This window comes from Mobula hypostoma, chromosome 16, assembly GCF_963921235.1.
Source record: "Mobula hypostoma chromosome 16, sMobHyp1.1, whole genome shotgun sequence".
Classification (NCBI taxonomy): Eukaryota; Metazoa; Chordata; class Chondrichthyes; order Myliobatiformes; family Myliobatidae; genus Mobula; species Mobula hypostoma.
Window position 1 is genome coordinate 42,347,245 of NC_086112.1, and position 116,885 is coordinate 42,464,129.

At 41.2% G+C, this 116,885-nt stretch overlaps 3 protein-coding genes across 6 annotated transcripts; 1 reads left to right on the forward strand and 2 right to left on the reverse strand.

Annotated features, from left to right (window-relative positions):
- Window positions 1-701: 701 nt before the first annotated feature.
- LOC134357626 (probable gluconokinase) lies at window positions 702-17,598 on the forward strand. Its single transcript, XM_063069246.1, has 5 exons — window positions 702-805; window positions 5,121-5,151; window positions 10,439-10,525; window positions 16,021-16,064; window positions 16,797-17,598. The coding sequence occupies exons 1-5, from the start codon at window positions 702-704 to the stop codon at window positions 17,158-17,160; spliced, it is 630 nt and encodes a 209-aa protein (XP_062925316.1). The 3' UTR covers window positions 17,161-17,598.
- A 133-nt stretch (window positions 17,599-17,731) lies between these two features.
- LOC134357348 (ubiquilin-1-like) lies at window positions 17,732-64,156 on the reverse strand. Of its 3 annotated transcripts, none has more exons than XM_063068803.1 (11): window positions 63,666-64,156; window positions 42,667-42,818; window positions 38,706-38,800; window positions 37,214-37,476; window positions 33,792-33,950; window positions 29,564-29,744; window positions 27,222-27,370; window positions 25,267-25,350; window positions 22,115-22,230; window positions 21,207-21,345; window positions 17,732-18,763 (listed from the first exon to the last, which is right to left on the reverse strand). In XM_063068803.1, the coding sequence occupies exons 1-11, from the start codon at window positions 63,789-63,791 to the stop codon at window positions 18,605-18,607; spliced, it is 1,623 nt and encodes a 540-aa protein (XP_062924873.1). In that variant the 5' UTR covers window positions 63,792-64,156; the 3' UTR covers window positions 17,732-18,604. The 3 variants fall into 3 exon arrangements, with proteins under 3 accessions (XP_062924873.1, XP_062924872.1, XP_062924871.1); XM_063068802.1 differs by lacking the exon at window positions 63,666-64,156 and adding an exon at window positions 60,541-61,031 and having other exon boundaries at window positions 27,222-27,367; XM_063068801.1 differs by lacking the exon at window positions 63,666-64,156 and adding an exon at window positions 60,541-61,023.
- A 13,424-nt stretch (window positions 64,157-77,580) lies between these two features.
- Window positions 77,581-116,554, reverse strand: gkap1 (G kinase anchoring protein 1). Of its 2 annotated transcripts, XM_063068805.1 has the most exons (11): window positions 116,114-116,540; window positions 114,419-114,580; window positions 113,065-113,142; window positions 109,340-109,469; window positions 107,607-107,629; window positions 107,039-107,182; window positions 101,976-102,077; window positions 101,831-101,894; window positions 92,574-92,644; window positions 79,376-79,453; window positions 77,581-77,673 (listed from the first exon to the last, which is right to left on the reverse strand). In XM_063068805.1, exons 1-11 carry the CDS (start codon window positions 116,384-116,386, stop codon window positions 77,632-77,634), a joined length of 1,167 nt encoding a protein of 388 aa, XP_062924875.1. In that variant the 5' UTR covers window positions 116,387-116,540; the 3' UTR covers window positions 77,581-77,631. The 2 variants fall into 2 exon arrangements, with proteins under 2 accessions (XP_062924875.1, XP_062924874.1); XM_063068804.1 differs by lacking the exons at window positions 77,581-77,673; window positions 79,376-79,453 and adding an exon at window positions 89,190-89,438 and having other exon boundaries at window positions 116,114-116,554.
- Between the last annotated feature and the right edge of the window lie 331 nt (window positions 116,555-116,885).

Sequence of the window (116,885 nt, forward strand, 5' to 3'; positions counted from 1 at the left end):
AAACCTTCCCGCTAGGATATTCGTCCTTCTCCAATTCAGGTGCAGTCCATTTCCTCTGTACAGGTTCCACCTTTCCTGCAAGAGAGCCCCATGATCCAAAAATCTGACGCCTCCCTCCTACTCAAACTCAAGGTCATCTTCAAAAGTCAATGTCTGAAAAAGGCGGCATCCATCATTAAGGACCCCCATCTCCCAGGGCCTGCCCTCTTCTCATTTCTACCATCAAGGACAAGGTACGGGAGCCTGAAGACACACACTCTCAACATTTCAGGATCAGTTTCTTCCTCTCCAGCATCAGATTTCTGAATGGACAATGTACCCATGCACACGACCTCACTATATTATTTTTGCTCACTTCTCGACCTGCTTACTCAATTTATTTTATATGCAGTGCATATATATTATGTAATTTATAGATTTTATTACGTATCGCAATGTACTGCTGCCGCAAAACAACAACTATCACGACATAGGCTAGCTTAGATTAAACCTGATTCAGATATTCCCTCCACCAAAAACTTTCCACAGTCCCTTCTACTTTCCTCCGAAACCTCCTATCATCTTTTCTAAAGGGCTGTGAGTCCTCCGTTGATGCAGATCTCGGTGATTCTGCCGGGAATGAATGGTCTCGGCTGCTACCGGGGGAGAATTACAGTTTTAACTTGCGATGTCATCAGGTTTCCCTCCGAGTTGACGTGCCGATGACGTTCCTCAGGGGGCGGGCCACCCGGCGCGCTCAAGTCTCGCGAGATCTCGAGGTGCCGGCGATGATCCTGGTGCTCATGGGCGTGAGCGGCTGCGGGAAGTGAGTGAGACCGGGATGGAGGAGGGAGGGAGCGGGAACGGGCAGGCCGGCCGGCCGGGATTGGGGTTCGCCAGAATCAGCGTAGGAAAAGGCCCGTCAGCGAACGGCATCATACCCATCTACACCAGCCCTACTGGCCTGCATTCACTCCTGATCCCTCTGCGTCCTGTTTATTCAAAAGTGCCTCTTAAATATCCCTGACAGCCCATTTCAGCTTCACACAAACTTAACTTTCAATTCCCGCTCACTCTCTGGTTTCAGACATCCCTACCATGGGAGAACAGACAGTCGCTGTGTATCATAATTGTGTGACCGCATCACTTTAATCAGTAGTAGTTGAACTCCGTTTATTTGTGCCAGCAGTTATGAATCCGGTGTGCATTTGCGTAAGGAGCCTTTGATTTGGTCTTTTTGCATTCTCTTTGCTCCTGATCGGAAGTATACGTTTACATTCGCGTGCACTGACTGTCCTTTCCTGCCAGATTCTGGTTATTATTACCTATTTTGCTGTCCTATCACCTGTTTGCAGTACACACTTCTGCTCTGACAAAAATGGCCCTCGTGGCGAAAAGCTTTGTCTACCTCTGATCTAAAAGTAGAGGTTATTTGTTACAGCATTTATGGAAGGAATTCTGTATTTGGTTTAACTTACTTGTGACCAACTTTTTAAAAAAACAAGATTTTTAATAATGACCTGCATTGATTAAAAATCCGGTCCCATTGGTTATTAAATAGTATTCTGTGTTAGCAGTGTATTAAAAATATTAATATCTATTGGAAATAAGTACACAGCGTGAAAGTTGAAATCACAAATTATTATCAATTTATTACTATATAATTGATCAAATTGAGTTGGATTCATATTACTGTCTGCACTGGTCCCATACTTAACCCTCTGGCAGGTTCAGAAGGCCAATCAAGCTGGCCAGCTGGACCCAGGAGGTAGCCAATTTATACCTCAATGGCAAGTAGACAACAGTGACTGAACACTGAGCTAAGTTTAACAGGTGCAGCCTCATCCACCAAAACTATCCAGGCTCTTCATAAAAAAATAAATATTGCTAATGTTAAAAATGTTCAAAATCTATTAGCATTGCCTTGAATAATTAAGTAAAATATTTTAAACATATTCAAACACATTAAAAATAAATAACTTGCCCCTTTTATCCTGGCCTTGGAGGCCTACAATTACTGTTCAAATGAATGGCAACCTCCAGTCTTGTACAAGGTTTGGTAATAGAAGATGTGGGAGCTGGGGGTTAAGTTTACCATGAGGAGTCCAGTGACATCAATCACATTCGAGGGCCTGGGTGGAAGCTGTTTCACATAAGTATGGTACTTGCCCAAGAGTGCTAAACACAGATTCCCCTTAGAATCATCAACCACAGTTTGCGCGGTTTAGCCAAATATATATTTCAAGCAAAGAGTTACAGACATTCTTAACCTGATGGACCTTATCATTATCTCTTGCATTTCCTCAAAAAACCAAAAATACAAGGCATAATCATCAAATCTGTCAGCATTTAAGGAAGGAAAAACAGCATTAACATTTCAGGCCAGTGATCTTCCATCATAATGGGTGTGATAAAAAATAATCCATATAAAACTCTGTATTTGTCTTCACGAATGCTGCCTGATCTGCTGACTGTCTCTAGGAATTGCATTTCACAAGAGTTGTAATGCCAAAGTCAGCTTTGTTTTGCAAAACCATTAAACAAGATTACTTACACTTTACTGGCTGGATTTGTCTGTATCATTGGGTATGAAAGCATGATGATGTCCGTCTGGCAACACCTGGTGAACTGAGTAAAACACAGCTCGGTACAGTGTATAGGTAATATGTTCTACCAACTGTTCTAAATTTTAAAAAATGTTTTCAACAATAACTGTTGTGACAGGCTCTTGAATGGAGATTTGAATGAGCCATTGGAACATTTTGTAGTAAAACAAGATATCAACTGCAGATGTACCATTCGTTCCATTCACAGCCAAGTTTTTCTGGAATTCTCCACACTCTGAATGAACAGAAAATGCTGAAAGTATTGTACAGATCTCCTATAGAAAGAGAAACAAAATCAACATTTCAGATTGATAATTCCTCAACTGAACTGGAAAAATGATAGAACAAGCATATTCTAAATTCCAGGCCAGCAGGAATGGTGGGGAGAACAAAGGGGATATCTGAGACAAAGTACAGAACAAGCACCTCAGAAGATTTGTGAAGATTTGTTAATCACTGCTGACCCCTCTGGACCAAGTATAAATGGAGGGATATGAATTGAGGGCAGAGAAACAACTGAAATGTGAAATATGCCGGTTGCTGGATATCTGCAATAAAAGGAAATACCAGGAATAATCAGCAGATTGGGGGTATCTTGAAAAGAAAGCTGTTTCAGGTGCAGGATTTTGCACCAGTTGTGATATAGACAGGAAAGGCTAGTTATCAAAAATTGTTGTATTTATTATTGACTCCTTAAGATGACCACACCTTTAAAATAAAGGTGAATGGTTTCCCTTGAGTTTTCACGGGGCTTTGTTTGGAATGCTGTGGGAGGCCAGAGACATGGTAGGAGTGGAATGAAAAGTTAAAATGATGGGGAACTTGAAGATAATGATAATAAATAAGTAAATCAATTACAGTAAACGTATATAGAATAGATTAAAAATTGTGCAAAAAACAAATCATCTATATTAAAAAAGTGAGGCAGTGTTCAAGGATTCAATATCCATTTAGGAATCGGATGGCGGAGGGGATGAAGCTGTTCCTGAATCGCTGAGTGTGTGCCTTCAGGTTCTGTACCTCCTACCTGATGGTAACAGTGAGAAAAGGGCATGCGCTGAGGGCTGGAGGTCCTTAATAATGAATGCTGCCTTTCTGAGACACCGCTCCTTGAAGATTGCCTGGGTACGTTGTAGGCTAGCACCCAAGGTGGAACCGACTAGATTTACAACCCTCTGCAGCTTCTTTCTGTCCTGTGCAGTAGCCCCCTCATACCAGACAGTGATGCAACCTGTCAGAATGCTGTCCACGGTACATGTGACCAAGATGTAATAAAAATTCACTTAATTTGGCTTGGATTTATGAAATGGACCAACAAAGAGTTGTAATTTAATAAATTATATTTTGCAAAAATTTTAGCAAACTTGATTGTCATGGCTTTGTTTATTTTGAAAGGTTTGAAATAGTCTTTAGCTTGCAGGATTAAAATGGCACTAATATTCCCATGACAGGGTTGCAGTATTGAAACAACAACGAACGCTGTGGTAATCTGTATTTCTAAGTTGCGTTCTAAATTTGTGTCTCAGACTTTGTACACAGGTATTATTGGCATGTTAAAATCAGTTTACAGAATTGACTAACAAACTTTTTGCTAAATTATTCTGAAAGTTATGCTTATTGTCATATCTAATAAAGATATTAACTTTAATTCAGTTGGATTCATTGTTTTACACTGGGAGTAGAGGATTCTTGTTCGGTTCGCTTGAGCTTGACATAATAGAATATGCTTTTCATGGGAAATGTGGTGGCTTAAATCAAACAAACTCAAATAAACTTAAACACAAATACAGTAAATCAAATACATCAAACTATTTATAACAATTAGGAAGGAAACAGCAAATGCCAAAAAATGAAACAAATCTATAAATTCATATTTTTGAAACTGTAGAGATGTCGTAATGCCAAATAAGTGAATGACCTGTTTCCTAATAGGCCAAATACTTGGAGGAAAAGTTAACAATATTCCAACTTTTTTCTCCAGTCTCTCACATTTTTCACAGGGTATACATTTTACAGGATAATGGAATAATGCAGAGTATTTAACCGCAGGTGCAGAGAAAGAACCCAACCTCATTTAGAACAAAACAAAGGCATTGTTTAAATTAGTTCATTTTCTTATTGGAACAAAGATGTCTTTTTCCAAAGCACTTATCTCAGTTTGTTTGTCTATTCTTTGTGAGAAAAATCCAAACCTTTAGATATTTAACACATGGATAGTAGGGATATGGAGAGCCATGGTCCTAGTGCAGGTGGATGGGAGTAGGCGGTTTAAAAGGTTTCAGCATGGACTAGATGGGCCAAAAGGCCTGTTTCTGCTCTACATCTCTATGACTCCATTGTAGGACAATTTGTTAACTTGCTACAATACATTGTGGTTTTAATATATAATGCCACACTAAAGGAAATTTGTAATTTTTGGAATTCCACATTTTATAACATACTTTTGTTTATTATTAACAGAAGTATTGAGTAAGAATTTATGCACCAACATATTTTTGATATTAGGTTTATTTAAATTTATCCTTTTTCTTCTAGGACCACAGTGTCTTCATCTCTTGCTGAAAAAGTATGTATCAATTCTGAGAACTATTGGAAAAACATTAACTTCTGTTTAATTTCATTGACTTCTGATTTTTCTTCTTCAATGGACAAGTCTATTAAATTTTAACCCACTGATGATGACATGCACAAAGCGAACATGAAGAGTTTTTCAAAATTGAGAGATTAGGTCAAGGTTAGAATATTATTTTGTGGGAAATGTGAAGGCTTTAAAGACTGGGGCAATAGCAGAACAAATAATACTGTTGCCATCTCTGAGTTCGGTCCTGACCTTGGGTTCACTCTGTAGAGTTCGCATGTTCTTCTGTGGCGTTCCCCTGGGTGCTATGTCTTCTTACCACATCACAAAAACTTCCTGGTAGGTCAGATTACTCCAGGTATAGTTAGGTGTCTGTAGAGTAAGATGAGTACTTGATTGTCACAGGAGATTAAATGAATTACAGGAATGTAAATGGGGAAATGGGAGTGATGGGTTTTCTGAGGGACAGCTTAGAATCACTGGGCTGAAAGGCCCTTTTTGTAAGAACATTATAATATAGGAAAAGTAAGATTTAAGCCATAGAAAAGCAGCATCCATCATCAAAGATCCTCACCACATGGGCTATGCCCTTTTCTCGCTGCTGCCATCAGGTAGAAGGTACAGCAGCTTCAGGACTCGCACACCAGGTTCAAGAGCAGTTACTACCCCTCAACCATCAGGCTCTTGAGCAAAAGGGGATAACAACACTCATTGAAGAACTCTTGTTATTTCATGCTCATTATTTACTGCCACTTATTTCTATCTGCATTTGCACAGTTTGTTTACAGTTTACAGTTACTGTTCTATAGATTTGCCAGGCATGCCTGCGAGTAAGAATCTCAGGGTTGTATGTGGTGACATAGATGTACTCTGATAATAACTTCGATCTTTTTGAATTGGATGACATGAAGCTTGGCTTTTCGATGTTTGGAAATTGTTCCAAGCAGAGCACAGAGATTTTGATTAACTCTGCAATCTCAATTTGGGGGATGAGAAGTGGTCTGTGATCTAGTGACACAGCTTTCACAAAGCTTTTACTCAGATACATTTATGTAGCAGGGTATGCCACAATGCCAGAGTTGGCTCTAAAATATAACTACGTATTTTTTATAGTTTAGATGGTATTCTTGAAGCACAGACTTGCTGTTTTTCCCCAACAATAGTCAGATTTCCTGTCTCTCTCTGTGACCATGGGAGAGGGGGAGGGTTTGCTGACTGTTTGGGTCTGCAAAATTAACTACAGACTCAGTCTAGGGTATGAGGGCTGGGCGAAAAATGGTCCGGTGGGTCAGGTGCTTTGAAGTATTCAGTTTCCCACAACCGGACTTGCTGTTCATGGAGCTTTACGGGTATAGATATTGTGGGATTACAGCAAGTATACATTGCCTATAAAAAGTATTCATCCCCCCCATTGGATATTTTCATGTTTTATTGTTTTACAACATTGAATCACAGTGGATTTAATTTGGCTTTTTTAACACTGATCAACAGAAAAAGACTCTTTCGTGTCAACTTGAAAACAGGTCTCTTCAAAGTGATCTAAATTAATTAATAAAATACAAAATAATTGATTGAGAAGTATTCCGTCCCTTCAGGTCAGTATTTAGTGGATGCACCTTTGGTCACAATTACAATAGAAGCAGCAATTTTGTCAGATTGCATGGGGATTGTGAGTGAACAGCCCTTTCATAGTCATAGTCATACTTTATTGATCCAGGGGGAAATTGGTTTTCGTTACAGTTGCACCATAAATAATAAATAGTAATAGAACCATAACTAGTTAAATAGTAATATGTAATTTATGCCAGTAAATTATGAAATAAGTCCAGGACCAGCCTATTGGCTCAGGGTGTCTGATCCTCCAAGGGAGGAGTTGTAAAGTTTGATGGCCACAGGCAGGAATGACTTCCTATGACGCTCTGTGCTGCGTCTCGGTGGAATGAGTCTCTGGCTGAATGTACTCCTGTGCCCACCCAGTACATTATTAGTGGATGGGAGACATTGTCCAAGATGGCATGCAACTTGGACAGCATCCTCTTTTCAGACACCACTGTTAGAGAGTCCAGTTCCATCTCCACAACATCACAGGCCTTAGGAAAGAGTTTGTTGATTCTGTTGGTGTCTGCTACCCTCAGCCTGCTGCCCCAGCACACAACAGCAAACATGATAGCACTGGCCACCACAGACTCGTAGAACATCCTCAGCATCATCCGGCAGATGTTAAAGGACCTCAGTCTCCTCAGGAAATAGAGACGGCTCTGACCCTTCTTGTAGACAACCTCAGTGTTCTTTGATCAGTCCAGTTTATTGTCAATTCGTATCCCCAGGTATTTGTAATCCTCCATCATGTCCACACTGACCCCCTGGATGGAAACAGGGGTCACCGGTACCTTAGCTCTCCTCAGGTCTACCACCAGCTCCTTAGTCTTTTTCACATTAAGCTGCAGATAATTCTGCTTTTCAAGTCCAGCCACAAATTCTCAGTCTGGACTCTGACTTGGCCACTCCAGAACATTAACTTTGTTGTTTTTAAGCCATTCCTGTGAAGCTTTTGCTTAATGCCTGGTGTAATTTTCCTGCTGGAAAACAAATCTTCTCCCAAGTCACAGTTCTCTTCCAGACTGCATTAGGTTTTTCTCTAGGGTTTCCCTGTATTTTGCTGCATTCATTTTACCTTCTACCTTCACAAGTCTTCTAGAGTCTGCTGCAGTGAAGCATCCCCACAGCATGATGCAGCCACCACCATGTTTCACGGTAGGGATGGTCTGCTTTTGATTATGTGCAGTGTTTGGCTTAGGCCAAACAGCCCAATTTTCGTTTCATCAGACCATAGAACTTTCTTCCAGCTGACTGCAGAGTCTCCCACTTGCCTTATGGCAAACCCTAGACGAGATTTCATGTTTTTTTTTCCCAACCGTGGGTTTCTCTTTGACACTCTCCAATAAAACTGACTGGTGAAGCACCTGGGCAACAGTTGTATGCGCAGTCTCTCCCATCTCAGGCACTGAAGCTTGTAATTCCTCCAGAGTTATCATAGGTCTCTTGGTCGCCTCCCTCATTAGTCCCCTTCTTGCAAGGTCACTTAGTTTTTGAGGAAGGCAGATTTACAGATGTGCTATATTATTTTCATTTCTTGATAATTGACTTAATTGTACTCCAAGGGATATTCAGTGACTTGGAAATTGTCTTGTATCCATCTCCTGACTTGTCCTTTTCAACAACCTTTTCACAGAGTTGCTTGGAATGTTCTTTTGTCTTCATGGTGTGGTGTAGTTTTTGCCAGGATTCTGACTCACCAGCAGTTAGACCTTCCAGATACAGGTGTATTTTTACTATAATCAATTGAAACACCTTGACTGCACATGGTGATCTCCATTTAAATAATTATGTGACTTCTAAAACCAATTGGCTGCACTAGTGATGATTTGGTGTGTCATATTAAAGGGGGTGAATACTTCTGCAATCAATTATTTTGTGTTTTATATTTGTAATTAATAGAGATTTTGTAGAGATCTGTTTTCACTTTAACACAAAAGTGTCTTTTTCTGTTGATCAGTGCCAAAAAAGCCAAATTAAACCCAGTGTGATTCAGTGTAGTAAAACAATAAAACATGAAAACTTACAGGGGGGCAGCAGGGTGAATAATTTTTATAGGCACTGTAGTTTCAACTATTTAGTGCAATGTAGTCAGAGTCAGCTCCTGCATTTTGTGTAGCAGTAGAATCCAAAGTTACTGTTGTTCTTCAGCATTTACACTGGATAGACTAAGGATGAGTGTTAATTGATGGACAATTTTTGGATTATTTTAGTTTGCTTAATTGTTTTCAATTGTGTAGCCCCCCGGCCAGCCACAGGGTCGCTCGGCTCACTGTCGTCTAGGGAAACAGCCCTCGGCCCTGCCAAACTGGGTAATCAGTTTGTGTGGATGCTGTGTGAGGTACCCCACTCCGCCCAAATAACAGAAATACACCAGATAGGATTAAATAATTTACAGTTTATAGATATTACTGGAACTATATAATTAATAGAGAATAAAATATAAAAGGAAAGTAAAAGGTGCCACACTTATCAAAGTTCAATCTCTTCGTGCACAAACAGTTGGAGCTCAGGACCCTTCTTCTTCACTCTGCAACCCCTTGGACCACCAACAATGGTGGTCGACCAGACGCTCCACACGAGTCCGTCTCCGTCTCCTCTCCTCGCCGAACGCCCCGCTCGGGGTCTAACCCCGTTAGCGGACTCACAGCACCTGGTCCATCCTCTGTCTCTCTCTCTCTCTCTCTCTCTCCCGCCTTCTCCCCCCCAAACCTCGCGCATACAATATCTTACAGACACCCCAAAAGCGTAACAACTATCCCAATTGGTTTGTAACATCTTCTTATCAGTAACGTGATCCAAACAAACTGCTAGCGGGAGGACTTTCTCAGCAGTTAACATAACAAAGAAGCCCTTTCAATTATAACATAACAAAGAAGCCATTTTAATTAGACTACGCAGTGACATAAAAAAAACAACCCACCCTTACACTTGTTTATACATTCTATTTTTGTATAATGTCATACTGACAAGACATTCAAAAAGCCTTTAAAATCGGCATTCAGAACATTCATGACCATTGAAAGTCCTTGGAAAATAGATGTAATTAGGCTGAAATTGTAAAAGTGTAACAATGATTTTGGGTTGGAAGAGATTGCAAAGATGAAGTGGGAGCATGTGGTGGTTTAGATTCACGAATTCATGAAGCCATACTGCATGGGAATAGGCCATGTGGCCTAACTCATCCATGCCAGCCCAGACGATTATCTGCACTCATCTTATTTGCCTGCCTCTGATCCACATGCTTCTAAACTTCCCCTATCCAAAGTAAACATTGTATTTGTTCCTGCTTTTACTACCTTTCTGGCAGCTCATATACAAATATCCACAACTTTCAGTGTGGAAGAACATATCTCTCAGTTCTCCTTTAAGTGGAAAGGAAATGGTAATGTCAATGGAAAGAACTTTTGAAATGCATTCATTAGCGGGGAAAAGAGATGGGAGAACAGTAGATGATGGCATGAAAAGACAGATATGCTAAGTAAATGGGACAAGGAATAGTAGATGGTAAAATTTAGTTAAAAGAGGGTTAGAAAAAAAAATGAACAGAGAAGACGACAGGAGATGACAACGGCAAAGAAGTTTCAGTTGTGATGGGGTGAAGTAAGTTTATCAATACATGATCCTCAAGATTTAAAAAGATGTGCAACCTGAAAATATATTTAATAAATTTTAATAGCTGGGCTGGAAATTCTATGATGCTGATGACTACCATTCTGAAGAAAATAAAGAAAAAATGGCTAAAGGAATACCACTAAATGATGAGGTAATACTTTTTAAAATTATGCTTACCCATCTTTTTTGTCTGAAATGCTTTCAATAAATGTAATAAATTTTCTATCCTGACAAAATGAGAAAAGTATTTAACACAGAAAGATAAAATCTGCACTTTTTTCTCTTTTAAAAAGCCATTTACACGTAGCTGTCCTGTCTAATGTTACTGTCCAATGTTCCTTCTTTCTAGCTATACAAGGTGGTTTAAGATGCCTTAACAGCTGTATAATTAAGTAAATTTGGCTATGTAACTCACCCATCAGCAAATCCAGTTCCTAAAGTTCAGTTGAATCCGGAGATCCAGAATTTTGAGTGATCAATGAAGAAGAATTAGCAATACATTTCCAAACCAGGATGGTGTGTGACATGTAAATGGTTCTGCTGCATATTGGAGTTAAAAGTTGTGGTTTTGGGAGATGCTGTGGTGATGCCCAGCACCTGAGAAGGAAACTAGATTATCACCACCACCAGTTAGTTGTTTAATTGTTTAATACTGATGTGCTTCACAAAGAGCTGATCTGTTGATTGTGGGATTGCTGTTTATCGTGTATGTACAGACAGCCTCCACATCCAGGCGTTACAAAGAGTGCATTCCAGCAAAATGTATTGCAGTATTCCATTACAGGAAGCTGCATCATCTGTGCCTGTGTCAAAAAGCATGAGCTGAATATAAACATAACCTTTGTGTTTATTGTTTTCCCCCATAAATTCCATGAGACCAAATTTTGGGCTACGTAGACACCTAGACATTTTTAATCTCTCCCTCTCCCAGTGTAGACTGCCCTCTTGCTTCAAAACATCCACCATTGGTCCTGTACCCAAAAAAGACCAAGGTAACATACCTGAGCAACAGGTATCCTATCACACTCACCTCAATAATAAGCAAATGCTTTGAGAGGGTGGCCAAGGACTACATCTACAGCTTGCTACCACCCAAACTGGACCCCCTACAATTCGCCGACCTACACAACTGATTGATAGATGACACAATAGCCACAGCTCTACATACCATCCTTACACATCTGGAGGAGAAGGACGTTTATGTGAGAATTCTGTTCTTGGACTACAGTTCAGCATTCAACACCATCATTCCATTCAGGCTGAACAAGAGGGTCAGAGAACTTGGCCTTGACCCTGCCTTGTGCAGCTGGTCCTGGACTTCCTGTCAGATCACCGACATGTGGTAAGAGTGGGCTCCCTCATGTCCAACCCTCTGACTCTCAACCCAGGAGCCCCTCAGAGCTGTGTACTGAGTCCCCTCCTTTACTCTCTGTATACCCATAACTGCGTCGCCACCCACAGCTCTAATCTGCTGATTAAATTTGCTGCCGACACTACATTGATTGGCCTAATCTCAAACAATAACAAGGTGGCCTACAGGGAAGAAGTCATCTCTCTGACACAGTGGTGTCGAGAAAACAACCCCTCCCTCAATGTCGCAAAAACAAAGGAGATGGTTGTGGATTACAGGAGGAATGGAGATGGGCAACCCCTAATGACATCAATGGATCTGGATTGAGAAGGTGAACATCTCTTAAGTTCCTTGGCATCCACATCACCGAGGACCTCACGTGGTCTGTACACACCAGCTGCATGGTGAAAAGGCAAAACAGCACTTCTTTCACCTCAAATGGTTGAGGAAGCTTGGTATGGGCCCCTAGATACTAAGAACTTTCTACAGGGACAAAACTTAGAGCATCTTGACTGCCTGTATCACTGCCTGGTATGGGAACTGTACCTCCCTTAATCACAGGATTCTGCAGAGAGTGTTGTGGACAGCCCAGCATATTTGTAATTGTGAACTTCCCATGATTCAGGACATTTACAAAGACAGGTGTGAAAAAAGGGCCCAAAGGATCACTGGGGACCCAAGTCACCCCAACCATAATCTATTCCAGCTGCTACCATCTGGGAAGCGATACTGCAGCATAAAAGCTAGGACCAATCGGCTCTGGGACAGCTTCTTCCACCAGGCCATCAGACTGATTAACTCATGCTGATTTGAGTGTATTTCTGTGTTACATTGACTGTTCTATTTATCATAAATTATCATAAATTACTATGATTGCACATTGCTCATGTCGACAGAGACGTAACGTGAAGATTTTTACTCCTCATGTATGTGAAGAATGTAAGAAATGAAGTCAAGTCAATCCAATTCAGTTGACTGCAAATGCTGGAAATCTGTATCAACTCACACAAAATGCTGGAGGAGCTCAGCAAGTCGAGCAGAATGCATGGAGGGAAATGAACAGTCAAAGTCTGGGGCCAAGCTCTTCATTAGGACCATTGTATCAATTTTATTTTGGTAGTGATTTATGAATTCTGTAAGGAAAGATTTCAATTACCTGCATAGTCATAACCTGGGGTCTGCTGTAGTCCTGTTTTGCAGTTTGTCAAGTTGGCACTTCATTTATAGGTGTGAGGCTAGGACTTTCACGGTGAAAAGTAGGACACTGGAAACTGTTGTAGAAGGACCTCGAAGCATACATACAAAGTTCCCTGAAGATGGCACTGCAGATAGTCGGTGTTGGAAAAGGCTTTTGGCTTGCTGGCTTTCTTCAGTCAGGGCGTAGAAGTTGCAGTGTTATATTGCAGTTGTACAAGGTATTGGGGAAGATGCGTTTGGAATAGTGTTCAGTTTCGTAGTCACCCTGCCATAGAAGAGATGTCATTAAACTGCAGAGGAGATTGTATTTGTTAGAGGCACCATTTTCACTCAGAGGGTGTTCAGTATATAGAATGTGCTGCCAAAAAAGTGGTTGAGGTAGGTATATTAATAATATTTAGCAAACACTTGAGTGGGTACATGGATAAGCTGGGCCATATGTGGGTAAATGGAATTAGCATACATGAGAATCTTGGTTGGCATGGACCATGTGGGCTAAAGAGCCTGTTTCTATGCAGTACGATTCTATACCTGGTGTGTCGCTACTTGTACGTCATCCTAACTCTGCACTCAACCAGAATCGATACCCTGGCTTGGCAGTGCTCATGTAGTGGGAGGAGCAGCAGTATTCAATCCTGCCATTGAATACATTATTTCAGATACTACACATGTTCTGAATCTATTCCAATTAAGCACACTTATGCTGCACAACATCAACGATGCTTCTATATACCTATCATTATTCAGTATTCTCGAGTGTTGCAAGTTTCTGTGGGCATTCCTAAAGCCTTTTTTGGTAGATTGACAGAGCGAATACTATCATTCCTTTGGTCTGGGCTGGATTTAATCAGTGCTTAAGAGTGCAAACTCACAGCATTCCTCAGCCTTGTTATCAGTACATTGTTTTCATGAGCCAAATTCATTAGTGAGCAAGATTGCTCTTCATACTACAACTTATTCATTGCTTTGAACAGATAGTCGTGAGTCAGATTGTATATAGAAATTGCAAGCTGTGTAGTTCTAATGGGTGGTGGCTCCATATGTCACTACTACAGGGTGTGATGGCTCTGCCTTACACGAGTCCTGGCCTCAGCTAGCTCTGGCTGACGGTACACGGTGTGAGCCCCTATCCAGGGTTACAGATCCCCTGCCTTGTGGGTATCTGCGGGAGAAGAGAAGGCTAAGGAGTAAACCCTACACAAATCCGGAGTGGAGCCCCTAAGGCGGTTGGATGATGTATCACGTCACCTCCTGGCAGCTCCTGCAGCCAAGCTGATGCCAAATGTACTGCTTTGCATTCCTTTGGACCACATCTGCGAGGCCGAGAGGGGGATCTTGATGTCTGGGCAGCCCAGGATCTCCATATTCATCGCCCAGGTCTGTGCCCGGGACAGGCGCATCCATTGTCTTAGACAGATGGAGCCATGATGATGTAGTTCTAATGTCAAAACATAATGGCTTTTTTTATAGCTGTTATTCTATCTATAAACTAGATTGATTAATACTCCTGGCCTTCTGTTAATTGTGAAACATTAGGCTAGGAGCAACAGGAAATATGGTCAGTAATCCTGTATGTGGGATGGTAAACTTGGTCTGTTGATGGGTATGGGATAGAGGAAGTGTGGAGGACCAGGAGACGACACTCTCATCCATCAGGCCCACAAGCAGTTCTATAAACCTGCTTCTGAAAAGCAATTACATCTCTCAGTCTGGAGCATAGTCCATGGCTTGAACAACATCAGAAGCAACGTCTGCAGGATGGGTTAAATGTGAGTTGTAGAACTAGTATGATATTTCAATACATGTCCTGCTTCTTGAGAGCAGCCTATTCTACACCCTTCTCCCTATCACCTTCCCTATACTACCTATTAAAACCAGAATGGCTTGGTTTCTAAAAAGTCATTTTCACGTATGCATATTTATCTAGAACCCCTAAATTTTTCAAACATCTCAAAAATTATACGAAAACATTAAATAAGGCTAATCTGTGTATTAGTTGGAGGATGTTATATTAAAGTTTATTTAAAACAGTGGCCAATATACGTTTTTTGGTGGGAGATCTCGCCTAGAATTGCCATTCCGGGAGATCACTCCCAGTATTTCCATATTCCAGTAATTCTAAACATAGTAATATCTTTTGGAAACATATATCTGCTGTAATCCATCTCAAGTTTTTGTCCACTAACACTGCCAAAAATGCTGGGCACTTCCTGCAGTACTGATGTGCATTTCTTAGTTTTTACATATTCTTCTTTCTCTTATCCTTGAATCTCTGCTGAGCTGCAGAGTATTTCCAGCGATTTCTATTTTTTATTGCTTATTGCCTCAAACTGCTTTATAGTCAATGAAGTACTGTCTGAAGAGTATTCCCAGTTGTAATTTAGGAAACGAAACAACAAATCAGAATACTGCCATTTCCCACATAATAAAGAAGGATAATTTAGTTTAGTGATAGACGTACAAGGCCTGGATACCACTGGTAGTTCCATCACCTGCTGATTTGCATCCTCCTCCTGAGGTTGCAGACAAGCCTTTATCTCCTCCAAATACAAGACAGCTCTTTCAAAAAGCTTCATCCTCTGTGTTGCACCAGAGCAGCAGTCTAGATTTAAGAACAGATCTGTCCATCTGAAATAATTCTCCATAATTTAAAACTTCCTTGGATAAGACTAATCAGAAATAACATTTCAAGTTACAATTTTTTTTCTTCTGAAATGTACAAAACATAAACCTCAAAATCAAGTATCAGGATGGGCACAGCACAGAATTAATTAAACAGCTAAACTAGATAAAGACGGCTTTTCAGTTTTGTTTGGTAACTAAGGTAAGCTGTTGAGAGGCACTTGGGCTTTCAAGAACTCAACTGGCTGTTAAAGGATGACAATGAGCGAAGAATCCTCTCAGGTGAGTAAAGGCAAGAATAAATTGACTTGCAAGCTCCATGTACTTTATATTGCATGATTTATATAGTGTGTTGTCTACACCTACAAGCTCAAGATGCTGCTACAAGCAAGGTTTTCATTGTACTTTATGTAATTGTGCACATGACAATAAACTCAACTAAAAGTTTTTCAGCTAAAAGTGTATTTTGTTCACAGGACAGAATACCTTGGCTATGCACTTTGCAAGAAATATTGTTGAGGTAAATTGAAATTAAATGCATCTTAACATTGTATAATATTAAAGATAGCCAAAAATCAGATCAGATACACCCTGAGGGGTAGTTAAAATTCTTATTTTACTATGCCATCACTTCATCCTTTTAGAAAGTAAATACTTGGCAAATGATTGAATGTTTGTAGTTTTCAAAATCTTGTACGTCACTTGCAATTGTTGTATTTCCTTGGATCCACACTCTCCTTATTCTCACCTCATTGTTGGCCTACAGTGAATTTTCTCTATGACTAGCTCTCTTTGGCACTGTTACTGGTTTCTGTTGTATACCTCAATGTACTGTTGTAATGAAATTATCTGCATGACCAGCAGTAAACATTTTCCACTCTGTGATAATAATCCAACTTACCAATTTCTTTGTTTTTTTATTCTGATCAGAATCGTACAAGACTCATTTCCAATATTTGTGTAATTAGTACCTTTTGTATAATCTGTCAGCAGTCATACCTTTGTGGTTCTGATATTGGTGGTAATTACTGGATGAGTTTTTTTTTAATCTATTACATTTTGGTCACAAAATTTCCATAATATTGTTAGCTATATACCTTATTTCTTGGTTTTCAGCCCATATTAAATTGATTCTTTTCCCCCCAAAATGTGAGCAAAACTTCATGCTATTTATTGAATGAACTCCATCAAACTTTGAGGAAAATATGCAAGTTATTTGAAAATATCTCTACTTTTTTTTGTTCAACCACAGAGAATACTTACTTGGTGCAAATGTAATCCTAGCATGTTCTTCCCTGAAGAGAATGTATCGAAGAATTCTAATGGGCGAGCACAGCATAATCAAGAGAAAACTGGAAAACCCTGAAGAGCAGAAATACTCACAATTTGACTTTAACAAGGACATTTTGTTTGTCTATCTTCATGGTTCCATAGAACTGATCATTAAGAGGTTAGAAACCAGAAAAGGACATTTCATGTCAGCTTCTTTGCTGCAGTCTCAATTTGATACCCTGGAACCACCTGAAGACACTGAAAATTTCATTAGTATAAATATTGAGAAAAGCATTCCAGAGATAGTGGCTGAGATTGGAAAGTATCTGGGTATAAATCTTTAAATTTTAACACGGCATCTGAAGGAATGGTTGTAAAATATGTTCCTTAACTGTCTGAATTAGCTACACTACAAAGTTGGCTATTCCTTCAGTGTTTCTGCAGCTGTATCATTTAATATAAATCCCAAAGTTGCTCTCTTTAGTTTTGCAAATTTCTCCAATACAAATATGGAAATTTAGTCAAATTGATGCAAGGATCAGAAATTTAACTACTTTCTGTAAAATGCCTTAATGTTATTTATATAAAACTAAGTGACACTGTTATTTATATAAAACACTCAGTAATCTCTAGCCTTATGTCGGTATGTAATTCAACGCGAATTCCAATTTTCATTTGAACCTCAAATATTAAAACTAGTAAAACTGGGTATTGTCATTCCTGCTGTGCATTAAGAATTCTTTAATTCCATTTGTTGTAAGACCCTAAAAGACCAATGGTAATCCTCTTAACTAATGACATTTTCCATGAACTCAGACACCACTTGTATAATAGCTCCAGGCTTTCTTAACAAAAATGTCTCCATAATGAATTAACCAGTGGTTCTTGTAGGTGTCTTTCAAAATAAGAGAACAATTTATTTTTCATTTGTTTAATGACCTATGTGCATAACTAATTACTACTGATAAAAATTGACAGGTTAAATATTTTGTACAAGGCAATTCAGAGAAATTAGATTAATATCACATGACACTAAAAAGAAACAACATCCCAAATTATAATGCACAAATGCACATACAGTATGCAAGAATTTTACTGGCCAAAGCCTATCTGCTGTAGTCAAAGCACACTGTTTAGAATAAGGTGCTCATTAAAGCTGCACAAAGATTTGATGTCATCCAGGATTAGGAAGCTCAAAACCACTGCAATTGCACTCAACAAGATCACTAGAAAGATTACTGAATATTTTCTGGTGAAATAATATGTAATGCACTACATTTCTAGGCATTATTTGCATTTAAAGCAAAATAAATATTAGATTCAGTGGTAGTCTGTATTTAATCGTTTTGATGTTATTTGCCATAATGCATGCTTCGTTCACAATACACGTCCATCAGACATTGCAGCTTTTGGTCACTTTCTAATGCATCTCTTGCACATCATTTTTTCTATACACATTGCTATCAAGAATTACTGGTTAAACAGCAAGGCTTGATTTCAACAGATTTTCAGGGCAGACCAAAGAAATATATTCACATGAACTGAAATCCTGAACTAGGTTGCTTAAAAATTACAAACTCAAAATTATTATGCATGCAACATCTTCCATCAAATCCTAAGGCTCATGTACTGTACAAATGCCTCTAAATTCACTTATAATAATGCATCAATTATCTCAAGTCTCCAACTACAACCCAATCTTAAAAGTCAAGCTGGAAAGAGTTTAAGATTTAACTGCTGTTATATCAAAAATAAATTACAATTTCTTTGCAAGCTGCAAAAAGATCGCTAAGATGGTTGGGAACCCAGTAGCCTCTCAATGGCAGCATTGACATCTCCACCAGTCGCTATAAGAGCTTGAAGATTGGCTTCACGGTTCAGAAATCCCATTGCACTGAGCTGATCAAGTTGTTGCTGAAACTGAACTTCAGGATTTGGAGTCATAGTCTATTCAACAGTCACATGCAAAAAAAAACAATAGAGAGGCAAAAATTCAACAGGTGTTCTCTGGTAAAATAAAGCTTTTATCTTCAAGTGACCATTATCATGGCAATGAGTGTTAATAGACGGGTTTACATTAGAGAGAATTACAACCGAGGTAATTTGATCCTTAGCCATTAATGGATATGGACATTTTCGATTCATAAGAGAACAAGGCTGTTGCTTACAATACCAGCACTTAATAATGTCCAAATTCAAGCGATATGCTATCAGAAAATTCATGATCTTGACCAATGAAAAATCAGCAATATTTCCAAATCAGAAGAACTTGTGAACAGCAGTACTCCGAAGGCACTCATTGCCCTTGTCCTAATTGGTGGTAAAGGCCACAGAGTATGGAGTTGCTGCCAAACATGCTTTGTCAGCTTGCGTAAGTGCATCATGTGGCTGGCACATACCTCTAGCCAAATTAACTGTTTATGGAACATGAATTGTGTACCAATCAACTGACCTTTAGTATTAAGTTGGAGTGTTATTTGAGTTGCACTCATTCAGGACAGTAAAAAAGCACTCCCAAAAGACCCATTAACAGAGGCATAGAACAGTACAGCACACAATATTTGCCAACCATTTAACCTACACCAAGATTAATGTAACCCTTCCCCACCTACATAGCCCTGCAGTTTTCTTTCATCCTTGTGCCTATCTCTCTTAAGTGACCCTAATGCACGTGCCGCTACCATCATTTCCAACAGTGTTTTCTATGGACCTACCACTGTATAAAGAAACCCGTTTCTGATATCCCCACTGTACTTTCCTCCAATCACCTTAAAAGTATGCCTCCCCTATTAGCCATTGCCACCCTGGGAAAAAGGCACTCGCTGCCTGTCTATTCTATCAAAATAAATACAACAATACAATATGAAATCTATGCCTCATCATCTTACATATCTCTATCATGTTACCTCTCATTCTCCTCCATTCCAAAGACAGAAGTCATAATTCGGTCAACCTTTCTTCATAATCCAGGCAACATCCTGTTAAGATGGCTCTGAACCCGCTTCTAAAGTTTCCCATAATGAGGTGACCAGAACTGAATACAATACTCCAAATGTGGTCTAACCAGAGTTTTGTAGAGCTGCAACATTACCTTGAGGCTTGCTTGCCTCACGACTTTCTGAATGAGCCTACCACAGGGAACTTTTTTTGAATCACCTTAATAAAATCTGTACACCGCAGATCCACCGCTCTACCTTCATCAATTTGTTTTATTTCTTCCTCAAAAAAGTCAATCAGGCTCATGAGGCATGCATTAGGGTTCACAAAACCCTAATCAGATCATGCTTCTCCAAGTGCTTGTAAGTCCTGTCTCTAAGAATTCTTTCCTGTAGTTTGCCCATCACCGATGTAAATCTCACTGGTCTATAATTCCCAGGGTTACCCCTATTATCTTTCTTGAACAAAGAAATAACACTTGCTATCCTCCAATCTTCTGGTGCTGATTCTGGGGCCAGTTAGGTCACAAAGATCATTGCCAACAGTGCAGCAATCTCTTGCTTTGCTTCCCTTAATGACCTAGGATACAGTACTATGCAGAAGTATTGGGTGTGGACGTGTGGGGCCGTGTCACTACCAACATCCTTTGCTCCCACCAGATTTACAAACCGTTCTCCACTCCACATTGACAAATACAGTATTTGTGCAAAGTACTGTATATCTGTGGGGTTTAACTATCCTGACATTTTTCAAACATTCCAACACATCCTCTTTCTTAACCTCGCACATTAACCTGTCCTGTGCTAACCCCACATCAAGGCACCTCTCAATGGTGAATATTGAAGTGAAGTAGTCATTAAGGATCTCCCCTACCTCCTCCGACTCCAGGCACATTTCCTCTTTAATGCCTGATTGGTGCTACTCTAGTTATTGTGCTATTCCTCACGTACATATAGAATGCCTTGGGTTTTCCTCAATCCTCCTCACCAAGGCCTTTTCATGTCCCCTTCTTGCTCTCCTACTTAAGCCAACAGCAGTTTGATGAGCTTGTTTAGTAGGTGGCTGATTTCTCCTTTTGTGCCAACCAGCAGTCTTTGTCTTACTCCAAGAATATCTTTTTACTAAAATAAATGAAGTTTTCTCACCATAGCTACGACCAGCTACGCAATTTGGCCAAGTTGTATATTCATTAGATAGGAATTTAATGTTAAATATTATTATATATTATATAATTAACATTGGAATGTTTAGTGTTTAACTATACATTTTAATTAAATCATTTTAATCGTACTTTAAAATGGTGGGAATTATTTATCTGCAAAACTTACCTTGCTAACAACTAGGTTTTCACAGGGAAGTTAGCTCAGCTGGATTTTATACAACACCACAATGACAATAACCCCTCAGTCTGGTGTCCTTGTTGGATCTGAATAACATACTAAATTCATACTACCTGCGTGTTTGTTCCGGCCAACGCCTGCAACATCTGCTGCACAAAATACTGTTGTCCAGCGTCAGTTCCCCCTGCACCGCCTGTGCTTTCATTGGTACTGGGGGGAGCACTGCCAATTCCTCCGATACCACTGCCATATCTTTAAACAGAAATATGAAAGATTTGAATGTAAAGATTGCTGATGACATGGACAGGAGGACATTTATACTCATCTCACAGTACCAGTTAAATTTCCAACAGTTGAGTTAGAAGCAGTCTGTCTCAAATTTTGTCCCAGCATATTGGTTATATTTTCATTAATCATAATTTTCATGGAAAATAGACACTTAAATTTTCTAAGTTATATATAGAAGAGATTGCTGAAGAAATGATTCCAGTTTAAGTGTAATACCAGCAGTTTAACTCAAGTGATTTGATAAGTTCTAAGCACAAATGCTACAGAGAACTGTCTTGCAAAATCATCAGCTGGATGATATTCAAGTAACCATTAAGAAATTCAGGCTCAAGTTCTCTGAAACAACACAGCAATGGATGAACATTCAGGTCACTTTGAAAAGGAAATGGACAATCATGGCCTCTCAAGAAATAACAACTACTTTCAACAAATGGTGATGGCTTAGTGTTGAGGGAATTGCAGGGAGGAATACAGAACCTAATCCTGTTCCTAATGTTCTTCTATATTAAAGATGGCTAGCTTTCCACCTGATATTGGTAGAAGTGTATCAGAAGGAACTGAATATGAATTTTGAAGAGGTTAGATGGTCAGCAGGCTTCTGTGGAGCATAATCACTGGTATACACTTTCTAAGCCAAATGCTCTACTTCTCTGTTATAGATGGAATGAAATGTCACATATAATTCAGTTCTAATCTACACGGCACAAAACCAGTTTGGGAATCAAACTCTTACCCTGGTAGAAGCCCTGGAGCCTCAGTAGACAAGGTTTGCAGACCCTGCTGAATCTGTAACAAAGCCTGCATAGCTCTTGGATTTGACATAGCAGACAATGTTTCAGGGTTCTGCATCTGCAATGACAAGAAAATGATCCTCATGTTTTATTTACTTATTAGATCATATTCTTCTGGAAACTATAGAACAATAAAATACCTGATATCTATTCTTACTCATAATGTGGAATCAACAGCTGAGCTTCTCTGCACAAGAACCTGGGTTTGCAGTATTCTATCAAAATCCAAGGATAAAACATCGGTCTCCACAAACTGCAACATCCGCCCCACTTTCCTAGCCTCCATTATCCCTACTGTGCCACACTGTAACTACAAAGGGAGAATTGAGGGAAGTTCCCAAAGATGAAATTTGGATCTTAAAGATAAAAATTCATGCCAGAATCAGGAAGTGGAAATGGGCAGAGCTTGAATTTAAAGTTATACCACAGGTCTGGCATAAAGGAAGCTGATGAAATGAATGTGGTTAGAGAATTGCTGAGGAATGGGAAGAACTGGCAGCTCCACAGAAGCTACAGATGTGGTAGAGGTGGAGGCAAAAGAGGAAGAGGAATTGTTTTTTTTTGACTAAGGAGATCATGGCAGTACTTAGAATATTCCTCAGGGATAGTCCAGTGAAGGGAGAACTTAGAAATAAGGGTTGATCACTGATGAGATTGTACAGGAACCAACAGGAATTTGCAGAGCAAATATTTAGGGAGATTACATGAATAACAGAGTTGAAAAGGAGGAAATTTAAGTTCCCTAATAATGACTGGGACCACCATAATACTAAAGGCTTGGATGCCGTGGAATTTAAGCATGTCCAAGAAATCCGCAAGTTAGATTCCTAAACGAGGCAGATATAATTTTGATCCCATTAGACAGGAACTTACAAATGTTGATTGGGAAAGGCTGTTTGCAGGTAAAGAGGTGTTCTTCAAGTGGGAGGCTTTTAAAAATGAGATAAGGGGAATTCAATGGCAACACGTTCCTGTCAGAATGATGGGCAAGGCTGGCAACTTGAGGGAAATTTGGCTAATGAGAGAGATTGAGGCTCTGGTCAGGACAGTCAATGAAGCACCTGTTAAACGTAGGCAGCAGGGATCAGGCAAATCCTTTGAGTATAATGGATACAGGAGTAACTTAAAAGGGAAATCTGAAAGGCAAATCTGGAAAAGAAATAATTTTGGTAGATAAGGTAAAGAACTTTTGTAAGTATATTAAATGGGTAGCTAAGGAGAGAATAGGTTTCCCTAAGAATCAATGTGGTTATTTTTATGTGAAGCTACAGAAATGGGCAAAATCTTAAATGAGTATTTCCTGTCTGTATTTACTATGGAAAAGGTCAAGGAAGCCTGGGATTTCAGGGAAGAGAATACTATTTCTTGAAAATATCCACATTAGAAATAGATGCTGGTGGCCTTGTAGTGCATAAAGATGAACCAAATATATCCTAGGATTTTGAGGGAAGTTTGGGAAAAATTACTAGGGCCCTGGCAGAGATATCTGCATCACTGATATCTATGGTGAGATACCGGCAGACTTGAGGGGATTACAGAGACAGCTGAGGGAACTACAGGCTAACATCAGAGGTAGGGAAGTTACTGAAGAGAATTCAGAGGGGATCTACCTGCATTTGGAAAGGCAAGAATTGATTAGGGCTAGTCAGCATAGTTTTGTGTGTGGGAAAATTGTGTCTCATGAATATAAGGAGTGTCTTTTTGAAGACATGACCAAGACTGTTGAAGGTGGATGATGGAGACTGTCAACATAAACTTGAGCATAATCCCACGTGGCAGGCTGGTCTGAAAGGTTAAATCACATAGGAGCCATGGTAAGCTATCCAACTGAATACAAAATAGGCTTAGTAGTGGGAGTCAGAGTGCAACAGTAGAGGGTTCTTTTTCAGGTTGCTGGCCTATGACCGTTGGTGTGTTACAGGAATTAGTGCAAGGCCCACCATTGTTTGTCATTGATATTAACGGGTATCTGGCATGGTTAGTAAGCTTGTGAATGACACCAAAAGTGGTGGTATAGTGGATACTGAAGGTAATTAACTAAGATTACAACATTGATCTAGATCAACTAAGAAAGTGGGTCAAGGAATTTAACTTGAACAAGAGCAAAGTTTTGCATTTTTGGGAACCTAAACCAGGACAAGTCTTGCACTGTAAATGGTATAGCTCTAGAGAGTGTTGTAGAACAGGGACCTGAGGGTATAAGTACATAGTTCCTAGAAAGTGGGAACATGGGTAAGACAGGGAACATCTGAAACACTTGCCTTTAGCAGTCAGGGCACTGAGTAAAAGAGTTGGATGATATGTTCAGCTGTACAAGACATGGATAAGACCACACACCTGTGGTTATATGAAATTCTGGTTGCCTGGCTATAGGAAGGATTTCATTAAGCTGGATAGGGTGCAGAAAAAATTCGCAAGGATGTTACTGGGATTGAAAAGCTTGTGTTACAAGGACAGTGGGGATAGATTGGGGCCTTTTATCCCCTGAAGTTCAGGAGGATGAGAGGTGACATTAGAGATATACAAAATCATGAGCAGCATAGTCACTGTGAATTGTCAGTCATTTTTCCCTCAAGGCGGGGGAGACTAAAACTAAAGGGCGCATGGTTAAGTGAGATGGGAAAATTTTAAAGAGTACCTGAGGGGCAGGTTTTTCCTCACAGAGGGTGATGGGCATATGGAACAAGCCACCAGAGGAAGTACTAAAGCAGGGTAGAATTAAAATGTTTAAATGACAGGCACACAGACAGCAAATGTTTAGAGGAATAAATAGCAATAGAGTCACTATGGACAAGTTGGGCCAAAGGGCCCATTTTTGTAACCAATAACCTCTAACTTAAAGTAGGTCAAGTGTTCTTATAACAATGCATAATACAAAAACTGCACACAACAACAGCTTTAATTTCCATTGAAGAGTAATTCACATTGGGGTAGCTCCTGATCTAAATTATGTTACAACAGATTTTATCTTAGAGAATTTATATTATGTATTTCAGCTCAACAAAACTGCTATTCATAGAGAGAACATCTGTCCCTCCCAGTTTCTCTTTCAAGCAGCAATCCTTTTAAAAGGTGTAAAAGCAAAAATACTCACTTGCTGCAGAAAGTTTGGAATCTGCTGCCTCATTTGATCTTGCAGCTGAGGGTTTCCCGCAAACAGAGGATTGTTCAGCATGATCTGAAATATATAAGATTGGTTTGTTTTTGAAGGAATGGATGCTAGTGTTATCATTTCAAAATGTACTTTCGTCATAAAATGTTGAAATGCTCCATAGTTTGTACATTTCAGTCACTTTCAACTGTAGTTATGTTCTTTATATTAAGTTTTTAATACTTCCATTATTATTACAATGGAACTTAGATAGCAAAGTATTTTGACAAATTTTCCCTTCAACTTTGCTTGCACTTATAAAAATATAATTATTCAGCTATAATACTTAAATTTATAACATATAATACTTCCTATTGAAGATAGCAAGAAAAAAAATCTCAAGGTTGTCTATGGTGACATATGCATACTTTGATAACAAATTAGCTTTTAACTTTTGAATAGCTGACCAACTGTATTCTACAGAATGTCACTAAACGTTAATCCCTCACAATGAACACCACCTTTTGAATTGCCAAATTCAAATGCCTTGTATATAAACATAAATTAGGAGCGTGGGCAGGTCACTTAGCCTCTCATAGGTGATCTGAGCTGATCTATTCCCAATTCTACTTTAAATTCTGCTTGCAGTAACCTCATTCAGCTGTGCATCAGAAATCTCCTCCTCCTTCAAAGAACGCAATTTCCCTTCCTCTGCCACTGATGCTGCCCTCACCAGCATGTCCTCCATTTCCTGGACATCTGTACCCACCCCACCTTCTTGCCACCTTAACAGGGATAGAGTTCCTCAACTACCACCCCACAAATCTCCACGTACAAGATATCATTCTCTGTAACTTCTGCCACCTTCAACAGGAGCCTACCACCAACACATCTTCACCTATCCCCCACTTTCCACTATCTGGATGGATTGTTTCCTCTGTCATTTCCCTCCTGGCACTTTTACTTGCAAGTGGCCAAAGTGCTACAACTGCCTAGTCACCTCCATTTGGGGCTGCAAACAGTCCTTCCAGGTGAGGCAACACTTCACGTGAGAATTTGCAGTTGTCCACTGTATCTGGATGCTCATAATGCAGCCTCCTCTATGTTGGGGAGATCTGACATAAATTGGGAGACTACTTTTTTTGAGCCTCCCCAGCTCCATCTGCACAAAGCAGAATGACCCGTGGGCCAACCATTTCAGTTCTTGTCCTGACATGTCAGTCTATTGCCCCTTCTTCTGCCACAATGAAGTCACTCTCACGCTGGAGAAGCAATACCTCCTATTCCGTCTGAGTAGCCTCCATCTTGATGGAATGAGCATCGATTTCTCCAACTTCTGGTGATTTTTTTCCCCTCCTCCTTCATTTCCCAACTCTGCCCTCTTCTCCTCACCTGCCTGTCACCTCCACTGGTCTCCCTTCCCTTTCTCCCATTATCCACTCTACTTTATCACATTCCTTCTTCTGCAGCTTTTGCCTTTTCCATTTAACACCTCCCAGCTTCTCACTTCATTCCCCCCCCCCCCCCGCCTGGTTTCACCTATCATCTTCTTATTCTGGTTTCTTCCCCCTTTCTTTTCAGTCCTGAAAAAGGGTCCTGGCCTGAGAAGTGTACTGTTAATGCATTTCCATAGATGCTGCCTGACCTGCTGGGTTTCACCATAATTTTGTGTGTTTCAAATGAATTTATTCATTTTCACCCTTTGAGGAAGTGTTCAGTATGCCTCAAAGTATTTGACCCCATTTAGAACACAGAACATCAAAATTTACAGCACATTACAGGCCCTTCAGCCCTCAATGTTGGGCCAACCATGTAACCTACTCCAGAGACTGCCTGGAATTTCCCTAGTGCATAGCCCTCTATTTTTCTAAGCTCCATGTTCCTATCTAAGAGCCTCTTAAAAGACCCTGTCTTAAATTCAAGTTTGATGCAAATGGTATGAACTATCAGATTTGTACCTGTGCTGCAAGGTCAGGATTCTGACTCAGAGACTGCATTATACTCCTCATATAAGGTGCTGAGAGCATGTTCTGCATTAGCTGAGGGTTCTCTGTGATCTGTTGTAAAAGGCTTTGCATACCCGGTGTGTTGAACATACCAGATCCTGCTGTGGAAAAATTATCATTTAATTAGAACACGATTTCAAAAGCACAAATTAGTGATCAACACTGTAGTGAGTTTCCCATGGCAGTAAGGTTGTATTTCCCTTCTACCACGAGGAGTTATGTGAAGGTAAGGCAAAAAGGAAACTAAAATGGATTAAAGAAAGACAAACAAGACATGAGGAAGGGTAAAGGGAGAGAAAATAAAAGAAACATTGCCTTACTAGGGAATACAGGAAAGGTGGAAGCATTTTACCACATCTCTTCACAATATACCAGGCTTCCACTCAATACCTACTGTTGGGGTGTATGGGGTGTCAGGGAGGGTAGCACACCTGGTGGGGGAACATGTTGCGTCCTTTTCAGGTGGTTTATCCACCTTTGGTCCCCACCTGGCACTCAGCTCTCACCTGTGGCTCCCCGTAGCTGTTGCATGGGATAGGGGCCACACCCCGGGCAACGGCTTCGACAAGCTGGCTAAACCAGGTGAGGGTAGCCGACAGGTCTCAAACCCTTGGTGAGATAGGGAGTTGTCTATCCCAGCATGTGAAGACAGATTCTGGCAGATTAAGCGGACGAGACCAATGGAAGGTCCAACGGTCAAGAAGGCGGTCTCTGCAAGCGTCGTGGAACGTGTAGAGCACGACAAGACACAGAAGATGTCCTGCTCCTCCACTGCGCCTAGTCCCATCTCCAGCCATCTCGACTCTGTCTTGCCACTGGATCCAGATGGGAATTGGGAACAGAGAGTGAGGCTGACGCTGCGCAACTCTCCCTCACTTAAATCCAAATCAAGCGCTAGTCTCGACACCATCATTATCTAATGGTGTCGAGGTCTTCATCGACGACGAACGAACAACACTGTTGCCTATCAATTTGCAGCAATGATACAGGTCAATTTGTTAAAAAAATTACAGTATTTTATGTCAGCATGTCTTCTTGGGAATATTACCAATAATGGAAAAGTGTTACAGTGGATTCCAGTTAATTGGGACCAGTACATTTTGGTCTAATTAAGCCGCTGCCCCAATTAGCTGAAGTTTCAAGGAAATAAGTTGAAAAGGTATAAATAAAGACAAACTTGTTTTAACTCAGTGACAAATTATGTATTTAAATGAAATACAGAACAAATTATACCACCAGTACTACTTCAGAATTATAAAACTGTGTGTACTTCAGAATTATAAAACTGTGTTTTAGTGTATGCTGCTATATTCTTTTGAATAACTATAAATGAACAAAACATGGAACAGGCCCTTCCTACCCTTCAAGCCACACCACCCACCAATTCCCCAATTTAATCCAAGCCGAATCACGGGACAATTTGTAATGAACAATTAACCTATCTACCGGAACATGAACATCTTTGGACTGAGCGGGGAAACCACAGGACCTGGAAAAAACCCACACCGTCACGGAGAGAATGTACAAATTCCTTACAGACAGCAGCAGGAATTGAACCTGGGTCACCCTTACTGTAAATCATTGTGCTAACCACTACACTACCATGCCACTCTAAACAGAATGTCTTCAACAGTATCTTTAAATTCTTTGTAATTCTCAACTTGTTGATGCAGTGAAATCATTTCATTTTCACTCCTGGCCAATTCTGGCATCACCAAGCCTGGATGCTTGAAACCACAGTGAGCAAAACAGTTCTGAATTGTCTTATTGCTTATTTCTCACTAACTATCAGTGACAAAAACCACTGCTTTTGGAATTCAAACACATGCAACTGATGCTATTTAAAAACTGTTCGCTGTAAGCAAGGTATGATGTCTAATGGCATACAAGTGTGTGTGTGTGGCTGACGCAAGTTAGAAACTGTATGGCAACAGTCTCTTGTACCAACTAAGCGGAGTGTCCCAAATGTGAAGGGAATCCCAGCTATTTTCTCGATTTTTTTTTCTTTAAGAATTGTCCCAGATAAGTGGCTGCCCCGATTAAATGATGGCCCAAATTGACCAGAATCCACTGTACTGAATTTAAGACATTGTTCGTGCTGATCAAGTATTTCTTTCCCAAACAAAAACATTTAACCAAAAACATAATTATACTATTTTACCAGACATATCTCCACCTAGCATCTGACCTTCAGGAGCTAAATCTAGCAATGAGAAAACAGTATATTTTTGGTGCAACTGAATTAAGTTTTATATTCTGCAAAGCTCTTAAACCATGACCATAGGGATCCTTACCTCCCAAACCAACTCCCAGACCTGACGTTGTGAACTGAGTAGCACTTCCACTTGAGGTTGTACTTGTAGTACTTGAAGGCGGAGCCCATGGATTGGGTAGGGGGTCTCTATTCTCCATCCGTGATGGCTGATTGCCTGCATCAGGACTATTCACCAAAGTTGCAAAGGGGTTGCCTCCAAACTGCAGTGAAAACGAAACACTAGCACAGAATATTCAAGAGCTCCCATTGATAGAAACAATTTGTGCCCCCTGTTCCTTAATGATCTGAGATTCTTCTAACAATTATAGATCAAGTATATGAAGTATGTAGCCATTTATGAAGTGAAAACTGAGCTTAAATATTTAATTTAAATTCTCAAAACCTATACTAAAATTTGAATATTTTAAAGAACACCTGAGAATGTTTTTTTTACTTGTTTTGGCAACAGCATTTCCTATTTCAATCAATTCCTTAAAATAAAGCCAAAGAAGTCTAGAGATTTTTTTTATCAATCCAAGGACACAAAATGGCAAAACTTTTGTTTTCTTCTTTGGAATATGTTTCTAATTTTGTGAAAAGACTTGTGATAAAATGCAGATTTCATAATTTTAAGAAAAATTAAAGTTGTGAAGGAGGAAGACGGTTGAATTTGATTATGTACCCCTTAATATTTCAAAAAAGTGTCAAGAGGTCCCTGGTAGATGCACTGCAGCTAGTACAGATCACTCCAAGATCCCCACAAAGAATGCTTCCTAATGAGATGCTACTTTTGGGATAGCATTATGTTAAGACCATAGTTAAGGTGATCTAAACATGATACAGAAGACTATTACAACACAGGATATTTCCATTGATTCTAAAGTGATGCAATCTCCAAAAGGTGAAAGCTAATGTTTAAGTACTATGTAAGTTTACACCCATGATCTGCTGCCATTGGGAAGGAGGTACAGGAGCCTTGGGTCTTACACCAACAGGTTCAGGAATAGTTATTACCCCTCAATCACCAGGCTCATGAACTGGTGTGGATGACTATACTCAACTCAACACTGAACGTATTCCATATGGACTCATTACCTCAATATTTATTTATTATTACTTATTTTTGTGTACTCGCAGTTTGTCTTCTTTTGCACATTGGTTGTTTCTCTGTCGTTGTGTGTAGTTTTTCATTGATTCAATTGTATCGCTTTGTAATCTATTGTGAATGCTCCCAAGAAAATGTATCTCAGGGTAGTGTATGTTGACTAAAACTTTGATAATTAAGTTACTTTGAACAATCTGTCTTTAGGTTTCTATGAGCCAGGGTTCAGAAAATGGAATGCACAAATAGAATATACTAGACATACAGAAGTATCGTTGAAAGTAGAAAGGGGTTACCAGTGCCTGTATTACATGAGCGAATAACTAAACAGGCAATAGTAAAAGAAACTAAATGCAACAAAACCAGGGATTTTAGTAAAATTTATTCATCAGAAAGAGTCAATTATAATGAATGATTAGTTTTTAGATACATGTTCCACACCACATTTGTTCGCACTACAGTTAACAGCCAATAGCATTGGCATCAATGCCATTTTATTAATAATAGCAAATATGACATCACCAATGCAGATCCCATGGTAAGGTACCCTGCCATGCCTCAACATAATTCATTCCTACCGGCACTGAATTATACAGTCCACTCACCATCACTCTTTGGGCAAACCAAGCAAAGCTCCATTGATGTGCATCTAATAAACAGTGCCTATGACAAACTAGTATCTCTTTTTTTTTTGCAAGTTCATGCCCTGCAGGGCTTAAAAGTGACACCTGAAACATTTACTTCCACAGTTACACCACAACTTATGGGAAAACTAATCTTGGGAGATTACATAATAGTATGATCCAATTAGCTTTTACTAATCTTCTTAAGCAATCACTCGGAGTGAGGATGACTTACTTCCAGGCCGTGGGCTCAGAGCAGGCTGAAGCAAAAGTCAGAGCTAGAGATTCTAGCACAGCCAGGGCAAGTGGATGGGTTATTTGAATGGTGGTGCACTTCTTCCATCATTTATGCTGAATGAAGGGAATTCTCAGTGCTATCCTAAACATTCTTTCTCCATTTAGAAGAGTCATGGACCAAGGACTCCTACAAATCAGTGAGGGAATGTCTACTCAACCCAAAGAAGCTGCAAGAACATTGTTTATTTTATATCTTGGAATACAGTGCCTGTTACAGGAGATAATTGTCAGGCATGTGAATGATACGGCTGCCTCAATAAAACCAAGTGTGATCAAATGGTGCACATTAGCCATGTAGTGGATGCTGATGTGGATTCGTTTATCTAGCTTTTAATAGGGCGAAGGGCAAATCAGATTAACGGAAAAGCAATGTGGTTACTAAGGAATCTCAAATCTCAAGGCCAGATACTGTGGCAGATGGTAAAGGAACGTTCAGAAATGGTAAATATAGATTGAGAATTCCGGTTAAGTTTGTTCAGTCTGAAGGGTGAACTCATCTTTCATATAATCATGAACCGTATCGAAAATAAAATCTCTGAATGTCACCGAAACTACATCTTATCCTTTACAATGGTCTGGTGACTATGTAAATTGTCATTTGCTGGAACATAATATCTGTTTATGAATGTCAATCAATGGAAATGGAGACACCATTCACGTCAGAAGATAAATAACAAGGAACAAAGATATGTCAATAACTAAAATTAAGACACCATATTGATTATTAACAAGTTTAGGTTTAAAATAATTAGAATTGAAGAGAGTCATAAACTTTTTTAAAATAATTTATAATGTAATGAACAAATCAGGGGCTCCCATATTCCATGGTAAATCCTTTAATCCACTCTATACACAAGTATTGTAAAACTTCTAAAAATCTGTTTAGTTTCCAATAGTAGGAGGAAATATGTTTGACAGCAAATGTCTTTACAAAATTACAATGTTCTCCACTGAAGTTGTGGAATTATACGAAGATCGGTGCTGTTGTTTATAGTGAGGAGAGTAATCATAAAATACACTATGATGGTAAATCAGAAACAGGTTTATTATCACTTTTATATGATGTGAAATTTACAGCAGTGCAAAGACAAAATTACTAGAGATTACAAATTAAATAAATGGTGCAAATAGGAATAATGAGGTAGGGTTCATGGATCATTCAGAAATCTGATGGCAAGGAGGAAGAGCTCTCTCTGAATTGTTGTCTTCAGGCTTTTGTACCTTCTGCTTAATGGTAGCAACAAGAAGAGGGCATATCTCAAATGGCAAGGGTCCTTAGTGATGGATGCCTCCTTCTTGAGCCGCCACCTTTTGAAGATGTCCTTGATGTTGGGGAAGGTTGCACCCAAAATGGAGCTGACTAAGTTTACAGCCCTCTGCAGACTCATGAAATCAGGCAAGAAGGGCAGAGCAATGACAAAATTGAATCTAACGCTGATAGAACATGTGGTGATGCACTCTGAGAGGATTAATAAGGGTTGGACATACACACTGAATGGCAGGATCTTAGAGAGTTCTGAGGAATAGAGGGACCTTGATGTACAACCAAGGATTCTGAAGGTAACAGCACAGGGAGATAAAGTGTTGAAGGCAGCATACAGGATCCTTGCCTTAACTAGATGGGGTACTGAATACAAGAGCAAGGTGGTAATAGTATCACATTGATTAGGCCATAGCTGAAATACTGTGTGGAGTTTGGTCACCACATTATATGAAGGGTATGACTGCATGAGAAAGGGTGCAGAAGAGATTCACTAGAATGTTGCCTAGGATGGGGAATATCAATTATTGGAGAAGATCGGATAGGGTGAAGTTGTTCTCCTTGGATAAGTGGTGGTTGGTTGTTGGCGAGGTAAAGAGAGAAGGGAAGAAGCAGACAGACTGAGGTGTACAAAATTATGAGGGACAAAGACAGTAGATCGTAGAAAACTTGTTCCTCCCACAGCAGCTCCAAAACTAGAGGATAGGTTTGGAGTATGAGGTAAGGTACTTAGAGGGGATCTGAAGAGGAATATTTTTACCCAGAGAATGGTTAGTATTTAGAGCACACTGTTTGAGGTGATGGATGCAGTGATTCTTGTAACAGTAAGTATTCACACAAGTACTGAATTGCCAAGGCTTGGAAGGCTATGGACTATCTGCTGGTAAAAGCGATGAGTATAGATGGGCATTTGATGTTCAACATGAACACGTTAAGCAGAAGGGTATGTGCTATATGATTCTGTACTTTACTACTGCCTACTTACCTGTTCTTGGGCAGCATTCAACATTGGCTCCTGAATGTCTGTGTACATGCGTCTCAAGGCATTGTAACCACCTGGTATACTTTCCAGGTTGCTTAGAGCCCGATCTTGATTCCGCATCATTTCTTGCATCATTGCTGGGTTTCGAGCAAGCTCCAGAGTCTAGTTTTAAAATATCAATATATTTATTTTAATTTAACCAGGCAGACAACAATAATGCACCCAATACCATTCAATTCAGAAAATGTGTCAATATTCTAAAAAAAATACGTGAAGCTCTTAAGCGTAATATTTTGGCTTAGTCTAATATTAATTTGATACCAAATAATTATTAAATTAAACACTAATTTAGAAGGTTTAGGCTGCATGTCCCCTCCTGAACAGAACCTTTATACTACCAAACCTACCAGAAGTCCAAAAAGCACTTGAAAACAAATAATCAAATAGCAACCATTGCATTAAACAACACTTAACAAAAGGAAAATAGAAAGATACAAATTCAGCTATCAAGCCTGTCCACCTGGCCCTAACTTTCTCTCTCCACACCAGTGCCTACAAGTAGTAGTCAATACAGCCTAATGTCACGGGTAAAGCCCTCTCCACCACTGGCTATACCTACAAGGAGAATTGATGCAGAAAAGCAGCATCAATCGTCAAGGAACTCCAGCATCCAGGCCATGTCCTCTTCTCACTGCTGCCATCAGGAAGATGGTACAGGAGCTTCAGGCACCCAGACCACCAGGTTCAGAAAGTTATTTCCCCTCAACCATCAAGCTCTTGAACCAGAGGGGATAACTTCACTTACCCCAACACTGGACTGATTCCACAACCTATCTACTTACTTTCAAGTACTTTACAATTCATGTTCCTGATATTTATTGCTTAAGATCAGAACACTTAGGAGCAGAAACAGGCCACTACGCCCAACAGGTCTGCTCAGTCATTGCATCATGGCTGAAATATTATCCCTCTCAACCCCACTCTCCTGTCCCCTCCCCATACCTTCAACGCCCTGACTAACCAAGAACCTATCAACCTCGTCTTTAAATATACTCAATGGCTTGGCCTCCACAGCCGTCCATGGCAATGAATTTCACAGATTCAATGCCCTCTGGCTAAAGAAATTCCCTCTAATATCTATTATATATGGATGTCCCATTATTTGAAGCTATGCCCTCTGGCCCTAGACTCACCACTATGGGAAACATCCAATTTATCCAGGCCTTTCAATAGGTTTCAATAAGACCCCACCCCCACCCCAATTTCTAAACTCCAGCAAGTACAGGCCCAGAACCATCAAACACGCCTCTTACATTAACTGTTTCATTCCTGGAGTCATTCCCATGAACCTCTTCTGGACACTCTCCAATGACAACACATCTTTTCTTAGATATGAGACCCAAAACAGCTCACAATACTCTAGTCTGACCAATGCCTTACAAAGCTTTAGCATGACATCCTTGATCTTATATTCTAGTCCTCTCAAAATGAATACATTTTTCTTCCTTACCAGCAAGTTAAACTTTAGGGAATCCTGCACGAGAACTCCCAAGTCCATTTGCATCTATATTTTTGAATTTTTTCCCCATTTAGAAAATAACCTATCTGTAACACCTGCAAAAGTGGCCACAAAGCCATGAATTCCTTCATCCAAATCATTAACATACAACATGAAAAGAAACAGTCCCAATATCAACCCTCGCTGAACACCATTTGTCACCAGCAGCCAATCAGAATAGGCCCCCTTTATTCCCACTCTTTGCTTCCTGCCAGCTAATCTCAATCAATGCTAGCATCTTTCCTGTAATACCATGGGCTCCTACCTTGTTAAGCAGCCTCATGGGTGGCTCCATGTCAAAGGCCTTCTGAAAATCCAAGTAAACAACAGCCACCGATTTACTTTTGTCTATTCTACCTGTTACTTCCTCAAAAAATTCAAAAGAGATCTGCCAATTTAGTTTGAACCCTCCCTAACAGCTCTAACAAACCCTGCCCGGAAGGATACTGTTCCTCTCGGGTTGAGGTGCACCTGTCCTTTTTGTATAGGTCATACCTTCCACAGAAGAGATCTCAATAATCCAGAAATCTGAAACCCTGCCCCATGCACCACTTCCTTGGCAATTAGTTCATCTGTACCATCATCCTATTCGTGCCCCAACTAACACATAGTACTGGGAGTAATCCAGAGACTACTACCCTGAAGGTGCTGCTCTTCAGTCACTTCCCTAACTCCCTATACTCACTGTGCAGGACCTCTTCCCCCGCCTTTACCCATGTCATTGGTGCCATGACCACCAGCTGCTCACCCTCCCTCTTTTGAGGATCTTCTGCAGCTGTTCTGAGACATCCTGGACCCCAGCATCCAGGAGACAACACACCATCCTGGCTTCTCTTTTGAAGCAGCAGAACCTACTGTCTGCCCCTCTATCAGGTCTCCTATAACTATTGCTCTACCTGACTCTACCCTTTCCTGCTGAGCCTCAGAGCCAGCCACAGTGCCGCTAGCCTGGCTGATGCTGCTGTGCTCTCCCCTCCAGCAGTCACTAAAGAGGTATACTTGTTGCTTATGGGAATAGCCACAGGGGAACCCTGCACTGACTGCTTACTCCCCGTGATTCTCCAGGTGGTTACCTATCCACTATCTGAAGCCTACACACTAGGTGTGACCACCTCAGTAAAAATCTCCTCTATGAAGTTTTCAGCCTTCCAGATGGTACCGAGTGCATTCAGCTGCAGCTCTTTGACCTTATCGGTCAGGAGCTGAAGTTGGGTGTACTTCCTGCACATGTAGTCATCAGGGACACTATACTTATTTATTATTATTATTTTGTTTTGTCCCCATTTTTTATATTTGCACAGTTTGTTGTCATTTGCACATTAGCTGTTTGCCCTTCATTGTTTTGTGCGATTTTACATTGATTCTATTGTGTATCTTTGTATTTATTGTGTACAGCCGCTATAAATTTATTGTGTTGGCGGGTGGCCAAGTGGTTAAGGCGTTGGTCTAGTGACCTGAAGGTCGCTAGTTCAAACCTCAGCTGAGGCAGCGTGTTGTGTCCTTGAGCAAGGCACTTAACCCCACATTGCTCTGCAATGACACCGGTGCCAAGCTGTATCGGCTCCAGTGCCCTTCTCTTGGACAACATCAGTGGAGAGGGGAGACTGCTGGTCTTCCATACAACCTTGCCCATGCCTCAGTCAATATCGAAATTGATGGACAGCCGAAGAGGAGTATAGCCACAAGGAAATGAATCTCGGGTAGTATATGGTGACAATAAATTTATTTTGAACTGTAGCAGTACTAGGCTCGACATCTTGAGAAGAGAATTTCAATCACTTTCCACTTGCTGCCATACACCACTTCAGATTCCCACACCCAAAGGACCTATTTAAATAAATGGGAGAAAGATCCCATCACAACTTACTTGTCTCATAATGTCTGGGTTATTGAGCATGTGACTGATCTCTGGGTTTCGCTGGATCAACTGCTGCATCTGTGGGTTTGTCACGATTAACTGTCTCATCATCTCTGGGTTTGACAGCATATTCTGCACAAATGGGTTTTCCATGATTTGAGTCATCATTTCAGGATTGGACATTAACTGCCGTTGCATCTGATTTTGTAACTCCATGAAATTGGATGAATTTAATCCCAAACTGCTCAAACCTGCAAGTCCTCCTAATCCACCTGTAGCACAAAATAGGATTACTGGATTACACCATATCAAATGCTTCATGCAAGTCATAACAAAATAATTTATTTTATAGCCTCCCTATTTTAAACATTATGAGCACCATCTTCTGCGTCAGATCTGCAGAATTGAAAGGAAACTGTAATTAACTTTATTTCTTCACTGGAAGCTCCTGGATGTAACAGCGCCAGGCAAAAGTGATTTCGCTTGATGTCCAAATGCAATCACTACACCAGATTTATATGCAAAGAATAATGTCCTGTAGCAAAACCTTGTGGAAAGATAGGCAATTCAAGTACATGAGAACAGGAGGAATGAAACAGAGAATGAAAGCAAACAAGCATTTAAACCATAGTGCAGTTAAATATTCAACTCCTTGCTCCAGTTAATATTCCAACCTGCAAAATTTTATAAACTGGATTAGCCATTGATTAGCTAAATAAGTGGTCAGAGGTCTACTTGCAAAACTTGCTGCCCTAAGACTGCACTGTTTATGAGAAGCTATTATTATTCCTCTGTGATTGTGGGGGAGTTTTAGGTCTTACTGGGACAAGTGCCCCGTGGTGTGCATGTGTAAGTGCATGTGTGCGCATGTGTGTGGAGGTGTGTGGTGGAGGAGTAAGAGGAAGGAGATTTAAGCAAACTACTATGGCTCTACGACCATATGCTGCTGTCAATAAATCACTGCAATTAGTTAAATTAAATATACTCTTTCGTGTTTTTGGGGAACATTTGGTAAATATTACATTTCATTCTATAAAGTAGTGAACCTCAGTCGTTTTGACTAAAAAGCATCAACTTTGGAGTGATGGAAATTATGACTTTATAAAGGATTAGCAACAGCTCATCCATGCAGCACCTTAATGGATATCCATGCAATGCACCACCTTGAACATACATCCTTTTCATTCTGAAAGGGAGAGCAATTGCACCAACATTTGCCTACTAACTAGTCAGCCCGGGTCTGAGTCAGGTTATCGGCTACTCTCCTGTACACTGGCTGTGGAGAACAGGCTTTGAGAGATCAATCTCTGATATGCCTTTTAGACCTACCTACCATCTGCTCACACTTCGTATAACCCTAATACAAATACTGTATTAGGAGTTTGTTCCTGAATGGGGCAACACATTTAGCCAACATGGAGTGTGTAGAAATGTAAATCAGGACTCCAGTACTAAAGGAATTCTCAGTACTCAAGTGATAGACAAGTATCCCAGCTCTTACCAAGGGTGTTGGTGGTTGAGCCTGTGCTGCCTGAAGATGCTGAAGTGGTAGCGGTGTTCCTTTGGCTATCTGATTGACTCTGCTGCTCTGGGGGTCTGTACAACAAAACAAGATAAAGTTTTACAGCAACTTTCAAGTTTTTTTTGAGATAGTGATGCAAGATTTTTTTTAAATGTTGGTTAGAGTGCAATATACTCAAACAGGTATACAAAAGTAACTCAAGTACCTGGTCTTAACATTAGGCACACCAGGTCAAGTAAAATACACCTCTCTTGATTCTGCTTCTCAGCCCAATATCAGAAATGCAACTCCCATACCAGGAGGAGACTTCGTTTTTTTCAGTTTGTGTGAAATTAAACATTACCATATTATAACCAACTATGTACCCTGGCTATTTATTCTTCCCCTGGATTTAAAATAAATACCAGGGGATGAATGGCCAGCATCAGCTGCTTTAGGATAACAAGAATGAAAAACATTGAAGGACCAGATTCAGAGGGGACAAATGCTATGATAATATAATGTAGTAGAATGAGATTCAACAATGCTTCAGAAAGGAAGCTGACAAATAATTGAAGGGAAAACTTTGCAGGACTTGGAGGATGGGGATGGGGGTGGTAGTAGGAACAGGAAATTTGTGACCAATTGGAAAGCTCCAAATGCAAGTAAAGGTACAATGGGCTAAAATGTCCACGTATGTGCTGCTTCCTTTTTCTGTATTAACACCAGCAAGTCTTGACGAGTAACAATTCATAAGAAATGTGTTTCTCAATATACTGAAGAAATTTTCAATCCAGCCCATCAAATCTCCTTCCCAAACAAATGCAGAATAGTTTTCAATACTACAAGCTGCTCTCTGATGCAACTGAGGCATCTCTTAGATCCTCCGGTTTTTACAGTCTGCAATCCTTGCCACACCAAGATGGGGAGAGCATAATTACCTCAACATAAATCTCTAAATTGGGTTTCAATTTTCTAAAATTGCCTGGATGCAGTGAAAGTTCCAAGAGGTTGGAAAATAACAATTACAATGGAAACAAAAGCAAGAAATACAGGCCAGTTAACACAACAGCTGCCAGTGGGAAAATGTTAGAAGCTCTTAAAGACTATCAAAATTGTTTCTAAGTTAGCAGTTTTATTAAAGAGAAATCACATTTACTCAATTTATCACAAATATTTGAAGGAACATTATGTCATGATTAAAAGAAAGCCGATGAATAATATATTTAGCTTTCCGATAAAATGCTGCACCAAAGATTATTGTCGAAAATGAAAGCTCTTTTTCTAGGAGGTATCAGCATGAATAGTAATGTGTCTGGTTAATAAGAAACAAACAAGGGTATAAATAGGCCTTCTGCTGATTGGCAAAATGTAACGAGGATCACAGCAATCAATCCCACAGCCACAATTGATGTTAAATTTGCTTCTGAGACAATAAGTAGAAAAGTAACTCGTTAAGAGGACATAAACAGGCTACCAATTAATACAGATAGGTTAAATAGGCAGTAAATAAAGTGTTCTGTGGAAATGTGAGATAGCCAAAACCAAAAAGCAGGCACCTTATACTTCAGTAATATCTTTTCAGCAGACCCTCAGGACTGTGAATGACTCTGGTTTTGTGGGTCCTGAAGGGGCTCATGAAGCTAACGTGGGAACAACAGTCCAGGCAGGAGATGGCTGATGGGATGGGCTTGTCAATCCAACTGGTTATCTTGTCTCATGGTGGAGCTTGGAAAGGAGGGCTACTTTTACGAGTCTAGCATCAGGCAAGTGAATGGAGTAGCCTGGTCGAGATAAACTAGTTAGTTTCATTGGAGCCTCAATGTTGGCCTGGAACAGGTTGCTGAAGTCGGTTCCCTCGCATTGAATTTTGAAGATTTTGCAGAGAAAGCATTAAAGCTATTTTAAAAAATTATTAAGATGCCAGTTGCAAGTTGGTGTAGAATATTCTGTACAGTAACACTATTCTAAAGTGGAGCGATGTTAATGCACTGAAAGCAGTACAGAGAACATGTACTGGAATGAACAGGTTGCCTTATGAGGAAATGTTACACAGGCTAGGTCCACAGGAGTTTGGAGAAGTGAAAGGGGACCTGATCAAAAGAGATTGTTTAAAGGTCTGACACAGTGGATGTGGAAAAGGTGTTGTGGAAGAACCCAACAATTAGGAATTAACATTTATAAAAATATATTGGTTTTAAGACTGGTGAGATAACCAAGCTAACTACCCCGCCCCCAAAGGGTTGTCAATCTTTGGTACTTTGCTTTCATTAGCCTTTGATGAGTCTTCAACTATTTTTAAGAGTTAATAGATTATTATAGTTTACTTATGGAGTACTTGGTGACACAAGGCAAGATAGGACAAAGTGAGCATTGTTTCCTTCAGGGAAAATTTTGCCTGACAAACCTGTTGGAATTCTTTGAGAAGACTGCAAGTAGGATAAAGGGGGTGTCTATTTGGACTTTCAGAAGGCCTTTGACAAGATGCCCACATGAGGCTGCTTACCAAGTTAAGAGCCCATGGTATTATAGGAAAGTTACTGGCACGTGAGGCAGCAAGTGGGAATAGAAGGATCTTTTTCTGGTTGGCTGCCAGTGACTAGTGGTGTTCTGCAGGAGTCAGTGTTGGGACCACTTCTCTTGGTGCTGTATATCAATGAGTTAGATGATGGAATAGATGGCTTTGCTGCCAAGTTTGCAGATGATATGAAGATTGGTTGAGGAAACAGGTAGGCTGCAGAAGGACTTGGGACAGATTAGGAGAATGGGAAAGAAAGTGGTAAATGAAATTCTAAACATTCTAAAGGTTATCTTGCAGGTAGAGTCAGTGGTGAGGAAGGCAAATGCAATGTTAGCATTCATTTCAAAAGGTCTAGAATACAAAAGGAGGGATGTGATGCTGAGGCTTTACAAGGCACTAGTTGAGTCCTCACCTTGAGGTATTATGAACAGTTTTGGGCTCCTCATCCAAAAAAAAAATGTTCTGGCATTGGAGAGGGTTCAGAAGAGGTTCACGAGGATGATTCTGGGAATGAAAGTGTTATCATACGAGAAACGTTTGATGGCGCTGGGTCCATTTTTACTGGAATTTAGGATGGGGGGGTGGGGAGATCTCATTGAGACCTCTCGAATGTTGAAAGGCCTACACAGAGTAGATGTGGAAAGGATGCTTCCCATGGTGGGAGAATCTAGGACAAGAGGGCACAGCCTCAGGATAGAGGGGTGTCGATTTAAAACAGATGTGGAGAAATTTCTTCAGCCAGAGGGTGATGAATTTGTGTAATTTGTTACTACACAGCTGTGGAGGTCAGGTCGTTGGGTGTATTTAAGGCAGAGCTTGACAGGTACTTGATTGGTCACGGCATCAAAGGTTACGGGGAGAAGGCCGGGGAGTGGGGCTGAGGAGAGGAAAAAGGGATCAGCCTTGATTGAATGGTGGAGCACACTCGCTGGGCCAAATGGCCTAATTCTGTTCCTATGTCTTATGGTCTTATCATTGACAAGCAAACACATGAAAGATTATCAGTGTATTTAAGAATATAGAGCAGAGAATCCTACAAGGGCAGCCATAATCTTATACAATGACAGAGCAGGCCAAAGGAACCAAATGGTCTATTTAAATATACATATTTTATATATTTGTATTAGGTTATATCATGCAAAGAAAATGTATTAGGAATTAGCTTCACTATCTAGAATCTGCTAAGTAATAACTAACATTCCTTCTAAAACCCCCTTTAGCACACTTTGATTTGGCAATTCCCTTATTACAATGCAGGGAAGAAAAAATGCAGATGCTTGAAATCTAAAACAGAAATAAACAGAGTTAAAGGTTAATAACTTCCTCAGTAAAAATCAGTCACTGAAATATTAACTGTCACTTTCTACAAAGATGATCTATCTTCTGTTTTAGCTGGCTTACTACAGTCCTTATTGGTTTTGTTTTGCAAATATGCATTACCTGCTTTGCGTTTTGATTACCAGATGAACTGTGAGCCCATCCTGTATTCCATGCTGCGCAAGTGTATCTGGGTCTTTAAGGATTTTTCCAGCAAAGATCAGTACAAGCTGCTCTGGCTGTGTCTTGAAGCGTTTGGCTATATCTCCCTTGAACTGTTTATTGAAAAAAGGAAAGTTATCATATTACTCTCAGATCGTACCTGGTTAATTTCACACTGAGGAAACAGAAGTGTAGTGCAAGACCAGTAATATAGATTCAGATGTTTTATCACCAGATAAGGTATTTGTAGTCTCTCTTCAGTTATAAACTTTATCCATGGGGATCCTACAGGAAATGTGTGTTCTAAATTAACCCACTTTTTGCCACACAATTGGTAAACTATTTACAGAAGCTTGGAGATACTGTTGGTCTTGCTTCTCCAATAATTCCCCAACTAGCACATCCTTGGGTATACACCTTTCAATCGGGCAGCAGGAGGATGGCAAGGAAACACTATAATGATGCATGCAAGTGAGACACAAAGGCATTTAGAACCGATCCTGAACAATGTTAACCCAGATAAATGATCTGAACAAATAGCATTGCTGATACACTGGTAGACACAAAGTCCATAATGGGAACTTGTTCCGAAATGAGAGAGGGGAGCCTGAAATAAGCATGTGGATTACAGACACACTCACTTGCCACCACTTTCCCATATACCATTTAACATTGCATGCATTGTGTAGCTACAAGGAAGAGTACATTTGTTTGATTTTAGAACTGCCTTGTCCATCATATTCTACAGATATCAACGTCTAGCAAAGATACCAAACTAATTTGACAGGGGGATGGGAACGGGAATGATAGGGCTGAGGATGGAGTGGCTGGTATACAAGAAGATGCAGCATACAGTGAGACTGTGAGAAAGGACAGACAGAGGATAGGGCAAAATTGCAGTCAGTGGGATGAGCTGAAGTTGAAGATGGGGGCAAAATTGAAAATGGTTATGAATACAGAACTGAAGGTGTTATTTGAATGTGTGCAGTAAACAAAATAAAGTCGATTATCTTGTAGCGCAATTAGTGACTGGTAGGTATGACGCTGTGTGCATCAGCAAATCTCGGCTGAAAGAAGATCATAGTTGGGAGCTTAACCTTCTATTGAATGGACAAGCGGGGGGGGCAAGGTATTGGTAAAAATTGAAATCAAATCATCAAATCCTTGGAAAGAAATGACATAGGATTGGAAGATGTAGAATCCTTATGGGTGGAGTTCAGAAACTGTTAAAGATAAAAATACACTGATGGGAGTTATATACAGTCTCCCACGAGTAGCCAGGATGTAGGATTCAAATCACAATGAGAGATAGAAAAGGCATGTAACAGGGGCAATGTAACAATAGTGTTGGAGGATTTCAATATGCAGGTAGATTGAGAAAACAGGTTGGTTCTGGATGCCAGGGGAGAATCTGTAGAATGCTCTGAATTCTACACCTTGTGGATGAGCCCACTGAGGGAAAGGCAATTCTGGATTGGCTGTTGTGCAATGAACCAGATTTGATTTGGAAGCTTAAGGTAAAGGAATCCTCAGGAGGCAGTGATCAAAATATGTTAGAATTCAGACTGCAGTTTGAGGGGAACAAGATAAAGTCAGATGTATTAGTATTACAGTAGAGTAAAACTAATTACAGGGGCATGAGAGGAGTGCTGGCCAAATTTGATTGGAAGGGGTCACTAGTAGGGATGATGGCAGAACAGAAATAGGGGACAAACTTCAATATTTTGTGTTAATCTTCAGCGTGGAAGACACTGGCAGAATGCCAGTAATTCGAGAATGTCAGGGGGAAGAAGAGAGTGCAGTTGCTATTACTAAGGAGAAGGTGCTTGGGAAGCCTCTAAGGTCTAAAGATAGATGAGTCACCTGGATCAGATGGATTACACCCCAGGGTAGCTGAAGAGTTTGTGGAGGCACTAATAGTGATTTTTCAAGAATCACTATAACTTTGAACGGATCTGGAGGACTGAAAAATTGCAAGTGTCACTACTTCTTAAGAAGGGAGGGAGGTAGAAAAAAGGAAATTATAGGTCAGTTAGTCTGACTTCAGTGACAGGGAAGATGTTAGAGTCCATTATTAAGATATCAAGGTACTTGGAGGCACATAATAAAAAAAGCCAAAGTCAGCATAGGGGAAATCTTGCCTGACAAATTTGTTGGAATTCTTTGAGAAACATATGTATATGAACTATTTAACATACATATATAAACTTACTGTAATTGATCTTTTTTTTTGCTATATTATCATGTATTGCATTGTACTGCTGACATTTCATGATTCTGATTCATAAATAACAGGCTGAATAGACAAAGGAGTGTCAGTGGATGTTGTTTACTTGGATTTGTCATAAAGCCTTTGACAAGGTGCTGCATGAGGCTGCTTAACAAGATTAGAGATCATGGTATTACAGGAAAGATACTAACATGGATGGAAGATTGGCTGACCAGCAGGAGGCAAAGAGTGGGAATAAAGGGGACTGCCGTTGCTGGTTAGTGGTGTTCCGCAAGGGTCAGTGTTGGGACCACTTCTTTTCACGTTATGTGTCAATGATTTGAATGATGAAATTGATAGCTTCGTGGCCAAGTTTGCCGCAGATTGGGGGGATGTTCAAAGAAGTGGCAGATGGAACACAATGTAAGGAAGTGTATGGTCATGCACTTTGGTAGAAGGAATAAAGGTGTAGACTATTTTGTAAACGGAGAAAATTAAAAAAAAAGCAGAGATGCAAGGGACTGAGTATCCTATGTGCAGGATTCCCTAAAGGTTAACTTGCAGGTTGGGTCGGTGGTAGGGAAGGCAAATGCAAAATCCAGCAGAACCTTTAAGATGTCCCCCAGAGAAACCAGAACAGGGCAGAAATACAATTACAGTACAAATATGTTTGCATTTTCATGCAACAATCCCAACCCTCACTAATCTTCCCTGTAACCTGTTCTTCCCACTTATCAAATACATCTAGATTCTGCCACTCAACAAGGCATATTTACCATGGCCAGTTAAGCTATCAACAGCACTGATTTGGGAAGTGGGAGGAAACTGGTGGAATGGATGGGGTGGGGGGCTGGGGGAATTGCAGATTTGGGGAGGATGCCCAAGTGGACACAGAGGGAATGTGTAAACTCTACGTAGACATAGCTGAATTGAACTGCAGTCACTGGAACCGGAAGGTGCAGTTCTTCCAACTGCATCACCTGTAACATAAAGCATTTTACTGTAAATGCTAAAGTTTTCTGATCATAAATTCTAAACATTAAAGGTTTGAACTGACTACTTAAATACTGGTAATATTCCATTCAGAACACCAGCACCTTTTTACAACTGACATAATTTGGAGTCTAAAACGTTGGCATAATGGGACAACTCTTTTCCCAGGTTTAATCCTGACCTACAGTGTTGTTTGTACAGAGTTTGCACAGTCTCCCTGTGATGGAATGAAACTCAGCTAGCTGCTCTGGTTTTATCTCATATCCCAATGATGTACCGCTAAGTTAACAACATGATAATTTGCCAGTGTAAATAAATGGCAAAGAAATAATAAAGGGAAGTTTACAGCCGCATGAGAGAATTGCAGAGACATGGGACTTACGGATGACTTCTGCTGGGAGCTGGAATTTTCACATTTCCTTGACGTAGGAGGACGACATTACAGCCCACTGGTCCATGCCTGTTCACAGAGCAATCCCACTTCTCCATTAATTCTATGACCTATTGTTCTCATCAACTACTACAAAATTCTGGAGATTTGGGGGAAGTTACAGATTCCTTGGCACGTCACTTTTTTTAAAAACACACCAGGCCTATACTCCCTTGGAGTTTAGAAGAACCAAAAGATATCTTGAACTATACAAGCATTTCTTGGCGGGGGGGGGGGGAAGACAGAAATGGGGAAACAGTACATGTTGACTGAGTAGATGCCAAAAAACTAGTATCCTTATCCTCCTTGGGAGAATCTAGGCTCAGTTTCAGAATAAGGGGTCACCACTGAAGACGAAATAATTCTCCAGAAAGCAATGGAGATTACCATTTACAAACCTAAGGCGGTTTGCATTAATGAATTCATGCTCATCCAAGTAACTGTGAATAAAGTTGTACTTGATTAGTTTTTCTAAAAGCTTTCTACCAAAAATAGGAGTTGAATGGACAGATTAGAGGGCTTGTCTACTGAGACCTTATGGGTGGAGCTGAGAAACAGGAAAGGTATGGCCACATTAGTGGGATTGTATTACAGACCACCCAATAGTCAACGAGACTTGGAAGAGCAAATCTGCAGAGAGATAGCAGGCAACTGCAGGAAACAAAGTTGTGGTGGTAGGAGATTTTAATTTTCCATACATTGATTGGGACTCCCATACTGTTAGGGGTCTAGATGGTTTAGAGTTTGTAAAATGTGTTCAGGAAAGTTTTCTAAATCAATATATAGAGGGACCAACTAGAGGGGATGCAATATTGGATCTCCTGTTAGGAAACGAGTTAGGGCAAGTGACGGAAGTCTGTGTAGGGGAGCACTTTGGTTCCAGTGATCATAACACCATTAGTTTCAATTTGATCATGGACAAGGATAGATCTGGTCCTAGGGTTGAGGTTCTGAACTGGAAGAAGGCCAAATTTGAAGAAATGAGAAAGGATCTAAAAAGCATGGATTGGGACAGGTTGTTCTCCGGCAAAGATGTGATCGGTAGGTGGGAAACCTTCAAAGGGGAAATTTTGAGAGTGCAGAGTTTGTATGTTCCTGTCAGGATTAAAGGCAAATTGAATAGAATAAGGAACCTTGGTTGTCAAGGGATATTGCAACTCTGATAAAGAAGAAGAGGGAGTTGTATGAAATGTATAGGAAACAGGGAGTAAATCAGGTGCTTGAGGAGTATAAGAAGTGCAAGAAAATACCTAAGGAAGAAATCAGGAGGGCTAAAAGAAGACGTGAGGTTGCCTTGGCAGTCAAAGTGAAGGATAATCCAAAGAGCTTTTACAAGTATATTAAGAGCAAAAGGATTGTAAGGGATAAAATTGGTCCTCTTGAAGATCAGAGTGGTCGCCTATGTGCGGAACCAAAGGAAATGGGGGAGATCTTAAATAGGTTTTTTGCGTCTCTATTTACTAAGGAAACTGGCATGAAGTCTATGGAATTGAGGGAATCAAGCAGTGGGATCATGGAAACTGTACAGATTGAAAAGGAGGAGGTGCATGCTGTCTTGAGGAAAATTAAAGTCGATAAATCTCCGGGACCTGACGGAGTGTTCCCTCGGACCTTGAAGGAGACTAGTATTGAAATTGCAGGGGCCCTGGCAGAAATATTTAAAATGTCACTGTCTATGGGTGAAGTGCCAGAGGATTGGAGAGTGGCTCATGTTGTTCCGTTGTTTAAAAAAGGATCAAAAAGTAATCCGGGAAATTATAGGCCGGTGAGTTTAACGTCGGTAGTAGGTAAGATATTGGAGGGAGTACTAAGAGACAGAATCTACAAGCATTTGGATAGACAGGGACTTATTAGGGAGAGTCAACATGGCTTTGTGCGTGGTAGGTCATGTTTGACCAATCTATTTGAGTTTTTCGGGGAGGTTACCAGGAAAGTGGATGAAGGGAAGGCAGTGGATATTGTCTACATGGATTTCAGTAAGGCCTTTGACAAGTTCCCACATGGGAGGTTAGTTAGGAAAATTCAGTCGCTAGGTATCCATGGAGAGGTGGTAAATTGGATTAGACATTGGCTCGATGGAAGAAGCCAAAGAGTGGTGGTAGAGAACTGCTTCTCTGAATGGAGGTCTGTAACTAGTGGTGTGCCACAGGGATCAGTGCTGGGTCCATTGTTGTTTGTCATCTATATCAATGATCTGGATGATAATGTGGTAAATTGGATCAGCAAATTTGCTGATGATACAAAGATTGAAGGTGTAGTAGACAGTGAGGAAGGTTTTCAGAGCCTGCAGAGGGACTTGGACCATCTGGAAAAATGGGCTGAAAAATGGCAAATGGAGTTTAATACAGACAAGTGTGAGGTATTGCATGTTGGAAGGACAAACCAAGGTAGAACATACAGGGTTAATGGTAAGGCACTGAGGAGTGCAGTGGAACAGAGGGATCTGGGAATACAGATACAAAATTCCCTAAAAGTGGCGTCACAAGTAGATAGGGTCGTAAAGAGAGCTTTTGGTACATTGGCCTTTATTAATCAAAGTATTGAGTATAAGAGCTGGAATGTTATGATGAGATTGTATAAGGCATTGGTGAGGCCGAATCTGGAGTATTGTGTTCAGTTTTGGTCACCAAATTACAGGAAGGATATAAATAAGGTTGAAAGAGTGCAGAGAAGGTTTACAAGGATGTTGCCAGGACTTGAGAAACTCAGTTACAGAGAAAGGCTGAATAGGTTAGGACTTTATTCCCTGGAGCGTAGAAGAATGAGGGGTGATTTGATAGAGGTATATAAAATTATGATGGGTATAGATAGAGAGAATGCAAGCAGGCTTTTTCCACTGAGGCAAGGGGAGAAAAAAACCAGAGGACATGGGTTAAGGGTGAGGGGGGAAAAGTTTAAAGGGAACATTAGGGGGGGCTTCTTCACACAGAGGGTGGTGGGAGTATGGAATGAGCTGCCAGATGAGGTGGTAAATGCAGGTTCTTTTTTAACATTTAAGAATAAATTAGACAGATACATGGATGGGAGGTGTATGGAGGGATATGGTCTGTGTGCCGGTCAGTGGGACTAGGCAGAAAATGGTTCGGCACAGCCAAGAAGGGCCAAAAGGCCTGTTTCTGTGCTGTAGTTTCTATGGTTTCTATCTGTAAATGCTGGGTTTGGACAATTTCTTGGACAAGCTATAACACTTGCAATTCCCTGGCTTTCTCACTCCATTGCCTAGAAAAATGATTGGACCCATTTTAATGTGCTAATATACCAATTCCAGTACTCACACATTGTTAAATAGTGCAGAAAGACATTTGAATATTTCCTATTTTAATTATGAGGTGTGCTTTTCCAGCAGGTGCACAAGAAGCTCGTGATTGCTACTTTTTGCCTTGTCACAGAGGTTCATCAAACCTTACAAGATTTCTGCTTGTGGATCGTAGCAACCAGCTACATAAAAAGCCACCATGACAGTGAAGGAAAATGAAGGAAATGAGTACATGATTTCTTCTTTCAAATATACTTCCATTACTAATCTGTATGTGATTGGAAGCTGTAATTTACATTTTGATAATGTGTTTTTGGGCTGACTGAGCGATCTGGTGATTTTGCTGTCTCTGAAGGAATTCAGTGTGGTTGAGAACGGAGTGTATGGCCTAATGGCAGAGCATGAACTCACAATCGGCTTCAATTCTCGACCAACTTGGTGATTAAGGTGTCAAGCAAGATCGAAATAAACAAGAACGAGAGCGGAAGGCAAGCGGGTGTTCAGCACCATCAGCCCGAATTTGACTGGTCTCCCTCTAGTTCCCTGCTGCCGGAGAAAAGTGCAGGAGTCTTTGGTCTTGAGCAAGGTTTCATCGGGATTGAACTGATTTTTAGAGGACTCTGCATTTCATGTTATGTGTGTTCCCGGTTACTCTCTTTTTTTAAAAAATTGATATTTTCATAATTTTGATCAGGAGTGGACAGGTTCCGCTGCAGTTAACAAATTAAACAGCGCTAAACTGAACTGAATTGAACTAAACTGAACATTCCTGGTTTATTTCAAGGACTCTGCAGTTTCACGTTTAATATTTTGTGTGTTATTCACTCATTTTTTTGCCGTTAGCACAATTTTTTTTGAGCATTGGGTGTTTGATGCTTTCTTCGAACGGGTTCCATGATGTTTCTTTGTTTCACGACTGACTACAGGAAGATGAATCTCAGGGTTATATACTACACACATATATTAATAATAAATGTACTTTTAATTTCTAAAACTTTGAAAAACTTCTTTTGATGTGTAGTGGAGAGTACATTGACGAGCTGCATCACAGCCTGGTATGGAAATACCAAAACCCTTGAATGGAAAATTCTGGAAAAAAAAACAAAATAGTGGCTATGACCCAGTCCATTACGGATAAAACCCTCCCACCAACAAGTACATCTACACAGAGCACTGTCGCAGGAAAGCAGCATCCACCATTAGGGACCCCCACCACCCAGGTAATACGCTCTTCTCGCTGCTGCCTTCAGTAAAGTGGAACAGGAGCCTCAGGACTCACGCTAGCAGGTTCAGGAACAGTTATTAAATCTCAACCATCAGGCTCTTGAACAGAAGAGAATAACTTTACTCGCCCCATCACCGAAATGTTCCCACAACCTATGGACTCACTTTCAAGGACTCTTCATCTCATGTTTGATATTTATTGCTTATTTATTATTATGTCCTTTTTGTATTTGCAGTTTGTTGTCTTTTGCACACTGTGTTGTACGTCCAGTTGGTAGTCTTTCATTGATCCTATTATGATTATTGAATGTATTATGCCCACAGGAAAATGAACCTTGGTTGTATATGGTAACATACATGTACTTTGATAATAAATGATTAAACTTGGAAATGATGCAAAAAAATGCTCATTAGTTCATCACTTAAATTTCTGAAAATGAAATGTAGGATTAAAAAATTTATCACACCTTTCTCCTCAACCAAAGCGAAACAAACCCATTTACCACTTCATTTAACTAGACTATGCCTCTGCATCACAAAACAACTCATGCATCCTCCAACCTTCACAGCAGACCAATTACTGAATGCCACAATTTTTGAAAATCCTCATTTTAAAAGTTTTAATTAGCATGGTATTTTGTCCTAACTTTCAATAAAATACTGTATTTTATACTTTTACCAAATGGAGTGAACTAAACATAGTTGAACAGAAAAGAATCCTGTTTCATTGTATCACATATTTCCCTTCAACATCCAGCACTTTCTTTGAAATAATACAAGTCTTCCCTACAGCAAATTTTGTACTATTGTTCGCACTTAGAGGAAAACAGTTGTTCCCAAATCCACAACACCATGGAAAATGTTACTAACTGATAGATTTGCACCATTGTGGACAAAACCAAAATAAAAGTTTGCAGTATCCCATATGCAAAGATCACCTTGTCAAATTCCAGGCTCTTTCTGATATTTTAAATCAATGAATCATTGCCTTGCATTTGGGGAGGGCTAAGAAGCCAATCTACAAGTGGGACATCAATAAGTAGAAACAGAAATGAGATACAAATTCTTTTTTAAACATGAATTACTCAAAAATTCACATTTGGGGCAATGAATTTTAATAAACATGTAGGATACAGATGCTGCAACTTTTACTACTTTCCTTGCAAGCAACTAAAACTCTGACTTTCATGAAAGCAATATATGCATTGTAAACTTAAAAAATGAAAATGTTGGAAATCTACAATTTTTAATAAAATTAAAAGCAAAAAAGTGTTGGAAATACTCAGCAGGCCAGAGAAATAAGAAGAATTCATGTTTCTGGTCTATCGCCCTTTGAGAGAACTGAGAAGCAGGGCCGCACAGTATCATAGTGGTTAGCAGAATACTTCACAGTACCAGTGACCCAGGTTCAATTCCCGCCACTGCTTGCAAGGAGTTTGTACGTTCTCCCTCTGGGTTTCCTCCAGGCGTACCGGTTTATAAATAAATAAAAAGAAAACCATTAAACTGCAGGGTGGGTGGTGATGCCTCCAATAGGATAAAACTTCAGTAACATGTGTATCAACTATATACAAGGTTATCCAGCAAATGCATGGGAATAGTTAGAGAGGAAGAACATAGAAAAAAAAGAATGTGGGAGCTGCAAAATGCAGAGCAGGAAGTCATGCTCAGAACATCCTTCCACTTCCAGAAGAGGAAAAACTACTAAACAAGTTGAGCCAAAATTCACAGGTGGACTACTGATAACAGACCGAGAAATCAAATTACTCAAAAGTCATAGAATTCAATATTGTGGCCTGTCCTGCTGAATATTTCTAGTGTTAATGCGCCACTTTAAGACAGCTGGTAAATACAGACAAGAGGCACCAAAATTAATTTTCTGCAACTATTTTCTTACAGTTGCACAAAAGGAAAATGTCAGCCAAGCAAAGTTTTACCAAACAGGATCCAAACTGGTGAATTAGGCAGAAAGAAATCAGATGGATGCTGTTGCAGTACAACTCTCATTTTAAGTGGTGTCCTGTGAAGTGAAGCTCTAATGCTACACAGCCCAATTCAGAGGAGATGGTGACCAACTGAGCCAAACTCATACAGAACAAAACACTGAGTAACATGTACTGTTACATCAGGTACAAAAACTATCCAGAATAAACTGATTTAAACTGGAAATCCTACAATGGGTTTTAGTCTTTGGCCCATATTCCATTACGCAAGAAAGAAATTGCTGACATGTTGTTGACACATTTGTAAGGTCGAGCTCCAAGATTGCCAGGTGACTTTCAAAACATTAATTCATAACATTTTAAAGCTGTGAAAAAGAGGCATGTTACCCTAACTTTTATACTCAGAAACCTCTTCTATATATTTAAAAAAAACTATCCTACTTCTGGGTTTCTAGTTTTACATTAATTTCTGATGCCTGACAGAAGAAAAAGTGGACAGAATAAGTGAACTAGCATTCTTAGGATATCTCAGACTACTTCACACCAAAACATTTTTTGAACTTCTTACAACATTGTTAAGCAAAAACCTCTGCCTACCATTCTCCATACAGAAAGCATCTAGATAATAGCAGAAGTAAATTAGTTATGTGTATTATAAATGCTGGCCAGAATCAGACTTGCTATCACTGACAATACATAAAGTTTGTTGCAGCAGCAATACAGTGTAAAGACAAAATTACAATAAACTACAAAAGTAAAGATAAAGAAAGGAATATCAAAGTAGTGATCATGGGTTCGAGGACTGTTCTGAGTCATTGAGGCTAATGTACTTCCTCCCCAATGGCAATAATGATCAGTGGGAAATCTCCACGCTTGTGTTCAAATAGTGCAACAACCCTTGAATTCATTTACATGTATTATTTTCCAATGAGGACTCCGACCTCAAAGTGAATTAGTTTCTTTTCTACAGATATCGTCTACACTGCAAATCATTTCCAGCATTTTCTGTTTAAGTGTCACGAGGCCTCCATTCTAACATCTTACTTGAAAGCCAGGAACTCAGCACTTTAAGTGCTGACACACCAATGAATTGAAGTACTGGAGTGAGGCATGAGCCTAGATCAGTAAATGAAAAGTGGTCAACCTACCACAAACTTAAGTGCTTGGTACTGAGTCCATCTGATTATCAATATTAAGTCATTTTAATGAAATATAACCCTTAATTTTACATCCATGACTTTTGACAAACTCCAGATCAATTTCCCAAATTTTAACTTGGGAAATGCAAAACTCATCAGATCATGTCTCACAGGATTCAAACAAATGTTCCAAAAACATTCCAATGCAACACATTGGACTTGTTTTTCAATTCTTATCTAACTTAAACTGTTTAGAAATGTTATTAACATCACGCACAAAAACATCAAAAGTGGGAGACAAAAGCTAGAATAGAATCAGACTTTCAAAAGCAGTAAGTATGTAGAAATGAAAGAGAAAAAAAAACAAGGTTGGACTAAAAAGTTTACAGATTTAAAAGCCAGGAGAAAAAGTCTTAAAGATCACCCAGACTACCAGTACAATACAATAAAATGAAGTGTTAAAAAAGAGACAGGTTGATGTAGATTGAAGAATATTAGCTAAAGGCTTTGCTCTGGTTGGTTTGCCAATAAACACTATTTATTTATTTAGAAATACAGCATACGATTGGCCCATCAGGCTGCACCACACAGTGGCACCAGACAACCCCGATTTAACCTTAACTTAATCACAGGACAACTTACAATGACCAGTTAACCTACCCGATACATCTTTGGTCCGTGGAAGGAAACTGGAGTACCCAGAGAAAAGCCACGCATTCCAAAGGCACGACGTATAGAGACACCTTATAGAGGACGCCAGGATTGAACTCTGCACCGAGTTGCTAACCGCTACACTGTGGCACTCGAAGTTACAATAATTGAACATTAAACTTGTACCCAATGTTTAATGAGACAAAAAAAGGTTCCAGTAATTAATATTAAAAAATACAGGTCTGCACACTGCCTCCATCGAGGAAATGTTGGAAAATGCCTTGCATACCTAACCAATTCTAATTATTCACACATCCTCCTCCAACTATAAACAGCATAACACAAAATTGAAGGATACATCACAATTAAGTACTACTCTAAAATAGCAAAAGACATCTAAAAACCAATGCACCAGCAATTAGTTTATAGTCTTCATTCTTAATTATGTAGTAGAAAACTATCATTCTATGTATATTATATCCATGTGGAAACTTAAATGAAAATTTCTCAAACATACACACACAAAACCCTAACCCAATTTTCAGATCTTAAGTAGCTCTTCTGTTCTGAACTCTGAAAATGAATCCTCTAATTTGAACCAACAGTTTTAAAAAGCCTCATCAACAGAATCAGCTTTATTACCACTGTCATATACAAATGTTTGTATGATGTGAAATTTGTTTTGCATATAAAAATTACTAAAAGTTACAAAAATAAATAAACCATACAAAGGAAATGGAATAATAAAGGTTGTGTTCATCAACCGCTCATAAATCTGATGGTGGAGAGGAGGCAGCTATCACTGAGTGTGGATCTTCAGGCTCCTGTACCACCTCCCTGATGAGAGTAAGAAGAGGGCATGTCGTAGATGGTGAGGGTCCTTAATGAAGAACACTGCCTCTTGAAGATGTCTTTGACAGTGGGGAAGATTATTGCACATGAAGCTGGCTGAGTCTACAACCCTACGAAGCCCCTTGCAATCCTATACACTTGAGCCTCTATACAAGTCAGAATAGTCAGAATTCTCTCCACATCATACATCTATAGAGATTTACAAGATTTCTTTGTAACATAATCTCCGCAAGCTCTTTAAGTAGTACAACCACCAGCATGTCGTCTTCATAACTTCATCAATGTGTTGCACCAAGGATAGGTTCTCTGAGATGTTGACAACCAAGAACTTAAAGCTGTTCAACTTTTTCATCTTTGACCCCTCAGTGAAGACTGGTGCGTATTTTCCGGACTTCCCCTTCCTGAAGTCCACAATGAATTCCTTAGTCTCGCTGACATCAAGTGCAAGGTTGTTGATGCAATTCCACTCAACCAGCCAATCTATTGCACTCCTGTACACTCCCTTGTTGCCAACTGAGACTTTAACAACAGCAGCGGTGCTGAGGGGAATATAATGGGTCACAGGTGACAAATATTGTTCATAATAGCAACTGTTCTACATAATTGAAAAACATTATCATTGAGTTGTTGCGTTCACTTTAAGGGAAGGCGTCTGACGTAATGACGTCAAGGTAAGGTGACTGACTGCTTTTGGTTCGCTCGTAATGGAAGAGCTGTGGCTTTTGTTAAGCACATAAAATGACTCTTGCACGCTTTAGTCACAAAATTCTGTGAATGTATAGATGATGCCAGAGCTGCACTTAGCCACACAGTCACAAATGTAGAGTAGTGGGCTTAATGCAGTAATTAGCAGAATAGGCTTGAGGTGGTGAACAGGGTACTCCAATAACGAGCAAGTAAAATGTTCAACAATAAAACCACAGAAGCTACAAATAGTTAATAGTTAAATAGTATCCATGGTGAAACTATCAATGTAGATCTTTTAGCTTATGACTTTCCATCAGACCTTTTATTTTTAACATTTTTCACCTGTACAAACATATAAAACTTTTACACAAGTCCTGGATGAACACAATCAAGTTAATCCAAGGTCAAGAAGCAAAACTTGTAAATACTTAATATTTGAGGACAGGTTAAATTTTTTAATGAGAAGGGAACACATTAATTAACTATAAAGGCTTAGATTTCTTAACTTCCAAGGATAACTGAATTTGATAACTGAATTTTTTGACGAGGCATGCAGAATCAAATAGAGGTTACATGGATTTAAAAACCATTTTACAATGTCACTCATGGCACACTTCCCAGAAAAGTGGCAGACTGGATGAAAAATAGGAACAGTAACAGGAAGGTTAATGGTTGATGGAACTTTAACCGGTGAGCGTTGTTTGCTATTGAAATCTGTATATCTAAAAAAAAATCCCTTGTTCTGAGTACAAAGGTAAAGGAAACAACTGATAAATTGGCCATTGGCCATACGATTGAAGTTTGTTAGTGTTGGGGTGTGTGTGTGTGTGTGTGTATATATATACACACACACACGCATCAGAGCACCGTCATGACAAGCTTTTTTTTTGGGTGTCTTGGGCATCTGAAACCTGGCGGAGCCCATCCCTCCCCAGGTTTTTTTTTAAAACGAGGTCGAGTTATTAGCTCGACACTCAACCCAAGCATGGGAGCCGGCTGGATTCCAACTCAGGACCTCTCACCCCGAAGTCCAGCACTGATGCCACTACGCCACCAGCCAGCTCTAGTGCTGTTAATTTAGTATGGTGACTAAAACAATAACAAGTACTGCTATCACGGCCACTATTCTAGCACGACCTTGCATTTCTTAAGTTTCATCTAGGCCAATAAATATTAGTAATCCACAAGTTTTTAAGAGTACAATATCTACTTGTCTGACCTCGGAAACCTAGAGTTTTGGAGTTCTCACCCACCATAAATGACTGATGGTGACAAACTGATGGACTGTAACCTCTGGTTCTAGAAAACTTTGACCCTCGATCATGCTACAGAAGAACTGTATACATCTCTCATTGTTATAAAATCATAAGTACAGGCCCAATTGGCTTTTCTCTCCTCAGAAAACAAACTTGCCATTTCAGGACTCGATCTGTTGATCCTCAAATGCGATCTCTCCACTACAATAATCCTTCTTGGGTAAAGAGACTAGACTTGTCCATAATATCGAGTAATATTTCACTTTCAAATCCTTTTCTTCAGTAAAGGCCAAAATACCACTTGCCTTCCTAACTACATATCTACAGTTTTTAATGATCTGTATACTAGGTCCTCCTGAATACCAACACCTCAATATTAAAAAGTTACCGTTTATGTTTCTCAAAGTGGACAAAGTCAACTTTTCACATTATATTTCATTTGTCAAGTTCTTGATCCAGCGGCATCCATCAAAGATCCTCACCACCCAGACCAGGCCTTTTCTCACTGCTACCGTCAGTAAAAGGTACAGGAGCCTCAGGACTCTCACCACCAGGTTGAAGAACAGTTCCTACCCCTCAACCATCAGACTCCTGAACAAAAGGGAATAACTGTACTCATTCTATTTCCGGTGTTCCCACTTTAAGGAATCATCTATCTTGTAATTTCATGTTCTCATTATTTATTGCTATTTATTTATATTTGCATTTGCAAAGTTTGTTGTTCATTGATCCTGCTTACAGTTTCCCAAGTGCCCGATCATCACTTTACCCAGACTCAAGCATTCTTCTCCTTTTTGGTATTAGGCTAACTGCTCTAAAGCTCCAATTACGTTTTTCTTCTTTTTCCTCTCTCTCCCTCCCCCCAACTCCTTTCTTAAATAGTGTTGTATTTGTTACCATTTAATCAGCGAAAACCTTTAAGAATCAATAAAATTTTAGAAAATGATAACCACTGCATCCACTATATGCTATGCTTCATTCTTCCAAACTTTGGCATACAGGTCATCAGGTATTCAGCTCCACTAATTTCTTCCCTTTTTACTGAACGCTAATCTCTTTCAGTGCATGATATCTCGACCTGTGGTTCACCATGATTTCTCAAAGGTATTCTGTGTCTTCTGAGAAATCACTCTTTTCAGGCACAACTCATTTCAGGCATAAGCAACTGGCCTCTTATCCCGAAAGCACATCCACTCGTTCTTAAGTTGCACACCATGGATAGATTTTCACAGCTGCCATACCCCCTCCATTTTCAGTTAAGTTTTCCAATCATAACTTTGTAGCTTAACTCATTAAAAACACAGGCAATGTTAGGTTAAAATAAAATAAATACTATCTTGCAATTAGTCCAATCATAATAAGAGAATCAAATTATTGTGATCCACTGGGAACTCATTAAAATTAAGTATACCATTCTATCAATAATATATATACTTTTATGTGGAATTTGAGTCTTCACTGAACATTTTGCTCTGCTCTACAAGCTGCATATACTAGAATTACAATTAAGTTAGATGTACAGGACAGAAACATTATACCAAAATTTACACGTCCCTTTTAAGCACATTCAAGTACTTGCCTAGATGCATCTAAAATATCTTGAGAGCTTCTGCCTCCAATGCCTTCTCAGTCATTGCATCATCAACCATCCTCTATGTGGAAATAACTCTCCCTCAGAAAATATTAGTCTCTTGTCTTAAACACATGTCCTTTGTCCATGGGAAAATATTTTTTACATCTATCTTAACTATCCTCCTCATAAACATCCTCATCAGCTTCAGGGAAAACAAGCTCAGCCTATCCAGTCTTATAAATGAATGAGCAAACAAATGGCAAAAGTGATGTCTGAGATATATTCTATACGAGACTGAAAATTTCAACATTAAACAGTATCTCTATTAGAAACATCGTTGGAAGTTTATTTGTGGGATGAATCTACATAACATCAGGAATGTTTGGAAGAAGATAGTGCCAGCAAACAACACAAGGGCAACATCCTCCGGATGGTTCATAAAACTATTTCTTTCACTTCTTTTATGTCTTCTTAATGTGATTCTGCAACTGTTGGAGCCTGTGATCTACATTTTTCTGGTGTGTTTTTGGGGCGATTGAGCGATCTGGCGGTTTGCCGTCTCCAAGGGTGTTCGGTGGAGGTTTCAAGTGAAACATGTGGCCTCGAGGCCAAGAAGCCAGTAGGTGGGATGTGAGCCCATGATCAACTCCATTTCTCACTGAGTAAAATGTCGAGGAAGACTGAAACCATCAAGGTGTGAGCAGAAAGCGAGCCGGTGTTCAGTGCCATTTACCAGCCTCCTGCTCACTGCTGCCGGAGGGAAGGTGTCTGCGTGTGCTCTGTTGCTTCTCTCCCTCTGCTGATGGTCCCAGAGGAAGATCCTTTTATTCAAATGGTCTCTCTCTCAGTCAATGCTGCCAGAGTCCTGGTCTTGGGCACGGTTTAAGTGATGCGGTTTGTGGATTGGACTCTTTGGTTCACCTTATAATGTGCTTCTGGCTGCTCCTCTTTTCTGTTGCTATTTTGGGCGATTTTGATCAGGGTGGTCTGCTGATAACGAATGACACAGTGCTGGGCTGGACTGAACTAAATATGCCTGGACTCTCTCGCTTTTGTTTTATGTTCGGTGTTTTTTGCTGTTTGCGCAATTTTTTTTGCATGTGCTGGAGGGGCAGGGTTTTGTTTGTTTCGTGGCTGTCTGTGGGTAGATGAGGCTCACGGTTGTATAATGCATACACACTTTCAATCTTTCAAATTACTTGAAAATAAATCAAAGCTAATTCTGTACACATCTAGTAAACACTAGCCCTTATGATAACAGCAATTCACTGGATTTGATATTTGCCTGAAGAGTTAGGAATGTATCAAAATCAACTTTCAATTTGTTTTATCAGCAAAACCTTTAAAACAATTTGTAACAGATATTTTAAATTTACTAACTGAAATTATGAGCCATGGAAGAGAATGTAATACCAATAACACAATTCCAATAAGATTAAATGAAACTGAACAATTTGTCCCATCAACCTACACTGCACAGTACCAATCAATTGTAAATATAATTTAGCAGCCTTCAAAGCTTCAGGTACATATACAAGTAAATCAAATGTTCCGGTGTGCAAATATACCGCAGTAGCTCAGTTGGTTAAGCAGCTACTTCAAAGCCTGAGCCTGAACCTGACCTTCTGTGCTGACTGTGTAGGGTTTTCCTGATCCACTGTGTTTATGTATGTTTCCTCCGTGGCTCTGCTTTTCTCCCACATCTCGAAGATGTGCGGGTTGGTGGGTGAATCAGCTGCTTCAGGTGTGCAGGCAAGAGATGATGAAATCCAAGGACAGTTGAAGAGCATGACGGGAGGAAGAAAGGGCATTAGCGTAAATAGATGTCTGATGGTCAGCATGGACTTCATGGGCCAGTGACCCCGTTTCCTGGCCAAATGGCAAGAATTTGCTCTTTTCCTTAGTTGAAAACAGTGATCAAGAACAGGGTAATTACAATCACTCGTAAGTGATTGTAGACTCCCAATCAGCACTAACAAGTGTATAAATTACAGTTTAAATTTTTGAGTACATCAGTCAGGGCGCAAGAAAGATTATTCAGTCTCACTTAAGCACGTGGACCAGAAGAAACATTTAATTATCAACATTTAATCCACACAGAATTCAGAATTAGCTTGACAGCACACGTGGCCTTCCAGGTATCTTCACCAACGGTGTTTTGACAGTGAGCCTACAAGGATTTAACAAACCAAGAGTCACATCCTCCTTTATTTTGTTGAATACAAAATGATCACTTGAACACTAAAACTACATACAAGCCCAACTACCCAACCTGAACCCTATGGCACATCACCAATCGTGTCAAGTATTAGTCTGATAAATAATTCAGGTTTGGTATATGGTGAGGTCACACCAGGCGAGGACAAGTTATGCCAGTGGTGCTGAGCAATTTTCTTGGTCAGGATGGTTTGCTTAGCTCTTCATCAGTACTTGCCATTTTATCATCAAACAGATGGAAAGCATGTCTAAGATTTAAAGAGTTAAATACTGTTCTGTCAACACTGTGATTTCTAAATTTCTAAACCTGCTGAATTTCACCTCAACAATAATAGAAGTGGAGAAAACTAAACTCAGGTTCTGATTATAAATGTTTTCAGTTGCTTTTATAATACATGTTGAATTACAATTCCCCGAACATCATATTCCCCAAACGAATAATTTAGACAATACGTGACTGATTTTCATTTGCAACATTTCAGAGAATTAAACTTTTACATTCAGCCAATTGAATAATTCTAAACTAACAATGATGAATGCAACTGTAGGGTATATCAGAATATTTCTATGGGAATACTAAGAATCTTGGTGAATGGTAAATTTATAGAAATTTGTTCAAATATTGACATATCATCAGAAGCCTTTTAAACCAATAATTTTCTTGAGAAATACCTCAAAAGAAAATGAGAAATAACTAAGAAATCAATAAATTTTACTTAATTAACAAAAATAGTCTTGATGATCTCGAGCATCCTGTTAAGATTCCCAGGACCCTAAAATCAGTTTCAAAATACGTTCCTTAAGATTTCAAGAACAAATAAAAACTAACACTTCTGATTCTGAAAACACTAAGTGTTTTCTTAGATTAGCTATGCCACAAATCCCTTTTCGTATCAGCTTCAAAGAAAACTAAGACCATTATTGACTGATTAATAACTGCAGAGACACAACACAAACTCTACTTAAATCAAAATAGGATTGTTCTACAAAAACAATAGGAATTCTGCAGATGCTGGAAATTCAAGCAACACACATCAAAGTTGCTGGTGAACGCAGCAGGCCAGGCAGCATCTGTAGGAAGAGGTGCAGTCGACGTTTCAGGCCGAGACCCTTCGTCAGGACTAACTGAAGGAAGAGTGAGTAAGGGATTTGAAAGTTGGAGGGGGAGGGGGAGGGGGAGATCCAAAATGATAGGAGAAGACGGGAGGGGGAGGGATAGAGCCAAGAGCTGGACAGGTGATAGGCAAAAGGGGATACGAGAGGATCATGGGACAGGAGGTCCGGGAAGAAAGACGGGGGGGGGGGGGAACCCAGAGGATGGGCAAGATGTATATTCAGAGGGACAGAGGGAGAAAAAGGAGAGTGAGAGAAAGAATGTGTGCATAAAAATAAGTATAGGATTGTTCTACATATGTTTTTGATTGTCAAGAACATTAAAAATCACCACATTTAAAAGAAAATCTTTATACCCAAGGATTCTAAAATGGATATTAATAATATTGTTTTGTGAAACAAATCAAAAATTGCAACTATCTGCAATGAAGATTCCACATTGCATCAGCTTCCCCCAAACTGATGAAGTGAATAAGACATTGATAATCCCTCAAATTCTCTTTGGACTCCCCCTTTAACTTTCTATTTACTTGTTACAACATGTTAACAAATAAATTCGTTTGAACACCTGAGGACAACTCCAAGCAATATTTTTCAGTTTTACATAGTACCATCTCATTTTTGGACAACACAGACACATAATTATCCTGTTCTGCCAAGGATTGATTTCTTTGCCTACTCTTTTAGTCAGTAAATAATTGCCTTCTGTAAGTCTCTACCTAACTCAGAGATATTTTCCATAAAACTACTCAGAAATTTGTGTAGCTAGTACGAGGCTCTCAGCTTTCCATCTGCTTCTTTCATCAGAATTTGAGATGCAACCATATCAGAGACCCACTATGGAAATGAAATGAACGTACCAATTAGTGCCTTCTACTCCACAGATTATGGCTCAGAAAAAAAAACTAACAGTTAATGCATGCGGACCAAAAGGAACTTACTAAAACCGCTGTAGCTACGCCATAACCTCGCTTTGGTCTGTTTTTTGGGGAGAATATTAACATTGCAGTACACTGTTAGATAACTGCCTCGCCAAAATACGCTTACAACGTTACTAAATCTTATTATGTATATGTTGAAAGTTAACTATTAGGTTTAAACTGTTTTCTGTTATGCTATTTCTTAATTATTTACTGCTAAGCAGCTCGGGAAGGCGGACTGTCATGATGACGATGTTTAAAGTCTGGGATGACACAGCGTGACTGGGAGATCCTGGCGCTGTATTACCGAGTCTTCGCAGAAGAAAACGTAAGGAATTTATTAGCATCGAGACTGAGCGCGGCTGCCCGCCAGCACAGCCGTCCGCCGCGGCTGCTGACAAGGGCCAGGGTCCATCCCAGGCCGGCACTCAGCTGGTGCCCAGATCCCGTCCCCGGTGACTACCCTCCCCCCGGGGCAGCAGTGCCAAGCCACTTGCCTCTTTGATGGTGCAGTCCTGTGCCAGCTCGAACTCCTCCTTATCCTTCGGAGTCTTGACGGTAACCCTGATGGTTCTGGTTGAAGCCGCCGAGCCCGGCCCACCGCCCGCCGCCCTCTCCGCCATCCCGGAGCCTCCTGTCAACAAGCAGCCAGCTTCCTCATTGCACCGCGGCACCACGGGAAACGCACGAGTGGGCGGGGAAGGTCCTCAGGAAAACCGCAGGGAAAATCAAACCAATACGCACGGAAGTCAGCAGCCGGCCGCGCCGCCGCTTCACTAATATTTCCGCCTCACCGGGCAGCACCGAGCGCAGATGACGCTACCGGGGCTCGACTGCTGGCGATGACGCAATGCGCGAGGGCAGCAGCCACAACCGGAAAGTGGAACTTGGGATGCCGGGAGAGGGAGGCCTTGGTCACAGGAAGTGACGTTTACTGGCTGCTTGAGATGCCGCCCTGGTGTAAAGGTGTTTAAATTCTGGAGACCTTGTTGATCTTTAATAATAATTAATAAAAAAAGATTTTTTAAATGAAAATAAATTCTGGAGACATCTTGACCCACCTAGGGTTGGATCAGACGAAATTTTAAATTAAATTGTAATTGATGCTGACTTGTGTACTAATCCAGTTTGATGATTGATTTCGAATTTGCTATAATTTTTTTAATTATCAGAAAATCTTCTAAGTAAATGCACATAAACTGATTTTTAAAAAACTTATTGATTTCTCCCTCTCCGTTAAAATCGCAATTCCTTTATGCAAAGCACGGGAAACTGAGAGAAGTTGACAATTGATTTTATTGACTCAGCAAAATCGAGCACATACATTTGAATGCAACCACCGGCCAATTTTAACCAAGTGCATTTTCTCCTCGAGTGTACAGTACGACATATGGGCAAGTAGCATTGAATCATATTCCAGCTGGTGCCCCTGCCTGGTGGGTAACTTGGACCTTAGACTTGAGCAGCAGCAAACTCAAGCATTGTCTGCATTCTGAGATCTGGATATCCTTGATTTTGGAAGAGTTGCCATAGATTGACCGGTTTATGCTTAGGGTTGAAGATAGCTGCATTCCCATGGGAATTTTGATGGGAGTGGGGTGGTGAGATGCAACATCGATGATAGTCTTCACCGAGAATGATTTTGTGAGTATCTGTAGAAGAGTTTTAAGAGGGTGGTCCAAAGTCTCTCCTGACTGTTGGTACCAAAGGCTATTTTTTTTTAAGGCTGTATATTGTGGCTAGTGCTGTTCCAAGCATTTTTCTTGGAGTTGTGCAGTGAAGATCATGTCCATTAGGTCTTTGGATTGGGGATTGGGGATTTGCTCTTTCCCCACTGAGCGCACCTTCCCATCTTCTCATAATTCCTACTGATTCATCAATGCCTTATTTTTGAAATCAGGCCAGTTTTACTCTCAAAAGGACAATCCCATCATGCCCAAAATTAGAACAATTCAGGTAAAGTATATTCTTCCTTAGGTGCAGAGGTCAAAGCTCCATAGTATTTCAAAAAAATGCCTCATCAAATTCCTGTACTGTCTCTGCAAGTCTCTTGCATACCAACTGTCTTCCATATAAAGGCCAAAATGCTATTTCTTTTCCTATCTTTTTGCACTTCATGAACCAGCACGACATTTAGTAAGTTCCCAATGTATTTCATTTCCATTAGAGTCAGAGTTATACAGCAATAAATAGACCCCAAGCTCAACTCATCCATACTGACCAAAGTGTCTTCCTGAGCTGGTACCTTTTGGTCCCCATTTGGCTTCTATCCCTCTGAACCTTTTCTATTCATGAATCTGTTCTGATGCCTTTTAAACATTGTAATGGTGCCTACCTCTGGCAGCTCATTCCAATGCAGAAAACACTCTTTTAAAAACTGCCTCTTCATTTTCCATTTCAATCTTTCTCCTCTCACTATAAACCTATGCCTTCTAGTTTTAGATATCTCTATCCTGGGAGAAAGACTATGCTGTGGCGACCCACTTTCTAGAACACACGAACCGGCTCACAACAGCGCGCGTAGGCAGAGGGCCGGCACCAGAAAGGGCGCCAGGCCATCTTCACCAGCAGGGGGAAAATCCCGCGCGCGGATAGGGTCTGGGAATATGCATTCCCCACAGCAATCCCGCCCCAGGGAGGGCGGGAATGGGAAGGCTTTAAAAGCAGGCCGCGAAGTTTGAATAAATCTCTTTCATCGCAACTTTAACTCACCGACTCCATGTGGTTATTCTAGCGCTGTGTATAGCACACCGCTACATTTGGTGACCCCGACGGCCCAAACAATATTTGGGCCAGAGATGACCGACGCTGCATCTGTTCACGCAGTTTCGTTACAACTGCCAGGCTTTTGGCCACTGAGATCTCGTCTGTGGTTGGAACAGGCAGAAGCACAATTCCGCATTCGGCAGATAACCTCGGAGTCCACTCATTACTACTACGTGCTGAGCTCTCTTGACCAGGAGACTGCTGCACAAGTTGAAGAGTTTATACAGTCGCCTCCGGAGAACGGCAAATACACAGCATTCAAAGCCCTGCTCATAAGGACTTCTGGACTCTCACGGCGCGAACGAACTGCCCGCTTAATGCACCTGGATGGTTTGGGAGACAGGCCACCATCGGCATTAATGAACGAAATGCTGGCCCTGGCTGAAGGACACAAACCCTGCCTCATGTTTGAGCAGGCGTTCCTAGAGCAACGGCCCAAGGACATACGCCTGCTGCTGTCCGATGCAGATTTCAGCGACCCCCGGGAGGTGGCGGCCCGAGCAGATGTGTTGTGGAATGCCAAGAAGGAGAGAGGAGCATCCGTCGCACAGATCACCAAGCTGCATGCCCAACGACAGACCAGACCAGGCCGGCAGCAGAGCCCAATGAACAATGGTGCTTCTACCACCAGCGGTGGGGCACAGAGGCCCGCTGCTGTAGACCACCCTGCAAATTCCCGAGAAACGCCAAGGCCCAGCCGCCGCCGATCGCTACGGCAGCTGGCCATCAGGACAGCCTCCTGTACGTCTGGGACAAGTAGTCGGGATGCCGACTTTTGGTCGACACCGGGGCGGAGATCAGTGTTTTACCTCCAACGAGTTACGACACCCGCAACAGAGAACCGGCACCCACCCTGAGGGCCGCAAATGACAGCACAATACGAACCTACGGCACCCGCACGGTGCGGCTACAGTTCAGCTCCAGCCGGTTCACGTGGGACTTCACACTGGCCGCCGTGGCCCAACCACTCCTGGGGGCGGATTTTCTGCGAGCCCACAGCCTGCTGGTTGACCTGCAAGGGAAGCGACTCGTCCATGCCAAGACTTTTCAAACGTTCTCCCTGGGTGAAGCAAAGTTGCCAGCCCCACACCTGGACTCCATCACACTGTCCAACGATGAATTCACCAGGGTCCTGGTGGATTTCCCATCAGTACTGACACCGCAGTTCACGGCAGCCATGCCCAGACACAGAGTACAGCACCACATCCCGACCCAGGGACCACCCCTCCACGCCCGTGCTCGAAGGCTTCCCCCGGACAAGCTCCGACTGCCGAAGGAGGAGTTCAAGAAGATGGAGGAATTGGGGATCATATGACGGTCCGACAGCCCATGGGCCTCCCCCCTGCACATGGTGCCCAAGGCAACGGGGGGCTGGAGACCATGCGGTGACTACCGCAAGCTAAACGAGGCTACAACGCCAGACCGCTACCCTGTGCCACACATTCAAGACTTCGCAGCAAACCTACACGGCGCAAGGATCTTTTCCAAGGTAGACCTCGTCCGGGGATACCATCAAATCCCTGTACATCCGGACGACATCCCCAAAACAGCACTTATCACCCCGTTCGGACTTTTTGAATTCCTCCGAATGCCGTTTGGTCTAAAGAATGCCACACAGACTTTCCAGCGGTTAATGGACGCGGTGGGACGCGACCTGGACTTTGCATTCATCTTTTTGGACGACATCCTCACAGCCAGCAGTAGTCGGCAGAAGCATCTGTCCCACCTCCGCCAGCTCTACTCCCGCCTGAGCGAATTTGGCCTTACAATCAACCCAGCCAAATGCCAGTTCGGACTCAATACCATCGACTTCCTGGGCCACAGGATTACTAAAGGCGGGGCAACCTCGCTGCCCGCCAAGGTAGACGCAGTCCGCAACTTCCCCCAACCCAACACAATCAAAGGCTTGCAGGAATTCGTGGGTATGGTGAATTTCTACCACCGTTTCCTTCCCTCAGCAGCCCGAACCATGCGCCCCCTATTCACTCTAATGTCGGGTAAGGGCAAGGACATTACCTGGAACGAAGAGGCCGCAACCGCTTTCGTTAAAACCAAAGAAGCCTTGGCAAACGCCGCGATGCTAATGCACCCCAGAACGGACGTTCCTACTGCCCTCACGGTGGATGCATCCAACACAGCGGTCGGTGGAGTGCTGGAACAACTCATCGAGGGTCGCTGGCAACCCCTGGCGTTCTTCAGCAAACACCTACGACCACCGGAACTCAAATACAGTGCTTTTGACCGGGAGCTATTGGCACTATACCTGGCAATCCGGCATTTCAGGTGCTTCTTAGAAGGTAGGCCCTTCACCGCGTTCACAGACCACAAACCGCTTACCTTTGCATTCACGAAGGTGTCCGACCCCTGGTCGTCCCGCCAGCAGCGACATCTGTCCTACATCTCCGAGTACACGACGGACATCCGGCATGTCTCTGGAAAGGACAACATTGTGGCAGACGCACTATCCAGACCTACCATACAGGCCCTATCCCAGGGGGTGGACTATGCAGCGCTGGCAGAGGCACAGCCGGCAGACGCTGAGATCCCCAGTTACAGGACGGCAGTCTCCGGTTTACAGGTCCAAGACCTCCCCGTAGGCCCAGGTGAGAGGACCCTACTATGTGACGTAGCTACCGGCCAACCCCACCCCGTCGTCCCAGCAGCCTGGCGCCGGCGGGTGTTGGAATCCATTCACAACTTAGCGCACCCCTCCATCAGGACAACTGTCCGGCTGGTCTCCAACAGGTTCGTGTGGCATGGGCTTCGTAAACAGGTCGGGGAATGGGCCAAAACGTGCATGCAGTGCCAAACGGCCAAGGTGCAGCGGCACACCAAGGCTCCGCCGCAGCAGTTCGAACCCACCCGCCGGAGGTTCGACCACATCCATGTGGATATCGTGGGGCCCCTGCCAGTGTCACGAGGAGCGCGGTACTTCCTAACTATGATAGACCGGTTCACCAGATGGCCAGAGGCAGTCCCGCTCACCGACACCACCTCCGAATCCTGCGCCAGAGCACTGATCGCAACCTGGGTAGCCCGCTTTGGAGTACCGGCCCACATTACCTCCGACAGGGGCGCCCAGTTCACCTCCAGCCTGTGGTCAGCTATGGCCAGCCTTTTAGGAACAGAGCTACACCACACAACTGCCTACCACCCACAGTCGAACGGACTAGTGGAGTGTTTCCACCGTCACCTGAAGTCGGCTCTCATGGCCCGCCTGGAGGGGCCTAACTGGGTGGATGAGCTTCCCTGGGTCCTGCTCGGAATCCGCACGGCGCCCAAGGAAGATCTGCACACCTCGTCGGCCGAGTTGGTGTACGGCGCACCCCTGGTAGTCCCAGGAGAGTTCATACCAGCCCCAAGGGGGCAAGAGGAAGAACCCGCAGCAGTCCTGGACAGACTACGTGAGAGACTCGGTAACCTGGCCCCCATACCCACTTCACAGCACGGACAGAGCCCGACCTGCGTACCCAAAGACCTGCAGAACTGTAAGTTTCTTTTTGTACGACGGGGCGGACACCGGGCACCACTAAAGCGGCCCTACGAGGGACTGTTTAAGGTGATCAGGAACAACGGGTCCACCTTCATGCTGGACATTGGGGGGAGAGAGGAGGTATTCATGGTGGACCGACTCAAACCGGCCCATGTGGACTTGGCACAGCCAGTCCAGGCTCAGGCACCGCGGCGCAGGGGCAGACCTCCCAAACAGAGGCCGATCCAGACGGTGGACATTGGGGGAGGTATCGCCGGTTCTGGGGGGGTTATGTGGCGACCCACTTTCTAGCGCACACGAACCGGCTCACAACAGCGCGCGTAGGCAGAGAGCCGGCACCAGAAAGGGCGCCAGGCCATCTTCACCAGCAGGGGGGAAATCCCACGCGCAGAAAGGGTCTGGGAATATGCATTCCCCACAGCAATCCCGCCCCAGGGAGGGCGGGAATGGGAAGGCTTTAAAAGCAGGCCGCGAAGTTTGAATAAATCTCTTTCATCGCAACTCTAACTCACCGACTCCGTGTGGTTATTCTAGCGCTGTGTGTAGCACACCGCTACAATGCAATCATTGTGTTAGGCCTGTCATGATTTTATAAACTCCCATGAGGTCACTCCTCAGCCTTCTTCACTCCAGTGAAAACAGTCCCAGCCTATCCAGTCTCTTGCCATAACCAGGGGCGGCGCTAAGGTGGTGCTAGTTGGTGCTATAGCCCCAGCAGAAATTACAATAGCACCAGCGTAGCACCACCAAGAAATTAACTGAAATTCCACATACAAATTGCAGCTGCTTTGCTTTCTCTGTATAGTTTTGGATACAGCTTGTTTCTCCAGTTGATCTAATGAAACAGCGCCCCCAATTACCATAGCACCCACGTAGCAATAAAGTTATAAATTCTGTCAGATCCACTCTACGCTTCTGCTTATTCGTTCGTTGTCAAAGTCTTGCCATTACTGTCCTCAGATCAGTTAAGCTGATTTAAGATCACTTAAGGTGGTGATGTCACTCACTCTCACTCACGCGAGAGATTGATAGTATACATCCAGGTGCAGATCGGTGGTCTCGCGAGACTAACGGGTGCCCCCCACACACACACATTGTGCTTTAACAAGCGAACGTGGGCCTGGCATGAAAAATGGCCGGCGTGAAAAATGGCTCGATTTTTAGTCAGAAAACGACCTCATCCAGAGGAATCGGTGGTGTCTCAGCCTGAGCCTGTCTCTAATTTAAAGTGACATGCAGAAAGAAGTAAGCGGGGATGAGGACGACAGCAGTTCATCGAAGGAGAGTGAGGGCAAGTAGAGGAACAAGAAATGGAGCGGGATTCGGAAGAGAACATGGATAAAGCCGCTCCTAGTGCTAGTGGGAATACTGTTAGCGATGTCAGCCAGCATTGAAAAAGTACCCTTTGCAGCAGTTTGGCAATCAGCAAAGGAGTTTTATTCGTGGCTGGTTTGACCTGTACTCCTGGCTGGAATATTCAATCACAAAAGATGCTATGTTCTGCTTCGCATGCAGGCATTTCCTGCATGGAGGACATGGGTTCCATTCTGAGTCTACCTTCACTGTCACCGGTTACCGCAACTGGCGGAAAGCTACAACAGCTTTCAAAACCCACCATGTAAGTGCAGCTCGTAAGTTTGCTGTGGAGGCATGGGCCGAATTCAGACTGAGAAAACAAGACGGTTCAAGATTGGGAAATATGCTTGATAAAGGACATGCAAAGATCGTCCAAGAATATCGTGAGTATATGAGAGCAGTGGTTGAGTCTCTACGCTACACTGTGTGCCAAGGCATTGCCCAGTGAGGACACTGGGAGGATGATGGATCTGGCAATAGGGGAAACTTTGTTGAGTTCCTGAGTGTAATTGGGAAGTTTGATAAAACTGTAGCTAAAAAAAAAGACAATCCTGTTAATGCAAAAAACACCCATCACGATATCCAAAATGAAATTATGGGTATTATGGCAGATATGGTCAGATGTCAAATAAATGCAGAAATCAAGGAGGCTGGACATTTTGCCATCATGGTGGATGATAGTAAAGACTTGAGTAAAAAGGAGCAAATATCAGTCGTGGTGTGGTATTTGAATAATGAAACAGTGCTTGAAGAATTCTTGCACTTCACTCCAGCAGAATTGTTGGACGCAGAGTCGCTTCTTAAAAGCATTGAACAGACACTCGCCCAGTGTGTTATGGATAAGAACACGTGTATAGGTCAGTGTTATGATGGGGCGGCAGTGATGTCCGGGTGCAATGACGGGTTACAAGAGAGGTTCAGGAAAGAGGTCCCGCAGGCATTATATATACACTGCCATGCTCACAGACTTAACTTTGTTTTAGTGGATGTTGTGAGCAATGTACAACAAGCAGGCGGGTGAGTTTTTTGAAACTCTGCAGCTGCTTTACAACTTAATTTCAAACTCTGATGCCCACAATCTTTTCATGAAGGAACAGAGAGAACTGGAATCAACTGCACAGCTCGTGGAGTTGAAGAAATTGTCGGCTACACGCTGGGCATGGCAGTATGCGGCTTTGTGGGCTATAAGGAAATCACTCCCTGCCATTCTAGCTAAACTACAGGATATTCTGGGTCAACCAAATGCATGGAGGAAAACGGAGGCCAGAGCTGTAAATGGATTGATTGACAAGCAGTTTGCTTTACTTCTCACTCTGTTTGAGAATTTATTCTGAGTCACCAAGTTCATGTCAGACCAGCTACAATCTCCCAGTTTGGAGCTTTTATCCGCTGTGGACTTGACCCAGTCTATTATCAATGCACTCTCAGGAAAACGGGGAGAGGAATCATGGAGTGAAATTTTGATTTTGTTGTTGAGCCCTAATCTGAATGCACACCTGTCACATCCTCTGATGACCTTCGCAAGCACTGTTTCTATCCGGTTATAGACAGACTTCTGAATGAAGTGAAAAGACGGCTCTTAATTGAGACTGGGGGTGTTCTGACTGGAGTCTCAGCATTGAGTCTCAAACACAAGCTCTTCCTAGACAAGAATTGTCTTTGGCCAATGGCCCAATACTATGGAGTGACTGAAGTGAACCTGACTGCAGAGCTACATCAGGTTCGGCATCTGCTGGAAACAAAAGCAAGGACAGACGGTGAATAACACAGTGGAATTTCTAGCTCTAATGAGACCCTACTGCGATGCAGTTATAGATTTATACAAACTAATCTGCATATCACTGACTCTACCCGTGACATCTGCCTCATGCAAACGGAGTTTCTCTTGCTTCAGACTCAAAAACTACCTGAGGAACAGCAGCTTGGCCCTGTTGGCCATAAACAGCTGGAGGACCAAAGCACTTGACATCCAGAAAATTATTGGTGCTTTCGCCACCAATCATAACAACAGACAGACTGTGCTTCTCTGAAAACATCAATGGTGAGTGCAGTTGTTTTTTTAAAAAAAAATTGGGCCGAAACAAATGCTGATTATTATTATCATTTTGCGGTGGATACCCCGTAGTCCCTATGTTTCCTGCAAATCCTAAAATATTACATTTGCTGCTATTAAGCTTGCTTAATTTTTGCTTAGACTTCCAAGCGGTGATTCTGTTGATTTTTGTTTTAAATTCAGTAGCCGAATTAACTGAGGTATTGCATGGTCAGAGTACGATTTGTCCAACTCCTGGTAAAGCCTTGCATCTGTTGTTTGCCTTATTTGACTTTAATAACGGTGTATCTTTTGGCATTGTCTGTCTATGCAATGCCAATAGCAGTGAGAATTGTGGGTTAATGATGTGTTTTTCAGTTGAAAAGCACGCATTTGACGCTGATTGCGGGATTGATGCGTGATTCATGTTGTGCGCTGTGGTTCGGATGCTCTGTTGGTTTGTTTGTTTATGCTCTGTGTAGCCCGGGTTGTCTCTGATGCTGTTGACACTGTCACAGTTCACTTCTATATTAGATCTATCAATTGCTGTTGCTTGGGAATCAACAGAGGCATTTATAGTAGGCACATAATGCTTGAAGCTGACTTTTGAATGCCATGCGTCTGGCCTTGCGAATACATATTACCATACAGTACATCCCTCAGCACCATCACTGAATAATTCAGCCCCACTGTAGCACCAGCGAGAAAAAATCTCTGGCACCGCCACTGGCCATAACTTAAGGCTTCCGGGCCTGATGATGACTTGATGATCTTTTCTACACCCTCTCAAGCTTAATCACATCCTTCCTATTGTATGCTGACCAGAAATGCACACAATATTCCAGGTCTCAAAAATATCCTATACAACTGTCGCGTGAGAGCTGAATTCTTATACTCAGTGCCCTGTCAAATGAAGACAAGCATGCCTTGCACATTCTTCACCACTCTGTCTGCACGTGTCATCATGTTCAGGGAGTGAGGTACTTGCACCCCAGGTATCTCTTTTCTACAACACTCCCCATGTCCCCATCATATACTGTGCAAGACCTGCCCTGTTTTAACTTCCCAAAGTGTGTCTCTTCGTAATTGTCTGAGTTAAATTCTATCTCCCATTCCTTTGCCCACTTTCCCAGTTGATCCAGATCCTGTTTCCCTTTTCACTGTCCACCACACCAGCAATTTTGGCGTAATCCTCAAATTTACATTCTCGTCAAAATATGTGGCTAACTATAGTGGACCCAGCACTAATCCTACCTGAGTGCAAGGCTTTAACGTTTTCCTGTCACCTTGTTACCCACTCACTAAATCGGTCATCCCCTTTGGAGACTTTGATCTTCCTGACAATTCACTTTCCTTCCGTTATGATCTGGAGCCACTCGAGGCTGCACATTTCCTTCTCTGAAGGATATCAGGAAAGCAGATTCATTTTAAAATCATTCAACAGTTTCATGGCCTCATTATCAACTCTAAGTTTTTAGAAGTCCACTCTGCTCTGAAGCACCGAGAATACACAGTCATCTGAAAGCTGAATGGAAGCCAAGTCAGGCAGTGTAGACTAGAGATAGACTAGTGCATGAAAGTAGCAACAAAGCTGAAGTCCAGCCGTGATTTCACCAGGTGACAGATCTGGGATGAAGGGTCAAATGGCCTACTCCTACTTCCATTTCTTTTGTTCAAATGATAAATGGTTAAGAACACAACCTCGTCATTACCAACACCTCGTCTGGTCTTACAGACACATGGCCACATCTTTAATTACTGTTCTGAAAGCCTATATCATCATCCAAGCAAAAGACCAGAAAAAAGTGTGCATCTCTGGACCACGACTGATGCCAACAGTCACTAATCTATTACTCAATTTGCCATATCATCTCCATCACTCGAGTTTCAAAATAGCTGATAACAAAATGCCATTATAAGAAAATCAAATCACAAACCTTTCAAAGATGGTTCTTGTTCCACATTTGACAGTTAATGTGAAAAATCACAAACAACAGGAGCCAAAGAGCATGACTCCAAAATAATTAGTGCCTAATTTTAGATTCTTGGCTTTTCTGCTAGAAAACTGGGTTGAAGAAAACAACTGGGAGCAAATTGGCTTTCCAGGCTTGGGTACTCCTTCAAGCCTCAGAGAGAGAAACAGCTTTACAAGCATCTGAAATTAGAGCTTCAACAAAAGACTCAAACCAACGGACAAACTGTGAGTGGAAAACAGCACAGACAGAAAAGCAATTCATGGGCAACCACAACGTCTAACTCCTTCAATCCATCTATGGCCAGAACATCTGACAATAAACCAATTCACCAATTGCTCATTTTGTAAAGAGTCAAGGAAAAAAAGGAGAGCTCTTCAAGGAGAGGCAACCAACACTTCAGGGAAAAACTCCTCAAGCAAGACTGTGAGGTTCAAGTTCTCTGTTTTGCTGTGCTCTGTCCAGTCCAATCTTGATGCCACCCTGGGCCAAAAAAACTGAAAAGGTTAAACATAAAGTGAAAAAAATAACATTTATTAACCCGACTGTTTTCAATCTACCAGGAAACAGAATTCAAAAATGGTTATCAGTTCTGCTGTTAAATTTGACAGGACCACAGAAAACCCTTTTACTGAAGAAGGCAACTTGAACCAGTCTGGCCATTCTCCTCTAACGTCTCTCATTAATAAGTCATTGTCACCTACAGAACTGCCACTCACTGGATTTTCTTTTTGTGTTTCGCACCATTCTCTGTAAACTCTAGAGACTGTTTTGTGTGAAAGTCCCAGGAAATCAGCAGTTTATGAAACACTCATACTACTCTGTCTGGCACCAACAATCATTCCACCGTCAAAGTCACTTAGATCACATTTCTTACCCATTCTGATGTCTGGTCAGAATAACAACTGAACCTCTTGACCATGCCTGTATGTTTCTATGCATTGATTTGCTGCCACATGATTGGCTGATTCGATATTCGCATTACCAAGGTGTACTGGTGCACCTAATAAAGTGGCCACGAAGTGCATATGCAAGATCCTCTTGGGTCTGGTTTGGGAAGCCAAGGCACTGGTTGGAAAGAAAGGTGCATGATCAAATAAGTAGAGGTTGAGGTGGTCACCGGTGGGGAGAGGAAGCACATCAGTGTAAATTAGGAAGGAATACTAATTTCAGAGTAAGTGAATGACATAAACAAATACACATCAATTTCTCTGTAATAATTTAGGCATAAGTCTTGCACTATTCTAAACAAAAACACAAAATAACTTTACTTGATTGCATGGATAAACAAGTACCCTGAAAACTTGGAGTGTTGGTAAATGTGGTGAAGGTAGATTTTGAGCAAGTGCATGTTGTGAACACTCAAGAGCACCAAGAATAATTAGTGTACCACCACATACTCATCAGAGACCAAACATGACAGACCATTCTCACTCAGCTGAAACAAACTAAATGCTTCAGGCAAATGGGGAGCTTATGTTTTCCTCGTTACAAAAAGCTATTACTGTTTACATAAGCCACAGTACAATTCTTTTTAATCACCAGGCAGTGCATAAAACCAGTAATTTTTTTGTTGCCTTTGATTTCCAGATAGATTAAAATTAGTTCTAAAAAAAAATAAAATTCACATCTTGTTCATTCGGAAGAGGTATATTTCTGTTACATTGAAAATAACATGTCACTTTCTGCATGCATAATTAAGTCAACAAGGTCGCTGCACAGTCTTTCAAAGAGAGCGTGTTTCAGTTGCCAAAAAGTCCTGGACAAAAGAATGTAAGCGTTTTTCTACAATTCCAGAATGTTCAGTTTTATTTTTCAAATTTCCAGCATGGTTTAGTCACAATAATCTGCCACCTAAAACTAATTTTAAAATGAAATCAGAGTTTAGAGCTCAGAAGCACAAAATTCAATAACACAATTAGAAAAGAAGTATACACATAGAAAAAAATATGCCAGGTCCGGTTGATTTAAATTTTATTGTAATTCATTGGAAAGTAAGAAAAGTTTGGCATTTTTGTGATTCAAGACTGATCAAAGTGGAAACGATTTGTATTTCAAAAACAACTCTGGGTTATTTACAAATATTATTATTAGTACGTCTTCATAAAGCTAATAGCTGGTAAACAATATTTTAACCCAGGGTCAAATATATAAAGGACCAAAGAAGCAGATAGTGAAAATATTGCTTTCATTCACTTGATGAGCACACCTTTCCATTCATTTTGCACTGAGGATCCCAAATAGGAACTCAACTGAAGCCTCACAAGCTAATTTGTTGGCAATTACCTCTTTCAATTCGATCTCAATGCTGCCCAAACTCTTCTACACTCCTCACTTTTGTTGAGACCAGTCCTTGAGGTTCAGAATGAAAAAGAATCGCCTTACTCTTTATGACCAAACAAGTTCATTTTTTTCATTTCCATAAAGTGAACAAATATTTCCATTCATTTGAAACTAAAAAAAAAGATGGCGTAAATCTTCACTTAACAAGTTATAGCATGTCATTGATTACAAATCAAAATTAACCTCTGGGGGAGAAAAGATGCCACGTTTAGGCTTCTGAAGCCTAAAGGGAAAGCTTTAAATTGTCATTCATCAAGACATTACAGTCTTCAGTACCTAGTCCATTCCAGCAAAAGTGCAAAATCAAATTTCCCAACCAACTCTTCCTGGGAGGAAGTGATATGGAGGAGAAAAGCCTTCAGAAACGTTTTATAGAGTTGCAGAGCAAATCAATTGCGAAATCCAACAAGTGTCTACAATGGCACCCTGAAGAAAGGATTCTTGTGAGATTTTCTTTTTTTTTTTGCCATGGGCTTCATAGTATGTAAATGGTGTAATCTTCAATGATCAGATTCAGATACTTTCTTTCCCTTCTTGCCTCCCTGCAAATTCAATGAGAAAGAAAGTGAAGATAATTAATTTTTCCTCTAAAAAAAAACTAAAAAATAAGCCTTCTATTACATTTAGCAGAGTAATTCCTCCCCTCTACAAAATTCAGCTTGAAGAACATACACGTAATTTGCTTTGCTGCTCACTTTTTGGATCATCTCTTGCTGGTTTGAGACAATCGAGGACAAAAGTTATAATGCTTAGAGAATAGTTTAATGTCATTCCCTTTCCCCAATACTTAGTATTTTTGGTTTGGAAAGAAAACTTCACAAAGCAAATTAATCTAGATTTGAAATACAAACGTTTGTAAGTACAACTTGGAATTTTTCCAGCATTTTGATTTATTTTCCCAGAGTCACTTGCAAAAGCAGCATTTATTCCTCATTCATAGTCACTCAATTTAATGGTGAGCTGTAATCCTCCAGGCAAATGTACTCCCACAGTGCTGCTGAGTGGGAGTTTTGGGGTTCACACAGTGAGAATAAAGAACCAGCTATTTAGGGTTTCATGCACCTGCTGCTCTTGTCTTTGACGGTGCAGGTCACAGGTTTGGGAGTGCCCAAGTGAGGCTAGAGTCCATTTTGTAGACTGTATGCTCTACAGCAGCCGTCCCCAACCACCGGGCCGCAAAGCATGTGCTTCCTGGCTGCGAGGAAACGATACGAGTCAGCTGCACCTTTCCTCATTCCCTGTCACACACTGTTGAACTTGAACATAGGGTTGCCAAATGTCCCGTATTTGCCAGGACATCCCGTATATTGGGCTAAATTGATTTGTCTCATACGGGACCGCCCTTGTCCCGTATTTCCCCCGCTAAGGTAGAGCGTTCCTATGAAACCTTTCGTGCTGAAATGGCATAAAGCAAAGAAGCAATTACCATTAATTTATATGGGAAAAATTTTTGAGCGTTCCCAAACCCAAAAAATAACCTACCAAATCATATCAAATAACACATAAAACCTAAAATAACACTAACATATAGTAAAAGCAGGAATGATATATAGGAATGAAACATATAGGAATGATATGATAAATACATAGCCTATATAAAGTAGAAATAACTTATGTACAGTATGGTTGGGAAGATTAAGCCAAAACAGATAAATTCCAGTTTCTGACAGGCTTTTGTAGCCACAACTTTGCATTCCAGTCTCAATACACCGTAAGTTGTTTAACACGCAAGACACCATCATAGATAGATTTCTCCCGAGTACAAGACAAAGCCTCAGAACGATCCGAGCATCTAGGACACTGCTGGAATGTGTTAAAAGCCTGCTGGATGATCCAAAGAGTTGAATGAGATCACACCTCAAACCTGGACTGCTGTTCTAAGCCTAAACTGAAACCACGGTTCCCTTAGCCACTTAACCTTCCCTTCTCTTAAAAGAGTTGGTCAAAGTAAGAGTGGTACAGGGCAAATGACAATAAAGTATAATGTACATAATGGTTATTCAGTGGGTACAGAAAGAAGTGAAAACTGCTTAAATTGGCAACAGTCACAATATTGCTGCATAATATACAAAAAAAGATTAGATGGTAGAATTATACTTAAATTGCAAGGATGCCAACTTTAGGAGTGTAGATTAACTTAATATTCACCAAGTTCCTGTTTGTTTTAAGTCATAGGTAACTGTTAACTATTTGATCTATAGGTACAATATCTAAAAGACAATCTATTTTAAATGAACATTTTACCTGGAATTTTGTTAACTCAGCCTGTAGAGTTTTGACTTTTGACTTTTCTTGTTCCAGTTCTGCATGTAAACCAGTAACCTAGGCAAAGATAATTATAATCTTCAGCACTGCACAACAGTTACAACATTGTCTATATTTAGCTAACAACAGTTCATTGATTGGAACTTTAATGAGTTAATTCTGATTGCCAAAGCAAATCATTATTGCCATCATTTAGTGTATCAAATTTTGTTGTGATATTTTCCTATTTCCTGTTCTGTTTCCACATGCTCAATCTCAACTCTGATGGTTATTTAACCCCCAATTATGGTGTTTTGACTGAAGAGATTAAAACTAAATCTAATTTTATCCTCACCAATCCTCTGCAAATCTGGGCCAGAAATTATCAGAGAAAGATGGGTTGTCTATTTTTGATAGCTACTCCAGTAATCTGAAAACCAATTATAGACTGGAGATTACAGTATATCCATCAGTTCATCCTTTACCTGAATCACCACTCTCCCCCATGCTATGATCTGAATCTTAACCAAACACAAGTTACATAATTTAACTCAAGTTGCTTTTGTACATTCCTTTGTTTTCAAGTAACAAGTGTACTGGTTTAATAAGCCTTGTAAATATGTAAAGGTATTATCATTAGTGTCGCAGTTTCTTGAGAACAAACGAAACCTGCTGAGAGACTGAGTATGGGGGTTGACATTCTAAGATGTGCTTCCAAAATAATTAAGCTCCAATTCAATAAAGGTACGGTCGAACCTTTATTCTGAAACCAACAAAGACAAACTATCTTATAGCGATAGAAAACTAATCCAACTAACATTAGCGATGTAACAATCTTAGCATTCAAACTAGTGTAACTAGTAGTCCTCCGCTCACTGCCTAGCTCTAACTAGAATAAACTGAACTAACCAAGACAAAGCTTGAAGATGTAACGATACTCATTTGCTTCGACCACACCCCAACCCAAGTGACAAATTACCGATAGTGCACAAGACAAAATACAAACAGAAAATAGATACTGTACATAGATTCAAAATCCCAGCCCATAATTATTACTGTATAATTACAACTACATACCATAAAATTAGGACATGACATTTTCAAGGATAAACATTAACATTTATGCAAATGTCCTCTTTCTTCTTCCAGTCAGGTCATGTAACAGTCACCCAGGCCAGAGGTTACCAGCACTTAGCCCAGTGCAGAGTGATCTTTACCACCAATCTCTGTCAAGTCAGAAAGCCAAGTCAAAGACATAAAGGTTCTTGAGCCGTAGCTGTGTATTTGCTGCACAAATTCTCTTCTGTCCAAAAAAACTTGAATGACTCTTCTCAAGATCCATGGGTTTTGAGACGCTGTGTCATCAACTATAAGCACAAAGTTTCCTGGGAGGAAACTGCATCTTTTCCAGACTATTTTTGATGTTCCTGTAATGGTGATAAAGATTCCTTGGCCCACCGTTTCCAAAACAAGTTTGATATGCACTGGACTGCTTCCATCTACAACGAGCATAAATATCTTCCTTTTGTAACTCTCCTGGTGGTAAGGATGATGTGGTCTTCAGAACCAACAGATGGTTAGATGTAGGTGCTTCCAAAACGTTGAGATTGGAGGATACTTTAGTAATTGGACAACCACTGATAATAGCCCCTACTTCACAAAGGATTGTGTGGAAACCCTCTTTGTTAAGATTCTGTACCTTCATGGTGGAATTGCGGACCTTTCACACAGACCTGATCAATCTCTCCTACGTTCCTCCATAATGTGAACCAGTCAGGGGGTGGGGGTTAAAGATCCACTTAATTCCTTCTTGAAGAAGGACATCACTGATCCGTGAATGTTTCCACTTCTCAATGGCTTCCAGCAACTCACGCTCAGCCTCAGCAAAGTTCGTTGAACTATCAGCACGCAGTTCATGAACTTGCCCTCGTCTTGCTACAAAACGACAAGGTCCAGTAATAAAGGAATCTGTACCTAAAGAAGATCCACTTTGATGTGAACAACTTGTACTGCTAGATAAATATAACCCATACCTCTGCACTGAACTCCTTCTGCTCCACCAACAAAAAGTCCAAAATAGACCACTCTGCATGTATAGCCGGGGTTCATCTGGAGAGACCCTGTCCGGAGGTAGATCTGCAATGTGCTGGCATTGTGGAGCTGCATGCACCCGTCGACAAACACCATACTTAGACAGGATTCTTCTCATAGCTGCACTAGCACTGGGAATCCAGTATTTTTGGTGCAATCTGGATAACATGTGGTTACAGACACCATGTCCCACCACTTGATGTACATGCCTCAGAATGGTGTCTGAGATATGAAGATCCTTAGCCAGTATAACAGGATGTTTAATCTCTACAGGATTTACTAAGCCATCCACCAACTCTCAAGACACCATCTTCAAATACTGGATCAAGCTTGAAAATATGGCTGTTCGTTTTCACACTTTCTCCCATTTGCAAACTTGAGAATTCATCTAGAAATCTCCTTCTCTGTCAAAACCCAATTATCTCCATTTTAACCTTTCCGTGCTCCTCCAATAAAAAGAACTTAGGCCGATCTGACCTTTGGCCTTCTCAATCTCTGTCTCTCTCAAAATAATACTTCTTGTTCTTTATCCAAGTCAGAGCAAGCAACAGCAATATTCAGTAGCTTCCTCTTCCAACTAAGAAACAAGAGCAGGTTCTTAAATAGAAAACCATAGAAACCATAGAAACTACAGCACAGAAACAGGCCTTTTGGCCCTTCTTGGCTGTGCCGAACCATTTTCTGCCTAGTCCCACTGACGTGCACATGGACTATATCCCTCCATACACCTCTCATCCATCTATCTGTCCAATTTATTCTTAAATGTTAAAAAAGAACCCACATTTACCACCTCGTCTGGCAGCTCATTCCATACTCCCACCACTCTCTGTGTGAAGAAACACCACCTAATGTTCCCTTTAAACTTTTCCCCCTTCACCCTTAACCCATGTCCTCTGGTTTTTTTTTCTCCCCTTGCCTCAGTGGAAAAAGCCTGCTTGCATTCACTGTATCTATACCCATCATAATTTTATATTCCTCTATCAAATCTCCCCTCATTCTTCTATGCTCCAGGGAATAAAGTCCTAACCTATTCAACCTTTCTCTGTAACTGAGTTTCTCAAGTCCTGGCAACATCCTTGTAAACCTTCTCTGCACTCTTTCAACCTTACTTATATCCTTCCTGTAATTTGGTGACCAAAACTGAACACAATACTCCAGATTTGGCCTCACCAATGCCTTATACAACCTCATAACATTCCAGCTCTTATACTCAATACTTTGATTAATAAAGGCCAATGTACCAAAAGCTCTCTTTACGACCCTATCTACCTGTGACGACACTTTTAGGGAATTTTGTATCTGTATTCCCAGATCCCTCTGTTCCACTGCACTCCTCAGTGCCTTACCATTAACCCTGTATGTTCTACGTTGGTGTGCAATACCTCACACTTGTCAGTATTAAACTCCATCTGCCATTTTTCAGCCCATTTTTCCAGATGGTCCAAGTCCCTCTGCAGGCTCTGAAAACCTTCCTGTCTACTACACCTCCAATCTTTGTATCATCAGCAAACTTGCTGATCCAATTTACCACATTATCATCCAGATCATTGATATAGATGACAAATAACAATGGACCCAGCACTGATCCCTGTGGCACACCACTAGTCACAGGCCTCCACTCAGAGAAGCAATTTTCTACCACCACTCTCTGGCTTCTTCCATTGAGCCAATGTCTAATCCAATTTAACACCTCTCCATGTATACCTAGCGAATGAATTTTCCTAACTAACCTCCCATGTGGGACCTTGTCAAAGGCCTTACTGAAGTCCATGTAGACAATATCCACTGCCTTCCCTTCATCCACTTTCCTGGTAACCTCCTCGAAAAACTCCAATAGATTGGTCAAACATGACCTACCACGCACAAAGCCATGTTGACTCTCCCTAATAAGTCCCTGTCTATCCAAATGCTTGTAGATTCTGTCTCTTAGTACTCCCTCCAATAACTTACCTACTACCGATGTTAAACTCACCGGCCTATAATTTCCCGGATTGCTTTTTGATCCTTTTTTAAACAACGGAACAACATGAGCCACTCTCCAATCCTCCGGCACTTCACCCATAGGCAGCGACATTTTAAATATTTCTGCCAGGGCCCCCACCATTTCAACACTAGTCTCCTTCAAGGTCTGAGGGAACACTCCGTCAGGTCCCGGGGATTTATCCACTTTAATTTTCCTCAAGACAGCAAGCACCTCCTCCTTTTCAATCTGTACAGTTTCCATGATCTCACTACTTGATTCCCTCAATTCCATAGACTTCATGCCAGTTTCCTTAGTAAATACAGACGCAAAAAACCTATTTAAGATCTCCCCCATTTCCTTTGGTTTCGCACATAGCCAACCACTCTGATCTTCAAGAGGACCAATTTTATCCCTTACAATCCTTTTGCTCTTAATATACTTATATAAGCTCTTTGGATTATCCTTCACTTTGACTGCCAAGGCAACCTCATGTCTTCTTTTAGCCCTCCTGATTCCTTTCTTAAGTATTTTCTTGCACTTCTTATACTCCTCAAGCACCTGATTTACTCCCTGTTTCCTATACATTTCATACAACTCCCTCTTCTTCTTTATCAGAGTTGCAATATCCCTTGAGAACCAAGGTTCCTTATTCCTATTCAATTTGCCTTTAATCCTGACAGGAACATACAAACTCTGCACTCTCAAAATTTCCCCTTTGAAGGCTTCCCACCTACCAATCACATCTTTGCCAGAGAACAACCTGTCCCAATCCATGCTTTTTAGATCCTTTCTCATTTCTTCAAATTTGGCCTTCTTCCAGTTCAGAACCTCAACCCTAGGACCAGATCTATCCTTGTCCATGATCAAATTGAAACTAATGGTGTTATGATCACTGGAAGCAAAGTGCTCCCCTACACAGACTTCTGTCACTTGCCCTAAATCGTTTCCTAACAGGAGATCCAATATTGCATCCCCTCTAGTTGGTCCCTCTATATATTGATTTAGAAAACTTTCCTGAACACATTTTACAAACTCTAAACCATCTAGACCCCTAACAGTATGGGAGTCCCAATCAATGTATGGAAAATTAAAATCCCCTACCACCACAACTTTATGTTTCCTGCAGTTGCCTGCTATCTCTCTGCAGATTTACTCCTCCAAGTCTCGTTGACTATTGGGTGGTCTATAATACAATCCCACTAATGTGGCCATACCTTTCCTGTTTCTCAGCTCCACCCATAAGGACTCAGTAGACAAGCCCTCTAATCCGTCCTGCCTGAGCACTGCTGTAATATTTTCCCTAACAAGCAATGCTACTCCTCCACCTTTCATTCCTCTGCCTCGATCACATCTGAAACATCAGAACCCTGGAATATTAAGCCGCCAGTCCTGCCCCTCCTATAGCCAAGTTTCACTAATTGCTATAACATCATAATTCCACATGTCAATCCACGCCCTCAACTCATCTGCCTTCCCCGCAATACTCCTAGCATTGAAATATATACACCTCAGAAGATTTTTACCACCACTCACAACCTATCAGCGGATTTGCTTAAACTTTCAACATCATTTATTTTCACCCCAGCCACACTGTCATCTCTGGCACTCTGGTTCCCATCCCCCTGCAAATCTAGTTTAAAGCCTCCCCAATAGCACTAACAAACCTCCCTGAAAGGATATTGGTCCCCTTATAGTTCAAGTGTAACCTGTCTCTCTTGTACAGGTCCCACCTGCCCCAGAAGAGGTCCCAATGATCCTGAAATCTGAAACCCTGCCCCCTACACCAGTTCCTCAGCCACTTGTTCCTCCTCCAGAGCATCCTATTCCTACCCTCACTGGCACCTAGCACAGGTAGCAATCCTGAGATTACCACCCTCGAGGTGCTGCTTTTCAACTTCCTACCAAGCTCTCTATACTCACTGTCCAGGACCTCCTCACTTCTCCTTGCTATGTCATTGGTACCGATGTGCACCACGACACCTGGCTTGTCACCCTCCCACATCAGAATGTCATGCAATCGATCAGAGACATCCTTGACCCTGGCATCTGGGAGGCAACAAACCATCCTGGATTCTCTGTCACGACAACAGAACCTGCTATCTGCACCTCTAACTATCGAGTCCCCTATCACTACCGCTCTCCTCTTTTCCCCCCTCCCTTCTGCACTACAGAGCCAGATTCAGTGCGAGAGATCCGGCTACTGCAGCTAGTCCCAGGTAAGTCATCCCCCCCAACAGTATCCAATGTGGTATACTTGTTGTTGAGGGGAATGGCCACAGGGGAACCCTGCTCTGCCTGCCCTTTCCCCTTCCCTCGCTTGACAGTGACCCAATTTTCTGTCCTCTGCTCCTTTGGCGTAACTACCTCCCTGTAGCTACGATCTATAATATCCTCATTCTCCCGAAAGATCCGCAGGTCATCCAGCTCCTGCTCCAGTTCCCTAACGCGGTTTGTCAGGAGCTGCAGCTGGATGCACTTCTTGCAGGTGTCGTTGTCAGGGACACCGGAGGGCTCCCTGACTTCCCACATCCTGCAAGAGGAGCATTCCAACATCCTGCCTGGCATTCTCTCTACTCTAAAGAATCTGAACAAAAAACTTACCAGAACCTACCAAGGCCTCTGCCTGTTCCCGCCGAAGCCTGTTTGAGCCAAAGCCGTCCCACTCTGACTCAGTCCACTCCGATGATGGCCGCTGTATATGGTGCTCTGCTTTTAAACCTTGGCGTGCTACGTCACGCGCCTGCGCAGTGCAGACCCTTCTCCCTGAGCAGTGTTTAGAAAAAAAGATGACTTTTTCTACTCGATTTCTTCCACTCCTTCTCAGCTGCTTGCTTCAACTGAGAATCCAGGCCATTCTCTTCATCAAATGGGTCTACGGCGAGAAGTGATGGATTCTATAAGTTACCATGTCCACCTCCTCTTCAATCTGCATGGCATTCATTGTAACACTTCTCTCGACTTCCAGATTATCAAGCAGAACAATTGGGATTCACAGACCATTCGCTTTCAGGCTGAAGAAGATATTAAGGCCTTGATGCCCATGTCTCATCCTTCAGGAATGGTTTCACCTTCAACCCTCTAGAGCAGTGGTCCCCAACCTCCGGGCCGCGGACCGATACCGATCCGCGAAGCATGCAGTGGTGTGGCGGTAGCTGTGATGCACCCAGCACATCCTTAAGAAAAAAGCCGAAATAAAGCTAATTAATTAGGTGCCACCCGGCACGTAAATGTTGGCCCAGATCAGAGGCTCCAATGCTTTTGGCACATTTCTCCCTATCAGCAGCTCGGTTTCTGAATCCATCTCTGGCAAATGGACATGTTTTAGGTGAGACCAGCCCTGAAAATCCCTCTGTCATGGAATATTCCCTTTGTGGACAGGCATATTTTCCTGCATATAGATGTTAGGTAGTTCACAATAGTTTTCACCATCTACGCCGGCCACTTCAAATCCTGAAACAAAATAGCTACTCGTGATCTTCTCTTGACCCTTTGTGTGTAAGAGAACACGTGTCCTTTTTCCTGCAAGGTTGAGCTTATTCATGAAGCCCACTGTACAGAACATTGCTGTACTCTCTTGATCTTTGAAAGCACAAGTAAACACTGCCTTGTTGTTAGGCCTCACTGGTACTGGAACTATGGGAAGTTTACAATTATGATTGCCAGCCCCTGTAAGACCATTAGATACCAGAGCACCACTCACTGCTGTGTCTGATTCTTTCACAGCTTGTTTTGTTTCTGCTCCCTTTTTGTTAGAGTGAACGTCAAGTATGCTGGAGTGCTTGCCACTGCACACTTTGCTGATAAGTCCTGTACACAAACAGCCAAAGCAGACACCATTTTCTTTTAGGAAGTCAATCTTCTCACTATGAGTCCTTTCCTCCAGCTGAGGGCACAAATCCAATGTATGTTCACCTTTGCAGGACAGACAAACCCTTCTGGCCGATTAAATCATTTCTCTTCCATTAGTTCCAGGTTCAGTTTTAGCTTTACTTCTCACAGTGGCCCCGGTAGTCGCAAAGCTGCTTCCTTTAGCCTTAGATGAAATTGTGACTTAGTTTTGTTTACACCTTTGTTTATTACAGGTAATGTAGATTCCCAAACACCGGGTGTGTAGCAATCAGTACTTGCCTTTCAATAAAATCAACAATGTCAGCAAAAGTAGTCTTAAGGTCGTGCCTTTCTTGCCGTTCAGAGCACTCTTCTTCAATCATCCCTGAGCATATAGGGCAATTTCTTTATGATGATTGACATATTGGCAGGCATGTCCAGCTCACACATGTACAGGTTTCCCCCGCTATCCGAATGTAGAGTGTCCCTATGAAACCGTTCATAAACTGAAATGGTGTAAAGCGAAGAAGCAATCACCATTAATTTATATGGGAAAATTTTTTGAGCGTTCCTAGACTCAAAAAATAACCTACCAAATCATACCAAATAACACATAAAACCTAAAATAACACTAACATATAGTAAAAGCAGGAATGATATGATAAATAGATAGCCGATATAAAGTAGAAATAATGTATGTACAGTGTAGTTTCACTTAACAGAATCGGGAAGTTTGAGCCAAAATCGATTTATCAAAAAAAATCGGCACGTACACACGTGCACGCCACATATTCCCTGCCCGTACAAGGCTTCATGGTCATGGTAGTCTTTCTCGGGGTAAACACAAGTTTAAAGCAAGTGTCTTTTTTTGTAAAAGTGAAAATCCTCTTTCAGTTAACATAAACAGGCACTAATGTAGGTCTTTTGTAAAAGCGAAATGTCGTAAAGAGAACGTCTGGAAAGTGAGGGACACCTATACTGCACTTCTTCCACAACATTGCAACAGCCCCTGAGAAGAAGACTAGCCTTGAAGAACTTTTACAACTTCAAATTTGATAGGCAACCAAGAAAGCCTTTTGCATGTAGGCAGACACAATTTTCTATTCATTACCAAAATGTTCCTGTAGTAAAGCCTTAGTCTTTACATATTCTTTCTTAGGGTCAACATTTTGGCAACTTCTGACAAGTTCTCTCGGGTCCTAGTGTAGTGTTCAAGGAAATAGAGGCAGTCACTATGGCTGTCAGTCTTGCCTTCAATACTTCTTTTCAAAAGCCCAAATGAATGCATGTCACTGCAATGGATCTCCAAGGTTTAAATCTCTCTTTTAGGCAAAGATGAAATGCATTGTTGTTGTGCTAATAAGCTATTATTTCATTTTACTTCCTCATATCAATAATACTGTTCTGACATCTACCATCCAAATAAAGAATGTTTCCCTGCTGTAATTAAATGTCCCATGAGCCCTCTGAGCTGTTGGATGTGATACATGTTCAGGCTGCCTCTTTTAGTGCAGACTCAAGAGTAAAAAAACCTGAACGGCCTCTTGAGGGTCTTGTTCATGTTTCACAGACACCTGGAGAACAAATGAATCAATATCAGCATCGGCATTGGGTGTTTCTGTTTTTCTTTGTGCCTTTACAATATAGGAACTCATACCATAGGACAGTCCTGCTAGAGCACTTTCCTAACTTTGGCCGCCTGTGTGCATTTTCTTCTTGCAACTTAAGCTGTTCCTTCCTTTTCTGAAGCTGCTCCTCTTGCTCTTCCAGCTCATGTTTGTCCTTCAATAGCACTGGACAACAAATTATTTCAAAAGTATTGCTTCCTCAGAATTTCTTTTGTTTATGATAGGCTGCTTGAAGATGAACACAATTATAATTTCAGACTACTTGTGTCAGGTAGGAATTTGAAGAAACAACAAATTAACTTTTATTGAATATAATGTGTTTAATTGCATAATGGTACTGATGCTTTGCAATAGTTCAACTAAGTTAAAAATATTTTGTTAATGATTTTCATTTGTACTCAGTGTCTGAGGCTTCTCGCTTAAGTCCAACAATAATTCGCCAGCATTGATGGATTCCAGTTCCCCTGGTATCTTTTTTCCATGACCGCAATGTCCTGGTAAAACCTTTCACCATGCTCGTCACTAACAGCACCAAGATTTGCAGGGAAGAAGTCTAAATGGGAATGCAGAAACTGAATCTTTAGTGACATGTAGCACTTCATGGTTTTATATGCTTGAAGCATGCTTTCAACCAGCTGCGTGTTGTTTGGTGCTCTGTAAATGCTGAGAAAAATTTCAACAACTTCCTTGAATGCCTTCCATGTGATTTTCTCCTGTCCCACCAGAAATTCTTCAAATTGCCTGTCATTGATGACCTGTTTGATTTGTGGACCAACAAAAATGCTTTCCTTAATCTTGGCATCAGTTATTCTGGGAAGCATGTGGCTCAACTATCAAAATCCTACATAGAAGTTTTTGAGCCTGGTGATAGCAAATTCCATCCTTACAGTCCTGAACCCAATAATTACTACTAAAATCTGCAGCAGCCGCGCCACCTAAGCATGCCTGGACAAGATAGGAAACTTTCCAGCTTACATTGTAGGCAACATTTTAATTGACATGAATTATGAATTGAAATAATAAACATAAGTTTATTTAAAAAATGGTGCCTGAAAGGGAAATTTCATGGTGATTTTCATGATCAGTGGCCCAAAATTCATAAGATACACCTAAAGGTATTCAGGAAGCAAAATCTTTGCTGCCCAGTGTAATTGTTAACATGTGATTAATACAGCCAAATCAGCCTTTGTGTGTGTGCAGAGGAGGTCTTAGAAGAAGCTCTGACTGCAGTAGAACTTCGAACACGGACATTTGACACATTGTCTTGTGGGTCTACGTCATCCTCTGGGTCATCTGCTTTATGTGTAGTGAAAACATGCCTTGGAGTTTGAGACACTTTGTCTGATGGTGCATGCATTCACTTGATGCAGCAACATGACCTTCAATAGAACATGTTTGGGACAACCATTGTTTCACATCTCCTATGAGTGCACTACTAAGGCATCAAATATTTGAAAAACATTGGTTCTGGTTGATTTATTTGACCCTGGGAAGTACAGAGATTAGTACAAGATGTTGCTTAGCAATAGCTTCATAGAGACTTGTCAAGTCCTTAAGACAAGATTGCACTTACAAGGCATTTTCCTTACTTCCCCATAAGATCCTTAACTGATGGTATTAAACCTTTGATTTTGTTCACATTTGTTTCATACTCTTTTCAAAAACATTCAATTCCACCCACTAAAGTTTTCGAAGTTTAATTTCTCTTTTGCCAGCCCAGATGTGAGGGTTGCTGAAGTCAGTTCCATGCTTTGATTCACTCATGTAACTTTCTCCTTGTTGCGTGACTCACAATTAGCTTTATCCTCCCACAACACCAGCAATATTCAATTTAGTAAACATAGGCAACAAACAAGTTGCTCATGCATGCACAGCAGTTAAACCAGACCAAACAAACAGCCTTCAATTCAAATGTTAGCAGCCGGAATATTTCAGCACTTCAATAAAACAAAGTGACAAACTCTCAAGCAAACACTGCAGGACTGAGCAATGGTCTCCAATAGACAGGCAGTGCTGACTATTCAAAATTGTGTTCAAACTACAAATGCACAGCATGAATCAACAAATGGTCATTTACTTGCTACAAGCTGCTGGGGTAGCCGATGTGCAGGCTTCTCGGTGTTGTGATTCCAATTTTACTAACAGGGCCAAGGCAATCCTTTGCCATTGACTAGCCTTTGTTTGGCATAACTATTTTTTTGTTTGTTGACAAAATGTAGCAGTTACTTGAAAACCACTGAGAGACTGAGTACGGAGGCTGACACCGTACGACACACTTCCAAAGCAATCAAGTTCCAAGTGGAAAAATGTATGTTCAATCCTTTATTACAAAACCAGCAAAAACGAATGAACGAAGTGATTAAAAAAAAGTAACGAAACTAAAATTAACGATATAACGATCTTGGCGTTCAAATTAGTGAAACTAGCAGTCAACAAAAAAAATCACCACTGGCTCTAACTAGATAAAACTGTACTAACTAAGACAAAGCATGAATACGTAACTATGCAAACACGAGGAAATCTGCAGATGCTGGAATTTCAAGCAACACACATAAAAGTTGCTGGTGAACGCAGCAGGCCAGGCAGCATCTCTAGGAAGAGGTACAGTCAATGTTTTGGGCCGAGACTAACTGAAAGAAGAGATAGTAAGAGATTTGGAAGTGGGAGGGGGAGGGGGAGATCCGAAATGATAGGAGAAGACAGGAGGGGGAGGGATGGAACCAAGAGCTGGGCAGGTGATTGGCAAAAGGGATACGAGAGGCTCATGGGACAGGAGGCCTAGGGAGAAAGAAAAAGGGGGAGGGGGGAAGCCCAGAGGATGGGCAAGGGGTATAGTGAGAGGGACAGAGGGAGAAAACAGACAGAGAGAAAAAGAATGTGTGTATATAAATAACGGATGGGGTACGAGGGGGAGATGGGGCATTAGCGGAAGTTTGAGAAGTCAATGCTCATGCCATCAGGTTGGAGGTTACCCAGATGGAATGTAAAGTGTTGTTCCTCCAACCTGAGTGTGGCTTCATCTTTACAGTAGAGGAGGCCGTGGATAGACATATCAGAATGGGAATGGGACGTGGAATTAAAATGTGTGGCCACTGGGAGATCCCGCTTTCTCTGGTGGACAGAGCGTAGGTGTTCGGTGAAATGATCTCCCAGTCTGCGTCGGGTCTCACCAGTATATAGAAGGCCGCATCGGGAGCACCGGATGCAGTATATCACCCCAGTCGACTCACAAGTGAAGTGTCGCCTCACCTGGAAGGACTGTCTGGGGCCCTGAATGGTGGTGAGGGAGGAAGTGTAATGGCATGTGTAGCACTTGTTCCGCTTACAAGGATAAGTGCCGGGAGGAAAATCGGTGGGGAGGGATGGGGGGATGAATGGACAAGGGAGTCGCGTAGGGAGCGATCCCTGCGGAAAGCCGGGGGGGGGGGAGATGTGCTTAGAGGTGGGATCCCGTTGGAGGTGGCAGAGGTTACGGAGAATTATATGTTGGACCCAGAGGCTGGTGGGGTGGTAGGTGAGGACAAGGGGAACCCTATTCCTAGTGGGACTCCTTTGCTTCTAAGACGCCCCAACCCATGTGACAAATAACCCATAATAAACATGCAACACAAAATACAAACGTGTACAATAGACAGACAAACAATAGATACACGGCTCCTACAATTGGCTTGCATTTGCTGGCTCTTACCTGTAAAGTTAATTCATTCTTAATACTCAGGAGTTCGTCAACTTGCAAAAGTATATCTGCTTTATCCTTCACTGAAATACAAAATAAAACTGTATAACTAGGGGCAGCAACATTAACAAAACTGGATACCAAGAACTTCAGTTTAGGAAGCACTCAAGGGAGTCCAAACCTTCCTTCCATGTTTCATTTAGACATACATCGCGCAAGTACTATTATGCAGATATTGAACACAAACTGCCCACTGGAAAAGTGTAATTATCGGTTAGGCTGGCTGCTTTAAGTACTATACAATGGAAACTAAATCAATGGATGAGTTAGGTTAAAATTAACATAAATTTTAGCACACCAGAGACAGTGAGTCTGTTTTACTATGTAACAAAGATTACATTGCATTTTAACCATTAGTTAAACCACAGACATATTTAATAGGATTAGATTTTAAGAGATTTCATCCAGAGACTTAAAATAAATCAGATCATACTCTCCAGAAGCTGACATGCATTGAGCCCCTATAGAACCAACCAAAATGAAAGAAAATGAGAAAACTGTAACAAATTTATTTCTAATACAAGTATTGTAGCAAAACATCAAGGCACTTCATTATTAAAGCTCTCACTGAACCACATAATGATATATTGGAGTGGAAATTTAGAAGTGTGGCTAAAGCAACTGAGACACCAACACCAAATGGTGGTTTGATTAGAATCTGTGCTCAAGCCACAAGAAACAGAGAGGTAAAGGATATGGAGGATTATGAAACTAAAGATAAGACATTGTCTTATCAGATGCCAGTGTAAGTCAAGCAAAGATATAATAACTGAATAGGACCTGATCAGAATTAAGCAACATGCATAGGTGAGAGAAGTTGGCCAAAGATGAAAAAGGCAAGGTTGACAGCCTATGTAGAAAATGAACTGAGGTAGGGGATGGGCTGACTAGTGGTGTAGTGTCATCAGCACTGGACTTCGAGGCAGATGGTCCTGAGTTCAAACCCAGCTGGGTCCCAAACTGGGCAGCAGCAGTATCTGCGCGGAAGAAAGGCCTGGCAATCTACTTCTGTATCTTGCCACAAAAACCCTATGGACCCTATGGTCCATGAAGTCACGAAGAGTTGGACTTGACTTAATAACTGAACAACAACGAAGGATGAAGTTATGGAAGCAAAGTGATCCAATGTTACATGAACACAAGTGTAAATAAAAGTTCAGTAGCAGATTAATAAAGTTGTTGGCTGGGAAAGATTTACAACAGGAACAATGAAGGTGGTTTTGTCCTCAAAGCCAACACTGAACATTCAACACTGGAGCACCTGACAAACTGGGCATAATTTAGAGATGATGCAGAGGTCAAAGCAGCAAGGTAGTGAAGACTTTTGACCATTTCAAAAAGGTGAAACAGCAGTCAGGATGGCATCAAGAAGATTCCATTTGTCAGAAGCACTCTGCTTTGGAGCACCTAGACAACCACAAGACAAACATCAGGCTACTGTTTATCAACTACAACAGTGTTCAACACCATCATTACCACAGTACTAATCAACAAGCTTGAAAACCTGGATCTCTGTTCCTCTCCCTGCAAGTAGATCTTCAACTTCCCTATCAGGAGATAACAGTCAGTACAGATCGGTTGAGTGGTGTCACAACAACAACTTGGTACATAACATCAGCAAGACCCAAGGGACCGAATGTGGACTTCAGGAAGAGGAAGTCGGGAGAACATGAGATGAAGAGGGTGAGCAGCTTCAAGTTCCTGGGTGAGAACATCTCACAGGATCTAACTTGGCTTCAACACACTGACGCAGCAGTTAAGAAGGCACTCCAGCAGCTCCAGATGTAAGGAGTTTTGAGATTTGGTATGTCACCAAAAACTCTTGCAAATGAACAGTAGAAAGTTTTCTGACTGGTTGCATCAAACCATGTTATGGAGCCTCCAACACAGGGGATCATGGGAGGCTGCAAACGGTTATAGACTCAACCAGCTCCATTATAGGCACAACCTTCCTCACCAACAAGGTAATCGTCAACAGGCAGTGTCTCAGCAAGGACCAGTACATACCCTCTTCTCATTACTATGAACCCATGAACACCCTTCGACAGTCTTCCAGCTATGCACTATTTTTGTAATTCAGAGATTTTTATGTATTTGCACTGTATTGCTTTATGTCAAACTTTGTCATATCAGTATTAATAAACTTTGTCATGTCAGTATTAATAAATCTGATTGTATTTCTTAACACGTAAAAACCAATCATAAACAGTAGAAGCTGTCCACTACCTCCCAAAGCACTGACCCACCTACATTTCAGTCCCCTATTGCTTCATTTGTGGCAGAGCTATTGTGGGTCTCACATCAGCCTCCTTACCCACAAAAACAAGTCAATTGGGGTATCATGAGGAAAGGCAAGATAGACTGGGTTTTGTCATTGCCCATGTGGACATGGCACTGCTTTTGGAAGTTGCCAAGAAGCAAGTATGTGAATGAGAAATACAGAAGGACAAACAAATCCTTGAGGGAGGGAGGGTGAAGAGGTGAGGTGGGGGGGGGGGAGATAAATCCCCAGAGGTAATGATGCAATAAAGCAAAAAGAAACCAACACAGGCAATTCTATAATTAATTACCGATGAAACTAAGCAAATGTATTTCATCCAGTGGGCATCCTTGAAGAGACATCACAAAGACTTATTTGGCAAGGGCAAGCACTAATTATTTAATACGAAACTCAGAGAGGCATTTGATTCAATAAGGGAAGAAAATAGTTGTTACAATAGGAAAATGGCAGGGGGAGGAAGAGAGAATGGTATATGGTGGAATAAAAAGTACACAAGACAAAACATACAAATCCTCTAACTGGTATACCTGAAGACAGCAAATACCATTTGGCATCAGGCTAACTACTATTGAATTGTATTACAGGAGTAATTTTCATACTATAACCTGTTCTGGTGTCCTAATTTCCTTAGATTTTGATTACAAATACCTACATACAAAGTCGCCAAATGTAGTGGAAAAATGGAAAACTGGAAAATCTTTAAAAAGTAACCATTAGGCAAGCAGTAAGGGAAAATAGATTATGAAAGTGAACCAGCACAAAAATAAAAACAAAATTTACAAGTCATTATAGTTATATAAAGTAGAAAAGATATTACTACTGCTACGTCGACTCAGGTCTAGGGGGCCGGCGTTGGGCACAATGATGGACTCGCCACTTCTCCCTCTCCCTCATCAGTTCATCTACATTAGCTGCACTGCTGTCTTCTAGGAACGTGTTGACCATAGTCTTGGGAGGGCGCCCAGGGTTCATCCTCCCGTGCTTGGGCTCCCATGTGATGACTAGGCTGGCAGGTAGCTCGGGGTGGCGTAGACAGTGCCCCGTTAGTTGCAGTCTTCTCGCCTCGATTTTAGTGGTGAGCATCAGTAGGTTGTTATAGAGCTCAATGTTCGTCATGTGCTGTTGCCAACTCACGTCAAGAGCCATCCGGAGCATCGTGTATAGCAACCATCTAGAGACTTTCGCATCGTCTTGGTGAGTGTCCACGTCTCACATCCGTATGTGAGAATGGACTCTAAGACTGCTATGAAGATCCTCTTTTTGAGCCCTCTGGTCAGGTTTGACTTCCAGATTTCCTTCATGTCGTTCATAGTCTTCCACGCCAGCACCTTCCATATCTTTATGTCCTTCTCCGAACTCATCATTCATTCTCTGATCCTGAAAGCTTACGGAATGCCAGACCATCTACTGGGAGCAAGAGTCCAGCTATACCAAAACCATGGCAAAAGTTGTATCACCAGATGGAGAAACAGCAGTGTTCGAGCTCCGAGCTGGTGTGCTGCAAGGAGACACTCTGGCACCCTACATCTTTATAATCGTCCTTGATTACGCTCTGCGTCAAGCAGAAAAGACAGGCTGATGTAAATGTAGTTTTCTTGGAAGATGAGGAGGGTAATGTGAAAAAGACAAAAGCTTTCAATGATTTTTTTATGTTGGTCATCACAGCAGAGGACACATCTAATGTACTGAAAAGAGATTTTATGGATGTGATAGGAAGTGAGGACCGAAGAGGAAGTGCTTAGCAAGGTAGTGGGCCACAAAGTAGCCCAGTCCCCTAGTCCTGATGGAATGCATCCCAGGGTACGGAAAGAAACGTGAGAAGTTATAGTAGATACACTTGTGATAATTTACCAAAATTCTCTGAACTCGGCAGGTCCCAGCAAATAGGACGACAGTGAATGTCATGACAAAAAATCTAGCAAAAGGCAGGTAACTATAAAAATAAATTGATAGAGCACTTTTCATACAGGTGACATAGTTCGAAGTGCTTTATTATGGGATAAAAGTACAAACATGACAATAAAATAGAAAATAAAAATGAACATGAAAATAAAAGACAAAAAGATGTTAGTTAAACGCAAGGTTAAATAAATAGGTTTTGAGCTGGTGTTTAAAAGTGTCCAATGAGTCTGCATCCCTTACAGTTTTAGGTATTGAATTCTACAGTTTCGGAGTGTAGTTCAAAAAAGCTGATGGGCTCATTATCGTTTGAGGGAAATTGTTTAAATTTAAGAGACTGGCAGAAGAAGATATAAGAGCTTGAGCAGGATTATAAAACAAAAACAATTCTGTTACGTACTCCAGTCCCAAAACATTCATAGCTTTAAAAACAAGTAAGCGAACTTTAAAATCAATTCTAAAAGATACAGGAAGCCAATGCAGAGTAGTTAGGACTGGAGTGATAAATTCTTTCATCTTGTTTTCAGTTAAAAGTCTAGCAGTGGTATTCTGAACAAGTTGAAGTTTGTCAATAGATTGCTTTCGAAGACCAGTAAAAAGTGCTTTGCAGTAATTTAGTCTATTTGATACAAAGATATAATTTAGTTTTCCAACATCATTATGTGATAGAAACAAACATGCCTTTGCAACATTTCTTGTAGAAATGCTGCTCTGGTCACTTTATTTGTGAGATTTAAAATTCAAATCTGAATCAAGGACAGCACCTTTGATTTTACAAGGGGAGAGCCAAGCTCTTAAGTTTATCAAGAAGTTTAACTCTTTTGGCTTTGGGTCCAACCAAAGTATTTCAGGTTTATCTTCAAGGAGATTCAGAAAATAACTGCTTATCCGTCTGGTTATTGCAGCCGTGCCGGAAGTCAAGGGAAGGTAGGGTGCTATCATCACCAGGCTCAACCAAGTTATATAATTGTGTGTCATTTGCAAAACTGTGGAAATTAAGTTTATGCTCTCTAACGGTGTCTCCTAACGGGAACTAGGGGACCAAGACAACTTCTCTGAGCAACAAAAGGTACATTGTATGTCTTAGAAAACTATAGGCCAGTTAATATCAGGAAAATGCTTCAAGCTATCATTGAGGAAGGAGTAGAGAGGCATCTGATTAGAAGTGGTCCCATCAGGTAGACACACCATGTATTCAAGAGGGGAAGATTCAGTTTGAAAAAAATTACTGGAATTTTTTGAGGATAAGACCACAGAGTACAGAGAAAAGGTGGATTTCCAGAAAGCATTCAAGAAGGTGCTACATAAAAGACCCATCCATATGATAAGGATGCATGAAGCTAGGGGTAATGTATTAGCTTTGGATAGAGGATTGGTTAACCAACAGATGTCAGGGAGTCGCGATATTAGGTGTTTCGTGTTTCTCTAATTGACCATCAGTGGTGACTGGAATGCCACACGGTTGGTACTGGGTCCACAACTGTTCAAATTATACACCAATAATTTATAAGAGGAGACCAAGTGTAGTGCATCTAAGTTTGCTGATTCCACTAAATTGAGTCAAAAAGCAAATTGTGCAGAAAATGCAGAGAATCTGCAGAGAGACATTGATAGGTTTACTGAGTGGGCTGGAGTCTGGCAGTGTTCGTAAATGCGAGGTAATCACTCTAGAAGAAAAAAACAGAAGGTCAGAATATTACGTAAACGATGCAGCATGAAGAGGGATGTGAGAGTGCTTGTATCTGAATCACCAATGTTTGGTTTGCAGGTTATCACAAAGACAAATGCAGTGCTGGTCTTCATTGCTCGAGGGACTGAATTTAAAAGCAGGAAAGTTATGCTGAAATTGTGTAGTGTACCGGTGAAGTCGCACCTAGAGTACTGCATGTAGTTCTGGTGTCCTTGAGGAAAGATATATTGACTTTGAAGGTGATGCAGAAGGAGGTTGACTCCAGAGATGAGGGCATTAGCCTCTAAGGACAGATTTGAATCACTTGGGGCCATACTCGCTGGGATTCAGAGACATGAGAAGGGATTGTATAGAAACATAAAATCATGAAAAGGGATAGACAAGATAGGCACAGGAAAGCTGTTTCCACTGGTAAGAGAGACTGGAACTAGTGAACGTAGCCTCAGTATTTGGGAGAATAGATTTAGGATGCAGGAACTATTTTTACCCAGCAAGTAGCTATTCTATAAAATTCTCTGTCCAGGGAAGCAGTAGAGGCTACCTCATTAAATGTACTTAAAGCAGCATTAGATAAACTTTACCAAGTTCAAATAAAATTTATTATCAAAATACATATATATAACCATACATTACCTTAAGAATTACTTTCTTGAAAGCATTCATGATAGAACAGAAACATACAATAAAACCAATGAAAAGCTACACACAAAGACTGACAAACAACCAATGTGCAAAAGACAAACTGCAAATATAAAATAAATAAATAATACCGAGGATGTGAATTATCGAGACCGTGAAAGTGAGACCATAGGTAATGGAATCAGTTCAGAGTGGAGGTCAATGAAATTATCAACTCTGGTTCAGGAACCTGACGGTTGAAGGGTATTAACTGTTCCTGAACTTGGTGGTTTGAAACCCAAGGCTTCTGTACCTCTTTCCCGATGGATGGCCTGGATGGTGGGGGTCCTTGATAATGGACGCTGCCTTCTTGTGGCAGCACTCTTTTGAGATGTGTTCAATGGAGAGGAGGACTTTGCCCATGGTGCACTGGGCTGTGTCCATCACATTTGTAGGCTTTGCCTTTTTTTGGCATTGGTGCTTCCAGACCAGTTCATGACGCAATCAGTTAGGAGACTCTCCACCATGTACCCACAGAAGTTGGCAAAGTTCAATGACACACCAAATCTGTGCAAACTTCTAATAAAGTAGAGGCACTGTCGTCCACCTCCAATCTCCTAATGAGATCTGTCTCATAGACCTCCAGCTTCTTCCTCCTGCAGTCAATATGTATATCTTTAGTTTTGCTGATGTTGAGTGAGAAGCTTTTGTTGCAGCACCATTCAACCAGATTTCAATCTCCCTCCTACATGTCGATTCATCATCACCATTGACGCAACAGTGGTGTCATTAGCAAACTTAAATATTGGACTGAAGGGGTACTTAGCCACACAGTCACAGGTATAAATCAAAGAGCTAGCCACACAGCCCTGTGTTGCACCTGTGCCGATGGAGATTGTGGAGGGAGATGCTGTTGCCAATCTGTAGCCACTGGAGTCTGCAAGTGAGAGAAAAAGCGAGGATCCAGTTGCACAAGGACATATCAAGACCTAGGTCTTGGAGCTTAGTGACTAGTTTCAAGGGGATGATAGTGTTGAAAGATTTTTTGCACAGTAGGGAATTAAGGGCCATGGAGAAAGTCAGATAGGTAGAGACGAGTTCATGGCCAAATTAGCCATGATCTTATTGACTGGTGGAGTTGGGTCAACGAGCCAGATGGCCTACTCCTGTTTCTATTGCTTACATTCTTAAGGTAAAGGGCTACAAAGTCCTCGGGTTGTGCATAATCTGCACAGCAGGGATACAAATGCTGTTAAGTGTAAGTATCCAAAAGATGGTGAATAGAACTGCCCTGTCATTAGTTTTGTGAAACACCATCTCGACATGTGCATCCACTTTCTGATGGAACGGCGTGAAGCTGCTGAACTATAGATAAATTAATCACATCATAGACAGTTGTGTTGCCATTCAAGATTTAGGGACCTATTTATTTTAATTAGCTTTAATTACTGCAAATCAACCTTTCTGACACTGAAGATAAAACCTGGAAATATGATGTTTCAATAATTAAGCCAACAATAGCCAATAGAAGTTTCAAAAATATTTGATCTGTAATTTTATAAAATTTCCTTTCAGGTAGAAATGTTTCAATATGCGATATTGAGTAGGTAGTGCACAGAACACTCATGTTTTTTCTTTGTGGGGTCCACCACTGCAAGGTTTCATTGTGCAAGAGACCAAGGACACCAAGTTCAACAGATTAGGCATTATACAGTTAAAATGCTCTAAAGGTCTTTTCGAACTCTGTTCTTCCACCGGCGAGGAAAACGTGGTTACAGATATCGGTGTGGAAGAAATCAGGATCATGAGTGACTGGTTATATAGTTAGAGCGGTGATGGAGGAAGAGAAGGACACGATAATGTTCTAACCACCTAAACACCACTGAGAGGGCAAACTCTTCTAATTGGCAGACTTGCTAGTCCAAAACAGACGCTTCTGAGTGGGACCTGCTCAGTCCCGCTCAACTTGCATCAAAGTATGAAGCAGCGTTGAAAATGCTTAGTTCCGCGCCAGTGCTCCATCCAGAGGCAGCACAGGTGACAGAAACAGAGTTCAGATGCATGAAGCGAGAGGCTATACATTACTATTCACATCCAGGTATCTCCATGTCTTAATACATCTGAAACAGAGGACCCAGAAGGTTCAATATTCCCAGATGGAATCAATGCAATCAATTCCCAGAAAGCATTTGACAATTGACCTCACTAAGAAATTACTGCTGCTTTGTGATCTGAATACAATCACTAGTCAGCTTTGTCCAATTATTTCTTTTCCTCAGTTTGAAACCAAAATCATTCACTCTAGTGCAAGTTTCCTCCAATTATTTTGCAATCCTTCAATTAGATCAGCTGATCTGTTCATGTGGGTCCAAAATCTCAGTTTTCTTCATTGAGTTATCAGCAGCAAAAATGTTTAAAAATTAATTCATGCAAGGACAATTCTAACCAATGTATATTGTACTGGAGCAAAATGTGGCATTTCATGACAGGAAATTTAGCCCGATAGCAATGTCTTATGAACAATTAAGGATGACAACTTGCCACCCAATCACAATGACACTATGTGTTTGTGATCTAATGTCTCTGAGCAGCTGGAGCACTTAGTAATTAAAATACCAATCAATCCTGTTAAAATGAAGACCCAGTAAAGATAGCAACCATCACTCAGCAGCTATACAAGCAACCAGTCCACCTGCAAAATTTCAAAATGTTAATACTTACTTTCACCTTCTTGCAGCATCTTCAAAAGCTGAGCATTTCTAGCCTTCACTTCTTTATATTTTGTCTATTAAAAAGAAAACTAAAAAATGTCAGTTAAAAATAAATTCTTATTCAGAATTGCAGAAGGCATAATCTCAAGACTTACTTCCCACTCAGCAACTATTTGTTTCAACTGAAGAATTTTGAGTTCTTTCTTTTCCAGTTGATCTTTTAAATGTTCGGTTATTGCATTACTGGAAGTAACCTCCTGCAAGAAAAATTTAAAAGTATCTTTTGAGTACAGTGAGTCACATTAGAGGCGATGTTGTACCATATTCTTCTTAACCAATATGTAGAACTTAGCATTTTTCAGTATCAAATGCTGTCTGTTGTCTGTCCACACCTCCAACTTTTCTTTATCTCCTTGGTCCATTGTTATCCTCATGGTTGACTGGCATAATTAGAAATTGTGCTGTCTACATCCAGGTCCAAATCATTTATATTAGGAGAAGCATTGGGTCTGGAACTGATTCTTGGGTGGCTCCACAAAAAGTCAATGAAGTGGTGGATACGGCCCAGTCCATCACAGGCAAAGCCCTCCCCATCACTGAGCACAATTATATGGAGTGCTGCCACAAGAAAGAAGCATTGCTCACAAGACGATAAAGGTATAAGAGCAGAATTAGGCCATTTAGCCCATCAAGTCTGCTCCACCATTTCACCATGGTTGATCCAAATTTCTCCACAGCCCCAATCTCCTACCTTCTCCCCATATCCCTTCATGCCCTGACCAATCAAGAATCTATCAACCTCTGCCTTAAATATACATAAAGACTTGGCCTCCACAGCTGATTGTGGCAAAGAATTCCATGGATTCACCACCCTCTGGCTAAAGAAATTCCTCATCTTTGTTGGAAAAGGATACCCCTCTATTCTGAGGCTGTGTCCTCTAGTCTTACGACTCTCCCACCATAGGAAACATCCTCTCCACATCCACTCTATAAAGGCCTTTCACCATTCAATAGGTTTCAATGAGGTCACCCTTCATTCTTCTTAATTCTAGTGAATACAGACCCAGAACCATCAGATACTCTTCGTATGACAAGCCATTCAATCCTGGAATCAGATTCCTTAACCTCCTCTGAACCCTCCTGTTTCAGCACATTCTTTCTAAAGGGCCCAAACTTGCTTACAATACTCCAAGTGAGTCCTCATCAGTGTTTTATAAAGTTTCAGCATTACATCCTTGCTGTTATATTCTAGTCCTCTTGAAATGAATGCTAACATTGCATTTGCCTTCCTCACCAGAGATTCAACCTTCAAATTAACCTTTAGGGAATCCTCCATTTAGAAAATAGCCAAACCTTTCATTTTTTCTACCACAGTGCATGACCATACACTTCTCGACACTGTATTCCATCTGCCATTTCCCAAATCTGTCAGTCCTTCTGTAGCCTCCCTACTTCCTCGAAACTACCTGCCCCTCCACCTATCTTCATATCGTATGCCAACTTTGCAACAAAGCCATCAATTCCGTCATCCAAATCACCGACATATAATGTAAAAAGAATCGGTCCCAACACAGACCCCCCAAGGAACACCACTAGTCACCAGCGGCCAGTCAGAAAAGGCTCCCTTTATTCCCACTCTTTGCCTCTTGCCAATCAACCACTGCTTTATCCATGCTGGAATCTTTCCTGTAATACCATGGACTCATAACTTGTTAAGCAGCCTCATGTGGCACCTTGTCAAAGGCCTTCTGAAAATCCAAGTACACAACATCAACCGATTATCCTTTGTCTATCCTGCTTATTGCTTTTTCAAAGAATTCCAATAGATCTGTCAGACAAGATTTTCCCTTGAGGAAACCATGCTGACTATGGCCTATTTTATCATGTGTCTCCAAGTACCCTGAGACCTAATCCTTGGTAAAATCGATTCCAACATCTTCCCAATCACTGAGATCAGACGAGCTGGTCTATAGTTTCAAGTGGAGTGACACTTCCAATTTTCCAGGCTTCCAGAACCATTCCAGAATCTAGTGTTTCTTCAAAGATCATTACTAATGCCTCCACGATCTCTTCAGCTACCTCTTTCAGAACCCTGGCGTGTACACCATCTGGTCCAGGTACCTTATCTATCTTCAGACCCTTCAGTTTCCCAACAGCCTTCTCTCTAGTTATGGTAATTTCACACACTTCATGTCCCCTGACACCTGGAACTTCCACCATACTGCTAGGATCTTCCACAGTGAAGACTGATGTGGAAGTACCTCCATCATTAAGTTCCTCCACCATCCAAGCCATGCCCTTTTCTTGCTGCTACCCATTGGGCAGGAAGTTCAGCAGCCTTAGGTCCTACATCACTCGGTTCAAGAACAGTTATTGTCCTACAACCATCAGGTTCCCAAACTGGCGTGGATAACTTCGCTCATCACAACTCTGAACAGGTTTCACAACCTCCACACTCACTTTCAAAGCCACTACAACTCGTATTATTATTTATTTTCATTTGCACATTGGCTGTTTGCTGGTATTAGTGTTTGTGTAGTTTTTCATAAGTTCTATTGTATTTCCTTAGTTCCTATAAACGCCTGCAAGAAAGTGAATCTCAAGGCAGTATACGGTAACACGTATAAACTTGGATAATAAATTCACTTTGACTTGAATGAAAGTAAACTGGAAAGTATATATATCTCAAACCAATGTACGTCAGAGCTAGTTTGGCACAACACGGTGGGTTGAAGGGCCGTTCCTGTGCTGTACTATTATATTTCCCAAAACAAAATGCTAACAGCAGCTCTGTACAGAAACAGAGCTAACAATGCAGACTAATGGCCTGCCATTAGGATTGAGAAAATAAACATATTTTAAATTGAGGAGAAGGGGAAGTTTGGAAAGGACAAAAGGGAATGCCTATTATAAAGTGAATACTAAGGCAGACCCAGTTCTTGCTTACACCAACCCCACTCATCTGCTCTACCCCATAATCCTGCAAATTCTTTTCATACTGATACTCACATATCTCCTTACAGAGTATTTCAAGCATGTTGTTTGTAGGAATTCTGGCACCTGGATTGTTTCTCCCTCTTCCCCAACACTCCCCCCTCCCCACCAAATTTAAGTGTATGAATAGTTTGTTGAAAGTGCCAGGTCACGTTGAGGAAATGGTTGAAAAAGTGTTTGAGCCCTTGGGCTCCATAAATAGGTGTATAGAGTGCAAAAGAACGGATGACATGAAGAACCTTTATAAAACACTGGCTCAGCCATAACTGGTACGTTGTGTCTCGTCCTGTGAGCCACACTTCACAAAGATGCGATGACTTTGGAAAAGGTGCAGAAGTGATTGAGGGAATTTGTGTGGATAGACTGGTGAAGCTGGGTCTGAAATCCTTGGAAAAAAAGAGTTTGCAAGACTTGGCAGAGGTACTTAAAACCATAGAATGCTTGAAAGAATGGATAGATAGAACACGTTTCCATCATATAGAGACATTGAAACCACGGTTGTCAAATGTGCTGATACAAAGACAGCCTGGAAGTTAAGCTGTTAAGAGAACGTTAACAGAGTGATAGAAGGATACAGACACATTTAAGTTAGCAGGCAAAGACCCAGTGAACAGTGTACAACATGGGAACTTGTGACATTGCCTATTTTGCTGAGGGGAAAAAAAACAAAAATAAAAATTCTAGCTGGTTACAGAGCTGAGATGGGAAGAGATCTGGGTATCCGATGTTATGATTTACAGTACAAATAAATAAATAGGAAAGTTAGCAAAATGTTACCATTTATTATTTGGGGAAATTATTACAAAATTAGAGAGGTTATGCTTAATTTTGTACCTGGAATTTACTCCAGATTTGCTCTCACCCATGTATAGTAATTGTCTTATTAGAGGAATAATATTAAGGTAACCTGCCCATTCCATCATGAGGAAAGGCTGGGAAGACCAGGTTTGAACTGCTTGAGTGTTGCAGAGTAGAAGTTGACTTGACTGATACAAAGAAAACTCTCAGGGGTCTTGATAGGGTACATGTGGAGAGAATGTTTCCTCTTATGAGAGGATGCAGAACTAGGGCCACATCAAGGTGAAAGGAGAATGGGACCAGTCGATGTTCAAATCTTGCCTGTTTATTAAGATATCAGCTGCAGTCACAGATCAATCCCCAAATAAACGATACAGAGTTTGGAAACCAGCAATGCTTTAATGATGTCCAGCAGGGTTATACTTACGAGTCGGAGATAAACATTTATCTCTTTCTGCTGTTTCTCAATGATCCATGCACCACTACCCCTAATACTCAACACGTTGCTATTGCTCAAATTTCATAAGTATCAAATCACCAGTTACAGCCACATCTGCTGTCTGCTCTTCACTTTCCAGTCATTACTTTTAGAAAACAAATAGAGACCCTACAAACTCAAATTCTACTTACAAAATGTTTAAACAGTTGTGATGACACTGGAAAATCGGTTTGTTTAAACAGTTCTAGGGAGTTGAAGCATCAATTAAACTAAAAGCACATCCTTAGTTGATTCAGTCCCACATATCTATCAGCAATATTTTTTTAAATGTTCTCCTCCTACTCAGTTCATTAGCAACAGCTGTGAAAATATTGGAAACATAAAATAAATGAAAGATCCAACAGTTTTAAATTTAATTTTGGATTTATGAATATGCAAATACATTAATCTGAGAACATTGCTTAAACTGCAATTAAACAATCTATAGACGTTTTGAATAACTGTTCACAAAGAAACAGGTAACATTCAAGCTGAACAGAGGCACAGATAGAAAGGCTGCTGCCTAACAACTCTTATAACCCAGGTTCTATCCAAATCACCAGTGGAGTTTGTGCAGAGTGTGCACATTCTCCCTATACGTGGGCTTCCTCCAACACTGACTTCCTTCCAAATCCCAAAGATGTGTAGGTTGGGTGGTTGTTTAGCCATTGCAAACTGCTCCTGTGTGTAGTTAAGTGGTAGAATCTGGGGTGAAAGGAAAGGGAGGAGGGAGATGATTGAGTATGGAAAGATTGCAGTGGATTTAACGTGAGATTTATGCAAAAAGGTTTCTGATAGTCATCGTGAAATTAATGAGCCAATGGGACTGTTTCCAAGTTACATAGGTCATGTCTCTAACTGGTTAAACCACTATCAAGCCCCAGACCACCCGCGTGCAACACAGACAAATCAATTAAGGTTTAGAAATGTATTTTCGGAAATACATACTTGGCTCTCTTGTGAAATACTGTCCAATCCATTGGTACTTGATAACTGCTTTCTCCTCTCCATTGATAGTATTTTACTTGCAGCTTCTTCTAGTTTAATAAAGAAGCTATCCTCTTCTGTTGCTGCATGTAAAGATGTTGGCTCCTGGAAAAAGCACAAAATTTCTGAATTCAGTTCAAGGTATACAAGAAGCAAAACATTAAGTTATGATTTAAAAAAAGTGTTGAGCCTTGTGCAGACTGAAGAATCAAGCCATTTGGCCCACTCCACTACTTTCTCAGAAATATGGAAATTCTCTTTTCAAAACAAATGGACAAATTACTATATTTGTTTCTTACACAATGCAAATCCAGATCATAGTTGATTATATTCAAAAAGGATCATTGTCCTCTTACTCTTTTGCTGAGTTTTAACTTCATCCATTATTTTATTGGAAGTCTCTTTTAAATCTGAATTCCAAGTTCCAGGCCATATTGTAAACATACAACTCACTTGGTTATTAAAAAAAGATCGTAAACACTAATTCCACAATATAAATTAAGTTGCCATAAAGATAAAAGTAGCATACCTCAGACTTCCTATTTGTCTGATCTAATGAAAGAGAATGAAAAAGTTAATATGGTGTAAAATACTGGCAACATATTTCACTCACAAAATTGTGGCTACTCAAATAGAGAACAATGGGCAAACTATGCAGATTTTAAAATCCTGATACATCTGCTTCTCAATATTGAATTTAACCAGTGAAAAGTTGAAAATATAGTACTTTTAAACATTTATAGGACTTTGATTTAATAAGGAACATAAATTGTTGCTTCCTGTTCCAAAAATTGGGCTTACGAGTTTCAGGGTTTTCAAGATATGACCAATAGTAATTGGCAGTAAGCTTCTGGATGACTGCACAAGGAGATGAGAAAATAGCATCTTCTTCCTGTCATCACTATTGTACTTCACACAGGAGAGCATGTATGTATGGGCTGGAGTATTAGAGTAGCCTCACAAAGCATTACACAAAATTTGAAGCAGGGGAACAAGTGACTGTACAGCTGGACCCAGTCCAAACCGAATCAAGTCCACTGATGACACAACAGTAGCTGGCCTCGTCAACACCAACCTTTAGGAAGGTGCAGGCTGGCTACTCCACACTGCACGCAGACAGCTCCTCCATGGAGAAAGTTACCAGCACCAAGTTTCTGGGAGTGTACATAATGGACAACCTCACCTGATGCCTCAGCTCCACCCCTCTGGTCAAGAAGTACAGCAACATCTCCACTTCCTGAAGAGATTGAGGTGAGCAAGGAGCCCCCCCCCCCCGCCAATTCTAACCAATTTTTACAGAAGCCCCATTGTGAGTGTCATATGCATTTTGTGGTCAGATGTAAGGCAATTGACCACACCTTGACCACAAGATCCTCCTTTGTGAGAACTGCTCAGAGGATCTCTTTTCCACCCATCTGAGATATCTACCAGGACTACACAGCATGCTGGACCCTTCATATCGTTAATGATCCCTCCCATCCATCCAATCTCTTCAACCCCCTTCCATCGGGCAGGAGGTACCATAGGACTGTTAGATTCTTCCCCCAGGCTGTAAGACTACTGCTCTTCCTGCCACCACCCAGGTCTCACCACATATGAGGCACCAGTAGCATTATACTGTTTCCTTGTTATCATGTGTCATACATGCAGCTTATTATTTGTCAATTTATTTGTGGTAATATTACTTTGTGTTGTGTGTGTGAGTTATATGTACTGTGGTGTGTACCTTGGTCCAGAGGAACATTGTTTCGTTTGGTGGTATACATGTTTATTGCTCAAATGACAATAACCTTGAACTTGAAAGACTTCTTCTGAAAAATTTAAATCATTTGTTTAAAATAAGCTGATGTGCAAAGATGGTGCAGTTTCCACCCTCCAAATAAGTCTATAAAGTCCAGAATCCAATCTAATCAGAAATTGCTGCAAATCACATACTTTCACCTCCAAAATTTTACCATCTCTACCTGCTGCTGAACTTCATGCTTTTCTCCATATTCAATGACCGTACACTCTTGGTGAAGAGATTATCTCCACCCTCCTTTCCTCATATAGAATGGGGCTCCGGTCAGCTGCCTCAGGATCAGTGGTCAATCTCTTATTTCATGTAAATCAAAATCACACAGCTGCATGTCCTTTCTGGGCACTTGACTCTACTGTCATCTGGTGGCTACCACGCACATGAAAATCAAACCAACAACCCAGATTTTGTTATAAAGCAATCATACTGCTCAAAATAAAACACTGACACAACTCCAATACTACCTGTACTTCCGTCAGTCTGAAAATCTTTCAATGAAACTGTGGCTGGTTTATCTTTTCCCTGAAGATGTTTTCGTTTCTCCTTTCTACTTGGTCCTTTTGTTTTAGGAGAAGTATTATCTGCATCTAAACACTGTAAAAGATGTTTCAAAGTTTAAGATGAAGTGCAATGAAGATTTTCATTCAAGGATTATTACATTTTTACAAAATCTAAAAAGGACAAAGCAAGATGAAAGATTATGCATTTTGTTTCTAAACTGCAGATGTAACTCATACACTGATATCTCGTTTAGCACTCCCTGAAACGAGGGTGCTAAAATGGGGTCAATACAAGCATTATTTATGGAAATATTTTAGTTTATTTGGAGATGAAGGGTACAGCAGGCCTATCCGGCACAACGAGCCACATGACCCAGCAAACCCACCTATTTTACACTAGCCTAATCATAGGACAATTTACAAAGACCAATTAACCTGTTAACCGGTACGGCTTTGGACTGTGGGAGGAAACAGGGGCATCCGGACAGAATCCATGCAGATCATGGGGAGAACGTGGAACGCTCAGACGGAACACCACACTACTGTGGTGCCCATTATATACTATTAACATCTTTGCTATGCCAGAAATCTGATGCAAACCCTTGACTTTCCTGCTGATATAACGGTGAGCTATGGTGCGGGGAACCTGGTACAAATCCAGCAATGAATAGCTTATAGCTCAAGGAACAGCTGCCTGAAAACGCGTAGCTGCTCAGCACTAAGATGAGGCGCCCAGGCTTTGCCTTGGCCTGATGAGCCAGTTCTGTATCACTGGGGACTATCAGAGGGAACCAAGGGTCACTCTCGTCACCTCCTGTTAGATACAATGGAAGCTGCTGTCTCCACAGTGCTTCGTAATCTGCACAGCCTTCCCCGGTCTAGAAACAATGCTCAATGTTCTTTGTTGGGCTTTGGAGTTGTTACTGTGGAGAAGGCTCTGGGTTGGGAAGAATTGTGTAAGTGAAGAACAGCTTCCATCGCTTCCAACAGGAAGGTCCAGGCAGTCTGTCAACACATGAAGCAGGTGCTGCCACCAACTTCCACCAAAATCCACACTTACTGTACCAGGCAGGGTGCAGCCTTAAAACCCACATCTCAGCACCAGGCAGCCAGTCTGACCCACTCAATTCTCAGCCCTTTCCACACTGTGCCCCTCAGCCATGTGAGCACCAAAAGAGGACAGGGATTTGCACCAGGTTCTTGGTGTAGCAACACATAGCTGAGCAGTCATCTACAAAATACAGGAGCTACATAGCTGCCAAAGTTCAAACCGGAGGACGGAAAGACTTATAGTGAACCAGCAGCCTCCAGACTGCTGCTAAATGGAGAGCCAGTGAATTCATAATGTGAGCGGGGAGGGGGGGATTCCTAGTAACAAACAGTAATTTAAAATACTAGAACATCAGGATTACAGTGACCAAGTACTTGCACAAATATGAAATGGTTAGAGGGAACTGGTATGGTTCATGAGGTGTCAGTCACATCAAACTCATTGAAAGGATAAAGTGTCTTGGCCTGCTGGAATGGAAGGGCAGAAAAGAGGTGTTTGCCCGAGCTATTGGGAACAACTGATGAGATTATTAGCAAAATGGAGGCAATATTATCACAGACACACAAGAGAATATAGATGCCAGAATCTGCAGCAACAAGCAATCTGCCAGAGGAATTCAGCGGGTTGAGACGCATCTGTGGGACGAAAGGAATTGCCAATGTTGTGGATCAAAACACCGTAGCAGGACTGAAATGTCTTTCCTCCAGCAAATTATCTTTCTTGGAAGTGAGGCACGACAGAGCAAGAAATGACAGCATGTAACAAAAATTGTTCCCAAGGGAACATGTATTCTGGTCTCATTGATAAATCTGATAGAAAAAATACTTGCAGAAAGAGTTCTATGTTCATTTTTGGCTCATGGCATTGTGTGAACACAAACAGGAAATTACAATTTTAAAAAATGGTTAACCAGCTGTTTCGAGGGATGGAGAAATAGGGGAAGTGGGTATGTGCTCTAGACTCACTAAAAAAAGCATCACTCTTATGTTATAAAATATTACATAAACATGGCCTTTATTCTCGTTCAAGAACCAGTGAATGCTAAATTAACATCTTTAAAATGATAAAGGGATCCAATGAAACCATTTCATTTGGATCAGATAGATAGAGCGATAGATACTTCATTGATCCCAAAGGTAACTGCAGTGTCACAGTAGCATTACAAGTGCACAGATATACAAATATTAGAAGAGAAGTAAGAAAGAATAAAAAATAAGTTACCTCAAATAGTCTAACAGGAGGGGGGGGGTCATCACTTCCCCAGCTACAGGTTGACTCATTATAGAGCCTAATGGCCGAGAGTAAGAACAACCTCGTATAGCGCTATTTGGAGCAGTGCAGTTGTCATAGTCTATTACTAAGAGTGCTCCTCTGTTCAGCCAAGGTGACATGCAGAGGGTGAGAAACGCCCCAATATTTCACCCCAAAGCCATTTTCTGCGTCAACCCCATGGTCCTAGATTCTGTTGCTATCTATAAATTTAGCAATTTCCGTCTGCAATATCGTCGGAAACCGAGCTTCCACAGACACTGTGGGTGACATATGCCTCAGGCGAGGAAGTTTCTTGTCATTTCTATCCTGAACGGGTGACCGTTATTCAGAGACTGCGACACCAGGTTGGAGATATCCTAGTCAGGGGAAGTGTTATCACCAATTCTTTGCTGTCAATTCCAGTCCTTTGTACACTGTACGGAGATCACCTCGTAGTTTTCTAAATTCAATACAGCTTAAGCTACTCACCCTCATCCCTCCTCACCAACCCCAGAGACAATCTGCAGTTTTGTCACCCTCAGGTAATACTAAAAATAGTTTTATCAAGACCCTACATGATTGGAACAAGACCTCCCTAGTCTTGGACTCCAATAAAGGTCAACACCCTGTTAAGCTTCTTAAACCCCTTGCTGTACCTACACATTAACTTTTAGCAACTCATGTACAAGAACACCCAGGTTCCTCTGAACACCACCACCTTTCAATCTCCCGCCATTTACAATAAATCCAATTTTTCTTTCTGCCTAGGCTGGGAAGGGAAGAAGTGTTAAAATGCACTCCTTCCTATAGTTCTTAATCAGACACACCAAAAAGGAAACGTAAGATCATTCTCAAATTTAAGAAACATTTTTGATAAAATATTTGTTTGTGAAAAATCAAACCCCATGAGATTACTTATTTATTTTTGTAACAAAATACACAAATGAAATACACTATTAATATTTGATCAGAGTTTGACCAGAAAAAAAATAAAGTGTCATTTGGAATGATACAGACATGTTAAGATTTGGATTTACCCTGAAGTGGACCAGATACCATCCTGGGGGGGGGGGGGGGAAATGAAATAACTTGAGCAGCAAATGCTGGAAGCCTGAAATAAAAAGAAAATGCTGGAAATACTTGGCGGATAAGGCAGCATCGCTACGGGTGATGCATAACCCACTGAGTATTTCTCATGTTTTCTGTTGTCACAAAGATTTTATTAGTTGCAGGGTCTCCATTTCATTACAGACGATGGACACATGTACCAGACATTTCATGCAATACCTTCACAGAACTCCCTGCATTGGAACTGTCAGATTTCCTACCGTACAGCTTGCCTTCAAAAAAAAAACATGATGAGTCTAAGTTTCAAATGTATACATACACTTTTATGCTCCTCGTACTCCAACTTGCTAATCAGCAAAGCCTTCTGGAGATCTGCTTCATATAATTTGTTGGTCAGCTATATTTAGAACAAAACAAATCAGTCAGAGAAGCTCCATCAAAGGTTCCAGAAATACTTTGCAACATTATAGGACCTATTGAATGATCTACTTTGAATACTGTAGAGAAAACATGCTCTGCAAAGCACTGAGATTGAATGTGTCAGCATTCAGTACTCACAACCTAAAAATGGGTGGCAATATTTCTCAGTTCATTGCATTTGGAGAAATTTTGAAAATGGCAGGTAATATTGGAAACAAAGCACAAGAACAAGACGTTATGATCACTATCTCCACCCTCCCTCCCTCTCCATACCTAATTTTCTCCTAAAATAAATAATTTCTTATTGGCAATAATTCCATTCTCCTGGCTTCGATTCTCAATCCTAGAAAACATCATTGATGAATAACTATGGACAAATAGACCTACACAACTAAAAAAATGATACATACTAATCAGGCCCTTGTGTGTTTTTATCTGAACCCATGAAGCCACATTCAACATTGACAGCAATTTAAAGAGGCAGTTAAAGGGCATTTTTCAGCTCTCTACATAGGTTCAGCTGTATTGTTACCAGCATTTCAATGATTTTTTAACATTGTATCTATGCGCACTCTATCTGCTTCCAAACCTGAGACGGTAGAGAAACAATGACTTGTGTAACACCACGACAAAATGACTTCCAGTTGAAGAACATCTGCTCCTGCCAAGAATGAGTTATTCACGTTGAATAATAGAGCTAACATGTTTATTTGCGCATATACCTGAAATAAGCCTTACTACAAGACTAAACTAACACAGAGCTTGCATCTGTTCATTCAAATAGTACCACACAAATTCCCTCTCGTAAAAAATCATTAGGTTAACTTACCTCGATGAGTTCCAGACTTTTCCCACCCCTAATAATATTGAATGCATTTAGTGATGTAAATTCCTGACCTTGTTTTAATACAAAGAAGCTTTGCACAATAAAACTGTGAATTGTGAAAGGACATAATGGTAAGTAAGATGTTGGAAAAACATTTGTAGCTCAGGCTGAGGATATTGTTGTTGAATGAAACTTTCATTCGAAGTTGCATTGATGATGTTGCCTAGCTGGGTAACAAAACGTCTGCGAGCCAGCTCGACAACAACATAATGGTAATAAATGGTTCTTTAATGCCACTTGGCAGTAAAATATTCCGAAAATGATAAATCTGCATAGATTTGTGGTTAGTGACATAATTAATGGCCAGTAGTGCCCATGGCCTGTAGGTATTCAATTTTGTAACATTTTAAACAACACCATTTCTCACCTGTTCATCCTTCTCTCTCCACTGCTCCCACTTCTCCCCCTCTGCCGCTGGTGGATTCTGCCAGTTCAGGAATTGTTCTGACTGACAAGACCCAGCATTCACTCCAACTACGCCGGTAGAACAAGACTTTGATATACTTTTTCCAAAAGCCAGACTTCGTAGCTTTAAATTAAGAACCAAAAAAGAAGTCAAAATTATGAAAAACCGAGTACACATTTTTGTACTCAATTAAAACTGCATCCTGATGATTAAACCAATCATTTGATCGTTTAAATGTTAAGTTGTAGTTGTGTGCTTCAAAGATTACTAAATACTTCATGGGTTAAAGTAAAACATTTAAGCAATTTTCAAAATAGAAACCCATATAATTTTAGTGTAATCAAATCAAAACTTATATTTACACAAATCACATATTGAAATCTTTTTGTTTGTACTAAAGGACAAAAGGAATCTGTACATTCAAATTCAAACACCTGTTGCCATAGTAATAGATTTATCAATTAAAGCAGTTCACTTTCTAAAATCATTGCTGAATTTTTAAAGGATAATTTACTTTATGGGATATTTGAATATGAATACAGCTCTCAATACAAGTTCAACGTATGCCTGTAGCAATATAATAATAGGCTGGACCCAATAAATGCCAGAAGTACTCAGGTCAGGCAGCACCTGCAAAGAGAATCACCAACCAAAAATATTTCTCTCTCTTCAACAGTGCTGTCTGAGCTGTTGAATATTTCTAGCATTTTCTGCAGTAAAAAAGGTAATGCTGTTGTTGAATTTTGTATTTCAGATGTGATATTAAAAAATATCTAATTTTTAACTTGGTGTAACAGGGTGTATTCGTTTTTGAAAGGAATTCCTTGATACCCTATTTGGTATTATTTCCTAAAACTTTTTTTTGTCTTTCATCAGTATGTGTGAGACCCTGTGCACTGTACTTGCCTATATGTCAACAATCATACATATTTATTACATTTAGCGATGCAGCGAGGAGGCCTTCTGGCCCTTCCAGCAAATCCTTGCAATGCAGAATTGCATTGGTTATGCACTGAAGTCTGCAGAAACGTGGCTTTCCGACAGAGTTGATACTTTATCAAACCCTCAGGTTTTTGATGCGTTTAGTAGTTGTGGAAGTTTAGTGTCCTGCCCTGTCAGCAATCGGGGCATTCGATTCTGGTCCCCCAAAAGAAGAAACATTTTGGCGAATATTGACAGAGGAATGCAGGCTTGGTCAGGGGAAGCTCCGGATCGACATCAAATAGTGCCAGCGGGCCAGAGAAATATCGGATGAATATGACATCCAAGAGATAAAACTAAACAAAACAAATGTTTAAGTAACGGGCAAGCGGTTAGTGGGAATGAGAAACCTTTGCGCCAATAGTGTAAATGCAATTTTAAAAGGGACGTTTTAAAAAGACAAAGTAGAAGTAAGGATGTGTTTCTGTAAAATGTAGAGTATTATAATTCAGATTCTTCAATGTGACTTGCTCAATTTAAATTGAATTGTAAATCTTAATGCATTTCTATCACAGCAAAAGCTTTCCCCGTAGAATCATACAAAAATAGACAGAACTTCTTCTACAAAACCCTTCCTTTCAGTGGGTAAAAGAGCATCGTGTGCGAGCACTGTGTTCATCGTTCCGACTGAAAGTGGCTCCGGCTCTGGCCTCCGACTGACTCCCCGGTTCGTACCTCATTCGCTTCGCTTTGCTGCTGCTCTTTCTTCTTCCTCCTTTTCTGTTTCTTTTTCTCATTGCTGCTGCCGCTGCCGCCGCCGCCCGCGGCCCCGGACTGTGCGTTGTTGTTTTTCTTAGCGGCTCCGACGCGGCCGCCTTTCCCGATTCGATTACTGCCGTTAATCCGCCCGGGGTCCGAATCGGAGTCGGACGAATCGCCCTCCACCCTCAGCAATGCAAAGCGAGAGGCGGTCGTGCGAATCGAGGCTGGGCCGACTGCTGCCGCCATGCCGACGACTTGAATTAAACTGAAAGAAGGGCCGGGGCGAGAGGAGTTGACCGAACGGTGTTGGAAGTACTACAAGCAGCCGAGAGTCGGGGCAGAATTTGCCAGCCGCTGCAGAATTGGTCCGTGACCGAAACGCGAAGCGCCACCAACCGAGTTCTTTTGGAACGGACATGGGAGGCTCGTGTGCGCGCACCGGCTGTGGTCCCGAGCGAGAGCGCGCACCGCGCGGAGACTGCCCCGCAACTTAACTTCACCGCGGGCCGTTTTCCGGCCGTCAGTGCTTTAACGAGTCTCGGGGCTAACGAGGTGTAGCGTGTCAACGCGGAAGCCCAGGTTAGCCCACCTTCGATCTTGGTAAGCGATTTCAAGGACGTGCCGGCAGCTTGGGTTATCTTTGATCGCTTGGCCAGCGGCTCCTTAACGGGGACGGATGTCATCAAAATTAATCATCGGTTCACTTTGCGGCAGACGGGGGAATGAAGAAGTCAGTGGCAAGAAC

Coding starts and splice junctions, on each gene's coding strand:
- LOC134357626 (XM_063069246.1), top strand. CDS start 702: ATGACGTTCCTCAGGGGGCGGGCCACCCGGCGCGCTCAAGTCTCGCGA. Junction 806..5,120: donor GGCGTGAGCGGCTGCGGGAA/GTGAGTGAGACC, acceptor TTTTTCTTCTAG/GACCACAGTGTCTTCATCTC. Junction 5,152..10,438: donor CTTCATCTCTTGCTGAAAAA/GTATGTATCAAT, acceptor AAATTTTAATAG/CTGGGCTGGAAATTCTATGA.
- LOC134357348 (XM_063068801.1), bottom strand. CDS start 60,768: ATGAAGTCCATGCTGACCATCAGACATCTATTTACGCTAATGCCCTTT. Junction 25,351..27,221: donor ATCCTGACCTTGCAGCACAG/GTACAAATCTGA, acceptor TATATATTTCAG/ATCATGCTGAACAATCCTCT. Junction 18,764..21,206: donor TGGCCGGAACAAACACGCAG/GTAGTATGAATT, acceptor ACTGTTGAATAG/ACTATGACTCCAAATCCTGA.
- gkap1 (XM_063068804.1), bottom strand. CDS start 116,386: ATGGCGGCAGCAGTCGGCCCAGCCTCGATTCGCACGACCGCCTCTCGC. Junction 109,470..113,064: donor AGTACGAGGAGCATAAAAGT/GTATGTATACAT, acceptor CATCTTTTACAG/TGTTTAGATGCAGATAATAC. Junction 107,183..107,606: donor AGACAAATAGGAAGTCTGAG/GTATGCTACTTT, acceptor TGCTTTTTCCAG/GAGCCAACATCTTTACATGC.